Here is a 112476-nt window from a genome sequence, read left to right on the forward strand (position 1 = left end):
TCTGAAAGTCAGCAGCGTCAAGCACAGTTTAATAGTGGTCGTAGTAAGGAGTCTCAGTTTCAACTGTGAAGAGAAGACTTTGAGTTGCAGGTTTGACAGGTTGAGTTGCAGCGAAAGCCATTGCTAAGACGTCAGAATATGAAAAAGAGGCTCGCCTGGGTCGTGAAACACCACCAATGGACTACTGAAGACTGGAAGAAGGTGTTATGGATTGATCAATCAAAATTTGAAGTTTTTGGTTCATCATGCAGGATTTTTGTATGCTGTCGAGTAGGAGAAAGGACGGTTCTTCAGTCTGTGACATCAACTGTCAAACATGGAGGAGGAAGTGTGATGGTCTGGGGCTGTTTTGCTGGATCCAGGGTCGGTGACTTGTACAGAGTGAGAGGAACCCTGAACCAAAACGGTACCACAGCATTCTGCAGTTCCATGCAGTACCCTCTGGTATGTTCCTAGTTGGTCAGGAGTTCAGCCTACAGCAAGATAATAACCCAAAGCATATGTCCAAGCTCTGCCAGAACTACCTCAGGAAGAAAGAACAAGACGGTGAGCTTGAAAACATGGAGTGGCAGCACAGTCTCCAGATTTAAACCCCACTGAGCTGGTTTGGGATGAACTGGACAGAAGAGAGAAAGCAAATCAACCAACAAGTGCCACACATTTATGGGAACTTCTGCAACAGAGTTAGGAAGAACTTTCTGAAGAATATTCGTTTTCCGTGGTGGAAAGAATGCTATGAGTGTGTTATATCTGCCAAAGGTGGCTACTTTGATGAGTCAAAAGTTTAGAATACATTTTGGTTTCTAAAAAGATTTTTTTTTACTTCATTTGTTCTCCGCTTTCATTTCAGAGTACAGTCAGATATTAACATGCATAATTTTCAATTAAAAAATGGAAAATTTGGGGTGTCCTAAAGGGAAAGGTTTAGTCACACTTGATGGATTTTTCTTTACATTTCCACCCTTGAATGCTGTCACGAATACTTAGACAAGCAGAGTCCATCCGGTGTTTCCAATCAGTTAAACTGTGCAGTAGAACGATTGAGATTTTTTCCACAGAGAGTCGTTCCACACGAAGAGCAGTTTTGGGGTTTGCCCATGAGCCAAGCCATGGCAGGTGTTTGATGATATAATGAAACCTCATTGTTAAAACTGTGACGCTGTTATTAAGTACTCATACTGGTACTTTCTATCAGCAAGAACCCAGTAAGTATACGTACTTGATCTGACAGATATTGGTATCATTGTATCTGTAGTTAAATCATACAATAGGTTTGGGTAATATGATGACAGATATGACAAAATGTATCAACTGTGGGTCTTTTGCAGGATCAATTATACAAAGGTTACATATTTCTGCTTGTCTGAAGTCACTGAGGGCAGAGCTGCAAATTAATAAACTGGACTATCTTAATGTAATGTGTGATTGGCAGGATTCTCAGACGTGACAAAGGACCTCAATTTACCAGGTATTTTATTCACAGAGAATAAATGTGGTTGTTTTATTCTATAAAATGTTCCTCAGTTGAACCGCCACAAAGTTATACCAGAATATGTACAGGACTGAGATAGAACTTCATACACGCTGTGGATTTTTTCAGGGAACAGATGTTGTCAAATTAAGTGTAGACAGATGTGTAGCTGCACCGAGGTGTGTTTGTCCATACCAAACATTTTAGCATAACACTGCATTTAACACACATAATTCTTGAGTGGTGGAGGCACTTGTTTATCCTGCTTTTCCCCCTTTCACATCACGCCATATCAAAAGTTCACCCACTTGTCATGCAACCGAGCAGCAGTTGGCACAATAGAATAACATCAGACCTCAACACGAGGACCCCCATTTATGCTTAGCCTCTTTTCTCCACAAATGCCTACGCATTTTCTGTATCAAAATCTATGGCGTGCTGGATAAATTTGTCTCCACTTTGTGTTGCTTTGACAAGACAGAGCTCCGACTTCATGGCCGACTGAATTTGTGTGATTAAAGAGACGACAAGCAAAACCATCTGCTTGTCACATCCATCTGTCATCGCCCAGCGTTTGCCATCAGCCGCACATCACTCAAAAACAACAGCAAGTCATGGAGAGAGGGAGAGGGAGAGGGAGAAAGGAAGGAGAGAGGGGGGCATATGCCTCAGAGACAGACAGAGAGAGACGGAGAAAGAGGGTGGTGGGGAGGAGGAGAAATCAGGATGCTCAAGAATGAGAATCAGAGGGTATCAGTAAATGAAGGGAAAGAGGATGAAGACAGAGCGCAGGGGTGATGCAGAGACGAGGAAATGCAGCAGGAAAAAGCAAGAGACAGATGGAGATTTTCCGCGGTTTCCTCGTGCCCATCTTTGAGCCAACCTGTTGATGTTGCCCTGTTGTGCCCACAGATGTCTTACAGAAAGCATCCTGCCAGCTCCCACCAGCCCGTGATCGAATCTCACCAGAGCAACACTTCTCTCACTTATCGCCCTCTTCTCTTCCCCACCGTGCTTGTACAAAAGCACTGAAGCCAAGTAGGCTGCTCACACTGGTTCATTTCGCCAAACACGGGTTACTGTGGGTTATTTTGAGCCAATATCACCACACATGTCTTTAAAACGGCCCCCGACAACTACACCGTTCACGCTGGTTTGAGTAACATTTGCAGAAAACAGCCTCTTTTCGAAATGAAACAATATATTAATGATCCATTTTCTTTAAATGTACATATTTATGAGTACTTAAGTGTTTTTGGAAGAAAGTGACAGTGTAGAGAAGTGGCAAAGCAGTGGTAGATGTGTTAGCACATTGTTAGATGTGATGCTTTCATGGGATTCACAATGCCAGTGATATGGCAAAAAATGGAAGATAACGCATAGCAACGCATTATCTTCTCTAGATATCTCCAAAAAAAGGAAATACATAAAAGTAATAAAATATAATAAATATATTAGGATTTCATGAATCAAGTTTAAGCAAAATCTCTAAAGTGTTTCGATTTTTCAAAGACTTGTTTTGTTTCAGTTCATCTCCACTTGCTCTCAACATTTTCCTTTACTTCCTCCATTTTTTCTCATTTTCACTCTCTCCTTTCCCTCTCTTTTCTCTCTCTGTTCACCTCAACAATGTCCTCACATCCTCATATAAAAACACAGTCAGCAAAGGGGCCTTTGGGAGTTTGTGGGAAAACCAGTCCTCATCTTTCATCTTTCCATCCCGGCCCTGTTCTCCCCCCCTCCACCCACCCTCCCACTCTTCATCCCCTGTCTTCCTTTCTCCTCCTCCCTCCTTTCTCTCTCCCCCAGCCACTTTCTCTCCATCTTTTTCTCTCTCCCTCCCACCAACTATCTCCAGGATTATCGATTTCGCGTAGGCTGTGATTGAGTCTCACTGGGTGTAATGCGGGCCCTAAGGTGTCTTCTGAATGGAGAGCATCATGAGTTATGGACTAACTATAGTCACTCTTCCACAACACCTGAATCACAGCCAGACATGGGATCATCCACACACACACACACACACACACACACACACACACACACACACACACACACACACACACAGCTCCCTTTCAATGCAAACCGCCCCATGCACAAAAACAAGGACGCACACATTTATCATGCCACTGACACACACACTCAGATGATCTGATGCTCATTGAGGACACAACTTAATTGGAAGAAAAGGTATAATTTAAAGATGCCATTTACATCCTCTTGTGGTTTCACTTCCGCTTATTTGCATTCAGGAAGATTGCATATAACAGTGGCTTCAGTTCTTTTTTTTTCCCCCATTCCCTTTGCAACAAATGTGTATCACACATCCTTGACTAATAATACATCCATGATTCAACAGCGTGAACAGCCACAGATGTGTGTGAAGTACAAATGAATCTGCAAAAGACGGCAGACTTGCAATGTCGCCAACGTTTTCAAAAAAAAAGACTGTCATACTCACCACTGAAACAGAAGAACACAGTGAGTGCTGGTGCTGAACCACCGTAGATTTTTTGTTGTGAATTCGGTTTGTCTCCGAGTTTAGCAGCAGCATCCCATCTCTGATGTGTGAGGCTCATCCATGGTCCTAGAAAAGGACCGCCAGTGTGAACAACACAGTAGTGGTACCTAATTAGTCCATTTAAATAAAACTGTGTTGAAATACAAATTTTACAAACTTTTATTCACACCTTATATTTCAGTTCAAAGTTGTCGAAGAGGTGCAAACAGGCAATCAAGCAGTAACAGAGTGTTATAGTTAAAATTATTCACTTCAAAAAATCACACAACTTATTATTTTAATGACTGATTGGTTGAGCATTTAAAACACAAAAATGCTCAATTTTCAGGGGCTTCAGTTTCACAAATGTGAGATCTTCTATGGTGAACCTGCTAGATACACAAAAAAGGGGAGTGTTGAATAAGTAAAGTAAATTTAATTTTTCTGACATTTTAAAGTCAATCAGTAATAATATCAATAAGACAGAAAATAGTGGAACGATAACTTGAAATGACAAATAATTTAAATGTTTTCACTCAGCATGAAGTCGAATCTATATAGTATCAGGTGTGGTATTTGTCATATTAAACAACCAACTTAAGTAAATCTTGTAAATGTTTTGTACCAACAGCTTTAGAATTTACTCAAGAACCACACCTAAATAAAATTTGTACTTCGCTGGGGTGTTTTCATTTTACGCTACTTTATAGCTCTGCTTTGCTATATTTCGGAGAGAACTATTGTACTTTTTAACCCACTACAGTTCTGACAGCTTCGGTAATTAGTTTCTTTGAAGGTGATACACAGATTTAGATGACGATACTAATTAGTATGAGCAGAAGTAAAAACCAGCTCGTCTTTCACCAGCTGAACGGATCTTACACTTGAACACTATAATTTTGTCATCTCGAGTGTTTTTAATGTGAATCTCCTTTGTTGCCCTTCACACTGCATCTATCAAACATTTGCTGGTCCGAAAAAAAGAACCACTCCCTCAAATAAAGGGTCTGAGGACAGAATGTGCACTGTGCAGCAAATTTGTGATTCATAAAATGGGTTATATGAAATTCAACAGGTCAGTATTAATTACTCAATTTTATATCAAGCATGAGGTGCAGTCAAAAAGTTTTAATTCTGTTTCTGATGCATGCCAACAAATATGGCTTGGTCATGTGCATGCAAGAGATGTGAGTGTTACGGCCTGAAGAAGCGGATACGATAAGAACGCTCAGGTTATGCCATGCTTCTTCTGGCAGCTTCAGTTCGAATTTATTTACAAATAATAAACATAAGCACAAACAACAATCATCCTCACATAAGTGTTCAAACAACTAATAGACATTTGCTTTCTAGTAACCAGGTAGTTATTACCGGTATATCAAAATATAACCTATTGGATATTTGTAACAATTAAACAAATGACAAAAAGAAAAGCACTCAAAGAGCGCAGTACTCCGCCAAGGCTGTTCATTCCTCCATATGGCATTGTCAGAAATGCAGCATTTTTTTTTTATTAGTTACTGATCATCAGAAATCACGGCAACATAGAATGTGGTCATTTAATATAGATGTACTGACAAACAAAATTACCTTTGAGCACAAGTGTGTGTTATACATGTGTACATTATGTACAGATACCAAATCATGTGACCTAAATATGTAGTGGGCAGCGGGAACTGATGGGATTCAGAAAAACCTCCACAATTTAATTAACTGTTCCTTGTATTATTTAAGTTCTGAAAAGGCCGATTTGTTCCAGGATCGCAATCATGTGATCCTACTACAGGCAGCTGAGTGTCACTATATGTAAATTCTTAACTAATCTGCAGATCCAGACTATAAGCCGCATCACTGCCAAAATCTAATGAGGTGATCCTTGCGTCATTCCTGGCCTTCCCTGAAAATTTCATCCAAATCCGTTGGTCTGGTTTTTAATCATATTGTGCACAGACAAAGCTTATCATCACATAACGCTGCTGCCTTCTTTGGCGTAGTAATAAACAAGGACTAGAAAATAATCACAGGACTGCAGATAACACAGTCTTTTTTCTAAAATAACACAGTAGCACATGCATTTCCAAAACACAACCTCAAATTGCATGTTTGTCCTATCGACCAAAACTAGCAACATGCTGCTGCTGCCCATGCTGCACACATGCATGTTAGCGGCCAGGACGCTAACATGCATGTTAGCGGCCAGGACGCACTTTTCGCTAGCTGTTTAGCAGACAGCTCATTTAAACATTTTAACTCATTAAAAGGCAGAATAACGTTCCAAAAACACTCACAATTTATTCAGTGAATTAACAAAATACACATAAACACCGTGACAACTGCATTTCATACAATTCATACCTGAAGAAGGGGATAGAGAAAGCATCTCTGATAGCTTCAGTCCGAATGGAGCATCGTTGAGGAGAGCTCCCCCTTCCGGCCTCCGCAGGCATGAGCAATCAATCGGGATCATCAACCCTCAAGTCTGAATAAGTGGATCATAGATCCTGATAATGTCTCTGTTTGCTGATAACGTCTTTACAGTTTTTGAAGTCTTTTCAGGCCTTTTTAAACAAGCATTTAAACTCTTTTACAAAATTAGATTTTTATACTGCTTTTAATATTCAAGTGTATTTATAGCAGTTTTTCAATTTTTTACATGACATAAAATTTATACATGAATTTCCCATTTCTACTGCTTATTTATGAAACTACCAGCTTATTAATCAAAATCTATCTAGCACATGATTAACAACAAAGTAGATACAGTAGAGGACATCCACAGCAGAGGAGATCCTGTGGCAAGTGTGGCAGGAGCACTGGGAAGCAGAGAATCACTGCAAAACAAGACTACTTCAGAGGGGACAGAAGCCAACTTGAAATCAACTTCACACTGCTTGTATGGGACCCATGGAGTTCATTGTTCTGAATGGTGAATATTTTTCTTTAGTATAGCGTAGTGATGCCACTTTTGGTAGTTTTAATTAATGGAAGGATATGAACACTTGTTCCACCACCGGACAACAAATGAACGCACCAGAACATCAGTTAAAGTCATACAAGTAATACAGGAGCTGCCCTCCTCAAAAAATCATTTTCTTGTACTAATATTCTGGAAAATGTTCCATTGGTATTCCTGCAGTGTGATGTTTCAGGACCACTTATAACATAAACACTGTGGAAGTAGAACTTGTGGTAAAGCATCACTGAGCTGTGTGGAACAATCGGATGGTAAAGGCCACAAAATACCCAACAGTCTCTGAATACCACAGGACTGTACCCCACTAGTACCACAGTGTGTCGTGCCATGAAGTGCAATAAAGCTTCATCTGATTTTAGCAATGAACTCGGCTGATTTTCTTTATTTTTTGCTCTAGTTTTGAAACAAACTGGCTCCTCAGGTGTTCAGTCTTCTGACCTCCCAACTCCAATTGCACAAATTAGCTTCAATGAAGAAAAGACACTTAATGAAAGCCATTTTCTGTTTAACTCCGTTTACGCACCACCATTGGGTTCCAGAAGTCCCCGCTCTCCAACACACCAGCACATCAGTCCGGATTTTTTTCTGTAAGCCTAAATATTTTACTCTAAATCCACAGAAATCATTTTTCTTTTCTTTAGTAACACTTTCACTTTGCTGTTGTTGTCTTGTTTAAACCTCTAATGCATGTTTCCTTGTTTTTTATTTTCTCGGCAAATTAGAACAAAGCATTTTCTAAATTAAATCTAAATTAAATGAAACCACAAACATTTCTGAGAGCGCTCAGCCTGAAACCATTTCAGTATTTCTGGCTCTGCCAACCAATCCCACTCAAAGGCACAGATGTTCTGTGCAAATTGATGGACAGATTTACTTAAAAATAATGCTTTCACACACATTGCATTACAGCTGAAAAGTTTAAAAAGAAAATGAAGTGGTATCTTATCTTTATTGCACAGATCTTTGTCAAAGATTAAAGGAGAAAAAAACTAATCATTGGAAAGTAGCTATTCAAGTAAGCCAAATTTTGGATGTTCTGATATCACATTTATGGGCCCAAACCACCAAAACCTGATGTGAAAAACAATAAAACATCAACAAAAATCTAATTAAAATGGCAGAAATTTCTGGAGAGGAAATTGAACAAGATGGAACTGTAATGTTTGGAAAATGGCAGTTAGAGGGTGAAAAGAAAGCAGACAGTTGAACATTTAGAAAGCAATAGTGGCAATAAAATATTTTATATTTTAAAATATGGAACTAAATTAATGTGCACAAACAAGGTGGCTGAAATTTTTCGGAGACATTATGGATGTCAGTACAAGTATGAATCGTCTTGTGATTGTATATTCAATAACAAGAACCTGGATCAGCACGATTGATTTCAGGGGTAGGTTTGATTCGACTCCTTTGCTTATTGTTCCAAACTTCCAGGGACACCACATATATTATTGATGATGCTTTGGGCCTATAATAGGCCTCCATAATCTTTCTAAAGCCATTTGTTTTAGCATAAGTCAGCCGTATTTGTTGCTGTTTCCAAATGTATGCTCACTTTTATCCGAGCATCCGCACCGCCACCTCCTCCTCCTCCTTCTCCTCCTCCAGCAACCTACCTGCCCCAAAAGCAAGACGCTCATTGTAATTCGTGAATCCTATTAGGATTGGCCCCAGAGTCGGCCTCTGCTTAGCAAATAAATAATGGTAATGATGATGATCCCTCATCTTGTCACTGGGGCTCTCCCCCGGGGGCCTCGCCGTGCAGGTGGAGGGAGCCTCTCCTGGCCTAATTGGTTCGAACCCTGCAGTCTTCTCTGCAGCCTTTTCTCCCTCTCCTCCCTCCCTCCCTCTCTCCTCTCGCCTCCTCCCTCCCTATGGCCTCGGGACTGACTCGGTAAACTTGTGTTTCTCGTAATGTGTAAGTGTGTGTGTGTGTGTGTGTCATCACCATCTTTACTTGATTCTTGCACAAGCTTGAAATCACATGTGTAACAGCAACACTTTCTCTCTGCTCACACAGACGGATGGACAAAAGTGAAAACACAAACACTCACACAAAGACATTTATGTACTGTACTGTGGTAACAGGCTGCCAATATCTTGCCACTGTCTTCCCCTGCGGTGTCTGTTTGGCAGCCAGTTGCATAAATACCCTGAATTGTTTAATGGTGCCAGACAGGAAGCTGCTCCCATCCCTCTATCTGTCTGTCTCGTCCGTAACTCTGACCTCTGACCTCCGCCGAGCCTATCTCCAGCCATCACCTACCTCATTACATTTCCACTTTAAAATAAAAATAAGACACCGTTTCATATCTCACAAGATTGCAAATCCATTTTGAACGTGTGAGTAATGGAGATTAATAATCATACAATCAGATTAGATAATTGAATTTTGTCCTCTCAGTGAAAAATGGTTGGAAATAAAAAGCGTGTTATTCTGCAACAGTTATTAAAAGAATCGTGTCGGGGTTTTAATCTAACGCCTCAGAGGTTCTGTCAGGAAATATGAGATTTGATACACATTCATGCTACTACGTGCAAACACTCACATCTGCCTGTCACAAAAACAGAGAATGAAAGAGAGCAAAAAAGAAAAGAAAAAAGATTCTAAAAATAAGCCCGAAGCTTTGTGAAAGGCCTAAAATGTTGTTTGTTGCTTTGAGGTCTGGGTGAAGAAGCCACATTAGCATTGGCCCGTGGAAGAGACTTTCTGAAACATATCTCTAAAAATCAATACCTTCTCTGCTAGGCAAAGAGGATCTCTAATATAGTTTTATGTTATTATTTTTCCTCACACATTGCTACATTTCTCAGCGGCTGGCAGAGGGAAGATGGATTTTCTCTTCGACTGGATGGTAAATGTGATTCTGAATGTGGTGGTTCAATGAGATGATGCAGAGCCTGCACTCTTAAAAAGGGATGCGTCACTTTCGTAACGTTCAGAAGTGCAGTTTGACACCATGCGAAGTTATATTACTTTCTGATGCTGTGTAATCCCGCTGTAACTTCGGTTGCAAATGATATATCACACATTCAACGAGGCTCCCGTTATTAGTGGGAAATACTGAGCTGTGTGTGGCCTCCAACTGCACCCTTAGGTGTGAATCACAAATGAAGGGAAGATGGTCTGTTGAACTTACATTTGACTTTTGCAAACTATTAATAGCATTAACAGTTGATTGAATATCAGAATTTGATTGTATGGACAGAAAATCAGTCAAATACTTTATATATATGGGATTTATTCTTATTTTAGAGACCAATCTGCTCCTTCCAGCAGCCCTGTGCTGTTTATTTTAGCCCATAGGTTTATAACATTGCAAATAAAACATTTCTTCCCTCCAACAAGGTTGGTATCTGGTTGCCTGTGCAGGACTGCACTACACACATGCCTCACAGCTGTTATTAACAATACCCACACACTGGCTCCCTGTGGTGTGTGGAGTTGGTTCAGTGGGAATTTGAGCATGATTTCCTCTAAAGCTGGTGCAACAGGGACCTCTGTTGGGTAAAATCATCATGACATTGTAAATGTGCCACAGTACAGCAGTTCAGAGCGTATGTATGTATGTGTGTATGTATGTGTGTATGTATATATATATATATATATATATATATATATATGAGTATACTGTTTGAGCATGTGGTGGTTTTACACAAGGAAATCATTTTCTCTCTTTGTCACTCTGCTTTCATTTGCACCTTGTCTGGGTGTTTATCTGCTGGATTTGGCAGTGCAGCCTACTCAGCTAAACATCATTAAAAATATTACTGATTGTTGTAAAAATGTTTTTCTGAAAATTTATTCAGGCATTTAAATCTGCATCTGTTCAAACATCATTCTAGCAAATGTCAGTTTCAATACAATCCCTCATCCAGAGTCGATCATTTTCCTCCTCCATTTCTGGCAAAATTATATCTTTAAAAATGCTTGTTTTACTCAAAAAAAAAAAAAACATGGAAATCTTTGACAATGTGAAAAGTGAGATGACAAAGCAAATTCAACTAAAGCTCAAGTGTCTTGGTTATTCTAAAGTTTTTCAACATGTCAAATGGTCTTTATGAGCTAACTGGATTTGTCCTGGAAATGAGCACTTAAAAACTTTTTCCAAAATTGACTGTCAAGCTTAACTTTTTGGTGCCAGAGGTGGCATGTAAAGCTTAAACTATGACTATGTTTCTGTAGCAACAGGGCAAACTCAATAAGCCCCAAGCAAGCAGGAATGTTGACCTTAAGGTGAGATAATTTTTGATTTATGTAGAGTTTATAAATGAGCTAATGAGTGATATTTTGTGTCACTCATGGTACCTTAAGGAAAATAAATCAATCTCAAAGTTTACCAGCAGCTGTAAGATTGTAAGTTTGGCTTTGATGTTGAACCCCAGCAAAGTAAAATTCTCTTCAACTGAGCAGATTCATTGCCACAGCTTCAAGCTGTCACCCCCTCCGTGCCCTGGACCTCTCACCAGTGCACTCACATGTATATATGTGTGTGTACAGACACACACTCACACTCCCACACAAACACATAAAATCATCCACCCACAGAAATCCACAAACACTTCTGCGGCCGTCCTCCATCCTGCCTGTCTGGAGTGGCAGGGTCAGGGGGTCGGGGATGACAACATGGCAGCTGTGGTATCTTCCACGCCGTCGCTCAGTGGAGAGCGGCAAGAAGCTGGGGCCGTTTCCCAGGAAGAAGTGACCCGTGTCTGAAGGGGTGCTCTGTTGTCCAATCAGAGGACCGCTGAAGCCTGGCAGCGCCTACCTGCCTGGGCCACACTGCTGCTTTCATCTGACAGACAACAGAGAAGGAAGGAGATGTGACCAAGCAACTCATCATCTGCATCTGAACCCGTGTTAGGGACAGGAAACCAGACAGGGAAGTAATTAATGGGAAACTCAGTCTAATTCTGAAGGAGCAAAAGTGCAAGAAATGAAAGAAGGATACTTTTTTAACAGTGATCCGAAGGCGAGACAGCAGGCAGAGATGTATAGAGAACTTGTGTCTGTCTGTCTGTCTGTCTCAGTCTCATGTTAATCAGGCCTGTAGTTACCACTAGAATGTCTCCTCGGACCTACAGATGCCATTCCCTGCATTCCTCATCCCTGAGCCGCTACCAAACATAGCAAGCCGTCCTCACAGTGTTCCCTTTGGCTAATTACACCGCACTCAGAGTATCAACAGAAAATAGTTCCGCATCCTTTTGAAGATCTGGAAATACCTCGGCCTATTTTGAATCTCTCATTTGTTCTCCGACGTGTGAAAGAAACGAATGCCGTCCTACCTCTGCTGAGAGTGACAGTGATAATGAAGTGATAAGAAATTCTGCACTTTTTCACCGATTCTTTCTTCTTCTTTTACATATTATGAATCCGCATATGATGAAACACAATCACATAGTATTCATCTGGGAAAGACATTCCCAACATTATTGATGTAAGGACAACTGGTACCGAGCCAGCAGGTTTGATCAAGTTAATGATCTTTCTTACCATTGACAGATACAGTACACAGGAGCCTTAATTCATGCAGTGGTCGAAAAAACACAATCTGAAATATTATCATGAAATATCTGTGGAAAAATATTTTGTGTGTTTCAAAAGGTGTGGCTGCATTTAGACTGACACGAACAGATATAAATTCTATATTTTTTTGTTTACTGTTTAAAAGAAAAAATAACAAATCTAATTTCTTGACCGTTTCAATATTTCAGTTCTCAACATTGTCAGTATCAAAGACAACAAATAACAGAGAAAAGTGCATCAGTCTGAGGTATCTAAATAAGTAAAGAAAAATGCTTCTACAGCCAATATTAAACTGAATATTTAGAGGGAATATTCTAAAAAGGAAAGAGAAGCTCCATTCTCACTCCTCTCAGGATAAACCGTCATTAAAATTGACTTTAAATTTAGCTTCAACATGAGATAAAAACACTGACTTTCATTACTGATGTTGTCAAGTTTTAATAAAGTTCACGCTACTCTTATAAAATCATCAAAGTGAATCCATTGTGTTTCTGTGATCTGTTTGATTTCTGTCTTTTCTCCTGTCATCCAGATGTTCAGAGGGAGATGAAGTCACATCTGGTCCATCCGATGGAAGGTCTTGAAGTTCTCTGACTGAAGATGGTCCTCTGACCGGATTTAAGGTTCAGATTCTCAGGAACAAACTCCACCAATGAGCCAACAGGGAAGCTTTAGGTTTATTAAATGTTGCTATGAAGATATTGCTGTTTTTCTTTGTGAATGCAATGTGCTCCAACTGAAATTTGAACTAGAACTTAGCAGTAAATCCTTCCATCTGAAAGGATTTAGTTGCATTATTAACCTCATAACATTCTAATTTTTTTTCAAAGCCGATACCGACTACGTGGACTTCTACTGGACCACACGGAGGCCTTCAAAGTTCACCAACTCCCCGATTCCTGGGTCTGAGGACGCAGTTGAGCCTTGGCCCAGCCGGCCGCCTGTCTGTGGGTGTTTGAGTGCTGAGAGGTTTGAGGATGCGTGTGAACGTGTCTGTGTTAAAACTGCAGCTTTTGACTCAGTAACGCTGGCAAAAACCAAGAGCTCCTTTATTTGTGACTTCCACTAAAAAAACTGATGAAAATAAGTAATTATGAAATTAAATATTTTTTAAACAAAAATATTAAACTTCTCAGGTCTACATTTCAGGTGCAGTATTCCTCCATACTAACTTTTTTGGTCTACATTGCAGGATTTTTTTCTAAACCACCCTTCCGGGTCTATATTTGAGGTTTTAGATGGAATATTCTTTTTAGCCAGCCCCTCAGATCTCTTTGCGTATTTTGGATGGAATACTCAGTTAAACCAACATTTTAGGTGCATGTCCAGGGATTTTTGGTGAAATAAAAATGTAGTTTCTTTTAATGGCAAAACAAATTGCAGGCTTGTTTTTGCAACAAATGCAAAAGGAATACTCCAAGGTATGATTATTGTTTAAACTATTTTTTTTTAATTTACAGGAGAATGCCAAATATTGTTACGAGAAATAACTGTTGGAACAGCAGCATATTCATATTATTACATTTATTTTTAAAAAATCTGACTGAAAAGGTGTCATCATGTTTCTAATGGAAGTGCTCGGTACAAAACAGCAAAATACACAAAGATCCTTTACAGTTCTCCAGGTCAAGTTTTCAGGGTGACACAATTCTTCTGAACGTAATTTTACTCACAAGAACGTGATAAAGCAGTTCAGCACGTGCAGTTAGAATAATCTGTGAGAGGAAACCTAACAGTAGTAAAACTAACTCTACAGTAATCTCCTCAGACAACATGAGATATTTTTTAAGGTGTGGTTATAAATCAGTTTGTGAAAGTAGCCTGTGCACAGTCTTGTTCAGAAACGTTTTATCAGAAAAAATGTCACAGCTGATGATAAAAGTGACATGGGGCCTGGCCAGATGTTTCTGAAACACCTGCTGCTTGTCTTTAAATCTCCTGCAGCAGGTTGGAGGGAAAGAAGCCGAGCTTTCGTCCTGTACTGACCTTCAGGTAGCCGTTCACCTCCTCGCCCTTCTTCACCACAATCTGATGACACACAAAACAAACAATCTTTCACTGGCATATTTTTCTAAACTGTCTTCTGCAGGTGTAGGCCACGTTTTCCTTCATGCATTCCTGCACACCTGAGCGTGTTCCTGCATCCGTGTTCTGTGATTCATCAGCGACGACAGAGAGCATTAAGCAACGGTGAGAAATGAATCTGCAATTCAGTATTCCAGAGTGTGCTGTGACAGATTTAGAAATGCAAAACAAGTCTCAGCAGCAAGTGAGAACAGAACTGTGCATGTAAGACATGTCTGAGGCCTGTGAGAGGAATTGTGTCACAAGTGAGCAAACAGCAGAGCAAATTAAACAGTGTAGGCTCTAAAATGTTTTATCTCTCCTGCTCCTTCCAAGTCAGGCGGAGCAAATCCACTGATCTGAACTCAAAGTGAAGTACGATCCCTGCACTCTCTGAGTAAATATATGATACTCTGAGTGTGATCCATGAGCTTCTGTATCTCTCTTGAAATCATCCATCCATCATCTATACGCTGCTTAACCCTCATTAGGGTCGTAGGGGGCTGGAGTCTATCCCAGCTGACGTAGGGTGAAAGCAGGAGACAGGTCACCAGTCTATCACAGCGTTACCTAAACAGACAAACAACCACACTCACATTCACACCTACAGACAGTTTCAAAAGATCAGTTAACCTCAGCATGTTTTTGGACTGTGGAAGGAAGCCAAAGAACCCAGAGAAAACCCACATATGCACAGGGAGAACATGCAAACTCCATGCAGAAAGATCCCAGGAAGGCGGGGACACAAACCGGGGTTTTCTAGCTGCAAGGCGACGGTGCTAACCACTATCCCACTGTGCAGCCCGTAAAATATACAATAAGACAATAAAATAAACATCAATAAAACATACATGTAAAAGAAATAAAAATAATAAAATGTCACCATTCCGCTAGGTATTAAAAGCCAATTTAAACAGGAAGGTTTTGAGTTTTGGTTTAAAACAACCCAGGTCAGTGATGGTGCACATGTCAGGGGGGCAGTTTGTTCCAGAGCCTGGCTGCAGCTCCAGAGAACGCCCAGTCACCCCAGTGTTTGTATTTAGACGTAAATTTTTGGTCAAATTTGTGATTTCATGAACTATTTCACAATCTCATATGCTCAGAATCTGCAAAAAATAGTGAAGAAAAAGCTAGAACAGATTTTGAGAAGTGTGCAGAGCATCAAGATTTGGGTCTTATATCCTGATTTTCAGATTTTGTTAGAGCCGCTATGTGCAGGTGAGAAAACGTTCCAATTCTAACACCTCTCCTCGGTGGTAACGTAGCAATGACATGTCACAGACAGCAACACATGGTGCTGAGTAGCTCTTATGTCTTCACTTGAGGCAAAAGAATTTAAAATTCGAGCTCAGGTTAACCTCTTCTGAGGGTTGTGGTGTTTAACAACAGGGCTGAAGGCCAGTGAATGTAAATCAGTGACGCATTCTTTGTGTCAAAGTGAGACGGGCTTGTGATGTTTCCAGGCCCGTCATTTACAGCCATCATGTCAACACTAGAGTATAAATACATTCATTAAACAGGAAGGCAATGAGGGTTAGATTAAGCATTTGTGCACAGAATTATATATTTTTTTAATTTTGCCTTTATCCACGCGAACAGTGTCTAATAAGTGCTAAAGAGATGTGCAAACTTCAAGTTCAGTTACCTAACCTTCCTAGTAACTAAGCACGTACATCTGTAGAGATTTGATTTTAACCCTCGAGTCGTCCTACAGGTCAAAATTGACCCGTTTCAAAGTTTGAAAATGTGACAAAAAATACATATTTTCACAGTGAATCTTCTTCTGTCCACATTTCCAACATTTTTGGGAAATCTTTGAACATTTTTTGGTGGAAAAAAAAAGAAATGTTAAAAATGTTTCTTAAGAACATTCACAAAAAAATCAACCAACCTTGAAATTTTGGTTGTAATTACTTTAGATATTTTTAAGATTTTACAAGATTTTTTGGAAGATTTTTACTCATTTTTTTGAAAACATTTACAAGAATTTTCTTGCCAAATTTGGGGGATTTAAAAAAATAAAACTTTTAAGGTAGACCTTTAAGGAATTATTGGAATTTTCTTCCTGAAGGTTTTGCAAATTTTCAGAAATTTGGTGAATTTTTTGGCTGAACTTCTGGATTTTTTTCAGACAAGGAAACAATATTTTTTGGTGCCCGTAAATGAGGACAAGAGGAGGGTTAAATACAACTGGTCAGGCTTTAGGCTGCATGTTAAGTGTGTTTGTGCTTCTGTGGCGATGAGGGTCAACTGTCCCCACAGTTATAGAAAGATATACAAAAACATATTTCAGCTTCTCAGGTCTGTATTCCCGTGTGATGGGCAGATAAGACCGGGGCTAGGTGTAAATATAGTGGAGGCAGTTATGGTTTGGTTATATAATGATGTGTCTGTGTAGGAGACTGTGTAAATGTGTGTTAACCTGGTCTTTCTTCAGAGTGATTTGGCCCATCTCTCTGTTGCCAACGAAGGAGCGAGTCACCTTGTAGACGTTCTCTCCCGCTCGCACTCGGATGATGTAGTTGGCAGGGATGAAGCCTGTTCTCCCTCCAATCTTCCCCTGTCGGAAAAAAATTCTGAACGGTGAGCTACTGCAGCTCCGGGGTCTAATTTAGATTACTTAGATGGCTCAATTTAAGCACGGACATACAGCCCAGGCAGGCTTTGAAACCTGAGAGACTGACAGCAGATAGCTGAACTAATGAAGGGGAGCTCTCTCCACAATAACCAACTAATATGGAAAACAGTGAAATGTTTCAGACCTGGATGAAGAAATGCAGCTTCAGAAAGTCAGCGGAAACCTTTTTTGCTCAGTTTTAACTACAAAACAGGGAGTGTTTAGACACTAATGTAAGTCATTGTTAGCTAAACTACCTCTTGGGAAGCTACTGAAGCTCCAGTCATGGATGAAATTATTGGCACACCTGGGATTTTTCCAGAAAAAGCACCGCTTCTCTCAGAAAATGTTGCAGTTATAAATGTTTTTGGTATACACGTGTTTATGTCCTTGATGTGCATCGGAAAAACACATAAAAAGCAGAAGAAAAAAAACAAAAAAAGTGACATAATTTTACACAAAACTCAAAAAATGGGCCGGACAAAATTGTTGGCACCCTTTTAAAACGTTGGGTAAATAATTTAGTTTCAAGCATGTGGTGCTCATTTGACCCTCCTGTTGTCCTCATTTATGGGCACTAAAAAATATTGTTCCCTTGTCTGAATTTTTTATTTTTTTTAAATTCATCAAAAAAATTCCACAAATGTATAAAAAAAAATTGCAAAATCTTCAAGAAGAAAATTCCAAAAATTCCTTAACAATTTTCCTTATAAGTTTTATTTTTAAAATAAAAATCCCCAAATTTAGCAAGAAATAAAAAACTAAAAAATAAAAATTGTAAATATTTTTTAAAAAAATGACTAAAAAGCTTCCGGAAAATATTCTACAAATATCTAAAGTAATAATTACATATATGTCAGTAAAAGTTCTAATATTCTCTTTAAGAACATTCAGAAAAAAATCAACCAAAATCCAGCGAAATTCGCTGGATTTTGGTTGATTTTTTTCTGAATGTTCTTGAAGACACATTTTTTAACATTTTTTTTCCACCAAAAAATGTTCAAAAATTTCCCAAAAATGTTGAAAATGTGGACCTTTTCACTGTGAACATATATATACATATTTATTTATTTTTTCCCCCACATTTTTAAACTTTTAAACGGATCAATTTGACCCGCAGGACGACACGGGGGTTAAACTCACCTGTAGAAATCCCACCTGATCCCAGTCAGAATGTATAAAAGTTAACTCAGCCTTTGTGTTTCTGCATTGTCTCTCCAGAACCTGAATATGATGCATCAGTTCTGAGAATCACAGTGACTTTTTACCAGTTTAAGAAAATGAAAACAACAGAACTGCTCCCCAGCTTGTCTCATGATTTTACATTTACTCAACGACTACATAAATATTAAAAAAAAAAAAAAAAATCAAAGCTCTCAGGCTGCCGACTTGCAAGTTATGGCAGTTGGACTTTTTTTCCAGCACATAAAACTGGCATAATTGTTCTGGCTCAAAAAGCATCATCAGCTCATGGCAAAAATCCCAGACCTTGATGATGACCAAAAATCTAATGAATTGATCCTGAAGCCATCTGGCCGTCTCTCAGTAAAATTTCATACGTTTTGGAGAACACACAGGGTTTTAAAAAATAAAACGCATCACCTAAGCCGTGTGTACACTGAAATAGTCAGTGTGAGTGGTATGAAAGACAAACAAAAACCTGGGACTCACCCTCCACCACTCCTCGTTGGAGTCATCTATCACCGCGATGCGATCACCAGCACTGGGGAACAAACAAGACAGGGGTATTTTTGGAGGATTTAAATATCAAATGATGACACAAGCTGGTGTGTGGTGCGAGAGACAGCCAGGAAAAAAACAGAACAGGAAAGAAAGTGATTAAGAGAAACGTCGAGGGAGACAGGATGAGGTGTGGAGACGCTTACTGAACGTCCAAATCATCCTTTTCTATGGCCTTGAAGCGATACAGAGCCAGGTAGTAGTGAGACTGACTGAACACGCCGATCTTCCCAGGCTGAGGCTTTTTACTCTGAAAACACAGCAACACAAAGCACAAAACTGACTTTAGAGCCTTCATGTTGTTTGTCACCGTCATCACTGCTGGTGTTACCGTCATGGTTTAGATCAGGAGTGTCAAATTCATTTTAGTTCAGGAGCCACATTCAGCCCAGTCTGATTTCAAGAGGGCCGGACCAGTAAAGTCAGAACATAATAACCTCTAAATAAAGGAGGAAAAAATGCAAAATGAGAAACAAAGCGACAAAAACATGAGACAAATGACAAATGTCAGACAAATAACAAAAAAAAAGACAAAATGCTACAAAAACGAGACACAAAAGGGCAAAATGTGAGAAACAAAACAACAAAAACTTCGAGAAATTACACAAAACAAAAAACAGAGGCAAAAAATAAGACAAAAAGTTACAAAGTGACAAAAAAATGACAAAACTAAGAAACAAAATGACCAAAAAAATAGACAAACAACTCAAGTGAGACAAAAAGAAACACAAAATGACAAAAATACTACACAAAAGAACGAATAAAGCAAAATACAAAATGATAAAAACATGAGACACACAAAAGTCAGACAAAAACAAGACAAAAAACTCCAAAAACAAGACAAAATGTTACAAAAAGGAGACACAAAATGACAAAAAATTAGACAACACAAAACAAAACAAAGCAGAGACAAAAAATAGACTAAAAAGTTACAAAGCGACAAAAAAGACAAAACTGAGAAACAAAACGACCAAAAATAGACAATGCAAGGGAGACAAACACAAAATGACAAAAAACAACAAAACACACAAAATATTATAAGAACAAGACACAAAATGACAAAAGAACAACAAGCAATCTCGTACTTTACTTCATGATCAGAACAACTTGTCATGGTCTAGAAATTATTTTAAATGTATAGTTTTACAAATCTACAAACTGCAGTAAATATCTTCTCTGTAAGTTTTACATTTAGATTGGACCTTCTGGAGGGACGATTTTGTCCCACGGCCCGCATGTTTGACACTTCTGAGATAAATATAGTTTGTCTGATCATTTTCCATCTTCTCCATCTCCGCATTTTTCAGACCTTGTGATCGGCAGGAGCTTTGTCTCCCCTTTTGTCTCCTTCTGTGTTTGCTGACGCACAAAACAACAAAAACAAGACAGAAAACAGACAGTTATTCATCTGATTTTTCCTTTACTATACTGAATGTTTTGACTGTATTTAATAAACAGTAAAACAGAGAACGCAAACACAGTAAGGCTGCTTCTGCTAACAGCTTTGTTCTCACCTCCTTCATCCTGCTGCTTGGGCTGGGACTCATCTTCCTCCATCATCATCATCATCTGAACAAGGAACAGCGATATATACACCACCAGTCAAAAGTTTTAGCTTATTTTACTGAAATTCAAATAGTTCAGTCCAGTGAATGGTTTAAAATGGTACAAAGGTAAGTGGGGAACCGCCAGAGGTTAAAAAAAGGTAAGATCTTTATCCGGCCTTTAGCCCTCGTGTCGTCCTACGGGTCAAATTTGACCCGTTTCACAGTTTGAAAATGTGATGAAAAAATTTATTTTCACAATGAAACTTCTGATGTCCACATTTTCAGGAAAATTTTGAATATTTTTTGGTGGAAATAGAAAAAGTTTCTGAAAGAACATTCACAAAAAATCAACCAAAATCCATCAAATTTCGCTGGATTTTGTTAGATTTTTTTTTTAATCTTAGAAGGTTTGCTGGTATTTCTAGATATTTTTAGGATTTTTTTTGGAAGACTTTTACTCAATTTTTAAAAATATTTACAAGAATTTTCTTGCCAAACTTGGGGGATTTCTTTATTTATTTATTTTTGTTAAATAAAATTTCTATCAGAAACTTTTAAGGAATTATTGGAATTTTTTTCCTGAAGGTTTTGCAAATTTTCAGAAAACTGGGAAATTTTTTTTTCCTTAAGTTTTGGAAACAATATTTTTTGGTGCCCATAAATGAAGACAAGAGGAGGGTTCAGAACAACATTTTGGGGAACTAAAAGAAGAGATCCAGCTGAAAACATTACTAGAACTTTGCAGAACTTTCTTTGCATGTTTGTAGAAAAAAATAAATTCTCGGTAGGTTTAACACCAGTGATTTTACTTTGTGCTGCGTGAGTCGGACGTCTTATTACTCACGCTCTTCTTGTCCTCTGAGCCTTTCTTGCGCTCCTTGTTGGCCATAATCACACCGACTCGCAGCGTCTCAAACACGGGGTCGGTGCGGTTTGACTGTGCTGCCAATCAGACATCAGCATTCATTAAACACAAAAACCACAGAAATGAGTGAAAACGTACCTGCTGTCATTACAAGAGATAACATCATTCGAACAAATGACCTATTACCACACTGACAGACTGACTGGTAAACCAACAATCTCGACTGGTTATATTTAATTCTGTGAACCAGTCTTTATTGAGACTAGAGAGCCAAGCTTTTCATCATTCTAAAGAACCCAATACCTGATCTACTAGTAATGAAAAGGACACTTCTGTGATCACATTTCTGGCAGCAAAAACAAGACAAAATGCTACAAAAACGAGACAAAACGACAAAAGCGAGAAACGAAACAGAGACAAAAAAGCAGTCAAAAAAGTTACAAAGTGACAAAAATAAGACAAAAAAAATTGACAAAAGGAAGAAACACAACAACCAAAAAATAGACAAACTAGATGAGCCCTCAGTAGAGGGCAGAACCACGCCCTCTGCTGGCGAAAACCCTGTCCTCCCTTTACAACTGATGCAATATGTATCAATTTTGATCATGTACGTATCTCCCTCCCTACTTGATCTGCTGACCTGTAACTCCACAACTGAGCAGGGGACCTTAGACCGATCTTCAGTGCCAAGTTTGATCATCCTGACTTCAGTGGTTGCAGAGATATTGGACCGGACATAGCCACATACATACATACGTACACACATACATACTTACCCAGCCAGATACCGCACCGAATGCAATAACCCCACTGACGTTGGTCAGGCGTGGTTAACGACGCAAGTGAGACAAAAAAAACGCAAGACAAAAATGCTACACAAAAGAATGAATAAAGCAAAACACAAAATGACAAAACTAAGACGAAAAAACACAAGCGAGACAAAAAGGAAACACAAAACAAAAACATGAGACAGACGACAAAAGCTAGACAAAAAACAACAAAAACAAGAGAAAATATGAGAAAAACGAGACACAAGATGACAAAAGCGAGAAACAAAACGACATAAAAGTGAGACAAACTGTAACTCTTACTAAATATTTGAGCTAAGGGACATGATTTAACTTGCATTTGCTTATATGGATGGATGGATGATAGATAGATTAAACTTTTATTGATCTCGCAGCAGGGAAATTTGCAGCAGCGAATACAAGAATTAGTGCAAGAAAAAGAGAAAGAGCAGCAGTAACAGCGATGTGCGTAAGCGGGACTCACAAAAGGGCAGCAGCTGTGAGACTGTAGCATTCTGCTGACTGCTGTAGAGAGGAGAACTGTAGGCTCTTCTGAAGCCTGGAGGCTAAAGCAGCAGACGATGAGGAGGACAGGAGAAGAGCACGTAAACCAAACATCAGAAGAAAGAAAAACCTCTGCAGCTCATTCCTTAAAGCGCTCTGCATCTTACAATTTTGCCAAAACACCTCTGGAACTCCACGTCGGACTGGCACTGGTGGTGGATGCTGGTTTTGCAGTTCTTACATCTCAATGCAAACTTGTTGTTCACTGGAGAGAAAAGGCAAAATGAAGCTGAAATCACGTGAGGAGAACAAACTTTCACAGGCCGCTAATGTCAGCCAAACAAAGGCAGACACCTACAAACAATCATGCGTGCACAGACGTCACAAAACTTGGGCTTCTTGCAGTAGTGGTCCTTGAACTTGTGAGGCTTGTCGTTGACGGGTCTGACTGGTTCTGGAGGGGGAGGCTCCTCCTTTTCTTCCTCTACCTCCTCATCATAGATGAAATACACCTGGAAATAAGTGAGCACTTTAAGATTACAGACCAGAAGAGGACAGTGGATGCTTGCCTGGGGACCAGACAGCCTTTATATTGTGTATTACAAATACACATAAAGTCAGTCTGGAACTGCTCCATTGAACCAAATCTAGCCCAGAGGCGGGACTACCGAGCACAGCTTGAATTGGAGAGAGCCAATCAGCGGAACACATGTGTGACGCAATCACTAAGCGACCTAACAATTGCCTTTCCGCCATGATGTTTTGTAGTTTTAACAGCTTCCTTCGCCGTACAGGGGTCCTGAGGAAAATCTAAGCTCTCCCTTTCAACAGTGGAGGGCAGCATTACGTATTCTATCGTACAGCCTGCCGGAATTAAAAATACATCCTTTTTAAAAAGAAAAGCTTTAAGAGCTGCTTCTTGTTGAGGTTTTAAGGACAAATTCAGCCCGTGCAAAACAGAGGAAGGCGCATGAGAGAAACCTCGCTCTGTTGCGGTCGCATCGTTAACTCCCGCCTCTGGTGCTCTGATTGGTTCGGTCTGATCTGCTCGGAGCTTGAAAACCTGTCAAAATGTGTCAATGGAGGAGGGCTAGACCGTATTCCTTCCGTATACCTTACAACGGGAATACAGTCTAGCTAAGCTAGGCTAAGCGGATGCTGCATTTTATGGAACTGTTTGACACGTTTAGCTCATGTGCAGCTTGTAAACAATAAGACTAAATGATTCAGTTTTGGGATTCCACTTCTTCTCTCCTCTGTTTGTCTCTTCATTTAACCCAAACAGTCGCAGCATCCTGAACCACCCACAGATTTATATGACAACGCTTCTATTAATATGCGGTCTGAGTCATATGGAGCCCGTCTGGTCTCACACAAACTGTATCAGCAGGAGCCAGATCCATGAATAATGATTTCAATGTTGAGATCTTTCCTTTTTTTTTATTAGCTAAATTTCATTAATTCAGTTTAGGAGGTAGTTGCTGTTCTAGACTCTTTTCACCTGGAGATAGACTCATAGAAACCACAGGTAGGACGTACAGAAAAGAGCTCAACATCTCAAAAAAAGCCTTCAGCAGAGACCAACAACATTCCCAAATGAATGCAACAAAGCCAGTCCTAAATATACAGGCTATTATACAGTTTACGTCTTATACTTGTGATATCTTATTTTATTTTTCTTATTTATTTCAATTCTTACTTTGAAAGAGAATTCAAACACTTTAACACGTTAATAAATCAGTTTCCCTGGTGTCTGCTTTGCAAACAGCCCTTTCATGTGCGTGTCACTCTGCTATTAGACGTCTCACCGTGTTGTCCTCTTTCACCACGTTTTCAGGGAGCGCTGGGTTGTCATGAATATCCACAGAGTCCTTGTCATCCAGCCTGTCAGCAACAGGTAGCAAATGTCACACTGAGAGGCAAATGTTTGACTGTGGAACACAAACAGTCGCCTGCCTCACATGCAGGGTTTTACGTCTTCTGGAGCACAGTTTGAAAAGATGACTTCAGTTGGGTTCTCTTCGTTTTTGTAGCAATTGGATTGCCTTTTAATATTCATTACTAGTACTCTAGATTATTTTTGATACTGAGACATAAAAGAACTAATTTCCCACACAGGAGAAAACTTTATCTCACCGTAGTTTTAGCATCAAACACATGAGGAAACTCAAGTGAGTCAGGAAACCTGTCCAGAAGTGCATTAAAACTTACGAGTCATAATGAGCCATGGTCAGGTGGTTGAGGTTTCCTGAGAGTTTGGGCCAGTAGATGGCACTGTAGATGGAAAAAACACAAGCCTCACTGCTATAGGTAAAGTGAGGAGCTGTGGGATGTCCTCTGTGGGTGTAATATTAAAGCAATTCCTCTCATTTGAGTTCCAGTCACTGTTTTTGTTTTAACATTGAAATATTCAACATGTGAGTTATCAGGGAACCAACTGGAGTTATCTTCTAGATCCTCTGGAGGTCTGATCTGGGAAGGAAACTTGATCTCAGCAAAGTTAAAACAGGACTCACTTGTAACCTGGTACTAGATATATGGCCAGCGTGTCTACAGAGGCTTCAGAGGGTTTCCCCTTCTCAGGTTCCTCTACATGATCGACTCCATGTTCAGGACTTGAATAAGAAATCGGCAATCCACAATTATCAAGTGCTTGCTAGCATTAGGAAGGGGTTTAAAGTGATTAAAATGAGGCTAGATCATAAATCCAAAAGCATGTTTGTGTAGAAAAATAAATAGTCAACTGACCGTCAAACTTGGATTCCACTCCTTTTCCACAATGACGTGGTTCTCACACCCTCCCTGCTGTCAGAGTAGATACCTGCACAAACTTCAAGAGACTCTTCGGAGCTTTTTCTATCGGCCCCGTCGTTCGGTCCTTAACATGCCCAACTTTCCACATGAGGCTCCAACAGGTGGGAGATTGGGATGAGTAATGCCAGCAGGCCAACCCGGCCCAGCCCTGGGTTTGTATGTGCATCCATGTGACTGTTTGGGACAGCTGAGCACTTCAGATGCTGAGAAGCTCCCCCAGTAGAGCGCTAAAGAAACTAGCGTGTTCTTCTACCGGCTCCCCGCTCAGCGTTACAAAAGTATCACACCGACAAACTATTTGTGGACTTTGTCAGTTGACTTGGTTGAGATTTTACTGAATTAACCCCGCAGTTAGAATATTAAGGGCTGAGCTGGATTCAGAGGTGGAAAAGAAACCCAGAAGACAGAACGTCTTAACAGGAAAACAGTATAAAGTTATGTCAGTGAGTCTGAATCATTTAACCCTTGTGTCGTTCTGCAGGTCAAAATTGACCTGTTTTAAAGTTTGAAAATGTGGAGGAAAAAAAAAATTACAGTGAAACTTCTCATGTCCACATTTTCACCTTTTGGTGGGAAAAAAAAATATTAAAAATGTTTAAGAACATTCACAAAAAAATCAACCAAAATCCAGCGAATCGGTGCGCGCACTTTGGGAAAGTCACGTGACCGATAGAGCTGCTGTTTGGCCGTCACTGAGGCTTAAACTGTGTGCCGCAGCGCCTCAAACTTTTCTTTTTGCATAAATTTGATCCGGCTTCCCCACGTTTGGCCTGGATTGTATATAATTTTTTTTTAAATCCTAAAAATATCTAAAGCAATTACAAATGTATCAGTAAAACCTATTTAAGAAAATTTTTAATATTTCTTTTTTTCCACACCCCAAAAATATTGAAAATGTGGAAATCAGACGTTTCACTGTAAAAATATATTTTTTTCCCACATTTTCAAACTTTAAACCGGGTCAATTTTGACCCGTAGGACAACACAAGGGTTACACAGTTATTCGTCTTAGAGATCTATAATTTAAAGTTTGCCCTGATGGTCATTGTACGGAAAAGGCCATGTCATCATAAAATACACTGTCAAACATACACCAGTCATTTAAAAAGATAAATAATCTAATCTGATGAATTAGATCTTACAGGTGGAATGTCACAAATGGAGTTGTGCGACACGTGTGGAGTCACCCAAGAGGATTAAAAGTTGTACACACTGCCAAAGGGACTCCTAAGAGGTGCAGATTCCTGAGTCTGAATGCTTCAAACATGAAGTTTCAGCTTTGGATTTGTAATATCCGTGTAAAAAAAACTCTAAAAACATGTTTTCACTTTGTCATTATGGGTTATTGAGTGCAGACTGATGGCAGAAAAAGGTCGTTTTATGCTTTTAGAGTAAAATCTACAGCACAAGTGTGCAAAAGTCATTTTTTCACTGAGATGTTTTAAAGACTTATTAAACCAGCACCGAGGAGCTCTGCAGCTGGTGGGTTTCACCTCACCGAGACGCTTCCTGACGTTTTTCTGCCACCTGTACGTGCACGCACACTTCAGAGTCGGCGTCAGTAAACTCAAACAATAAACCACATGACACGAAACATGTTTTGATAGATTTTTTCTTGACTTTTATATTTTTAAAAACAAACAAAAAATAACAGATTAAATAAAATTTACAGTAGACATATGCAATCATTGTGCACTTTAACTACTTCTTCTGATACGTTCTGCACAGCTGTCAACGAAAAAACGCAAACACAACGGGGGGGGGACGTCGGGGCGGAGGCCGGGGGGAATGTGGGGCAGTTGTGGGAGAGAGGAGAGGACAGAAGAAGTGAGGTAGAGGGCAGTAAGGAGGAGAACGAATGAGGGCAAGAGGAGCAGGGATGAAGAGGGGGAGGAGTAAAGGAGAAAGGAAGGCCTAAACTTTGTCACTCAGGGGAAAGAAAGAAAAATCACTGAATATATAGATTTCTTTTATTCCTTACATCACTTATATAAATATATTGAACCCCAAAAAACGAAAGAAAGAGAGAGAGAGAGAGAGAGAGAGAGAGAGAGAGAGAGAGAGAGAGAGAGAGAGAGAGAGAGAGAGAGAAAACTTTTTGAGAAAAAAACAGCGCAATACAGAAACCCACAACAGCAGTAAGGCAAACAGAAAGCAAGAGAGAGGAGAGAGCAGTGACAGAGTACATGAGAGGGACAGAGGAGCAGAGGAAGAGAGGAGGCGGTATGAGACGTGGCAAGAAAACGAGGCGGGGAGCGGCAGGGGGAAAAGCAGAGAGAGTGCGCAACTGTGCGTATGAAAATTTATAAATATGTGAGATTGAGAGACGACTGGGTGACGGAGAGCTGCAGGAGAGAAAGCGCCGGCAGAAAAAAGGAAGAAGGGTCGGAGAGTGGAGGGGAGAGGAGGAGGAGGAGGAGGAGGAAGAGGTTTGACTGAGGTCGACTGTCCAGTGTGTTTTTGTTGTGTGCTACGTAACCCTGTTGCCTGCGCTTGCGTGTCTGTCTGACTGTGTGTGTGAGTGTGGAGTTGCGCGTGTTTTCTGTATAATGGCGGCACACATTCCACGGCAACAGTGAAACACATGCTCACGTGTCTTGTGTGCTCTTCTGCTATATAAATACAAATCAAAAACAATGAGTAAAAACAAACAAAATCATATTTGCAACCAAACACCAGCCACCTCATGATTCACACCTTCTTCCCTTTTATACATTTGACACATCATTTATCTCAGTTTTTTGTTGTACACTAAGAGCAGTCCCCCTCAGTCCTCCTTCCTTTTCCACCGTTCCACCGAGTCTCTCTGTCTGTCTGACTGTCTCTTTTACTTTCTTTCTTTCCTCCCCTCTCTTTTCCTTTCACTGAGAACTGGCTCTCTCCAGCACACGCAGGTCATAGTTCTTTTTGGCGGCCCTCAGTTTGAAGAGGCTGGCCCCGCTGTTGTTAAGTTTGAAGGAAGCACTCTGGGCAGCCATGGTGCTGGGAAACACTGCCACTACTGTGTAGAGGTGAGCTGGGTCGCTGCCATCGCCCTTCACTCCTCCGGCTCCCATGCTGGCCCCGGGCCCAGCAACGGCTCCTGGACCAGAAGGCCCCGCACCAGGACAGGGGCCACAGCCTCCCGGTCCTCCTCGGCCTCCCTGGGGCTCCTTCAGCCACTGGATCTTGGCACCGCACAGCGACAGCTGGTTGAAGAGCTTTTCAGCCTCTGGCCGTGAAATCCCCTCTGGCAGGTCTGTTACCTCGAGTACTCGACTCACCACTGGACAAGAAGAAACAAGGAGAGTCAGAGAGAGACAGCATGTTAGGCAGGCTTGATTTCCTGAGCTGTATCTGAAGAGACGTGAAGCACTTGTTCCAGAGACACTCCACATGTTGACTTGTCTGTTTAATCTCGAGACTTTTTGCTTGAGCACAGCTTGGTGGGATTACAGCGTGCACAGCCCTGAGGCCAGAGGGATACTCCAAAGGGAATCTAATTAAGGCTGCAGAACTGCACTCCAATGCAGTGCAGCAAATACATGTCTTGGACTTACAGCCATTCATCGTTTATTTAATGACATCACCATCAGATAGGAGTATCTGAGGAGAGAAATCACAGAAAAACTGGCTGCCAAATCTACAAAACTGTCTGCATATGCTTCTCTTTCCTCTAACGTCGTCTCCTCACACTTTAACCTGTGCAGCATGCTTCACCACGTCTGTGACAAATCCCACAGAATTCAGGAAATATGTTGCTTCACAGTCCCAGATTTAAGATTTTATTTGTTGTTGAGCAAGAAGAAGGGAGACGACACAAATGTGGCATTAAGAGCAACGCAGACATCACAATGGTTTCTGAGAATCACCGTTCTGTAAATAATGGATGTAAATCCTCTGAGGAATGAGGACTCTTCTGCATGGTTTTCTTCTGATGCTTTTAGTGCAGCATTGATCTTGTTTCACTTGTTTTGTTAAAGCACTTGTTCAATAAACGTGAGCTTTATTGTGATGTATATTGAACGGTCATCCGTTTCACTGTTCAGTGTTCATAATAAATGAAAACATCTGGGAGCTAAAATATGCCTTCTATGCTGTTCAAGTTCAACATGAAGATTTTTGCATTTTCTTTAAGTTTTGTAAGTTTGCAAATATGACTACAATATATAGATTTCTATGCACAACAGTTTTTGTGGCCTTATGAATTAATTAACATCACAATTTGACTTGTGAAAATGTCACAAAACTTTAACTCTGGCTTGTCATACCTGCCAGACGCTTTGGATTGATGTTAGAGTCCCCAAAAGTTGGTAACATGTCAACCAAAGATTGTTTTTTGAAAGAAACATGCACCGATCAGGCAGAACATTTTGACCACCTGCCTCATATTGTGTTGGTTCCTATTTTGCTGCCAAAACAGCTCTGACCTGTCGAAGCCTGGACCCCTGAAGGTGTGCTGTGGTATCTGTCACCAAGATTATTTGTCTTCTGCAGATCCTTTAAGTCCTGTAAGTAGAGATGGTGGGGCCTCCACGGATCAGACTGGTTTGTCCAGCACATCTCACAGATGCTGGATTGGATTGAGATCTGGGGAATTTAGAGGCCAAATCAACACCTCAAACTCATAGCTGTGTTCCTTAAACCATTACTGAACTGTTTCTGCTTTGTGACATGGCGCATTATCCTGCTGCTCGAGGACACAGCCATCAGGGAATACCATGTCCATGAAAGAGTGTACATGGTCTGCAGCAATGCTTAGGTAGGTGGTGTCAAAGTAACGTCCACATGGATGGAAGGAACCAAGGTTTCCCAGCAGAACATTGGCCAAAGCATCACACTGCCTCCGCTGGCTTGACATCTTCCCAAAATGCATCCTGGTGACGTGTGTTCCCCAGGTAAGCGACACACACGCACCTAGACATTAACGTGATGCAAAAGAAAACATTCATCAGACCAGATCGTCTCCTTCCATTGCTCTGTGGTCCTGTCCTAAAGCTCACCTGCCTATTGTTGGGGCTCTCGGCGGTGCACAGAGGTCAGCATGGGCCCCTGACTGGTCTGCAGCTGTACACAGCAAACCGTGATGCACTGTGTATTCTGACATCTTTCTGTGAGAACCAGCATTAACTTCTTCACTAATCTGAGCAACAGTAGCTCGTCTGTTGGCTCGGACCACGCAGGACAGCCTTCACTCTCCACATGCATTAGTAAACCTGGGCCCCCCATGACCCTGTTGGTTCACTTTTCCTTCCTTGGACTACTTCTGATAGATACTGACCACTGCAGACCAGGAACACCCCACAAGAGCTGCAGTTATGGAGATGCTCTGACCCAGTCGTCTTGTCAAACTCACTCAAATCCTTTTGCTTGCGTATTTTTCCTGCTTCTAACATCAACTTTGAGGACAAAAGGTTCCCTTTCTGTCTAATATATCCAACCCACTAACAGGAGCCATGATGATAAGATAATCAGCGTTCTTCACTTCACCTGTCAGTGATCATAATGTCATGTCTGATCGGTGATATTTCATGTGTACGTCCATATTTTGTTTTATTTAGCCTCTGCTGCAGCCAGTCAATCACTTGGATCTGCTGCAAACTATTTTGTCCGTCTCTGCCCCAAATTTCATGGCTGTGGAAGTTTTATTTGTGGAGATATTGAACCTTTAAAATGGCTATCCAGGTAAAATAATTTTTCGACATTGGTCGTTGGTCTGAAAACATCGGAACTTTCAGCCAAAATATTTTACAGAACTTAAATAAGTTAACAGAACAAAACCGGAGGTGGTGGAACAACACTGCAGTCTAAAAGGACACGGAGTGAGCCAGAGAGCACATCAAATCTTCTACGTGGAAATCTCATGCATGCTTAAAACCACAAATTCTCAGGTTCATTAAAAATGCAAGACCACAAGGGAGTGCTTAACATACCTGCAGGAAATGAAATAAAAACACTTACGGAGATGTTTTCTGGTCTGTGATGATGCGTTTCTAACTTACCTACATCAGTGGTGCCGAGATCTGTGGATGCTGATTTGAGTGTTTGCTTTTTCCCTCGTGCCCCGTGTTTCATTACTCCTTGTGCCTGAACAACAACAACCAGTATTATGTGGCATAAAATAACAATGCAGTAACACAACAGCACACTAGGTGGGGGTATAAGCAATCAGCAGGAACTCTAAAGTCTGAGCTGGATGGCAGCACACATCATCACAAACTGCACATCAGTGGTCACAGGACAGGTCACAATGACTGCAGCTTCCACTTGACATTTCTGCAAATGTTTAAGTTACTTAACATGCTGTAAATAGATTTTTAAATTTCCAAACAGCCAATATTTAAAGACTGATGTAAAAAGCTGTTGTTGGCTCGAAATATTCACCAAGGATCATCTGTGGTGCTTAGCCAGTCAGTAAGGAGTTAAATAATGTAGAATAATCATTCATAATTTATAGTTTCTCTTCTTGTGTTCCCACTGGAATATAAATGTCACTTTTCTTCAGAAACTCGCACCACATCAATAGTCGAAAAGCAAGGAAGTGAATTGCATCTGGATTTTTTTTACTGCTAAAACTGCATCTTTTTGAAAAAGTTCTGCAGCTGGTGGCATGTTTCTTATTGTTTAAAACTGTATTTATTACACTAGACAAACTGAAACGGGCATTTCATGATCAAAATACAAAGCTGCAAATGGACTGGGCCATCATATTTAAAAGAGTTTTTAGTCCCATATGAACCAGCAAGGTCCTTACTCTCCCAGGGGCCGGGTATGTTGACTGTCCCTGGAGTTAAAAAGAAGACAGTCGGTGCAGGGCTTTTTATTTCAATGCACTGTCTTTAAGGAACGCTCTTCCTTCTGACATTAGGCAAGCTTCCTCAGCAGGGGTGATCAAAGCAAAGCTGAAGACCTATTTGCTCTCTGCTGCATATGAATCATAACCACTGTGTCTTCTTAGATATTATCTTTATCGGTTTTAGCGTTGCTATTGTTATTGTTTTTATCTGCTATCATTTTATTGTAATTTGTTGCTTGCCCTGTGAAGCACTTTGACTTTAAAGTGCTGTATAAATAAAGTTATTACTATTATTAATAAAATGTCTTGTTAATGGGGAAAAAAAGTCAATTATCAACACAAGATTAATGCACACTGACGAACTGTAAAGCATTGAAAAAGAGGATTCAGTCCAAAGGCCTGCCATTACTGACCTGATGGGAGCTGTAGGAGGACTGGCCATGCATGAGGGGTGGAGGACACAGGCTGTACTGGAGGGGCTGCCCCAACAAAGAGTAGCGACCATCACCTAAACACCACAAATCATCAGTTACAACCACAGTCATCAACCCTACATCTTTTACTGCAGCACTTCACCGTTTCAGAAGTCATGTGGACTCAAATACCACACTACATTGAGGTCTCATCGATTTTAAATTCCTTTTTTTTTTTTTTTTTTTTTTTTTACAGATTTGGTCAAGAAAACAGCAGAACCAAGAGTTGGAACAATGAGGGGGATAACAGATTTAATCAGTTATTTTACGAGATTGTTTTCAAACTTGGAGAGTTAAAAGAAAAACCTGCAAAGCAATGAAATCATTAGCATGAGGATGAATGTGACTGACTGCTATTAAATATATTTATTTTGGTGTTTTAAAGACAAATCAAAAAAAGACCTGCAAGGAGGTCACATGACAAGTACGGCAGACTGATGCAAGACCTTGTTTGGACGTGCAATCACGCGTCCCAAACAGTGGGGCTCTATTTATCTGTTAAGTACTGTGTGTAGATACAGGTCAGAGGACAAAGATGAGCTAAATTCACATGTAGCTGCAGAAGATTTGACCAGGTGGCACGGTGCCAGTCATGTGAATCTGCTGAGGTGACGTGACAGTTTGTGACCAAATGACAAAGTTCAGAAGGTTGATGTGGAAATGGGTGAAAGATCATAAACCTGATGAGAGGTTAAAACACACAGGTGCAGAAGTAGGACACGTTTGTTTGTTTGTCTTATACAATAAATAAAATCTTGCTTTGATCAACCTGGTTTCGATTTTTGTAATTATTTCTAACTGCTATGATAACATATTACTTTAATGTTGTTTGTTAAAATGGGGGAAAGCGGAAAAATCACTACAATCACACAGAGCACAATTCAAATAATGACACAAAATAATTCTGCTGCATTACCTTAACTTATTTGTAGGTAAAAATCTTCTCAAGTCTGAGCTATGGTGCTCAAATTTGAAGGACAATTGCCGTTATGCATTTAGTGTAAGACGCTGCACACAAACTAATGGATAATTACAACAGAAAGACTGACAATCAGTTAGCCTGTGCTTGTATTTATTGATTAAAATAAAGTAATATGGTAAAATTATGCAGCTGATTGTCAGCTCAAGACCCTGAACGAATTGATGCAAAAAGTTAGAACAATTCAAATGCATTTTTTACTGTAGTTTTGTTCAGGAATTATTACAAAATATCTGTTTATGTATTCAAACCTTCATTTTTCCTGTTCATACACACCTTGAGCTGGTCCTCCTGGCCGGGGAAACTGGGAGATGAGGGGTAATGGTCCCAGGCCTGGACAGACGCTGCTAACGCTGCCGGAGGGAGACGGGGTGGGAGACTGAGTGGGGGAGGCAAGGGGACTCGTCAGCTGGGTACTGGCCTGGGTACACAGAGAAAACAACAAATAAAGGAATACTATAATCTAAAGCTGATCATCTTTACACGCTCTGGAGGACATACTGCCATAAAGGAGCTTTAATAATCAGCAGTATCACAGATGGCCACTGGGGGGCAGAAAGGCTCAAGAAAGAGTGGATGGATCCTGCACACGAATGAGTGGATATGAGAGTTGACTGAGAACGTTTCTGTTCAGATGTGTGTACCTGTGGAGTGTTATCGGGTTTGTAGAGCTCTCCTGGCTTGCTGGGCCGTTGCTCTATACTGTAGTACTTGCATGGGTTCCACTGGACCAGGGGAGGATTCTGGGAAGGCTGCGGTCCATTGGGGACACTGAGCTGCATGACCATCACCCCGGGCCCAGGAGGAGGTACTCCTGAGGGAGCACAGACAGTCAGGCACACATGTAGATTAACAGATGAACAGATGATGGGAATAGCACTGGCACAGCTCTAGTGGTCTATATTTAAGTTTCATCACAGATAAAGATAAATATTTGATTTGGCACAAAGGCAACTTCTGATTAGAAGAATAAAAGGACAGTTTTCTTTTAAAACTGACAGAGGAATTGGAGCATTTAAGCCATCTTACTTTGCTTTTATAAACTGCATTTAAACATTTAACAACAACTGATCCTTCTGTATAAACAGATGCTGGGTAATCAAACAGATTTAGGTGGGAATGAAGTTTGGTTTTATCTAGTTTCAGAAGGAACAGAAGCTCACAGCAAGGATAGTAGACCTAGCATGTGTTATGTTGGCTTCACATTTGGTACGTTAAGTGATGAATCACAACAAAAGCCAACAACTCAATAATATTTTAGTAACTATAAGGCTGGAATCTTGTGAAATGCACCTTTAACGACCTGCAGACAACCTGTAATACACACTACCACGATGGCTGGTTTCCTGGTTCGAGATCACCACCTGATGTGTGCTAGTATATCAGCTTAAGCTATCAAACACCAGAAAACAAACTACATTCACAGTAAACAGACGTAGTACAACATTTTGGTCAAATCAAGCACAGTGTTTACACCCGCTGTCTCAAAGTAGGTGAAAGTTTGTGAACAGACGAAACTATACCTTTCAGGAAAATGTTCCCACTGACATAGTTGGGTCTCAGATCACTCTTTCAACATATAAACAAGACATACTTAAACAGAAACGAGGTTAAAAGGATAACGTGACCACCGTGGTAATCAACATTTACTTAAGGAAAAAGGGGGAGCACAATCAACAAGTGAATGTAGGATTTTCCCAGATTTCTCTAAACATTACCTCTTCGGGGACATTAATGTGTGAACTCTATGTACCTTTGCCTGAACTTTTACCTGAATACCTTTCACCTCATTTACTAAAGCGGAGCTGCAACACTGCCATCAGTCACTATAGGATTTGTCGGGATAATCACACTGTTCCCACACAGTATTGTAGTGGTGAAAATTGGAAATGCAATCTCTGTGCATCAAGTCTCACCTGAATATTGCTGCTGCAACTGTGGAGGGTTGCAGGGGGACGGCGACTGTGTAATCTGATACTGCTCAGAGCTGGGGGGCTGCAGGTAACCTACCGACGGGCTGCAGCACAAACACAAGAAGGGGGGAAAGTGATTACAGTTTAAAGGGTAATGCATGCATGCATACACAGTATAAGCAGTTCAAAATTTCTTTTGGTATTTGTGTTTTAGTCTTCACAGCGCATGATGTTTATATTTAATGCATTTTTATTTACAGAAGGCTAAATGTCAAATGTTTGAACAGTCTCGCCAAATCGATGGTATGAAAAGGATGTGCGCATACATACCTTGTGCTATTCTGCTGTGTGGGTGTGATAACACTGTAGTAGACGGGCATGGGCCCCTGGACAGACTGGCTGACTGGTACCATCACCTGCTGCTGGTACTGCTGCTGCACCACCTGCTGATTTTCATTGCCCACTGGTACCTGATAGAGTGTCAAAAAATGAAGACACCATTTTTTTGATGCTGAACAGCAGCCATTTTAAAAGGCAACATCCTTCTGATGATGTCAATGTCTGTGGATTTCTTTGCTCTCTTAGGAAGATTGTAGATCGTGAACGCAGGCGTTACTGGCCGATAACACACCCTCAGGTTTTCTTCACATAGTTCATAAAAATACCACACATTAAACTACGCAGGTAAAGAATGGCAGTTTACTTTAGATCCACACCCAACTAGAAACACAATGACCTCACTGTCAGATGCTCAAACTGGCTCCTGCATCAAACGTTTCAGAAAACACTTGCACACCATTTGCTTTGTGAGTTTTTTGTGAAGTTTGTGGTAGTTTACTTTAGCTCCACACCCAACTAGAAACAAAAAACACTTGCACACCGTTTGCACACCGTTTTCTTTGTGAGTTTTTTTTTGTGAAGCTTGTCGTAGTTTCAGGACTGTAAGATCTACATAATTACAGATAATTTATTAATCACTGACTGTAATCGAAACTAAAGACCAAAAAATAGATTTAGGGCTCATTTAGTTTGAGCACTTTAGCATAAAATGTTGCCTTTACTTTGCACCAGATGGAGCTGTTCATTCTGGTGAAATAAGTCATGTGTATATGGATACCAGTAGGAATTTTCAGTTTATCTGGCAGGGCTCACATACAATTCTGCAATCATTCATTCATCATGTTTAGTAAAGAATGACAATAAAACTGCTGTATATATATCGACCAACAGATGACTGAAAACAGTCCATACCTGATATGATGGCATCTGTGGGTACTGGACCATTATGCTTTGCATTTGTCCTCCTATGCCTGCTCTCTGGGAATTGAGCAGACCAGGGTTTTGGGGCTGCTGCACACCCATCATGCCCTGGTAGCTCGGCTGCTGGCTGGGCATCATGGTCTGGAGACCTGAGGACAAAATAGAACATTTTAGGAAGGTGAAGACAAAGTGCAGAACAAGAGGTTCCATCAACAGGTAACTGGGACTTCTTACAGGATATATAAAGCATACTCTTTAAATCAAATGTATTTTAAGGCACTTTATTTGTGCAAAGTTGGTGGTTTGCAATATAGATTAACAACAAATAGACTATGTGGAAGGAAGAAAAATATTACAGTCCAAAGGGTTTTAGTTCACACTCCGTGTAAGTTTGAATCTTCACTGTTACAAAACGTATATTTCAAAGCAGACAGCAGCTATGGAGTGATGCAAGGTCAGTAAGACCTTACTGTTCATGAGCTATGTGGACCTGGCAGCCTTCCATTATGATCTGAAGTCCATTTAGGCTGTCAACAATGTCTATCTCTCTCTTACTGTATAAACACGCAGCGACCGCCACAAACCACAAATTAAGAGCGTGAAAGATGAAGCTGCTGCCTGCCAGGATAAAGTAAAGAACTCTATATTTATCCGTGCATATTTGACTTGGCTGGACAATACAGGGACAAGGTTGTTTAAATTCGACCTTTCACCAGGTAGAATTAAAACTAAGCGTGATTTAGCAGGTTTTTTTTGTTTGTTTGTTTGTGTCTTTTTGCTGTGAGACAACGTAAAACAGAAATAAAATCAAGTGGACTTTAATTACTGCTGAATCCATTTTGGATTGCAGTTTGAAAAAGTAAATTATTATATCTTAACTTCACTTTATTTTATTTCCAGTGAAAAAAATACATGTGGACATTATGTTATTTAATTTTATTTATATAGCACCAGTTCATGTCATCTCATAGCACCTCACACAGTAAGGTGCACACTTTATGAAATAAGTGAATGTTATACCAAATATAGATATTATGCCACAGAAAACCCAGGAAAGTCTGAGTGTTAATTACCTCCTGGGCAAAGTGTATATTTCAAAGCATTTTTTTTAATGTTCAAGTGACAGTCTCTGTCACAAACTCACATTATAAATTCAATATTTCTTTAAATAATAATGCACTGTTTACCTTGATTTTACAACTTAAAAACAGTAATAGTGACGTGCAAACAGTTTGGGAATCCTACAAAATCAGTGCTTAGTAACGTCCTACTTCAAAAACAGCGGTATCTATTCACCTACAGAGAACTGAGGTAGAGTTGATGACAGCGCAGCATAACAAAGTGGACTGACCTGACTGCTGTGTGGGCTGAGGCATGGGTTGTGTGCGCTGGGCAGGATAAGACACCTGGTGGGACATAGGCTGGGGCACACGGTACTGCTGGCCTGAGCTGGGATACTGACCAGGAGGGTAGTATGACACCTGTATCTGGAGAGAAACAACAGCAAAAACAGCTTAGAGAGTAACAAATGCACAAACAAGAGAAGAAAACTGTTGCTAAATCACACTGGATGAGACACCGAGTACACATTTTGAAAATTCAACTCTACATTTATGTGATCAGTTAAGTAATACAGCACGCTATGAGCTATTCTGGCCAAAGACTCAGGTTCTAAAATCTTTTTTTTGGTTAAAATTCACAATGCTGCACAATAAAACAAACAAACTTCATTTATTCAAACGTGATATTGTACTGAAGTGCATGCAGGTCTGACACTGTCTCATAATGAAGGAAATCACTTTAATTTGTGGCCAAATCAAAGTGGAACTAAAGTTAGTTATTGAATATTCTCTGTAAGAAATACTAATATACTAATAGTTTTCCTATTTGTGTTCTATCAGCTGCAGTACCAGCAGTGTAGACGGACCAAACTTAAAAACAAATTTACGCGATTTCTGCTTCACCAACGAAATACATGTGGGGTGTTGCCTTGGTTTTAGTTTTAGTTGAACAACTCTTGTACTATACTATATATGTACAATACACAGCAGATGTCTGCCCCTGTTTCGTCAGGGCAGTTATTTCTGTTGCACAGCGCGCTCACTTCTGCTTTTGATGCTGTAACGTGTGTGTCAAGTGCAAAATCCAATCACTCGATTAATCGCCAGAATAACTGATAGCTGCCACCCTAAAAAACACATACAAGTCCTGCTGCTGTCACAGACATTTAATAAACACAGTAAGAGACTCCTACAAACATCTGGATGCAACAACCTAAACTTAAGTCACTAGTAATGTTTATTAATCTCTCACAGACTGTCTTCATGGCAATAAAGTTGCATTTTTATTGGCGTTGCATTTCGGTTATAACAGAAACTGTACAGCAAAGTGAGTGAGGCAAAAGCCATCATACATAAAGAATGTTTTGTGCTAATTTTGGCATGCAAACTGTGTCAATCTTTGTTATGCTTCTGTACCAATATTGGTGCTTAAATGTGGAAACTTCCACAAATGGGATCACACAAATCTAAGTGTCGTCACATTAATGAAAACATATTTTCATTCTTCTTTTACCTTTGTCTCTGCTCTCTACCAGCTCACCGACGGTAAATGCTTCAACTATGATAATCAGTTAGTTCTGTAGGGTTACAATACCATTATGGAGATTTATTGCTCAAAATTTCTGCAGCCCAAATAGATGTCATGGTTGTCATTGAATAAATAAGAGACTGAATAAATAAGAATATGTGGAGGTACTCCAAGTCTGTGGATTCATCAATAAGTGCAACACCTTTTACACACAGGTAGTGATGTGATCCGCTGTTAAAATATTGATTAGTAGTGGTTTAAGACGATGCTAACAGAACTCATGTGATGACACAAGCAACAGTATTCAATATCCAGCATCTACCACTGTGCAACAGTAGACACAGGCATACGCACTTGCAGCTTATACAACTGGGCTAAATGTTGCTCAATGAGACATCATACGGTCCAAAAGAAAGGAAGCTGAATGTTAGGGAGGATCGATAGTTCCTTGATCCACCTTCATCTGCATACATGACAACAAATCAGCCCATCTAGAGGCTGCAGCGGTGTCAGTATTAGAACGGCTACACTGTCAACCACCCACACACTGAACAACGCAGTGCACCTTTCTTTCCCGACCAATGCTGTTTACACAAGTAAGGAGATCTAAGAGTGAGAGCAATAGGAGAGGGTGTGTAGGGTGATGAGAGGTATGAAAAGACACAGTATACACAGGTCAGAGCTTGGAACTCAAGAATAAAAGCACAGCGAAATAAAGCTATATAAAGTCAGAAAACAGAAGATAACACGGATCAGTTCAAGAAAAAATAACCGTTTCTACAATACAGCTGTAGATTGTCGGATATAACAAAGACCAACACGTAGGAAAAGTAACACAAAATGATTGGGTATTGCCAAACATGCACCTAATTCCAGCAAAGCCTCTATTCTTTATTACATCTGCTGTGAAGAAGTCACTTGGGTGTGCTTAGCTAAAGCTGGAGTTACTACAAATGTTAATCTACTTTTAAGAATAACGGCTGACCGCAATTTTTCTTTTCTCATAAACACAAAACCATTCGAGGTTCAGAAAAAAAAAAAAGTGACTTCGGCTATTAAAAATTCCACTAAACAGACCATCTTCTTTTACAGCTCAGCCTCAGGGAAACATTACAGGGCCTAATGTCTCCCACAGGGCGTTTAATGGCCAGGTCAATTTAGTTCTCTCTCCTCAAATGAATTATAATAACTACTTTATGGATTCAAGCAAAGGCCTGAGGAAAGCAGGGGAAGAGTGTGAGTGACAGAGAGTGAGAGGACTCATTACTGTCACCGCCTCTGCAATCAGAGCAATGTGGCAGGCGAGCTGACGACTGAGACTGAGCTTGAGAAGGTGACGCAAAGCGCTGAGTGCGAGGCCCAAACTCCCCACTGGATGAATCCGGCAACACGGTAATTACATCACACCTCATTCACGAGTTTATGGCGGAAAGTTAATGTGTGGCTGAACCCCTTACTGTATGTGAAGTTCAATGTTTTTATGCACTCGGTGAAAGAACACCAAGGGTAATGTTGCAGCGAGAGGTGAGTGGCATAGCTGTGTCACACTCAGACATAGTGGCAGACACTCTGAGATTACTGTGAGTTGAGCTGGCTGCATCTACTGCCAATTAAACCCGTTATCATGTCCTTGTAACTGAAAACTCTTATTCCCTAGAAAACAGGGATGTTGTTTAATTCTAATATCCGTTACTGAAGGTATAATAATTCATAATGCAAACAAGACAGGAGACGTTCTGCCCCTTAGCTGTGATGCATATCTTTAATTACAGTGACTAATGGAAGTTCTTCCCTCTACATCTTTATTTTCGAGGAAGATAACTGCGTTGGGTTTTGCAAATTTGGAGTTCCCTGACAACGCACGAGTAAAAGCAAGCAACTGCTACTGTGGTAGCTCTGTGGCTCCATAAGATGACTCATTCAGTGTTACGTGAAAGAAAGCAAAAAAAAGTCTCCCTGTATCTGTATGTCAACAAAGGGCAGCAATGACCACGCACCACGAACTCTTTTCTTTCACCAAATGCCATAGAAACCATTAAACCCTGGCTGACTGTATGAGAAGTACGATGCATTTTGATCCTAATTTGACTCACTGCGTAGCCAAAAGAAATAACATATTCAAGAAGACACAATGCTGTGATAATTACTATGATGGTAATTTTGTGCATACAGTTCTCGTCTCACATCTCAGCGAAACACTGCAAACACTTAATTGGCATTCTAGCCTCAAGTGCTAAAATGTGGCCTTTTCAAAGAACTTCCACAAATCAGGACTGTTCTTCAAACTGGTTTGGAAAGTATTAACAGAGCGAATATTCAACAAAATAAAACAGTTTGTCCTTATTTCTATCAACATACCTCTGGATTCCTTAAATAAAAATTAATAAATTCCTCATTAGACAAAAACAAGGCATTGCTATAAATACTATAATTCTGACTATGATGAAAGTGAGACTATTAGGCTCTTAATTCTTTGTACATTAAACATTTGTAATATAATAGGTAATATAATACAATGCATAATAAGGAAAAAACATGCATGTGCAAAATATCACATAATCAATACATTTTAATTGTTATGTAACAGCAAATTTGCCACCATCAAACACAGTTTATTACATGTACAGCTTCACATTACTCTTCTAATCCTTGGATATGACTTGCTGGGAACATGTGCATTTCTAATATTATTAAGAGTTACCCATTCTATTTGGTTTTAAAAGACATTTCATATGTGACAACCTGTGGAGGATGGTGTACCTGTTGAGGCGGAGGGGGCTGCATGTACCCTTGTGGAGGCGGTGGGGCCTGCATGACAGGCTGAGATGGAGGAGGCGGTGGAGGTGGAGGATGGGGGTGTCCAGTGGCAGGCTGGTAGCCAGACGGAGGCGGCATAGGCTGGCCCGTAGTAGCCATGATGTAGCCAGTCTGAGGTGGGGGATGCTGCGACAGCACCGCGGGAGGAGCCTGATACATGGGGGGAGGCTCAGGGTTCTCACTGGAGCCCTGCCGACTCAGTGTCATCTGGGTGAACTGGGGGGCAAGCTCTTCTCCCTGGCGGGACGGTGAATGATGTCATTAGAGTAGAGTTTCTATTTGTGGCTGATGTCACAACATTAGTAAAGTTTGTGGATTTTGCAGTGTAAGGTATAACTGAGTGATTGAGAGTGATCATCAAAGCCCAAAATGTCACATTAGAAATAGTGTAAAAACCCTTGAAACATGAGCAATAAAGGACCACAGTGTCATTTTGGAAAATATCACTATCATTCTTCTTACAAATAGTTTGTGTCCAGTTCCAAAGGAACATGTTTGGTAATTCTGCACAAATTCAAATGAAAAAAAAGATTCTGTTTATTCATTTCAGAAATGCATTCCACAAAAACACATTAGTCAACAGCAACATTTGGTCAGTTATGATCAAAAGTTATTTTGAACGCACCTTCTAAACTCAGTTTGATCTATTGAGCTTTTTCCTTGCGATGAAATATATTTTTATCAGTTCCAAACACATTCTGCATGTATTCAAAAGGATAACACAGCAGTAACAACTAGTACTTCAGTATTGACTGCCTGGTAACAGAAATAATATACTAAAAACATCCCACAAAGTACAACCAAGCCATGTCCATTTTTCTCGTCAGTTTTCTTTTTTTTTAATAGGGAGTTGAGTGCATTTTATGATCAACAGTACACGGAAACACACAGTCATTAACGTCCTTGTATAACCATCAGGCTGTCTTGCTCTGACCAAGTGTTTCCATAATTGTAATTCAATACCTAACTAATGGTAATGAGAGCAGGGTAAATGACAGAATACAGCATTATCTAAGTGGGAAGTGTGCTGGTGTCAGTCTTGATGTAGTCTTTAACTGAATTAATTCAAAGAGATGAAGCTATAAGAGGTGTCAGTACCATTGTGTACTGCTGGGGAGGAGAAACTGGCAGGAGAACCTGGGGGCAGGAAGGGCTGGAGTAGGAAACAGGCTGAGAGGGCTGCAGAGATGCCACCGGCTACACGCACCAGAAAAAGGCATGAAATAAAGAGGCAGAGAAAGAGCGGAGCAAGGCAGCGAGAAGACGGGCATCAGAACCAGATGGAAAGAAGGGAATAAGAGAAATGAAGACAGGAAAAATGAGGGTTAGAACACAAAGGAAAAGTTGTTAATGAGCAGACAGGATAGTAATGGAGGTCATAGATAATTTCTAAATGTTCAACTCAGACTATATATTAAAATGAAATGCATTTGCTTCTACTTCGAGACAAACAATAACAGAAAGATACCTGTCATCTGGCATATGGTCACTGAGAGTCACAACGTTTTATAATGCTGTATCTTCTCCTTATATATAAAACCAGATCTCATCCTTGAGCACATTATCTAATACCAGCCTTTTAGACTGCATACTTAGGGTCACTAAAGATGTTGAATTCACTGCTACTTTGAATTAGATTCTCCGTGGCTCCGAAGCATCTCTTCATTTTTAGTGATACGGTTAGCAGTGGAGGTACTTACCTGAGCAATCATGTGGTTGCCCATAGGGTGCTGCTGTGGGGTGGGCAGCAGGGCAGTTTGAGGCGGAGCCTGGGGCTGTGGCTGTGGCTGCTGTGGCTGCTGAGATGGGCAGGGAAGCAGGCTACGGCTGGACTGGGAGGCTGCGGGTGGGGGACACACATCAGGACTGACTAGGGGCAGGCCTAGTGACGCAGATGAAAACATGATGGATACAGGAAATCATTTTGCACATTCATTTCTACAAAAACAAACCTACCTATTCTTTTATTATCCTCTATTTTACAACAGAAGCCCTTTCAGTCATGTACCACTTTCTGCTAAGATGACAGCTATGTAATGTGCCTATCTGATTGCATAAACGCCCTGCTTACTTTTCCTTTAAATCCCAATGGCAATCTTAACATTTTAGCGTCACTTTCACTGCTTTCAGATTAACATAAAGGCAGCAGCAATGCAAGAAAGTCATATATAGAGGGTAGCACAAGGTGTGCATTTCTCTCTATTGCTAAGATTACTATTATATGCTTGAGATTAATCTTCACCTTCAATGCATTAAGACAGTTAAACTTTTTAATACTGAATCAGATCATTTTAAGCTGCAGAGGTGTTAAGGTGTTAGTGTATAATAACTATTTCCCTTCAGAATGCGAATGAAGCAGCAAAACCCCTTTGTAAAAATAACCTGACCGACAGTTTCTCCATGTACTTCCAGTGCTGATTTATGCCAACAGCCTGGATGAATATGAACATCTAGCAAAAACACAAATACTTAAGTCACAGCTTAGCGTTTGTCATTACATTCTGGAGCAGCATCAGATCTTGTAAAACAAGTGACAGAATAATATTAGAAGATTACATGAAGAGAACAATCTTCTTTGTCCTAATCATAACTTCACCTCACTGTAATCCCTTTAGCACAGAAAGTGGCAAATACTGCAGCAGCACCGAGTTTTTTTCTGTAAATGTGCTGTCATGTCTGAATAAAGCTGTGGGTAGCATTAACATAAAAGTCAAGTACTTTTACACAAAACTGTCACTTTTACGGCTTGACACAACCGGCAAGGGTATGTGTTCCATGTCTGAAATAGGCAAATGTATGTTGACTAGAGCAAAAGACGGCAAAGTAAAGTTAACACTCCAGCAAAAGGTGAAGTTTCACTGTAGTTTATATGGTTTGGGGGTAATTACAGTTACGATATTATGTTTGCGTACTTAAAAATAACATAATATTTACTATTCTTTGAGTGAAATGAGTATCACTACAGTATCATTATGGGCTGTTCTTGCCTTTAATGCTGCCTTCTAGGGAGTTTGTTCCAATCAGTTTTGTGTGTAGGTTACAGTAAGCCCTCGAAGTGTTTAAATCACACTGGTTTCTGATTACTTGTGCAACATATTTTGCTGCAAGAAAAAATTCCTAATGAGTGAAAATGAGTCAAAAGAATCTTAATGTCTCTTTTGCAGAAACTGCAGGCACCGAAAGATTTGCCAAGTAGCCTAAAGTTACAAATAGATAAAATGCTGTTATTATTCTGTCCAAGAGCTGGGTATCTGAGAACAAACTCTCCTTCCTGAAATAAACACCTTCAACAATGAGCACAATCTTGCTGGATTGCTCCTATTTTAAAAAAAGCAAGCTACGAGAGTGGTAAAATTAGTCTTATGGAGAAACCAAAACGCCTCTTATTTGTCCTCTGCTTTTGGTGTCAGTCCTTACCAGAACGAGAGCCTTTGCAGCTTCCCTGTGATCCTTTGTTGCTGCCAAGGCTATCCCCCCTGGTAAGGATGGAGATGCCAGAGAAGCTGCTGGCCTTGGTGACGGGCGGCCGGAGGGTGCGGTTGGAGCTGTCCGAGTCGGTGCTGCTCCAGGGCCGCGGCTCCAGGCACTTCATGTCGCTGTCTGTGCTGCTTTGACGACTGCTAGATGCCCGGCTGGAGCTCTCACGGTTCCCTCTGAGAGAAGACAGAACAGGGAGGAAGAAGAAAGAGAAAAGAGATGAAGTGACATAGACAAAATGGGAATGGATGGACACAGCAAAGTGGTGAAGAAAAACAAGGTAAAGCAAGGGGAGTTGAGAGATATGTGTAAATTAGAGACAGAGTTGAAAAACAGTAAGAAAGAGGATGATGATGAATACATTAAAAAAAGATGACATCACATGGGAGATTTGAGTGTAGATGGAGGAAGAAACATGAGGATAGTTAAAGACAGAACAGGACGGGGGGGGGGGGGGGGGGGGGGAGAGCAAAAGCAAAACAGCAGAGTAAGTTCATCAACACTTGGAGAGGACACACAGTTTGACAGGCTTTGGGATGGGGCATTCGACATGGATGCATATTGGCTGGTTAAGTGTAACCACAATACAAACTCAGGCAACATACCACCAAACGATATTACCTCCAGATTTTAAACATACGACCACACGCACACAAACCCGTCCACAGAGGAAAACACACATGCAGGGAGAAAAGATGCTCCAAACAACACCAGGGTGGAAGAGGATATTACAGTGACACAGGATGAGACAACGTCCATGAACTTAACACACAAACCACCCGTCGACATCATTCACATAGAGGACTGACAGAATGAGCACTTGCAAACATACATGTTACACATTTAAATACAGTTAAAACATTAAGACATGCACTTGAATATGTTGTATTAAAGACAAGAAATGACAGACACAAGACACAAAGACCCTTGAATTAAAACCAGATGTACATGAACACTCAGACATTAAGAGCTTATGTACATCAACACTCAGATTCACACACACCGTCTACAAAATAACTCGCTACCACTGGTTCACCACTATGGTTCTTCAGACTATATTGCTGTATACACACTCATTGTGCTGTTGTGATGCTGTCACCCTGGATAAGGGTAGCTGCCGAGAAAACCAATGATCACACTGTAAGCGCAACCACCACTCTCAGGAGACTCCTCCGTCACAAGCGAACGGTCGGGTCTGCCATTGACATGTCAGCATTAGGAATTTTGTTTTACTTGAGCAGGTTATATTGTGCTTTTGCTTGAGAAAAAGATGCATTTAAATGAAAATGAAATTAAAAAACTAATGCGACAGCTGCTGTACATAAGAAGCCGAATGTGGACAGAAAGTCTTGCAGGTGAACAGAGACCTACGACTGCACTGAGGATAGCAGAGAGGAAAAAAAGGAACAGCTAGGTCAGCTGTAAACACACGCTTTTCTCATCCTTAGAGCTGCAGGAGGGTTATGAGTAGAGTATGTCCGTGCAGACAGAGCAAGACAAAAAAGAATTGAAAACATGTAAGAAGGATCGTGGGAATCTCCGTGATGAAAACAGGGATGTGGTAAGGGTTGTAAAACCCTACTAATAGCGAGTGGTGTTTAAAGGTGGCTGTGGCTCAAATATTTCAGAGAGACTGTAATTAATGAAGGATCTATTTTGAGGCCTCTCTCTGCACAGCCTATTTTAAGGAAGGGTGGGTGCGCTGACATTCTCTGTGCAGGCAGGCACACACTTGTTCGCTTCGCTCTGCAGACAAAGATGAGAGCAGGATGAGCGGGACAAAAAAAAAAAAAAAAAGAGAGGAGGGGTTCTGCTTTTGATCACATGACATTGCATTTTCACTCTCTCCTCACGACAGCATTTCCCATCACATGAACAAACAGGGAAAGCAGGGACGATGGGCTGTTATGTGCTTCGATCACAGCATCTTTGATAGGTGCTGAATTAACCAAATAGCCTCGGTTTTTTTGGTTCAATCCACTGAGGTATGCGATTTTACTGCACTGCTGTATGCATCTTGTAAAAGGTGAACCTCTAATATACGTAAAATGAATACGGCTTGGGTTACTAATTTATATAATAAGGAAAAAGCCTAAAATTTGATTCAAAACTTCAAACATGCATCATTAATGTCATTTTAGATTCCATGTCAAACAGTCAGAAAATTTCTACAAGCAGCGCACATAAAAAGAATGAGAATGTTATTAACAAATATCGATCAAATAATTGGATTCTTCAAAGGTTTCAAATGAAAACTGCAAGTCTAGGCTTACACAAGATTAAAAAAAAATATCAAAAAATAAAAAACAGAAAAGGAGGGCTATGCCTAAAAGGTAACCTTAAAAACTCTATGTTACAGATTGCACACAAGACAGTTTACAAACAGCAGCATGTACATTGCATACGTTTACATAATCATAACACAAAACTGTTTGTATTGATGCACCCCAGAGCTGAACCTATTAGGTAATTTCTTGATTTATTGATCAGCAAAATTAGTCATTAGAATTGTGCTAAAATAAAAAGGAAAAAAATCAGGAAGATTTCAAGGTTTCAGATTCCAAAATGTGATTATCTGCAACTGGTTTTAGTCTAAGTAAATAGAGTGCACACACAAGCCAAAACATTATGACCACTCAGAAATTGTTTTTCAAAAAAAAAAGAAGCATGTCAAGGTATACTGTATACTGACATATAGATATAGATGGTAATTGAACAGTCAGATGCAAATGTGTTGGATGCAGAAGACGGACAGGAATAAAGATCAGAGTGACCAGATCATCATCAGAGTGGGTCAGAGCATCACCAGAAAAGCAAAGCATGACAGGTATTTACTGTCAGTAATGGTAAGTACCAACTAAAGGTGGTCAGTGGAAGGACAAACCACAAACCAGAGAAGTGTCTTGGGGAAAAGCTAGAACATGTCATATCTGTGATGGTGGCCAGCTTCCATCGTATATTAATTAAAGGATCTGCTGCTACAAGAAGCTATAGACAAGTCTATAATTTGCCATACAGTCCATGTGTTGGTGAATCAGTGACAATCTGGCTGAAAAGGACCAACAGCATTTTGGACCGGTGGTCATAATATTTTTTAGTGTATCTTTAGGTTTTGACTGCTAGTTGGACAAAAAAAAAAAAGCAACGTAAATATGAACTTGGAAATCATGTTGACCATTTTTCACCATTATCTGATATTTTGTGGACCTACAAACAAAAGATAAAATAAAAACAATCCATAACAAAAACGACTGCCTGTTATTCAGTGTTCTGTTTCTTGTATTCAGAGTAATTTCCCTGTCAGTTCAGCAGCAGTACTTCATGTATGTACTGCCAAGAAATGCAACAGGTGACATGTTAACAAAAACTACAAGACTAAGTCAACCACAAAACAAACAGGTTACTGTGAAAGTGATGCGGTTACTTCATATAAAAATGTAGTTGACGGTGGATGGGTGGAAGGGTAAGTAGGTCAATCAGTCCCCAGTGAAACCACAAAGCAGCCATGCATGGGCCATGGGAAGCCCCACGGTGCAATGCTGGAATAGCCATTAATCAGCAGACTACGCCAAGCAAAGATAATAACCACCACAAGTCACCACTATCATCACCAAACCACTTTCAAGAATGGGCATGGCAACACACAAGTCAGTCAGCAGCACCCCAATACCTAAAGATCTGCCTCCTCTTTTGAGAGCTAGAGCAGTAGCCCTCAGTGGAAAGTCTGTTGGGGTTAACATTAGGAGAAAATGCTAGGGTTACAGGACTGGTTTGATAAACAGGTGAGGGTTTAGAGAAGGGTGAGGTAAAGAGGGGTGGGAGGGTAGAGGTAGATACAATGTAGAACTTTCACCTCTGACAAGAAGAAAGGGAGGGGGAAAAGAAAGCGCATACAAGGCAGAAACTTGACTGCTGAAAAGCCCACGCTTCTTTCTCTCTCTCTCAGCATATTATGTCCTAATCTTTCAACCTCAATAGCCAGGGTGCTTAGGGATGGAGGCTGACTGTAACTGCTATGTGAGCTAATATATACCTAGAAAAAAACCTAGTTCCACTGTTCACAAATCTAACAAAGACAATGAATCCCTTACAGCAAGTTTCAACATAAAATGTTTGAAAGAGAATATGTAAAATCTTGCGCAGAACAGAAAAATTGACAAATTCATATTAATCATTTGTCGGAAATTGAAAAGGGTCAAAGAGCTAATCATAATTAAATGTTAATTCTGCTGTACAAGCAAATGCTACACAAGACCAATGTTTTTATACATATATTTATTTATTTATATGTGTGTGTGTCTATATCTGCCTGCCTTTCATAACTGAAACCTAAAAAGTATCTCAAACAGGCGAAGTGGCAAAAATGGAGTCTTATGTAATGCATACATTGAAAAACCCAAGGAGGAAGCATTATCTTACCTGTTGTCATTGATGTATCCATTCTGAGAGGACTGTAAAAAAAGGACACCTGCACATTATGAAATGTATTATTCTTCCAAGAGCACATTAGACTAACAGATTTTGCATATCAGCCTTTTAAATTTTTAAGGATGAGACGTGTCGTTTAATTAGTGGCTGCATTTAAATTGTTGGTTCCCAATCTGGGGATAAGGAACCCCTCAAGAGACGTGGAAATAATTTAAGTTCAGAAGACGAGCGCAGCAAATAAAAATTTGTGTGACAGAATTTTTTTGTTTAATTTCTTTTTTAGCTTTTTTTTTTTTAAACAAAACTCTACAGTTTTACCTCTTTAGGCCAACAATGATGTAAGAAGGTAAAAATCATTTTGAATGAATTGACATTTTCTGTGTTTTGAGTACCTTCAAGTAGAGCTTGTTTCGTATAGTGGGGAAATTCATGGGAACCACTAACTTTAGTTTTTACTGCACCAGGCATTAAGCAAACCTTATTTTTCTACTTCTCACTAATCAAAGGAAGCTGGAGGCAAGAGCTAATAGGTGAAAAAGACATAATGTTAACCAGGTTCAATACTTACTTCTCGGGCAAAGATCCGGTCTCGTACCCGCTGATATTCTTCCTCTCGCTCCTCAATGGACTTGCTACGCCGCCCGTCCTGCAGCGGCACACGGATCTAAAACATGGGAAGAAACTCATGATGTAAAAAATTAAGCTTATGAACTAAAATGCTTGATTGACAAATCTATCCCAAAAACTTTGTGCAAACACTAACAGAGGCACGCTTCATGCAGCCTACTGAAAAGAAAAGTGGCAACAACTCACATGATTACAACAGTAGCATGTGAGGAAGAGGGTATTTTAAGGGATGGAATCTGCGTGGGTTGTGCGTTTCACACCACAACCGTGATAGAACACAGAACCATAAACAGAAATTCGACAAATCTGCACAAGCATTACTGTAGGTGCCAAAGAGAGAAGTGTCCCAGGATTAATCTAACACTGCTGAAATTAATAAGGCTGCATGAAAAATTTCCTTCAGATAATAAAGTAAGCAAAACACTAAAAAAACAACTTGATAATCCATATTTTGATTATCTTAACATCTATGTGGTTGACAATCTACAGATTTAATGCTTAATTAAAAATCTCAGGATTTACCGTTAAACACTGATGCAAAAGAGGTATTACGTTTCTTTTCAAATAAATGATCTTTGTAGTTCATGAGAAAAATGCATTTGTTTATCTTATGTCATACCAAGCCTGACAGCACAGGAAATAGATTCAAGTGTTGCTGTGCAATAAGCAGTGCTCCGGGCTAAACTGTTTCAGGGTTCACATATACAGATATGCCAAAACATCATGATCACCGCTGCATGACATTCTGTTGGTCCTTTGCATGATGCCTAAACAGCTCCCTGTGGTACCTGGCACCAAGATCGCAGCGGCAGATCCTTTAAGTCTTGTAAGGGGCGAGTTAGAGCAACAATGGATTAGACTTGTTCTCACACATCCCTGAGCACATCATCTTTAATTCATGAGTCAGTAGGTATTCACCACTGCTGCATGGGAGCACCGTACACGCCTTGCCATTTTGAAGATGCTCTGAATCAACTGTCTGGCTATAACACTATTAGACTTGATTAAGTTGCTATAGTTCATACACCTACCAATCTCTCCTGCATCCAACATGTTGACTATGAGAACAGACTGCTCATTCAGTGTCCAATAAATTTCAGACCTTGACATTAACCATCGTTCCAAGATGTGAGCGCCGGTCACTTTCCCTGTAAGTGGTCATAATGTTTTGGCTCATCGCTGTGTGAGGAGTCAGCAGCAATGGGGGAGATTTTATGTTGCAAAATACAAACTGTGAACTTTTAGAAGAAATTAGGAAGACATTGTCTATGAATTGCTTAATTGTGGTTAAATATACGGTCAGTGTTATTGATACTGGCGCTAGAAAGAAAAAAAGTGAAATCAAGTAATTTCATCAATGATTTAACAAAAGAAAATGCACTTAGAGGCATGAGATGTCTAATCAGCAAATACGTAAAACACACAAGGCTGATCAAAGCGTGAACAGAGAAATGGAAACGTTTGGACTTAAACGGAGATGAAAAACGCAGGCGGAGCATTCTTTAGTTGTATCTCCCCAGGTCTTACAGATCATTAAATGTCTTTTATGTGCCAGCTTTTATCACTGGTTGAATTAATGCTGTTTTGTACCCGCCTGCCAACTGTGTAACTACAACAATGTAAACTAATCAAACCCTCTTTTACACATCACTACCACTGACAAATACAGTTAGACTCCTTGGTTATTTCTTGTCAGTTATTTAAAACAATTAAAGGGTTCTTTACAATCATTAACACAGGGATCGGGCCAAGATTATGCTGTAGAACTACAGCTCCCACATCCAGATGCCTAAACTGTGTGTGGTCTCAGACCGAGTAGTTGACTGACAGATCAGCTGCCATCAAAAGTAGACCATTCCTCATTTAATCTGATCTGGGAAAGGTAGCAGACAATATGCTATCAAATCCAACTGAGACCCTCTACTTTTGTTCAACTAACACCTCTGGGATACTTGTTGCTTATAAGGTCATTCTGAAAGACCGCACGACGAGGTTTTTGTGACTCAATGACAAAAACAACTGATAGTTGCAGCTATCAAACTTCCAAGTATTTCTAATCAGCCTACCTGATTATCATCTTTGTCCATGCTGGCATCATCTCTCTTAAGGATGAATTTCTTCTGGAAGTCCATGTTACGTTCATCCTTGATGTGTTCAGAGAACCTTTGTTCTGGGCTGTAGAGCAGTTAGAAGACAAAAGACATGCTTTTAACATATTAAACACAACGAGATAAAACATTTGACTGGTGTAAACAAAAACAAAAGCGAGATGAGAGCAAAAAATGACTTGACACCGTCTGTAAATATGGTAATGTTTGTCATTCTAAATCCAAATATTAACCCGTTGCACTTCAGTTGCGCTTCAGTGTTCCGCCCGCGGTACACTTTGAGATCTGCATAAGCAATTTGCTAAATTCTGAAACTGCAAACGCGATTATAACACTATGCGCCGATGGAAAGCTTAGATTCTCATGAATCCGCCGGTATAAACCACTTTCAGATGTGATTACCACAGCGGGTAATATAAACACATTTGTCCGACAAACAACGAAGATCCATCCATCCGTTCTCTGTACACGGCTTTAACGCACACAGCGCGACTCACATTTCCGGGTTCATTATTACACACAGATGAAAATATTCCACAAAAAACGGCCATAATCCAACCTTGGACATCCAGACGAAACAAGCCAGTAACATATTTTGTCCAAAACATGTCTTGAAGTCGGTATAAAATCCACGAATAGGTCGTTTTCAAGGAAATGCACCGCGCGATGCTCGTCCAATATTCCCTGTATTTCTCGTCATATTTTTTATTTACAAATAGAATATTAGCGGTTTTTTGTACTAAAAATGGCTGGAATTGACTGCAGCTTAAAGGGTTAAACCTTCTCTCATTTTGTTTTTTAGCCTGTGCCGAAACACATTCTTACAGATTAATTTGGGTAACTAAGTTGTAAGGCACGTCTGGCCTCTGTTGTACCATCCATACATCATTACTATTTCAGCTTAAGACACACTTTGTGGGAAAAATAAAAAGCTGTCCCTCAGAAAATGAATACAGTTGACAACAATTAGTGAAAGGACGTGTGTACAGCCATGGCCATAAGTTTGGACACAAGTACCATGACGCTTGTGAATCTTAGAAAATACCACAAAATTGTCACTTACGTACAATATAAATACCAGTCATAGCCATCAACCAAAATGAAATACAGATATTTCCAGTGCATAAATTTGATGTTTGACAGCAAATATTGACATTGGAATATTAACTGCAAATTGTTGCACAAATTTTGTCATTGACTGACGAAAGTTTTTCATATAAGAACACCATTAGCATTTGTTTTCTTGGAGTGTACTTAATTCTGAGGGCTGAACAGACAATTGACTGCAGCAAAATGGCCAAGACCAGGAATTACGTCAGTGACAATTTTGTGGTATTTTCTAAGATTCACAAGCGTCATGGTACTTGTGTCCAAACTTATGGCCATGGCTGTATGGTTTTAAATTTTACTCAGGAGTTACCAAAATTAAGACAAGAGCACATGAAGCTTGTACCATCCTTTTTTTTTTTTTTCTTTTTTTTTAAATGGCACATGTAGCTGATGGTTTGGATGTCAGAGTTCAAATCATGAATTTGTGACTGAACATTTTCAATTTGTGTGGATGGTTTTCCCATCAGCCCATAGATATACATCAGTGACTGTACACTGACTTTCTTACCGCTTTAAATTAGAAATTTCTCGACTTTTTTTTCCTGGTTCAAATGATGGTATTGAGCAGTTGAAAAGAAAGTTTCAAAATATGTTTTTCTGGTACCTTGGGACTCTGCCTTTGCTAAAAGCAATGACTGCTATGGTAAGATCAGTAAATTTGGTATTACTTTTCACCATAAAAATCCACAGTTTTTAATTAGGAGCAGGGTAAAAAGTCGGTATTTTCCTACTGTGTGTTCCCTTGACACAACGTATTACACTTCTATGAGAAAAGTCTGTATTAAGTGTGTTTCACTACCAGCTTTTCATGTTTTCTCTTTTTGCATCCAACTGTAACCAGGTTGGTAGGCTCGCTTTCTGAGTAACTACATCATTCTTAGTTTGAACTAAAATCAGAGTGCACACTCACATGCGTGTGTTGCCGGTCTTGTTGATAATGACAGCCTTGCCCGTCTGATCCACATTGTGGTCCATGCCGAAGTAGGCAGCCACACGATGCAGCAGCATACGGTGATAAGAAGTCATCTGAGGAAACTTCTTATACTGGTTACTGACAAAAAAAAAAGATAAAAGCATGTTATTTCAACATAGCACTGCAAAGAATTCTTAACTGCTAAATTACTACGATGCTTTTTTCTTTCTGTTCTGTTTATTCTCATTTCTTTAACATCTAAAATGATGATAAATAGGGTTTTAATTCTACATATAAATTAATACATTAAAACAGCTGTTTCCCTGGGCTTTCTCAATCAAACAAAACCATTTTCTAGAGATTTTCTGAACAATGATAAATACTTCAGTTCTACCATTTTTGTCATGACTGTAATACATTTTGTTGACTTGTTGTCCTCCTTATTTATTTTTCAATTTTCACTTTTAGAATGACTTCAAATCAAAAGACCTAAGTCTAACAACACTACAAGGCTACAGCAAGAGACAGTCAGCCTAAACCTGTCCATAAGGGATAAATACAGAGCGTCAACTACAACTTGACATATTGATTGCATTAGCTAAGCAATCTATAAATAACAAGGAATGGATGCAGGAGAGCTAAATTTAAACACAAGTGAGTGTTACGAAGGACGTGGCTTACTTGTCGTCATTAATGAACTCCAGGATATCTTGTTCTAGTTTGAGCAGCATCATTCGATCCCTGGTGGGCCAAAGGGGGGAGAGAGAGTGAGGAAGAGAGATCAGAGGGGGGAGTGACTCAGTGACTAGAGTGCAATAAACATACCGCCGCTGTGCCATTATGATGATATCATACAAAACTTTGCAAAGATGTCTCCTAAGTACTTCCTGCATTTTTTATTTGTCTTTTAACATCTGAATGCAGGAATTTGACGTTTTCTGCAGGTACATGACAACTTTTATCAACAATTTATGTACAAATGTTTAGACAGGATAAAAGTCAGGACTTTAACTGCCACTTCTCTTACTTGACAGCAAATGCAAGTACCCTTGTGATCTTTCTCTTCAACACTGTTCTACATAGAGGTTCTTTTGGAAAATTAAACGATTCGACGTTATGTCGATGCATCTGCAGTAAATATGGATTTACTGCAATTACTTAATAAATGAACATAAAAGATCTCATTTTTAATGAAAAATAAAGAATTAAAATGCATAGTTTGGTACCCCAAAAACCATTTAGTTCAAACTATATTTAAATAAGTAAATTATTAAATCACTGAATATAAACAAGACAACTCTATCCCAGCTACTTAATTTACTGTTGTGCTCCTCTTATTCGTACTGCTGCGTTCAGTATTTTCATACCTGGGATTGTTTTTCAGTGTGTTGACCAGAAACTCGTGAACATCGATGCCCGTGGAGTCAGTGTACTCTTGACTGGAGTCTGCAAGAATGAGGAAAAAACAGAAAACAAGCAGGTGAGTGGGAGAAAAAGTTGAAAAAAATGTGTAGAGAAAGAGAGTGTGACACTTTCACAAAGTGCAGGTGAAGAAGAAAGAGCAAACTCAGCGCAGAGCTCCTAAAATGGTACCAAAACACATCAGCAACGACATTCAAGGTTGTTCAGGAAGGATAAACATTCGAAGCAAATAGCGTTAGAGGCCATCGAGCAGTTCTTCTATGCTACCCCACACACACACACAAACACACCCTCCAGGGGATCATTTTCCACTATTTTCCACAACACCAGACAGTTGGGCTAGCCATTTCATCTCTACTGCTCTCAGTCTAATGACACCTGAGGGCCTCAGCAGAGAGAGAGGTCGTTAGGTAATTATATATAAAAAAGAGTTTAAAATGAGTTTGGATATCAAACAAACAGCAGCCATTGCATTTGCATGGAATAGTCATTACACAGCAAAGCCTTTTTAAAATGTACTAATGCGTAACAGACAGCTGACACAGAGGGTATTTGTGTACAGTATCTTCAGTCTTGCGTAGAATTTAACATGACATCAAAGCCGATATTCACACTTGATACGAGGACAAGCACAGCAAGCTACAAAACAAATGTAACCAGAAAAATGAGCATCTTACCACGTGACAGCATCTTTCGGGGAGTCTTGTCCTTCTTTTCCTTCTCTTCATTTTCATATTCGTCTTTTGAGGACTTTTCCTCCTCTTTGTCTGATGGACAGCTGATGTGAAGTTGGATGATATCCTGGACATGGACCACATTCCAATAAGAAAAGATGGCCAGTTTTATCATTCTAACTTTGTTTAGGCTATTACGGATTGTTAATCCTACAAAAATCAGTGTTGCAGACAAGGAAAAAAATTAAATGCTGGGATGACAGCGTGTTATGGACAAAGGTTATCGTAAATGGTTATGGTTAGAAAAGAGGAAAGGTACCGATTCTGGAGGTCCATCATTGGAGAACGGACCAGAGGACTCCTCGCACACTGCCAGACTCCGTACCAGCTTCAGTTTGGCATTAGACTGAAACAGACAGATTTAATGTCGACATGCACAAAACTGTTCCCTGTAAACTACAATGATTTGTGGTACAGCAGGAAACAGTACAGCTCATAACTTCTAGTAAACGCAAGACAAAATATAGGCAGACAATGCTAACGCTAATCATTTCTATTCCTCAACATAAAAAATGAGCAATAGTAACAGTAAACGATGATGTGCTTGCATTTAAATTTTTGATATTTTTAAAAATCTATTTCCTGCAAAAACTCTAAGTCAGAATTGTTACTGAAAAAAAACAGATATTCTATTTCATCACTCTCGACACCAGAGGTGAAACAGGCGTAATCTCATATGTAGCTTTGTGTGAGATCACCTGATGTTTTACGAGGGAGAGAAAATCTCTTTACTCAGTTTTAAAAGTTAAGTCTATTGCTGCAGCTCACAACATCTTGCTATTCCTTTGTGTTTCCGGGGCATAAACACAGGCCTAAATATGTCTCAAGCCCTTGCAAGAGTGTAAAGGTTACATAAATCCTGGAATAATGACTGGTAATAGCATTCTCAGAGGAATGGAGGAGGAGCTGAACTGAGACACAGAGAACACACAGAGCTTCAATACATCATAGCTGATGCGTACACTGTCCCTTTGTGGATTATGTACTAAAACCAAGAGCAAACAAAGATGGCTGAGCCAAATTCAAGAAAATGGTTTCAATGTGACAAAAGTAATTTGATTTAATCCTTTTTACAAGTGACATTTTGGGCGAGTTAAGCAGGACGTGTCAAACTCTCATGATCAAGTACAACCAACCGCTGCCTTGACATCTACATAGATGTTAAGAAATAATTGTAAACTTCTTCAGTGAAAGTCAAATAACAGCAACTCATGACAAAGTTAATGTTAACAAGACGACATGGTCATCAATATCCCCCGCCACATGTGATGTCTATGTCTATGTATGTCTATGAGTCTATATCCAAAATAGTGATCAAGGGCCATAACTCTGTTAAATATTATCACACAGGTCTCATTTTCGAACCTGATCAAGGTGTCCATGGTGTGAAGGTACACACTAAATTTCGTATTCCTATCTGTAATAGTTTCCGAGAAAAGCTGTCCCCTTCATCTCGGACGGACGGAAGCACAGACAGACGGACGGAGGCCAAACCTATATCCCCCTTTTCCACTTCATGGAGGCGGGGGATAATAATAGTGCTGCGCAACGAATACATTTTTAAATTGTGATTAATTATGATTACTTGCATTGTTATGCATAGAATTAAGTAATGAATTTAAAAGTAATGATTTCTGCACTTTTATTCTTAAAGTACTGCTATATGAACATAAATACAGTAACATTTGATTTGTAAACACTTTAAACAAAGTGCTTTTTAACAGCAGTCTTCCTTTCACACAGTAGCAGCTAAAATATTTCTTGTAAATCTGAACCTAAACATTAATGTAATTAAATCAAAGCTATTTGCCATGGAAAAGGCATTAACGTTTTATCTGGTCTGTAATAGAAAAATGAGTTACCCTCAGAGTCCAGAGACACAATCATAACGTTAGAACAGTAACCTTTCCAATAATAGCAACATTTATATATCTGGATTCTTATTTTTTCTCTGAACGGGTACCAGCAGAAACATTTTTCTTTCATCAGGGAGCAGCAGAAACAGTCTATGTTCAGTAGCAGCTGTCCCTGTTAGAGTGAGGTGAAGTGGTCCAGCACAGCAAAGTACACAGCTGGGACTGACTGTGCAGAAGACGTTTTAGTCTGTCAAGTCCATATCTGTATTTATTTTTTTGGCCTTTTAGGGTTTAATATATAGGACAGCGGATAGCGACAGGAAACGTGGGGCGGAGAGCAAATGGCTGTGGGACGGACTCGAACCCATGACCACTGCGTCGGGGACTATAGTCCCAGTTTATATCGTCACACTCATAAAAAAACCTTCCAGTGATGCAAGTTGAGGCTCATACGTGCCGTCATTCATTGTGTTCCCAACAACGTTCCTCAGACCGACATCTTCCACAATACTAATCTGAATGCAGCCTGCCTTTGTTAGTTTGTCTTGTATTAGTGTTTCTCCATTTCTACCATGCGCTGCATCCAACCAGTCTGCTGAAGCTTCCCTCCACTGCTAGTTTAGATGTGATGATGCCCATCCAAGTACTGATTAACATCTAGCCCTCCTGTCACCCATGGTTTGTCTGTCTGTGTATTGAAAGCTAGTGAGCAACGGACTTTCATAATAATCATTTAACGTGTGATAAAATAATTGTCGGTCTTAATAAATGCAATAATTGACCAGCTCTAGTTAATAATTCATTTATACAGTGATGAATATTTAGCAAACCTACAACTGAAGTCTTGATAAAGGTGCAGTTCTACTGTGTCTACTTAACTCACTCACGCTGCTGATGAGACATATGACCCAAATTCTAAATCTTATTTAGCAAAAAACAACATCTATTGAACTAATTTCACTGGTTATAATGTAATAACTTCAGTCATTCCAACACACCTACTCTTAACCCTTTTGTCGGATTAAAAATTTTATGCCAATGATTAAAAAGCAGGTGGTCCAGAGTCGATAAGAGGATTAGAACGTTAATAATGTAAGGTCATCTTATACAACCAACCAGCAACAGGGTTAACTCAAGGAGCAAGACCATGAAGTTATTTGGGCGAGTTTGCAAAATCACATACTCATCTTCCTGAGTATAAAATAACCAAAATGATACATTATTGTCTAAAAATGACTTACCTTGGCTCTTTTCCTGCCATGGCTGTGGTTAGGAGCCCGCTTCTGCAAAAAAAAAAAAAGTTATTTTACTAAATGTAATAATAATACTAATGTGCACACACAGAAATCAGACTTGTTGATCTAGTAAATGCTCAAACAAGTGGGTTTAAAGACATCTGACAGATTACAGGTTGCTTAAGTGTCAGCAGGGTTGGGCTGATGGGGTTTCTCAAGATGCACATCCATCAATATAAAAGCACTTCTGTCTAAAATCATTTTTAAAGACATTGACAGAGAGATCATCTATTTGTGGCTGAAATGTTATCACCAGGTAAACAAGAAAATGTAAAATATCGTTATCATTCTGATAAATACAATAACGTGATCCATGTTGCTGACAAGGGACGCCACTTGAAACCAGGGTGTCAGTGGTAATTTTTAGATCTCTGCTTCTCTCTCCAAGTCTTTGATCTCTGTGTTGCTGCCTGGTTGAACGAGGGTGGGGCTCATCACACACAGAGCAGAAAAAAAATGCGACTTCAGAGTAGGGATGTCACGATATCAGGAATGAGGTAGTTGGTACCATTACCACTGAAATTACACAATTTGATAAAAACGTCAATACAAAATCCTAAACTAATGCAATGACTTGAACTGTAAACTAATGCTTCACAACAGCTGACAAGGTGACATTTTGCTTTTCTGCTATACATATATATAATGAATATGAAAAAACACAGGAATTGTCATCTAATGACTTTAACACATCTATTTGAAAAGAATTAATAATTCCAGAATGATTAGGGCTATTTAGGAGGTGAATGCACCTGCAAAGGAAAAAACTAAAGCTGAATAATGACATTTTAGTTTACTGTGAAGACTTATTTTGAACGTAAACCATTTAGAATGTTTCTAAGCATCCAAAACCGGTTTTTGCTTTCCGTGTTATTCAATTCAAGCTTTGCATTTATATAAAATTCAAATTTTTCACTCAAGGTAGTGAAGTTGCCTTGTGTAGTGACAACAATTGCAGGGCCCTGCCGACAGTATCTCCCTTTAGTCAACAGCACACTTTGTGTAGCCAAAATATGACTATGATAACTGTGGCCACAACGGTAAACACAAATATGCTAATCAATATTGAGATCACAATTAGGGTTATTCATACTTTTAGAGTCAAAATATATTTACTGCGCTTCCACATAGCACCGCTTTCATTTTCATGTTGTACTACATGTCTGCTAATGCACAAATCTGCATTAAAATAATAGTTAAAATAAGATGGTTCTTCGTTTAAATTCAGTGCATCTCCTAGAATCCAATCCAATTTTATTCATACAGCACTTTAAAGAACCACAGATTGAAACAAAGTACATCCAGAATAAGGCAAAGAAAATCAGAAAAACACAATAAAGGCACTAAAAACAAATAAAATCGGAAATACACAATAAAGGCGCTGAAAACAATTAAAATCAATGTCTCATGCTGGATGGAAAGCCGGGGAATAAAAGTGAGTTTTAAGATGAGATTTAAAAATGGACGTTGATGGGGTCTGTCTAAGGCGTAAAGCCAATTTGCCTTTAAATCTTAGAACAAGCAGAATATAAATAAAATTGTACTCAAAATATCTTGCCTGCTGCAAATCTGCAAATTATTAAGACACTATAATTAACTAATGTTCCCAAAATACCTATCATTGCAGGTTACGGTAGAAGCTAGCTCGGTGGCTGCAGTGCTGTGCACAGAGAACCCACAGTGAGGAAACTTGGCTACAATGCCACAACACAGGTAGTTTGAAAGTAAAGTTGAGTTGAATTTATCAGCTTTCACATTCAGAAGAATCCAGTTCCTGTAGAAGCATTACTCGCTTTGGCCATCTTGCAGAATCCAGCCTGGATTATTACCACAAGCTGCAGGAGACCTGTTGCTGCATCTGCTTTCGCCACCGCCAATCTCTATGCCTTTGTTACTTTTCAATATATCTAGCACCAACACTCACACATGGTCACTTCCTCGTACCTGTGCATCCTGTGGGGCGCTATCGTCAGGCTCCAGGCCCTCTCCTGTCCCTTCCTTTGTGCCCTGTGGTTGAGGGGAGGTCTTGCCTCGACTGCAGGGCTCGATAAGTGGCCCACTCTCTCCCTCCTGCTGAATGTCTGTTGTCAGGCTCACTGACATCTTCTTAAGGGAGGGGGAGAGGGTGGGAGTGGGGAGGGGGTTGGGTGGAGGACCCAGGAGTGGCTGAGATAAAAGAGGGAGGGGATAAGAGAAAATAATTCAAAGCTCTGACAGAACTTTTGTATATTATGACAATAAACACCAAAGAGAATGCTGAGGAAAAAAACCCAAAGACATATAAATTTGTTGTGTGCAAGTATACATTTACACCACCTACCTGTAGGTGGTACCAGATCTGTGCTGGACTCTATCCTGTGAGTCTGGATAGGAACCACACACAGAAAGTTGAGGGGAAACCACTAAGGTAGTGTGTTGGGCTGGGCTGCAGCAGGGGGCGAAGTGCAGTCCATAGCAAGCCTTAGATTTTAGGGTGGTGCTGCAGGGAAAGAAACATAAAAATGGGAAAAAAAGGCAAAACAATTTGAAAAACAGTAAGTGTACTGAGTTATTACAGGTAGTAATTATTGTGCCCTGCAACATAAATATTTAACTCTTTATCGTGTTTGTTTTACCACACATTCAGAAAAAGCCATTTGGTAAGAAAAATCTAGAAATAATGCAGTGCATGTACCTACATGGTCGTCTACTAATTAAGAGTTATTGGCAGCAATTTAAAACCAGTATTGAAAGTTATTTTACTTTGAATGTAAGAACAAAAAGTAAACGACAGTCAGATCGTAACATGACTCAATATTACATTTACACTGGCCCTAGTGGCAACTCAACTCTAACGGATGATGTTTTTATCCAACAGGATAAATTGAGATGAGGGCTAGTGGGGAAATGAAAACAGAAGGTCTTGAACAAGAAAAATCATACCCAGGAAGACGGTTTCATCACTTTGACTTTTTAGTCAATAACGCATTTAAGTGTAAGCTGTAACTACATCATTCCATTCATAAAACTGTTATAAAACACACTTTTCCAAAGATACATTTTCTCATAAAACAAACATTTAAAGATTCTGAAGTTCACTTTTACCAACATGAGTACAAATATGTTCCAAAATACACATCTTTAGTAAGACAAGATTACAAAAAAAACATGCACATGTGAAGAAACATAATATTTACAGTGATCAGGTGAACTGACGAGGCAGCAGTTAGCCAGCCAGACAAGGGGGAGGGGCACACCAACAGGCCAGCCACCACCTCAGCGGTCCTCTGGGGCCTCTCTCTCTTCTCTCCTCTCTCCCTCCGGCTTAGTGCAGCAGCATGGTCTGTCCTCCAGTCAGGAGCCCTGAACACCAAGAGCAGAAGAGGAAGACACGGATGACGTCATGTTTCACACACTGAGTGACTCATCGCTGCTGCTGCTGCTGCTCCTAATTCTAGCAGGGTGGGGGACAAAGCAGCCGAAAGCTCAGAGTCGACTGGTGAAACGCTACCATTTAAAACAAGGTTTAATCTGATAAATCGTTCATTATTTGACTTTGGCACTGGTTAAACTACAACTATGGTGTGAGCACCATTGAGAGAGAGCATGGTAAAGATGTGGTTTCCCCTTCAAAAATTCACCCTAGCATAAAGCTGTACCATCTAGCAGAGCCAGAAAACTACTGAAATTTCAACTGTCGCTAGTACTATTAACAGCCAAGAACTATACGGAAATGTACTGCAAATGCCCTTAGCATTCTGGGTACAAACACCCTTGCCAATACCCTAATGAGGCCAGCCATCATATTGGCATTTCACCACACAACTAAGAATGCAGTGCTGACTTAGAACCAGATCACAGCCGTCAGTCTGACCTTCTCTGTATCAACTCATCACCTTTGGTTAAAACACACAAAATATATGCATGCATTAGCTTTTCAAAAATCCCTTTTTCTCCATTGCTGCATTGAAAACTCCTCTTAATTTAACTTTCATCACACCAAAAAACATATATTGGGGTTAATGATCAGCAATAAAAATGATAGAAATAATTCTGATGATTTTGACTACATTTAAATCCTCTAATTACATCAAACAAATCCACATTTGCAACAAAAACAGAACCAAAAATTGCTTTTTGGTGAATGCTGGTGTCTTACAAACATACAGGCACCTAGTCACTGCTGAACAACAATACACTGGTCCTACAAGTATATGTTTTCTGTGTCACAGGGTCAAAAACAGCATAATCTGTGCACTCTTGTTGAAATAAAAATGAAAAGCACATATCTAGTCCTGCATGCATACATATATGCAGTAGTGATATAAGCACAAGCGGGCACAGGCCTCAGAAATGGAACTGCTAGCATGTATGCATGTGGTGTGGATGAGTGTCGTTCATGCGTGTCCCTGCCTGTACCACAATGCTGTGCTGTTGAATAGATAAGATGAGTGAACAAACGAGGCAGGGATTCCCAGTGTGGGAAAGACCCAGGCAATGCAACAGCAAAGGCGTCATCAGCAGCAGCATCAGCAGCATTGCACTACATCATTGACAAGGACACCCACATGCCCCAGCCCCACTCTGCTTACACAAGCCGACCACACAGCAGCACAGGATACAGCCACACTGCAATGGAGGCCTGACTCCTTTCAAAATGATCTCTCTCATTTACTTGCTTACAGTGTATTCTTGCGCACAAGGTGTAAATTTGGATTCGAAAGCAAAGACAATCATTTAACGCAAGTGTCAACCGCAAATCTCATGGCTGAGCAGACTGTCCTGGCTTAATGGTAGGGAGGCGCTACAGGAAAATTTGTGAATCAGAGCCAGTAACAGTGTGCTTATGAATAAACCAACCAGCTTTACCTATTCTCTCCTCATCCACCCATTTCTCTCTCATGTTCCCTCAGCTCTGTCATCAACACCTCCCCCCCAGCTTCCCTCAACACACACACACCAGCCCACAGGGTTGCCAAGGAGATGGCAACGTCATTCTCAACTGCTGCCATTTGTGTTGAGCGAGCACCAGCGAGAAGGGAAGGGAGAAGAATGATATTAAAAATAAATACATGGATTGCAGTGTGCACAGACAGAGAGAAAAGGAAAGAGAGAAGCAGAGAGAACAGAGTATGGTGAAAAGGAAAAGGTGAGAGACTAGGATGTGTGACTGCAGTGTGTGCTCCAGTTTCTCTCAAACTCCGACAAGCTTAGAATGCAATACAACAATGTGGGCTTTTATATTCAGATCATGGGATATCGAATATTAAAAAGTCAAATTAGTGCTGTGGACAGATAAAATCTCTGAGAGGAGTTCTGAGGCCTCTTCAAATACTGTCTCCAGTTACCTCTGACTGGCTAAAATTAGATAAATACCGATGACACTTTAAAACACAATAAAATATATGCTCATCAGCTGTGACATTGAAACCAATGACAGGTGAGGTTTACATCACTTCTCTCATTATAATGGCATGTTCTGCTCAGAAAACTTGGGTCCTAGCATTCAGCTAAACATTTTTGCAGACCAAGCATTGCAACAGTGGTAAATGATCAGACAATGCACTCTTGCACATGGCAAAAACTGCCAGCTCAAGGACCACGACAAATAGCCCAATGCACTGATTCATGCATCTTATGAATAAGCCCCATGCATGATGGACTAGGTTTTAGGACCCACGATCCAACCATACTAAACATTAAACATGTTTGTAGTCAATCCAAATGGCAAAAGTGGAAGGTGAAGAGAAAAGCTAGCAGTAGAGGAGGCATGATGTCCTTTTAATATGGGAATAATGGTACATATAGTCAGACAATCCCTCCTAAAAGCCATTTATATTATTGCACTGGGTTGTATAATTAAAAGTGTCGCTATTAGTTGACCAACAATATAAAAAGAGAGTTACCAACAGAAATACAATGCCTTGCTCCTCTGTCACTCTGAAGGCCTCAGCAGAACTCTGATTACAAGCTTCTAACAACAACAAAACTGAAGTGATGAAGTGTATCAGCGACGCTCTGCTCTCAGTATAAATACATTTTAGAGATGGCTGTAAATGCAGACATGTTTCTTGCATGGATAAAGTTTGTGCGACAGCATTTGTGAACGGCTGCTCCAGCTGAGCAGCTGTTTTCAGCAACTGGCGCTCAATTATGAAAATCATTTTAAAATCAAACTGCTGTAAAGATGTTATTAACATTACAGGTTATTTACTGTGGAGGATTGTAGCTCATTTGCTGTTTAATACATTTGATTTCGTCAAGCTTTTTTTTTTTCTTTCATTAACATGGCCGACCTGGTAAAGGAAAATGTTTAAAACTTGCATTGCTATAATGTATCAATCAACAAAAAATATGAAGGACAGCTCTAAGCACCGCAGATGAGGAAACATTACTGGCTAGGGATGTGACACAAAATTCCAGACTCGGTGTACGCTGCAGTATCATTTAAAAAAAAAAATTTTATTCATGCACCACTTCAAAACTCAAGTATAAAATAAATAATAAAAAGGTTTATTGAGACAAGAGCCACACAGTTAGCTATGTTAATTGTGGTTGATTGACGTGTACAGCGCCAGAAGAGAAGCTGAAGGTTCTAGCCATGCAGGAAGGCCAGTTACGTCATACAAGATTAATAATTATCAACGTACAAGATTAATGACCGTCTGATCCTTCAAGGTTAATCATAGTAGCAGGCAACTTAGCTGATAGACTGCTCAGACAAAAAGTTCAGGGTAGAACTCACTCTTGAATCTCAAGTGCACAGGCATAAATAGACTTCTTACACTAACCGTTTGGCTCACAGGGTGTACCAAACAGAAGTTTCACACTGAACAAAACTTTCCAAACCACACCACTACACCTCCAGAATTTATTTCTATGAGTATTGCTCTGAATGCTGTTGGAAAGAAGTGCTGATGGTAATTAGGTCAAAGCAGTAGTAAGGCCTGATGCTGCAATAGTACTGTAGTAACTAACCCACAGTATGTACTACTATAATTGTTGCTGGCATCCTTGTTCTTACATGGTGGTATTACAAATGGTTAACCAGGCATACAAATTTAACTACATTGTGTCATAATACGAGTTGCACAAAGCAGACTCAACAACTACAATACCAGCAGCAGCACTGCTCTCTGCCTGCTGTGTCCCAGTTCAGTCAGTGTGCTGGTAGGCCTGATGCTGACATCTCTCTGGCAACTGTGTGCATCATCACATGTGGCTGCAGATATGCAGCAGAGTAGCTGATTCACACAGGACTTGGGTCAGTTACATCATGGCAAAAGAGTTATTCCCATCAAGCTGGCCTAATAAAGCCATTAACTGACTCACTGGTGAAATACAGCAGGATACGGATGCTTTAATCAAACGCTTAAAAGATAACTGATGCAATTTTCAGACTAGTCTCACTATTACACAATGTGAAATCAGTCCTATGTATATCTAGTTTCTTATTTTGGAAGTTTTTCTTTTCTAAATTTCTTCCTAACATTCAAAATTCTGTACACATCCCCACTTTCTGCATGCCACTCGGAATTATCACAAGCTAGTTGAACAATCGAATGGCATTACTGACAACCACATGAGACACTTTCTTTCAACTCTGACACAATTTTACAGCTTCAGGTGTCACTATGAATTCAGCTGTGCTTAGGACAATAATTTAACTTTGCAGATGATTCTATCTGACAACGTGAAAATATGAAACGAACATCAGGGCACTCCATCATGTGCATTTCCTGCCTTGCAGCCTTACACAGGCCCTCCTGATGACAGGCAACCAGCTGAGACACAGGCCGTACACTGCCCTGCCCACTGGGTCAGGTTACCTCATCAAAAACTGATCATGGAGGGGAGCTCCGACTGAGCCGTGTGAGTGAAAGACACAGAGAGAGCTGTCTGCCTGGACAACACTGTGTGTTTAAGTGTGTGTTTGTCTTAAGGCAGACAGAATGCATATGGTTCAGACAGGAGGTGAGCTGGACTAAAAATTTCCCACAGGTTTGAGCTCACTGTCAAATTTAGCAGCCCCGGGTCGAGCCGGGTCAGGGTCTCAGCAATAGTTAGCCGCAGGGCAAGCCGGAGAAATGAGAGGAATTCTACCGCATGGCAGCTGCTAAGACCAGAGAGACTGTCTGCGGCAAGTCTTATTGACTTATTAACCTATCAGACAACTAATGTCTGACTAAGTGACAGACATCAAATGGAGAGCCAGAATCCACAGTTTGAGTATTTATTTTTTTATTACAGGGGACATTTGGGCAAATGTTACCTTTGACACAAAATTAAACAATTGTGGATCAAAGCAATCTTAATAATCAATCAACAATTGTAAAAAAATAAGAACTGTGCTCTAAGTAGGTTCCAGATCATTCAGTACAGGGATTCGCAGTTTTTCCTCCAACTCATTAGTACAACTGGATTTTTTTTTTAAACTAACTTTTTCCTTGTAAGGTTTCAGATGTTGGGAACCTCACAAACCAGATGGAAATGCCAAGTGGTGTTGAGGTATGGAGTGTGATGGTAAAAGAGCCACAGCAGACCGGAGTTCTTTTTCTTCAGAGCTCTGATATTTTTTGGGGTTTTAATTAATCCTATCAAAACTTACAATAAAAGATCATGAAGAGGCGACAAACAATACATGGAGAACATGTGGCAGCATTCCTTTCAGCAGAGCACACGCCTGACCCCTCTCACACACCCTCTCCCTTACTCACACTCACACCTGTCACCTAATCATTCTAGACCATACCATTCCCACTATCTCCTCACATCAAACCCATCTCCCCCACCAGATTTACCTGGCTAATACACTCAATAAGACTACACACAACATGTACAGAACTATACATGAAGAACATGTAACTACCATCCACCAGATAGCATCTCAATGATTACATCATAGTTTATAATAAAAATAGACAGTAGTTGATCAATTCTCACTGTTTAAATCACAATGTAAAAACCATAGCACAGACGGAGCACAAATGGACAGCTGAATCTATAGAGGCCATCTGTTCTCTCTCATCACGGTGTGTTTTCATGAATGGCAGCCAGAGTGCAAGTGAACAGAGAATAAGCACCGTATATTGCTACAATTCTGTGTGGGTAATTATTAAGAGCTGCTACTATGATCAATTATTTATTTCATTCACTGCATCATTTCAGATTTCATAATGGGTAAGCATGCGTAGCAAACATGCCTCTCCATTTTCTCAGCAGAGGCTGAATGAAAGACGAAGGTGAATGGAAGCACGGAACGCCGCAAACAGGAGTGAGCGAGCACGTACAAACCCACAGACGGCAGTGGGAGAGACATACACAGGCAGCTCGACCCAATTCAGCTCCTCTGTATTCTGCTGCGCACCTCGCCCATTTGACGTCAGAGAGAACCCATTTCGCAAAAGGCAGCAAGGTTATGTCTTCGCAGCGCGGAGGCTGATGTGTGCGTACTAATGGCAGAGTTTGTGCAAGCTCAGTGCCTGCACATATTATATATCAGCAGCACTCGCAGTGGGTGCGCAGCAGTGCTCTCCTGTGTCAGAGAGGATTCCCCTTTGCGTCAGTTGCACAATCTCGCACAGGGAGGGGACAAGGGGGCTGGCAGAGCACTATGGATTGTAGAGGAACAGTCCTGGCACATTTGCATTAAAGCAGAGACTGCGCTTCACTGACAAACATAATATAGACAGATACATCACTGGTCAATACTCCAGAATACAATTTTCTGGAGTGTTGGTTATATAACAAAGGAACAGGGTGACTGTATGGCTTAGAAAACGGAAGCCAGGAACTTAGATAACGACAGCATCAAAGATCCGCAGACAAAATAACATCCTGGAGGGACAAAACACTGATGATGGAAACATAAATGGTCAAACGCAGCGGAAGACAGGGTTTCTCTTCTTCCATCTATGTCTCTTTCTGTCCTTCTCCCCGCCTCCCCCTCCTCGCGTCTCTTTCAGTGCTACGAGGATACCCCTTCCTACCTTCCGCCCCCTCCACGTCAACCCCTCCCATCAATATCTCTCTCTCCATCCACCCACTGCGAAGTGTTAGCTTTCTCTCCCTCTCTTTTTCTTCCTCTTTTAATGTGTCTTCTTAAATTGTCAGGCCTACTGCTGACGCCATCCTCCTCCACTCAGCCAGCCCACTCAGTCCTGTGGGACGAGCTATGACTCATTCTCTCCCTCCTTCCCTCCTCTCCCTGCCTAGTTACCTACCTACCTTTAAGCAGCTCTTTCTCTCGGTTGCTCTCGCTAGTTAGAAGCTCTGCAACGCTTTATGCTGTGTGTGAAGGCACATACAGAGGAAGGACGGACAGAATAAATCAGATGGAGAAAGTGGGTGATAGAGAGAACAATCTGTTGGCCAAGTGAACGACAGTCTCTCCTCTGCATAATGAATGAATGCCAGCGGAGAGAGAGAGAGGGGATCCTGATCTTGGATGCATTATTGATGAAAGCAAGAGTGCAGGAATGTAGGTGACAGAGAGAAATATTGAATTCTATGTGGGCCAAAATTAAACAAGTACATAACCCCCTTTATTGTGTAAAATGAAAAAGCAAGAAAAAAAAAGCAACTCAGTATAAATGATTTAATTAGCTTTCTCTCTTGTATTTCATATTGATCACCTGCACAAAGTTTTTTTTTTTTGTGGCAATAACATGTTGAAATAGCATCTTTACTTTGAAATAATGCATTTCCTGTAACAACAGGTATTGGCGCATCTCAGTAAGCTCTCAATTATGAACCAATGAGATACCAAGGATCTGGTTTAGCAACACATTAACAAAAATATGTACGATATTAACTGGGTAGAGTGTTTATTTACACTCACTTGCTCTGCTTTAAGGTAAGAAGAAGTTTTCCAGATACAATTTCAGTCTCATGTGACAATAATGCCCTATTTGCATCATCAGGGTGATCCACTGCATCTAACCAAGCACTCCTTCTCATCCTTAACTTGCAGTAAAGACAAAGTTGCAATCACTGTGGCATCCTAGTTTATATAAATCTATGCATTTTCATGGCATTTTTGACCATTTCATAAATAGAAAAATATTCACAATACTTCAGCAGATGAAACCCAAATTCTACTGAATGGCTATTTTAATTCATAATTCTTCAAAAATCATTTTAGCGCTGGTGATTTTCCTATTGTGCTAGTTTTTTGGGTAGGCACCAGATAATGCTTTATGTAGAAAAAAACTGACAAATGACACGTTTAAAGATGTGATAAACTGTGCACAGACAAGTGGAGGCAGAAACAAATCTAATGTGTGAACAACCATTACAAAAGAAAGCACTTCTGAGGAACAACTGGAGAGAAAAAATGAATCACAACCGAAAACACCTCAATGGTGATGTTGAAGATACGGAAATATATTTGTCTGATTCCGGTGTTCAAATACACATTACATTACCACCTTATCAGGACTATGTTGTGTGGAAGGTAACTTTCAGAATAAACAAGTACTATGAGAACTAAAAATAGTTTGGTTTTTTTTGCAGCTACAGTTTTACATAACAGCCCATCAAAAAAAAAAAAAAAAAATGCAACGTTTTGGAGCCTGCTGGGCCTGTAAGACATCTTTTTACTGGCATGTATATCAAAAACATGGGTTTAAGGAGACCATAAATAAACAGCAGTACAGCAAAATTCACAATTGCACCATGCAAAAGGGGCAATGGCAAAAATATTTTTAATAGTGCATTACCATAACTAGACCCTCCAGAAAAACGCGGGCAAAATCCTTGATTATACGGGCTAAAATCCTTGATTATGCGAATAAATATGCAGGGTTTTTATGCCATTTTATGCGGGGAAATTGCAGAAAGTTGGAAAGTATGCGAATAGTTGTGAAATATGGAAAAAAAATATGCACGATTCACCTGCCGTCTGGCCGCGGAGGGATGTGTCCTCTAATCATACACTGGGACTGCTGCAGGGTTACTGGACTGACAGCCTGTGCTTTGGGAGGGGGAGAAGCTCACAGCAGCATCTGCTGCTCGTTGAAAACAGTATCTGCAGAATAATCCGAGTTTTCCTGTCAGTCTCCAAAACGGCAGAAAAAGTCGCTAGATTTGTGGCTAGTCGATTTTGACAAAAAAAAAAGTCGCTAGGACGCTTTGGAAAGTCGCTAGATTTAGCGAGAAAGTCGCTAAATTGGCAACACTGGCGCCGCGCTCCGCATCAGCTCGTGCTTCCAGTGTGTGTGTGAATGCACGAACTGATGACGTCAGGCCGGGCGTCGCATAAAAACTCACTCAACTCCATTTATATTGGTTATAGTTTGGCGGAAATTGTGAAATCAAGCGGGACCCGCATATTTCTCTTTTTTTCGTGGAAATGTGAGATTCTTGCGGGAATTATGCGCTGTTTTGCGGGGATTATGCGACCTTTTGGGAAATAACTGACCCCTGCATAATCAGCGGCATTTTGGGGATTAATGCGAGAATTCATGCAATCGCATAATCGCGTTTTTCTGGAGGGTCTACATAACACACTCAATGCTCAGTATAATTCAAACTCCACATGAATAACTTTCAGTGGAAGTACTCAACTCACAAATTACTTTCTCATTTGTGCCTTAGATTATAGCAGACTAACTTATATTAATCCTTGAGCTTTGGGAAGGAAAAGTTCAAAAGAATTCTACATTCACTCAAAATTTAGGACAAACCTGCTCAGATGAAAAACATTTTTAATTAAACAGTGCTCTGTTAAAAGCTTGTCATGCTTCAGAGCTGAGGCAGTTCCCTCACTTTGAATGACCTGACTCGCCACAAACTCTCCAAATGTCTATTGCCCGCTAAGGATTTAGACACACTAGCATTTTAACAGCAATAGTGAAACATCAGCAACAAAGAAGTCTGCCTGTCCATAAAGTAAACATCTCACAATTGTAAAACCTTCTGGACAATCAGAAACATAATTCAAAATAATGTTATTTCTTAGGTGTAAAATAAGAAAATATTGTGTATACTCAAGTGTTCTCCCGTCAATTACCTTAAGGAGATATGACAACGATTCTGAATGCTACACTTGAGCTGCTAATTTAAACAAATAACTGTGTCAAAATGAAACTGGGTGGCAGCTCCGGCACTCATTATACCTTATGTAATTTATCAGCTTCTTTTGGTGTGAGAAGCAGTGTGGAAGAGGGTGTGAGAGAGATAGGGAGGAAAAAAGGAGAGAGAAAGATAGAGGAGCAAGGGGTGGCTAGTGAGACAGGAAGACAGGAAAAACTTCTCAATGATGAAACAATCTGCACTGTTTAGCGATTGGACCAGGCTTCCACCAATGGGAGGACCAGCTCCATGGCAACAGGCTCTGTCACCAAGAGAAAAGCAGCCATATCCCTCAACACCCCCATATTTTTCTCTCCTTTTCTCTCACACGACCCCCTTCCTTTCCCCAATTACAAGACCCAATGTATTTACCATTGGGAATTCGCATAAAGACAAATAAAACAGCACAGACGCATAAACACGCATACAAAATACACAGCAGCATCATGGGTTACTTATAGCTGGAGCTCCATCGCACAGACACAACAAACACAAACACACACACGACCAAACAAGGCTTGCAGATGTACACACAGACTTAATGGGGCTTACAAAATCATCAGAATCTGAGTCATTCACACACACACACACACAGTTATTTAAATGTGCAGATTGGCTATGACTTCCCTCACACACTGTCTGACTGCAGACAGTTCTGTTCCACTCCATCCTGATGAGAGCAGTGACTAACTATGAGGTCTGGTGGAGCCGAACCTTGAACTAAACAGATTGAGCTCGCAGACACAAGAACAGGCCTCCAGAATAAGTAAGCAGGCCCCAGCAGATAGACACTGCCCTTTAAACACAGACGTCCATATGCACAATGAGAAGTCTGCATCGATTAGAGGGTATTATTGTTATGTACAGACCCTTCTGTACCAGACTAAGCTAGTTCTACAGGTTGAAGACATTGAGTTATTCAATAAAAATGTACTAAAAGCTAATGGTGACAAACTGCTGCTCAACTACTGTCACTTTAATCAATGGAAAATGCAAACAATGCATCCTGTCTCACAGAAACAGTCTGACATCCTAAAGCACACAGACGAAAATCGTTGGGTTCACAGCCCTTGCAGGCAGATTTATCTTAAGTTGAATAAACATAGGGAAGACAACACTGTTCCCATAATGACAAAGATAAATATTAAAACAAGTGAGAATTTTTCAGCATTACATTTATCCATACTGCCAAATATTCTACTAAAGTCCTGTTGTTTGCCATAATTAAAAATCCTTTTACAAAACTTTTAGACAGACTAAAGCAATATAATTTAGCTTGAGTAAATTAAATTAAGACACATAATTCAGATCTATAGTGAAATTCCTCGGGTTCAGTGTGAGATTCAAGCGTTGTACATCTCAGATCCTCACAGACACAGTACCAGATAATAGACTGTTGGATATTGTTTCCACTCCGTTTCAATTCAGCATGCCAAAGAGGTACATGCCATTTTTGCCAACAGGTGGCAACTACGTGCAGCAAAGGGAATGCACTGAATAAAAATATAAACTCAGCATGCAATATTAATACTTTCGAACATAGCTGAAATATGTTGTTCCATCACACGGCATCTCTACAACAGAACGGACGACATGAAACAACCAAATACACACTATACTGTAAATGATGATGGGCAGAACAAGAGTGGGGTCATATACCAGAAATAGTCAGTCAGATAATAAGTCAAATAATGTCTGCATTTTATGATGTTGATGCTGAAATGTTGTCCCACTCTTCCTGAAGGGCTTGGCAAAGCTGATGGGCATTTTGGAGGACAGGATTGCATAATTCCACATTCATACACACATCGATCGGGAGCATCATGTGGCAGATTGTCTGCTGTACCATGCTGTCTTTAACGATTTCTTAGCCAACAAACAGTGGCGTTGTGAACATTTAAGTCCCTGGCTACAGCCCTATAAGGCATGCCAGTGTGTCTACAGCCAGTTCTTGACTTTCTCTTGTCGTCTGGGCCATTGTGTCATTCTATTTAAACTGGAATTTTAGGGTGGACTTTGGTAGTCTCTGGTAAAAGGAGTGTCTGTTCATTGGTCATGCTATCTGATCATTGTCCTGTAAAACCACACCTGACTAGAGTGCGGATAAAGTCATTGGTCGGGAATTTGTCACAAGTTGACAGCTCAAAAACCTTGGAGAAATTAGATTTTTTTTACTTTTTCCTCCCACATTTGTCTCTGAGATCATGGTGCACATTTTCAGGCAATCACTCCCAGGAGACACTGATAGTGTTGCATTGGAGTGAACACCTGAGGAGTGCCACAACTAGTTGAGAAACAAATGAAAAAGATCTAGAAAGAGGGGTACAGTGCCTTGTTTACCTACGCACAGCTGGCCAATGACAGCATCAAGCCGGTGCGAATGTTGGATTGTGGGTTTTGGAAAATTGTAGGGCTGCAACTAACGATGAATTGATGAGTCCGTGTTCTGTGCTCCGCTCGGACGGTGATTTCTGTTGCACTGCGTGCTCACTTCTGCTTTTGATGACGTATCGTGCTCAGATGATTCACTGATTCATCATTAGTTGCAGCCCTAGAAAATTTTGCATACGTGTTGCTGTCCATGCGTGGTTGGTAGGGTTTCCAGCTGACCAAAATGCAGTTCAGACAGACCCTAAATACACCTTTGTTCTCTGGTATACTTTTCACTTATCAACTGAGAAAAAAATATGGCAAGTCCAGTCTTTCCATACATCAGAAACAAAATTTTAGAAAGGAACCACAAATGTCTCACCGAAAACTGTTAAGAAAAAGCTTAAACCCTTAAAAAATGTTGCTGGTATCCCAATTATATTAACCACAATTTTATTAATAAACAAAGGAAAGTGCAAAACAAGTGTAGAGGAAGATAAGCGAGCACATTGCATATTGCACGAAAACTTGGAATATGTCCTTTTAACCGCAAAATAAATCAATTTCCCACAAATAAAGCAAAAGCAAAACACACGTCCTAAAGCAGTTTAGCAGTAGCAACTTCCTCCCACTTGTTCCTGATATGACAATAAACACAAAGACAACTCAGCATAGTCATTAGTGTTAATTACTAAAAACAAGTTAGTGGAACAAACATTTTCCTGTTCTTTGGCTTAAACAGCTACGCAAACATGATAAGGCAATATCAAACGCATAAAAAGCATATCAATATTTTAAGTCCGCTATCATTTCTGGCCTGATCGAAATAGATCATGAAACTGGAAAAATTACGCAAAACTCATAAGCATGCTGTTGTAGCAGAAATGTAAAGTTCAAAGCTCAGTTGCCAAAATGATTAACCACACTAGGACACAGTTGCAAACTGCCCACTCTTCATAACTGTAGTCTTGAGATCAATACAGGCTCAATCAGTTGCCATGACTGACGCACATGCTGTGGAATAGCCAAGTGTGATGGATGGCCAACTAAAAAGAAAAAACTAAAGGAAATCACACGACAACTGAAGAGGATTTGAGGAACAACTTTAGATGGCTGGGTCAGTGGATTGAATGCTTCCCTGCACACAATATCTGCACTTCTTGAATAAAAGTCTAAAATCAAAACTTTTAATTTGGGGAGGCAACCCAGCTCATGATAACCTCCACATCTGCTCTAACATGACATTATTTTTTTTAGGTACAGTTTGTCTGTTGATGTTAAGTGGCATCAAATCTAGCATTCCTTTGCTCATGAGCTGATCTCTGCCCAAGTGTAAATACTTGGTGACAAACTGAAGTGGGAAGAGATAAGAAAAAGGGGGATAAAATCTTGTGAAATCTAAGCAAAAATGACTTAAGTTTGATGCTAATGGACTCATCAAAATCTGGAATATTTGTAGATAGTAAAAACATATTATATATTGCTCGATATTTTCCCCAAGTCATTCAGCCCAAGTGTGCACAATATTTTCAATCAAGTGTCTAATTCAATGATAAAAGTTAAGTTAAAGTTAGTAAAAGTTAAGTGAGCCATCCCACTGCTGCTATAGTTTTAAAAAAAAACGACAACTGTTTTGCAAGATCCCTTGGTCAGTTATATGCCAGGTAGCTGCATCTGGCTTCTTCATCAAAGCAATGCAATGTCATCCATTAGTCAGTATCCATTTTGTTGGACAGTGACATATATCCCAGATAGATCACAGTATTATAAAGTGCTGTGCAGTGTTTTGGCATCGGAAAGATCCAAACTGAACTTCCTAGATGTCAGGTTTTCAGTGGTGTCTGTAGCAGCACACCCACCCCAAAAAGCTCCTTGTGTTATTTTTTAACACAGTGCTATTTTGGGGTCAGAACACCAGCCTCTTGGCTGAATAGGTTAAAAAATTACCAATAACTGGATGTGTCCAGATGGCAGTCAATGTTCTCCAAGATCTACACAAACACCTCTATTTGCAACAACCACACTTAATGACAGCTGGCTTTCAAGGCTGCCATGCCACAACAACGATGGAGGCTTGAGTGCTGCCAGGCATCTAGCCAATCAACCTGCCAGACCGTCTCCGTTGGGCCAGTGCAAAGGGTGAGCTCTTACAATGTGACTTGTGCACTCCCGAATAGCCAGCAGGAAGACAACATTACCAGTCATTCAGGACTCCATCCTGTAAATATCCAGTTAATTAACACTCAGCTCAGTGTGAGCATACCACCAAGAAATCTATTTCAAATCATTTTCAGAGTTTCACCTCCTTCCTTCGTTCCCCTGGTACCTGAACAGCTAAACACCAAACCCCACTGGCAACAGTTCCACAGGCCAGGGTCTAAAAACCAGATGCAAATCCCAAACATGATCTCATTATTACACACCAGATGAGATCTCTAGTATCCATCACTAAAATGGCACTACAAGCAGAAATGACAGCAACCATAACAGTAAGGCAGGTCATACAGATAAAACATGGCCTGTCCTTTATGCATTAGCACTACAACAGGCATTGGACAACTGCAATGTTCCAAGAATGATGACACCGTGCTAAAATAGAAAAATGGGGTGATGATGACAGGCCTACTGTTGGCTGGACAAGCTATAGGCACAAAATAACATGCACACTGTTCAGATTCTTTGACAGACATGTAAGCTCAACTAAGCAAGGCTAATATACTATATTTGAATACAGTTATGCAGATCCTAATCTAGTCACTAACCTCCTACTTTACATGTTTGGAAAATGACACATAACAGCAAACTCCTATTCAAAAGACACCTACCCAAGTCCATATATCTCCACCAATCCTTCATGAAAATGCTAATGTTACACATCTTTAATTAGGGAGATGTTGGCTCCTTGCATTTAAAATTTGCTCCCATTGTTAAATTCATAGATATTTCATGCATGAGAGAGAGAGTGAGTATGATACTGGAAACACTGCACTGATTAGGAGGTAGCGTTAATTAGAGAAACTGCACATGGCAGCGACTCACTAGATCACGTAGCTGACCTGACAATGGTGGCAGGTCAGTGTTGTGCTGTGCGATGCCATCTGTTTACCTGTAAAAGCCAACCACTCCCAATATTTCTGCCTGTCTAAGGAGAGTCATTTATTTGTCCCCACCTTCTTCAAGTTTTTCTTGCTTCTCTATCCCTCAAATTCCCTATGCATTATCACCACCTTCTAATTCGGCCAGAAAAAAACCACTCCTAAACCTGTTCTGCTAAATATAGCACGTTTGCAAAGGCAATCTATTGGACTCAGTGGCCTCTTACTGACACCTTCTGCTTTCTCTCGGTTGCTCCTTCCATCTCTCTAGAAACCTCATCAACTGAGTATGCCTCCTAACCAGTCTCATCTGAGCCTACATTAAGCAAAATACTGGGCCAGTCAAATTTGCCTTTATCACACCAGCCCAAAAGCAGACTCGGATGCAACTTTTCTCTTTATTTGACCATTTTAAAAAAATGTAATTCACAGTTCAACAGCCACATGCAACTAGCTTGCAAAATACATCCGTTTGCACCACAGTCTTCCAAGTCTGAGGCAACTGAATGATAAAATTACATTAACAAAATGATGCATGCAATATTATGCATTACAACCATAAAAAATGCCAATGGAATACAAGGCAGCAGAAAGTTCAAACGTAGAGAAACATGGAGGTATGAGAATCTAGAAGAAGGGACAAAAAGGATATAAAGTGAGGCTTCATTAGTCAGATAACTTTGAATGCCATTTTTTGTCTTTCACAAATTCAGTCACTAATTTCATCATCCTTTAACCCATAAGAACCCACAATGACACCAGTGTAACAAGCACTTTGAGTGCCCCAGTCTATTCCTTGTAAAGCTTTATGTCTGACCTTAACTCATTAAGTCCTTTAAGGAAAAATGGGTCTGGGTTCTTATGGGTTTATCTACACAAATAAACAAAAAAAGCATAACGTGCTTTTTAGGAAAAATATCCAGGTGAGAAAGTGTAAACCTTTTGACTTAGGCAATTACAGCAGCAGTTTCTTCGAGGTTTGCTATTGATTTTTTTTCCTTCCCTCCTCTCCCTCTCATGCTTCCTCTCTCACATCCTCAGTCTTTTTCCCACGCATTGGCAATTAGTATGCAGGAGTGAGGCTATAGGAGCACCAACTACCTGGGGAGCTGAACTCCACTGTCACAAACAAACAAAAGTACTGGTCATAGTCACAGAAGAAGATGCACACACAGTTTCGTAATGTGAAGGGGTCGACTTCATGATGACAGTCTAGGCTAAGCTAAGCAGTTCGCTTCATTCACTTCAGCTGTACCCGTCTTTTCTTGCTCAAGGAAGGGGTTAATAAGTTGACAAACAGACAACAGGAAGAAAACTGCAGTAGCTCTAGAAATCTGACACCAAATGGGCAGCTTCTATCTATTTTGGGGTTACAGTGGTGGCTTTCTGTCTTCTGTATTTCTGTTAGACAAAAGGGTAGAATCATGGGATCATTGTCATTTTATGAAAATCATGCTACTTGAATTATGGCGCAGCACTTAGGACACTGATTCATGTTGATTTATTACAATGCTGAAAGAGATGCGCACACGTACACAAAGAAGCAGATATTATATAAACAGACCATATCCAGCACAAGACAGATCTGGGCCAAGTGTACAAAAAAGAAGAGAATATAAGGAAGAAGTGATGAGGAGGACTGTGAGTTTGATTTGCTAGAACCTTGAAAACAGTGAAGAGAGGGGAAAGCCAGGTCTTCTAAACCTGAAACAGTGCTCGGGCCATGAGGATGGCTTGCTATTTATAGCAACAGATTTTTATTCAAGAGGGCTCTGCTGTTGTGCTTTCTCTCATGCTTGTGTTGCCTCTCTCTCTCACCTCCTCTATTCTCTCTGTTCCCGCACACCGTGTTCAACACATAAAGGGGGAAAAACGCAGACATGCAGGTATAAATACAAAACACATTTAGATAGGAAAAAGAGTTTTATCATTTCTGGTGCATTCATAAACGTCATAATCGCAACCCGATTCTGCAGCCTCCAGTAAAGAGGGTCAGTGAGGATAAACTCCAGGGTTTCTCAATACAGAACTTTTCAATTGCCTTATGTAAGCCCATAGGTTGTCCTTTTCCCCTGCACCCCTCCCTCCCTCTCTCGATATGACAGTGTTGCAGAGGTACGCCTACTTCTCAGTGACTCTCCACCCCACCAGGCCACCTCCACCGTCCCTCCTCCCACACAGGGACGGTGGAAGGGAATTCCTCATTACCTCAGCATTTGCTTCACTAAACACATTTTGTGTACACCCATACATACATATACCAACATAAACTGACCACAAGGCACAAGAACCAGCACACATTATAGCATCTTACAGTCTGTAATGTGTGAAATCCATCTATGCAAAGTACAGTCAGGATTGTCTTTACAGTTCTGGCACACTGATAAAAAAAAAAAAACAAGTTCCACTTATATAAGTCTGCACAGTATATGAAACAATCTTCCAGTAAAATCTACTATAAGATCTTTGCACGGTTACTGAGGCATAATTAAAAAGATCGCTGCAGGAACTTCACAAAGAGCAATCATGAAATGTGCCACGATAAGAGGTAATTATAACAGAGACAAGGACTGCATTTTAAGTCAAATCTAAAGCTGAAGAACCTACATCTCACCTTCCAATTATTAACACCCACTGACAAAGACACACAGACGCATACATACTCACAGCGCATCCTTACTGTATTTCGAGATCAGCTCTGTGGATCTCCAGCCAAGTCGGATCAGGTGTCTCACAGATAAAAGCACATTATTGCAGGGGAAGCAGCAGGAGAGGCAGCTCTGGATCAAGACAACGCTGGCATTTGTTTTATCTTGCTAAGTAGTACAAATGAATGAAATCCATTTCCTGCAGCATGTAAATAGCGGAGTTTCGGGAGTGTTTAGGTCTCTCACTCCTCAGCTCACTCTACTTTCTTCGTCTTCATGCTTGCTGTGTTCCTGTCTGTAGGTACTACCAGCACCGTTTTCTTAATGGGTTTCATGAAAATGGTCAGAAAACTCTATTTTGACTGCCCCCTTTCTTTTTCTGAATGAAGCACAGGCACAACAGAGAAACCGAAAACCTCGCTTGCTAGCTGGCTCCCTCTCTTCCTTCCACTCTTATGCTATCATGCGCACAGTTTGCACCGCTCCCTTCTGCTCCAGCCCTCCCTTTCGTGTGGATTCTCTCGCTCTCCCTCTTACATATCTTGTTTGCTCTCTGCTTCTGTGAAACAATATAATTGCAATGACAGCCAAACCAGGGCACACAAGAAGCCCAGCTGTCTAAAAGGGCTGCTTGGATCTGCTAGTATGTCACTTGATACAGCAGCAGGGCTCTACAGCGAGAGCTTCCAATAAATAGATGTATCCTTTCACAGCTACAATTTAAGGTTTGGTACTTACTTGCAAAAACAACACTGCCTACATCTGTGGGCAGACAGAGGACACAGTCCAGTCACATGCTAGTCGCCATTCATCACTCTCCATTTTATGGAAATATCTGAAGTCATTCTCCGTAGCCTGTATCTTGACAAACAGAAAGAGCTTAAATGTACTGACAGCTGCTGGTGAAACGGAGCACTGCTGCAATGGTCAGAAAGAAGTAATATAAAGAGGGGATTCTGAAAGGACGATAGTGGTGAGGAGTATTGAAACCACCTCATTATCAAGGAAAAACCTTAATCCCACAAGACAACATATTTGCATATTATTATGGTCTCCCTGCAGCCCCCTAACTGCAAGCAGCAGCTGAAAGATGCAGTGGAAAAGAGGCAGTCAAAAGTTCAGCATCAAAGGAAACATCAGCAGGGAACTTTACATAAGGGCAGGGAAGGTGGGAATCAGTCTGATACATGGTTAAGTTGTTGAGTTGACAGCATGTGGCCAGGTTCTATTGGGAAAAAATAAACAAGCAAATGTGTGGCCAATTTAGGCGGTATTCCAGTTTAAAATTAGATTTAAGCAGCAGGGAACAGGCTAGTCTTTGATATTTCAATCAACAGTTGTGAACATTTTGGCTGTAACTGTCACTGAACTGACCAATAAACTATGCCAACAGCCCACTTTGGGATAACTAGTGGGAAATGTTTGCAAAATAACCATATCAGTGGTGATAATTAGGCTTCTAGGGCTGGACCCGAATATTCGGTCGAGATGGTGGTATCGGAATATTTATTTTGAGATCCGAATATTCAAATTCCCCCACCGCCGTCAGATGATGTCGCACGATCGGTATTCAACTCATGTATTCGGTCGTCATCACCCCGTCAGACGTTATGAACCGAACCGAATATTTGGAGAGTTGTCATTAATCAGACCCAAATATCTGGAGCCCAGAAATTGCTATTCGGGCCAGACACATGGGATACATAGGTATATGTGTGAAGTCCACCATTTACAGCCTGCATCAAAACAGCTGGACCAGTTATTTTCAAGGTGCCCCTTACTGTAGGTGGACAAACTGGAACAGAAAAAACACTGTCCTATTTTCTAGCACTGAAATTGGTCAAGGCTAGCGTACACTAGCGCTTTGTTTTTTCAGGTGATTGTACAGCTGCAGTCCTGTAGCACCAATTGTGTGCATAATCATTAAGGCAGAAGGAAGCATAGTGGTTATCAATTTAAGTCAGAACTCACTTTGAAGAGTGACTATGGTGACTTAAGTTCATTTCTCAAACTTGATATCAAGTCCTAATTGTAAAACACATAAGCTGCTCATTTGCACCAAGTCTCAGTCATTTTTCACGTTTACCATCTTGTGTTTATTCCCCGTTTTAAATCCATTATATCTCTGGTATGACTGCTAGTTGATGGATCTGACTATCAAAATGCAGAAAAACTTTAACCAATTATGCAGTTCACTGTTACACTGAGGTTCTTCTCTAATCTTGTTTTCTCAAAACACTATTTTCAGTTGCTGGGGCCAAATACCAATACAGGATATCGACGCATGACAATCTTTCAATGCTTATTTCCAACAGGCTACACTGCTCTTAACTACTACAATCCAGGACAGACAACAGGCCTACATCCCTATAACACCACCTTAGGTGCTCTGAGTTTTCCCACAATGGCAGTGTTTCATTCATATTACATGGAGTAAAGCTTGGATTTGACTCTTGAAGATGGATAGGGCAATGCTCTCCTCCTGCTTTTAGACAGAGTTTTTCTGTTTACGTATTAGCCCAAGTTCATATCAACAGTCTCTGTTTATTATGTTTTTGAATATATAGTGGATTTCACTTTAACTTTCACACAATCAATATAAAGGTAGTTTTATAGCCGAGTGGTTAGCACTGTGTCCACACAACAGTTGAGATATGTGGACCCTGAACAAAATAAGCCGGCAGAGACAAAAGACAGATGCTTAGCACAGAATTGGTTTTCTAACCTTACTTAGCTACTTAAGACACAAAATCAACCAATGACTCTGCAATCCTTAGCATGGGCTTGGAAAAAGGTCCGTCTCAGGTTGACCGCATGACTGGGATAAAGGGGATGGCATGCACTAATGCCACCTAATGCGCCAAAACAAGTACAGCCACTTCTTCTGCACACTGAGCAGCCAGGTAGCTTCTTTTCCAGGACAGCAAAAGTGTGGCTTAGATAGACGGAAAGGGAAAGGGGAGGAGCTCAGCAAAGATCAGGAGCCAACAACACCGTTAACACAATCACCTAAAGAGGTGTTGCAGCTTCTGCATGCAACAAACAGCTGAGGAAAATCTATCAAGATACACCAGGAACAGGACAAAACAGACTGTTACTGAAAACAACTTAACATGAACATAACCAGCTTCCTGCTAACTTATTCTACATGGATTAAGTGACGCTCCCTATGGGTCCAATCTTTTAATAAATAAAGCTACACATACACCAAGGCAAGCCATTGGATACTCATTCAATTTATCTGCAAAAAAACACCTCAAAAACAGTTTTGAACTATGCAGCAATGGCACTGAAGTCAGTCAGGCTAATATACCCAATCAGAGATCAGGATTACGGCCACACCAGTCACCTCCATTTTGCTTTAATCAATAATTTACATGAAGGCTACCAATAAAGAACCGATGTTGAAAAAGAAGACTGACACTAAAAGGGGAAGGCATCGCAAGAAAAGGAGCTCCGAAAACAAAAAGAACAGGAAAAGAAGAGGGCACATATAACGATGGAGAGAGAGCGAGAGAAACAGAAGCAGGAGTGGTTAAGAGAAGAGACAGATAGAAGCAGCAGCAGCAACAGCACCACGCTTGGTGCTCTGGCAGAGATCTATAAATAGCTCTTCAAATCTCTCTAGAAAAAGCCACTCTTCTACTTATGCTGCTGCAAACAGAGATTCAGAGACAGAAGCAGATATGGATACCTGGCTGACAAATAAACAGATATCACATCTGACTGAATAATAGCCGCCTGTTTTAAAATCAGTGCATGAAGTACAACATTAAAAACACTTACACTGACCAACTTGGCTTTTGTAATTATTTGATAATATGAAAATGAATGCAGTAAAAGCAAAGAGGTTACCTCCGACACACAAAATCACTACTAAATGTCCTACTGGTGTATAAAAAAAAAAGATGCATTTAAAGGCATGCATCCTGCAAGGAAAAATAGACAAACATATTAGGTCTTGCTACTTTGTCAAACAAAAACATGAGTTTCTCACTGTTATTAACCAGCAAAACAATTTAATGATGCTTCACAATTTGCCAAGTAATGTCAAAGGCCTTGTAATGCATAAAGATCTGCAGCTGGCTGGGTGTAAGGGGGGAAATACTTTGCAAGAAGGCAAGATCCTCCATCTTTCTCTTTGGTGGCCTTAGCAACAGTAGACTGTTGATTCAATGACTCACCTCCACCAGATCTTACTATGGATAAACCTTTTCTCAATGTTACTATCCTTTCACCAGCAACTCAACTCAGTGTTGCCATGGAAAGACATGTTTCCCAATGCACAAATTTAGAGGAAAAACCTGCAATGATGCAAAAAAGGAGCAGTGAGTCTATCCATGCTTTCAACCATAAACATTGATGTTGTTCTACAGGGGTATCTCCTTAAGCTGTCGTTTATTTTACTCAATCCATAAAGGAAGGGACTAATTGTGATATTTTCATGACAATCTCAACATCAAACATGACTATGTTGGCAGTCCCTGCCCGTCACTTTCCAGTTCTCATCACCACATGACTGGCCAAAGCAAACTGATGTGAGAATTTTTGTTTTCAGACACACATGCCGTTTTCCCAGAGCAGATGTTGGAATCACAGCTCTGACAGTCTGTGCTGTGATCCCAACCAGTTTGTCACAACAGTCTTGCTATCTATTTTCAGAATGAGTGTCAGAAAGTGGAGCGAAACCCAAGAAACAGAGCACAATGGCCATTTGTCAAGTATTTCTTAACAAACCCCATTTCTTCATGAATCCTCCTCAACAGCGTGCTATACTGTCTGGAACACAAACCAGTGACAAGCTCAATTCTGATTCATCTCTGTGAATTTAATGGAGAATTTCCTCTCAGTGAGCTATGGCCTGACACTGACTGAAAGCAAGCAAACATAGCAATGCATTAAACAAAATATAAACTTTAAAGCTATAATCCAAAGAACAACACTTAGTACTGCAGTATAACGGTGTGCAGCTTTTTCAATCAGCTTACTTGAATTCTGCCTGGCAGTCAAATTGCCACTTAATTGTCAATGCAAACTATGAATTTGCAACTTCAGATTAATTTGTTGTTACATCTTGTTTTCTGGTTTGAAACCATCAGTGGATGCACGAAAATACACCCGTCAGGGAGTGCTGGAATAAATAACACCTTGTTGTCACCATCCAATGTTTGCTTTTAGCATGACTGCAAAGCACAGCTACAAACGACTCCTAGCTTCTCCATTCTGATTCATTCAAATAACTAATCACTTAATTCACAATCACTATAGTCTCACGTACAGCCACAGAGTTTCAGCTACGATGAGAAGCATAAAATGTTAACATGGCCATCTCGTGTTTGGCATGGAGAACGCGGACTTTAAAGATGGTGCTTCACGCTACGTTACATATCTGACTAAAGACAGTGGATAATCGATTATAAGTTATCTCAAGTCATCTTCGCGGGGGAGCTTACAGTTTTGCTGATCGTATGTCTTGAGTCCGTGTGGAGAATCCTTCAAGTTGTGTCTGTAGAGAACAGATGGCAGTATGGTCAGAGTCGTGGCTGTGCAGTTCACTGAGAATATTAGCTTGCCCACACGCTAACAATAGCTAGCTCACGGTATTAGCTTGCTTCCTCCAGCGAGTATAATTAGCCACCTACAGCACCTAGCCACCTAGCTAATGTTAGCCCGCTAGCTAGCCTTTTCTTTTCAGTGAAAGCTAGCTGCCCAGCGTACACAAAAACATGCACTGATATTACAACTGGTTACCCAACAAAAAGCCACACGTTTATATCAAAGCGAACCTCCTTACAAAGCTCTACCAGCACTGTCGGGTCTCAAAATAGGAGGTGCTAGCTGGTACGATTTGCTAGCCTTCCGAATGACTTACCAATGCTAATATAATGGTGCTGCTAGCTTGAGTTGGTTCACTGCGACCCCGACTGTCAAAATAGCGCCGCGTGAGGGGAGAGCGGCATGAACGCTAATGATAGACAGCAAAGCGCAGAAGAACGAGGCAGTCGGATCCGTCACTGCAATGCCGCGAAATAACAACAAAACGCCAAAGAACAAAAGGACACAAATTAAAGAAAAAGAAACAAAACGCAATTCCCCCTTCTCGGCTCCGGCTTGTGTGTGTGTGTGTCAGCGTCACTTTTTTCCCCTCACCGACAGTTTACGTCAGCGGCGTACTTCACAGTCGCAGGGAGACGTTCAGGGTACAGAAAACTTGTTTATACACAATCAAACCTTAGTGGCTGCAAAATGTAAAACAACAACAACAACAACAACAAACGAATCGAGTGGTTATTTGTCCATGAACACGTGTAATTATAGTGTATTTTTTCAATTACCGGTTTTGGTCACTGTCCTCTTTGGTTGGAAATCAATGGAGATTTGTTGTCATTCTGCAACGTTGAAGCCAATGCAGGTTTTTTTTTCTTAAAAAGAGACATTTCTCTGCACATCTCTCACATATCAGGCCTAATCGAGCGTGTAAAATATTAAAATATAGGCTAGAGCATTTAAACTCACAATGGCAGTTTGACACTGAATGAGCTTCCCCTTATAAAATAACTCATATTCATTAGAGTAGAACACATTTCTCCATTTGCTTCTACCTTATACTCTTGTATTTGGCACATTTTTCACAGGCACCAGTGCATTAAGCAAAGTTAACTGTAGTTCCCAACACCTCCCACTTGTGGGCAGGCATGCACTCCTTTGCCATGCTAGGCCTTGCTTGACGAGCAATCTCTTCTTCAACCCTGAGAACAGAAGGAAAAAAACACACACATGCATGTTCTCTGTGTGCAGCTTATCACAGATAGACTCTATTTGATAATCCATATCGCTTGTTTTAGTGTCAGTGTAGACAGGTACACCCTCAAAACGTGTCCCAAAAGCGTGGCCAGGACTCCTTATCCAGTACTGTGAAGTCATAGGAGATGACATGGGCTGCTGAGAACTCCCTTTGAACTGTTTTGGTCTACTGTAGTGTGCACTTTATATCGGGTGAAATACTTGATTTATTACAGCAGCTTTTTTGAAACTATTTGCACCTGGTTTACATTGTGGCATTGTGTGAATGATTATATCTTTTCAGTCAGATCCGCGTTTCTTTATGACTTTTAGTATTTTTGAAGTTTATTTTATGAATAGAATACCGTGAGAACCTAGAAGTTGTGGTCTTGTGTCTTGTGGGCATGACAATTATTCACTCTCTGCTTCACACACACGCACACACTCATTTACGCACGCACCACTATGCAGCATGACATGATACGACGCTGCAGGAAACATGACCGAGCATGTTGGAAATACCATGTAAAGGCTCTCCACCCCCAGCCCCGGGCGATTTTGCACAAGTTTTCACCTACAATTCAATTGTTTGGTGCCTGTGAGTCTTCCGTATTTTGCAAGTGGGATAAAGGGCACTGAATCTCAACTTTGATCTGCTGGAATGATGACATATTGCGTATCCCGTTCACTTGCCCTAAGGAGGGCAACGTGGCACGGAAACCACCTACCTGTGGCATTAAACGCACGGCGGCTATATCCAGTTTCCCTGAAAACGTATCAGAGCCAGCCACTTTACGCACGTATTAATATAAAGCCGCAGGTGAGATCATGTACTGCCAGAAGCACAAATGAGGCTATATGGATTTCCGCAGTGATTGTGAGTCAATACCCTGTGCGCGAGCGTGCGTTATGTGTGTGTTGTGAGTTCTTGTGTTGTGAGAGGACAGACAGATGCTTTGCCAGTAATTTCCACGGTGCCCCGGTGCGTTCATTGGTGCATCCCTCCAACGTGTCACCCGTTTTGGTGGATTACCACAGATATCTTCACCATCAGGAGGAGTGAAACACCACTCCGTTTTCACAGCTCCTGTCTTCACGGTGTCCAGCTGCTGCCAACACACATTTGGGAAACTTGTGGTTTCCCAAAGAAGAACTCAGGGAAGAGGATTAGAATTTTTTTATTCGTTGTTTACGCACGTCGAGTGCAACAATGCATTTGTTTACTTCAGAGTCAAGGACCAGGTCGTCTTTTTCAGTCTCGGTTTTTCTTTTTTTGACACCCTTGCTGCTAAAGGGTCTCTGGGTCAGTGGCTCCCCGGGCTGCGCGTCCTGCGGCTTGTCGGGGATGGACAAAGAGGCAGAGGAACGGCTGATGATAGAGTTCGCCAAGCAACAACTTTTGGACAAGCTGCACCTGAAAGAGAGACCAAACATCACTCAGACGGTTCCCCGTGGGGCGCTACTCACGGCGCTGCGCAAACTGCACTCGGGGCGCGTCAGACAGGACGGCACCCTTGAACTAGAAAATAACATACCAGCCAAAGATCAAGGCTATGAAATAGTGAGCTTTGCAGATATAAGTAAGTTTGGTATTCACCTTTTCTATTGTAAAACTATTTTCGTATTACACTGAAACGCCACATCTGCGCATTTTTTGTGCGCTTTATGCATGTCCGTGCGTAAAATACACACATTACGTCCGCATTTCCCCGTGTATTGGTAGCTTCTTTCGGTTGCTGAAATGTTGCATACACTAAAGTTTGGTCACCGATGGACAATTTACATGTTTGATTTTTGAAATGAGACAAGGCAAATACATCCAATACAGCAAACATGCATAAAGTTACTTTTTCTTTGAATGTCATTGCATCTTACTACAATAAGTGAACTTTTACTTCATAAACTTAACTTAAACATAGAAAATAGATTAAACAGTAATTGTGGCATGTGCAGCAGTTTGGGTTTTGGACTCTACTTGTGTAGTCTTAGAACTTCATTAACTGCTGAAAACTAGATCGACTTATTAGATCTTGTAATGTCAACAGCTGTCTGTGAGACTTATCGTCAGCTGTAACCTTGTGGTAACATTTCATAAGTAACTGATAACCTGAGAATATAACTAATTGGTGACTATGGAGGAGAAGAAAGTTCTAAACAGATTGAGGCTTGCAGCTTCTACTGTCTGATGACATCCAGAAGGAAAACTGTAGAAGTCTAGGCAAGATCTGGGAGACCTAAAGAAAAATTCAGATAAGACTGCATGACTGCTGAAGAGAGGCAGATGTGCTACTGTCAAAAGAGACTGGCTTCTGCAACATGGCAATGATCCAAAAAGACCTCAAGTCCACCTTACAGTACTTCAAGAAACATAATCTGAATCCTTTGGAGTGGCAGTTGCCTGACTTGAACCACCCTGAGTGAAAATTTGTGGGTATCTTAGACTTGTAAACTTGACTCTTGTAAGCCAGACTCTTTACTGGTGTTTGTGAAATGTGCCAGCACCATGCCTCAATTACTATTAGTTGAGGTAATATACACCCCTTGTCAAAACTTTTGACAGGGGGTGTAAAGTAACAGTGCAGCAATATTTATAGCTCATTTTCTAATTTCTGCTTACTGTTAGAGTTGCATTTGTGTCTTTTCACTACAAACAGCAACAAATCATACAATTTGCCCAATTAATTTGGCTTGTTGTAACCTTAAATTAAAGGTAAGACATAGCACAGTCATATTGTAAAATTCCTAATATTGGCGGAAGAAAAAGGACTTGCTCTTTATTTTTTCAAGAACCTGCAGCTTTACTTTACAAGGATGATTTCAAGAGATTTCTCCTTTGTCTAAGTGGCAAAGGAGACAATTCTAAAATGTTCACGTTAATAACAGTCTGTGTCTTTCTTTTACATTGTCACTGTTTCATAGATAAGGCAGGGGATGGTGATAAGGCAAGTCTTAGCCTTACCTTCCAGTTTCTACAGGAACATGGCCAAAGTATCCAGGTCCTCCAATCATCACTGTGGATCTATGCCCGCTCCTCTGAAGACCCTCACCGGGACTCCCGTCTCCTTGCCCGTGTCTTCCTCACTGCAGATGATGGGCTCTCAGGCTCTAATCGCACCCTGGTGATAGAAAAGATGCTGGATGTCCAGGAGAGTAATTGGCACACTTTCCCCATTACCCGCACCCTGCAGACCTTCCTGGACGGGGGCCAACGGCGCCTACGGTTGGAGGTCAGCTGCGAAGAAGATGGGAAGAACCTTTGCTCCCTGGATGCCTCAGTAGACACCCCCAACCAGCCCTTCCTGGTGGCGCAGGTGCGTCTCCGTGAAGACCACTCCAAACGCTCACTCAGGAAGCGCTCACTGCGCTGTGGCGCTGATGTAACTGTGTGCTGCAAGAGAGACTTCTACATCAAGTTCAAAGATATCCAGTGGGATGAGTGGATCATTGCACCTGAAGGCTACCATATGAACTACTGCATGGGCCAGTGCCCCCAACATCTCGCTGGATCCCCAGGAATAGCATCCTCCTTCCATGCCACCGTCTTCAGCCAGCTCAAAGTCAACGGCATTAACACAGCTACAACTTCATGTTGCATTCCCACAGAGCGCCGACCACTTTCCATGGTCTACTTCAACTCTCAGCACAGCATTGTTAAAACTGACGTCCCTGACATGATAGTGGAGTCCTGTGGATGCACATAAAGGACAGAATTTAGAAGACATGGTTAACTTAGATGTTTTGTGTGTGTGTGTGGTAGACTTAAAGACATAGGAAAACACACATGAACAGTGTAGACACGTCTACAGACATCTGTGGTACTTTTCCACACATGACTACAGGCTACAAAATGAGAAAGAAGTATTGTAAACAAATACATTCTGAGCAATATAGATGCTAAATGCTTCATTTCATATTTTTTTCCCAAAAAGGAATCGATTTTTTTTTTACTAGTACTTTTTAAAAAAATAGGAAGCACTAAGTTTGTTTTGTCACTAAACGGTATGTAGTATGTGTTTTTCACAAAGATAGAAAATAATGATGCACACATTCTGTTCCAAATCAAGATTAGACTGCGGAAATTACAGGCACAAAGAAAAAGAAATCATTATTTTAAGTATGGCCACGGCAGTCCAGTATATGTTAGTGACAAAAGTTGCAAAAAAACAAAAAACTGACCACTTCAAATTCTATTTTAACAATACTATTCATCATTCACAGTCATTTTTATTTATTTATTTTTGTTTTATTTTAGTAAAGAGCAGGTTGTAAATAAGAAAACCCACTACTCAGTTTTAAAGACTGGAACATTTTTCAGTGCTAGAAGTGAGTGAAGCTAAATAAGTTTATACATAGTGTCACAAATCTTCCTCCATTTGTCAGAGGCATAAACAAAGAGTGGATGGAAACTAAGCAACCTTAACATATGGCAGACTCAACACAGATGAAAAAAAGCAGTGATTTTAATGTAAAACATGTACACCGGTAACATGTATACTTATTTTATTGAGAAATCAATGTAAACTGTTAATTTAAGTGTCATATGTAGCTCAATAATTTAGTTTTTCACAATTGCTGCTGAGATTCAGTTCAAAGATGCAGTAAAATGTTTAATGGATCTCAGGAAACTGTGAGCAGAACTGATGCCAATTTTAACTCTTTCAAAACTTAATATCATCGTTTCCAGTATGTTTTGTTATAGTCACAGTGTCCACATGTATAATATATGTGGAATCTAAATGCTATATTTAATTTAACTTTTATATTTTCATTGCAAATTTGCACCTTTCTTTGGTCCACTTAAATGTTGCCATTTTAAAGCAAGGCTTTTAAAACGCTAAAAGACACCCTTGATTTAAAGTGTGCCTTCTTCTGACAAGTGCAACTCGAAGGTTGAATATCAAGTCAAAAAGAAGTCAAAATAACTGACCTTCAGTCTCTCTTTATTGACTTTTTTATGTGGACCTTCATATAGACAATTCTTTGTATTTTGATCAGTTAAATTTCCCTCACATTCAGCAAACACTATATTAAATTGTAAAGTTGTGATAGCAAGCAGTTCTTAGTACTGTGCAAGAAGCAGTGAACTGAAATGGTCTGAGCAGGTACAATCTGTCCTCAGTTCTGTCTCAGTGCAGCCGATGCTGGACGCAGTGAATTATGTTTAATCAGCATCTCCACTGTATTATTTACACAAGCAATCAGTTGGGTAACTGTGGCTCTGACAGCATACGAACCCGAGGTCACTTCTCAGCAGCGTGAGCAAACATTTAGCTATTGCTTCAGTGTCAGGTAATGTGAAGGTCTGTGAGGTAGTTGGGTCAATGAGCATGTGGTGTTGCACGTTGGCATTTATAGCTCTCAAAGTCTAAAGTGTTCAGGGGTGTTGTAAAATTAGACCCTTCACATTTTGAGGTCATCTAGCTGTAAATATGTTTTGAAAGATGCCAGCATCAATTCCTAAATCACTTAATATGAAGCATTAGTGAATAAATAATGCCCCACAATGTGAACCTTAACAGTAACTGAGGATCTACTCACAGCTGGGAAAAAGAAAGCAAAGGAGCACGGTAACAAATTCTATGTAAAAACATTTCAAGATTCTATGCCTGGGTAGATTCTTAGTCATCTAGGTCATGGGAATCTCAGGTAGACGCCAACTTGGACAAACCCAGTTGCCTTCTCCTGAGGCATTCAGGGTCACTTTAAAATATTGGATTCAGCTGCCATGTCAAGTCAAAGACTGGCATCTGTCACCACATCCCTTTGTCTTTTCCTTTTATTAAAAGTTAAACCTTTTTATTGTATGCCAAGTACAACATATTACACTGCTCACACCAAAGACCTTAAGTATAGATGTGAGGCCCTGGCCTTGTCTACTTTTCGCCCATATTTACACCAAGCACAGCAGAAGTCAAACAGTTTATCCTCACTGTGTTGGTAAATTATATGTCTTAAGGACCTGGATTGTACCGCCATGATACAAATTCAAGCTGTACATTGTAATCAGACTGTTTTCACCTCTCTCTGTTGCCTCTTAAAGCTAGACTTGTGTCCATGCATTAGAGTTTAAACCTGTGTAAGACAATTTCAACGCTGGAGTTTATTGTGTGTTTTATCCTGTGATCTCTGTCTTGTAAGCACTTCCTGTCCCAGGACTCAAAGAGACATTGAGGTGCCATTGTATCATAACTTACTAAGCACTTTATCACCCTACTGTATTTTTAGATTGAACTTTGCTGGGTCTATTACTGTACTCATAACTCAGGTGGGCGCTGCGTAAAATGTAAACAGGCCTACAGAAAGCAGATGTCAATCAGCTTATTTACTTAAGCTCTAGTTATGTTATATGTATTCGCAGAGCATACAGATGATGCCAGAATTCATATATGCTGTAACTGGTATAGAAATGAAGCCAGGATTTGAATTCTGTTTCACTTTAAAGTTATAATTGTTGTCTTTATTTTTTTATAATATACTTTATTTTATGCACAATGAAAGATTTGTAAAAGCAACTAAATGTCAGGAAAAATATAAAGTGCTGAGATGACATGATCACAGTCAAAGTTATATTTTTAATAAATAAATTAATATTTGAAATTGAACAAAGTTGTGTTGTAACATTTGATTCTACTCATTAAACCACTGCATCTCTTGCCTTAAGACTCAGTGAGAACACACTGAATTGGGGCGCGGAACTTATTATGTCCACAGCCGGAAAAGTAATATCATGAAAACACTGTGCTTAGATGAGGCATTGGCTGGAACTATATTGATGCATCATTGTTAGTTAGAAATGTAATCTTTTTGTTTGTGAAAACACAGTCTTCATATTCCTAACTGTAGCCTGCATGAGAAACACAGTGCCTGCCATGTAATCACACTGGCACTGTCTAGAAAGCAAAGGGTGTGTTTGCTCATTCAAACAGTGGAAGTGGCTTTATGGACTGTCTGTATTTGGTGTGTAAACAGTTGTCGCATTCCCTTGGCATGTTATCACTTTCACATCAAGCATTTTCATTTGAAAGTGATTGCAATCTAATAGCAATACTAATACAGAATAATATGGAATCTGTAATTTATGGAGCAGTAAATCAGAAGAATCATAAAAATCATGCTTATTTTGTTAAGTTTTTTTAAAAAGAGGAGAGATAAAAATAAGAATATGTTCCTTAGAAGAATATATACAGCAATACAAAGTATCTATGGTACATTACATGTTAGCAAAAGTATGGGCTATAAACAGACACATAGCCAGAGACAGTGCGTGCCCTTCTATTTCTAATGAGCGGTATTACAGTAGCACACAGCCACACATCATAAAGGGTGCACCATGATTATTAACTGACCTGTAAAGATTATATAAACTGCTCCTATTCCTACTTTTCTCGGTGTTCACAGCTGCACCAATGATACTGAACTCTTAATCTGAGCACGATAGATAAGACATGCATCCGTACAAAAAGACAAACTTCTGTTCGAGTTTTAAAACCATTCAGAGTCCTGAAGATCAAATGCCAAAATATCTGACTCCCGCCAATATTTCCCAACTCCTGCGAGTCAGCCAACAGATCAATTCAAAAAATGGACTATAATCAGTGTCTAAGGGTAGTCTGGCACTAAAAATGTTTTATAGATTGCAGGTTGTTTTTACATATTCCTGTCCAAGTTACTTGCATAAAATGTCAGCTTTGTCAGTAATAACTGAACACTTACATGCTGAAATACTTACAGCGCGTTATTCCTTGTGGAGAAAGGACCATAGTATTACTGGAAAACAAGAGAGAAAGAAAGAAAAAACACATTGATTGAAATTTTGTTGATTTAGATGACAGGGTTCAAAGCCCCGTCGCTGGCACATACTGTAGACTCAATCATGATAACCCAGTCACCTGTATTCACATGGCTCACAACATGACATTTATACAACAGTCAGTTCACAAAAGAGCATTCACAGTAAAACAGAGCGCTACCTTAAGTGTCTGACCAACGCTTTGCATGTGAACTGACGTGCGAGAACAATGTGAAAGTGTCAGGCACGTCATTTTGTTACCACATGACTCCAGATGAGAACTTGTATTACCTTTATCTCCTCCACCTTAAAGATTACTGAGCAATACTGTAGCAGGACGTTCTGTTGTCACATGCATCACTGCTGCATCACCTATTGTGATGAAACTGGACAGGAAATGCTTACCCTAAATAGAATAGAGTAGAACTGAATAGAATAGAACAGAAAGGAGCAATTCTTCATTCTTCGTTACAGTGGAAGCCCTTGAATTTGGTTTGCTGCGTTCAAAGCAAAAAGTAACTGTCTCTCGAAACACTGTGCTTAATATTTACATGTTGCAGTCCTCAGACCTCAAACAGTTCTGATGCTTTCTACCAAAGATAAAGCAATTCTCTCATTTTAAATGATTTTTATACTAATCAAATGGCGGTGGATTGTCCAGCGATCAGGACATTGTGTCTGGAAAGAGACATAGATATTTTGCACACAAAAAAAGATTCTACTGCTTTTAGTGACACAAGAAAAGTTCCATTTACCTCTACTGTATTTGAGGGACCACTGCTGATTTAGCAGTATATCCCGGCAAACTCGGTCAAACAGAACCAAAACAAGTAGGGTCAATATCACAAGAAAAAAGAAAGAAATGTGAGAAGCATATGCATATTGTTTTGAAATTTTGTTGTACTGCCTCTTAAAGTGAACTCTGGTCTCGGCAGACATCATCGGTACCTCCTTTTCTTTGCAGCTGACGAGATTTGCAGATACTGCTCAGTTGAAAAAAGGCTTTTTCTGCAGGTATGTGATCTTTAAAATTCTAAGTAACCAACTAATGATGACAAGGCATTACTACATGGTATCACTGTATGAATCTGATCAGGCATCAATAATCAAAATCAACCAAATAATGCTGTGACTGATAAAAATGCATTTTGCCAGCCAGAGCTCTTCTATCTAGCAACACCTAGAAAAGAGGCCCGTTAATTCTATTAGGTAAAAAACGTAGATAGAGACTGAGTGTGTGGCTGCACATGGCATAGTTTTGGAACATGTTCATGGGGACAGTTTGATCTTCCCATGTGAGCAGGTGAGTACACTTTAACACCAGGAAGCTACTGGACTGGCCGAGCTCATGGAAAGCAGTTAGGTGATCTACCCTGAGAAAAATAAAAGCCTACTGACTCACTGATATACTGACACACTGACCCACAGACCCACTGTTTGCCGTGTGCCACTAAAACCCTAATCCTTTACTCCACTCACAATCCCACAAATCCCCCGGGGAGGGCTAAGGTGTCAGTCAGACTCATCCCCCGTAGTGTCATGACGGGACAACAGCGGAAGAAACCGGTGTTTGAGTTACATCTACATGCAGTAATGATGCTGCCGTATAGAAATAATACCATGGCATACTGTTTGTCTGTATGTTCTGGGAATTGTACAATTCACATATATAGCAAGTTCAGACACAAAAATGCTTGAAAAGGGAGCCTAGTTTTGGTGATAGAAGTACCATGAGAATCACTGCTGACTCTGTCAAGTGAAATCCCTGCAGAGGACAGAAGAATTATTCAATTTAGTAATCAGAAATGTAGGCTAGCCAGGTGAGTGAACTGATATAATGCACTGTATCCTGGCAAATGTGAAATACATCTGATTGCATGGATTTCCTTTTAGCTATTGCTCTGGCAGCTTCATGGTGTTTTTTTAATTTAATTGCACATTTTTCATGTATCACTATTGATACTAACTGACATCGATTTAATAAGAGTAATATTCAAATTTTACTTTAATCCACCAGTGGTCATAAACTTGTCCTCAAACTATAAAACCTGCAAAAGGACAGCATATGAAGCACATTAAGAGAAAGAACATCCTATATTTTGTTATACATGCATTAGCTTGGCCTATTTAATGCCATGCGATCATTTGAAAGTATAAATGTAGGGCATGAAGTTCAACCATTGTGCTATCTTGAGGGTCATTTTACAAGACCCAGATCTGCAATGTTGTCTATATACTTGCTCCAGTGTTCGCAGTACTTCAAATAACTTTTAAATCCACAGGATGATCCCATTACGACAGACCCAGTTACCTGCTATATCCCTGTGTGTTACATCAGGAGCTCCGTGTTAAAGAAGAATATCCTGCATCCTTAGTGTGAACTCAGGTAGAGCTTTACTTTCTACTTGACGTTAACTACTGTAAACAAGGTCATCAGATAAATTAAGTTAAAAAATGGAGATGAAAGTTTTACATGGAAATGCTAACTATTATTATTATTATTATTATTATATATTTTTTCTGAACATACTATCAGAGCTATAAGCCCCATTAACAAATGAGAATTGTAGCAACTACCAGACAACCTGTCAAATCTAATTAAAGAGCACAATGGATGCATGATGAATTCAGTACTGCTGACTGTTGGTCAAAAGGAGATCAGCATCACATAAATCTTTAAACCATAAGCAATACTTTGTGAATATGTTTTTAAAATGAACTGTAGAAATAACACATTCACCATTTTACTCATAAACATAATCACATTATCTTAAAATCAAATTTTCCTCAGATTTGGACACCTGCAACTAATATTATCAACACGGGTACTTCCTACTCCCTTAGTAAAGCAAAAATTCTAATTTAACAATAATTGGTGTTGATTTTTCAAATTTCAAATTATTGCCAAATTCCAGAAATGTTTTTGTTTATATTGCTGTTTATTTTAATTTATTTATTTTATATTGCTAATATTCTTCTCTTAAAATATTTGTTGACCTGTTAGAGGACCACCCAGGACATTGGTCGTACAATTGCTGGTAAACAGCCAGTGTTAACAAAATTCAGCCTCAGTTTCAGACTTCTTCGTTTTTGCCACTTGGTGGCGTTGTCTAAGTAATACTACTGAGGGTCACTCATACAGCTTTACTACAGAGAAAAATCCTATTAAATCGACTCCTACTTTACTGCGATCATGCTATTTACACCGTCACGTTTACCTCGAACAATTTAAAATTCCAAGGTTGTTAACTTGAGAACAGGAAAACAATTATCTGAACAGGGGGGTTGAGAACTGTAAATAAAGACCATGCAGTAAATTCATATTATCATCCACCTTGTGCAAGAATTAGATTTAAAGGACAGGGAATATTTCTGTGGTATTCTCTTTTAAAACTTGGGGTCCAAGGAAATCAAAAAATCTGAAATGATCTGAACAAACATTTATCTGAAGTACGACTGATGTCAAATTACTGTATCATTTTGCTTCTTCTTGCTTAACATAGTTCAAAGATTGTCACCAAAGAAAGGGCTGAAGTGTTGTCTGTTGTTAAAGTTGTTTACAGCTTGGTCAGCAGAGGGCACTAGACTTGTTGTTTGTATGTATGCATCAGTAAAAACTGCTGGCTAGAGGTTGAAGCTAAAACTCTGGACACAAAGTTTTTTATGCCAAGAAGTAGAAAATGTGGTGACTGAATTCTTTACTGATGCCTCTAAAAGCCCCACCGTTAATTATGGGTCCTTGGACCACTTAAGATATGTAACAGTGTTGTTAATTGGCATCCATCAAGCAGGCTGTCTAGCTCATTTTTGAGCTGAAACCCAACTGATGGTAAGTGCAAGTACTTATACTGGGAAAAACCACCAGCCGCAAGGAACAAAAATGAGAATGGAATGAACCTAAACTCCTGTATCAACATTTTAGGACCACTGTTCATTGATTCACAGTAATATTCAGTGAAAAAAAAATGTCCTTGGACACACCTGATTCAACCTACATCGTTCAAATGTTCATGTTTTACCTTTTTTGTTGGTTATACTACAAAAGAACACATACAAGCTTACTTGAAGATGATTTGGTTCTACATTCAGCTTACTGACTTCTGAGGATGTCACGAGCACATCACTTCAAGAGGTTGTCTGGGCTTGCTAAAATGGGATCTTCTATTCAAACATGTTGACTTTGTTTAAGTAGTCTTTACACAGTAGAATCAGATTTCCAAGCCTCTGCTTGTTGCTAAAAACATCATTGGACTTTTCGAGAAGTAACACTTACTAGAACAACATGGTAAAAATCAAGAGGTTGTGACAGTTGCCTAGCAAATGTCTGTACACTAAAATCAAAAGAATGTTATTGGGGTACTTTCTGGCCAGAGTTTATAGGTGATGCCTAAAGGCTTTTTAGATGTTTGGGGTGGGTTAGGTATCAAAGATATCAGTGTGGCAAAGCAGCTGCTCATTAGGAATTCATGTTGTCAGTGTGAAAAGCTAGACTTATGACTAAAGCTACATTTGGCCACTAAAACACTACTTTTGCCTTGCCAGAAAGGTTTCAAACATTTAGCTTCCAAACTTCTCTCAAGTATCAAAAAGGATCTTTGGAGTCTTTTTTAAGCCCTCAGCCTGAGGCAAGTCAGAGTTGGCGCCTGAATATCTTCCTTAAACATATCAAAACTTGCACATTAAGTACCTGACAACAATGTCAATGCAACATTTGGTTCCTGTCATCCAGAGAAGGATCTGTGCTGCTTCCAGTTAGCAGTACTTGCCTGTGCTACTCTTCTGACTACAAAAGAACACACAGTTTCAAGAGACAGTCCCAAACTGTAGATTGTCTTTGGAACCATCTATATTTGAAACATCACATGTATTCCTAACAACACAATAGGAATTAAAAGTAACATATTTACAGCTCAGTTCCCAAAGCCATATATGGGAGCCACTTGGAAACACAAATTTGGAAGGATACTGCATGAATAAGGTGTCAAAACATCAGGGTATGACTAATGATTTGAATTGGCATTCCAGTGGGGAAACACTACTGGGAGAGCACAAAAGATGCTACAATCAGTGCACCTGGTGTTTGGGCCGTTCATGACTTGATATGGTCGAAAACAACACAATACAGTAATCAATAACGAAGATTTAAAGAGGCTAAAGGGGCAAAAGACTTTGCCTTTGTGAATGTCTTGTGTTTTTTTGTTGAATCTTGGGCCATTTGACCAAAAGGTATTTATATAAATGCAGAGTTTGTGCTATAGTAATTGGCACAGTAACAAACATCTCAAATTATTTGACTGGCATACATACCTGGCTTGAACATCTCTCCAACACCCTCCAAGCAGCAGGTAAACAGCACTGGAGGTCCTGGCAGATGGAATCTTGGATGATGTCTCCAGAAACATCCACCAATAGTCTCCAGATTTATTTTGAGACACTGCAAACAGCCAAAACAAGAAAGTCTTAAAAATGCATATTAAAAACATGTTTTGGACTTGCCCAACAACCCAGCAATTCAGAATAACTTCGTTCAACTTCAGCTAAGGAATGTTATGCCTGAAGCACCTCAGGTACAACGGCTTTGTTTTGGGTGCCAACACTGACAGCAAACCTAGTCTGAGTGCTGCTAGGAGATATTGATTTACAGACCAATTTGCTCCAACCCTGCTTCTTCAGACTTGCCAATCACATGCCAATATTACGTCTATTCTGTGTCTGAATAGGCTGGGCGGAGGATGGGCACTGCAGAAACCTGGTACGTGTTCCAGGAACCAGCCATCTATTCCCAAGCTTGGGAATAGATGCTATCAGTCCACTATCCTTACAGGATCCCTTCAGGAGCCTTACATCCAACAACCATATTTTGTACATCTCACATTGCTAGCTGACAGTATTTTTCACTGGTAGAATAATATGACCCTCCAGCTCACATTGCAACAACAAATCAAGCAAATGTGCCTGATGCTCAACTTCAAATTCAACAGAGTATGTCCTAGCCCACATCACCGTTATGCCATTCGTATGAGGAATGGCATAATTTGTTCCATTGGCTTTTATGATTTTGCAAACGGTAGGGCAGAGAAAGCAGGAGGATGTAGACTACAGTTTGCCTTTTCCGTACAGAATGAGTTGATTGCTGCTTCAACTTGCCTGACAGCAAGAAACATCACCAAAGGAACACCTACAGAGATTCCTCCCAGATCCCAGGCTTCCCCACCCCGCTTCACCTACACAGACATTTGATTAGTCATACACTATTGACTTTAAAGTAATATTTGATTTTTTGGGCCACTTGGGGGCAGCAGAAATAAACAATTGCAATAACACTGACACATAGAGACAGATGGCAACTCAAAAGGAAAAATCTGAATGACTGACCACTACGGTGGCTCTGTTGGGGACATTTTGCTGACATGGGTTGGGTCCACTTGTCCCTTTAGAGGGAAGGGTCTGTGGAAATCAATTCAACGTTGTTCCGAGTGACCACCTTTATCATGGGATAAAAAAAAATCTGTTCTAATGGGAGTGGCCCCCTCCAGGGTGACAATGACCCCATACAGCAGGGGTCGGCAAGTAGATGTGGCTTCGGGCTAAAATGTTTGTAAACATCCGAACAGTGGGCCAACCTGCGGGGGTGGGGTGCGCTCCAATTCCGCGCGGGGGGGCATACCACGAGCAGCGGAGCTTCTACAGCTGATCGTCTGCTTGGGACACACATCTCAATTCTGATCACAGATGTATTAAAAATGACTCCTGAGACACACACATGTTTTGCACACACTGTTGCTCAGTGAAATCTGGCTGGGACAACCGTGTCCGACCAGTAGCGCAAACGCGGAAATGCCCGGCAGCAGCCGACCAGCCGAGTGTGTTGCGGTGACGGACTGGCTTGACTCCGTGCCAAATCAAATTTTCAAAATCATCTGGCGGGCCAGATATTATTCCTGATGGGCCAGTTTTGGCCCGCGGGTCGCCAGTTGCTGGCCACTGCCATACAGGGTGCACAAGGGATCCCTGAAGGTTTGATGAGTATTGAGATGAAGTTAATCAAATCCTGTGGTAGGGCTGGGCGATAAATCAAATTAATTTGATTATTTTGCATTTTAAAACCTGACGATTTGAAAATTTGACTAATCGTAAAATCGAGGTGAGCTTAAATATATAATAATACAGATTCTTCTTCTGCCTTTTACGACTTGTGCACTGACGTTTGCTTCCGCCTCTCATCTCCTTCCGCCAAAACACTCACATCCCCGTCACGGCGGACAGAACAGCAGACGAAGAGTTGGGGCCTCATGTTACATCAATTATATGGAAGTGGATCGGCTTTGACAAGACTGGCACAGAGCAAACTACAGTCATGTGCAAGGTTTGCAAAAGTACTGTGAAAATGAAGAGTAGCAAGACAACTAACCTCTTTCAGCACCTCCGGCAGAGGCACCCTACAGAATGGGGAAAAGTGCTCGCAGCTACGGGAGTGCGGCATGGCTAGCACAACCCATAGCAAACAGACTGCAAAGAAACAACAAAAATCGATTAAAATTGTAATCATCCAAGATGACTAAAAAGATCGAGATTTTATTTTTTGGCCATATCGCCCAGCCCTATCCTGTGGTCTTTCCATCCACCAGATCTCAACCCAGTTTACATCTATGGGAGATTTTGGACCAACATGTTTTGAAAGAATAGCATTCTACCCTTACAGCAGATTTTCAGAGACACGAAGAAGCAACGCCAAGGTACAATGGAGTGATTACAAAGGCATGCGATGGCCCAACAACTTACTAAGACACTTCATGTTGGCTTTTCCTGTAACTTATTACCTTTCTGTAACTTTAAAGCTGATATAGCAAACCTTTGCTTTTATTTAAGTCCAACAGGAACACAATGAACAGTCAGTTTGGGGTTGTATCTCTGGTTGCCTGGCAAATGTAGTTCCTTGTAACTCTGTCTGGGTCTCCACCTTTTTCTGAGGGAAGGATTTGTCTCTTTAGCCAGTTAATGCTCTACTTTGTTCATCAGGTTTTTGCTGGCGTTATTTTTCTGTTGTCTGAAGCTGTCTAGTTGAGGGTGCATTCGTTTTTAGAGCTTTTTTACAGAAAATAAGAAACAAAATGAAACAGTAGGTACTATTGAGTTAAGGGACATGCAAGCACTCAAAATAATTCATTGTTAATGTGAGCTTTTTGATTGATCATATGAGCTTAGGTTTCATTCTGTGTACAGCAACTACTGTATAATGTAGCAAAGTAAAATATCCAGAGTCAGAATATAAAAACTGTGAGCCACTTATTACCTCCGCCAGGAGGTTATGTAATCATCGGAGTTTGTTTGTCTGTTTGTCTGTTTGTCTGTTAACAGCATAACTCAAAAAGTTATGGACGGATTTTCACCAAATTTTTACAGAATGTCCGGAAGAGCAAAAGTAACAATCGATAAGATTTTGGAGGTGAAAATCCGTCCATGACTTTTTGAGTTATGCTGTTAACAGACAGACAGACACACACACAGACGGACAGACAGACAGATGGCCTGGCAGAGGTATGCGCTCTCCGAGTGCTTTTCTAGTTGGAAATGCTTTAGTTGCTTTAAAGACCTCTTTTGCAACAGCCAGAGACAAGTGTGGCAATTTGCCAAAATTAAGAAACCGCAAAATGGGACAGTCCAAACATTAACTGTAACTTTGTGTTGTTTTCAGACCATTTATCTCAGTGTCCCTGGACCTAATCTGAGGGTGGGAGGCCTGAGGGAGAGTCTGCCAAAATTGTTTTTGCTGTATTGCCATTAGAGGGAGCCAAATCTTGATCATTGTTCTTTTTTTTAAATTCTGCACACAGTGGTTTGAAAAAAATCTAAGAAAATTCAATCTGGAAATAAAAAGAAACTAATTAAATAGACGAGAATCTCAAGTTCTGCAGTTAGAATTAAGAATAATTTTACTGGACCCTTCTTTGAATAAATAAAACTGATTGAAACTTTATTAGTATTTTGAAAAGCAGGTGGGTTGTGTGTTTCAATGAGGACAGGGGCTACTGGATTACTGATCCAGCAGGAGCTTGCATCAGCACAGCTCAGGGAATTAATGTCACAGTCCTTGCTGTTCCACCTTAACCCTCACTCAGGTCTTACCACACAGAGTTTCCTGTAGGGACCTAATTCTGTCAAAGACGACTAAAGAGAAGCTATCCAATCAGGTTGTGATACAGCAGCTTCTAATGTGTGTGACATGACGCTTCACAGTTTTGAATGCATGCTGGATATGGTTAAATGTGTAAATGACTAAGTTTACTATATGTACACACACACACACACACACACACACACACACACACACACACACACACACACACACACATATATATATATATATATATACACACACACACACACACACACTTACATATACACACACACATACATACACATACACACACACACACACACACACACACACACACACACACACACACATATATATATATATATATAAATGCTCCATCACCTGTGTACAACCACAAGCAAAATTAAATTATGTCAAATCTTATGTATGTAGTATAGAAACCACAACAACAGATATAAGAGAAAAGAGGTCAATTTTCATTTATTTTCTATAACTGACTGAACTTACTGAATTAGAATTTGCAGCTACTTGTATTCAGGATCTTGACTGTAGACGCTGCACACATGCGGATGTACTCTACTGAGTGAAATGTTTTAAAAGAGCTGGTATGATTTAGAGAAATAAAGTTTATTTTAACTTGTAGCAAATTTGCATTTGACTGCATACACTACCAATCAAAAGTCTGGACACACCTTCTCATTCAGTGCTTTTTATTTATTTGTATTATTCTCTATTTTGTAGATTATACTGAAGATTAACACTTTTTTTTTTGCTTACAACATAATTCCATATGCATTCTTTTACAGTTTTGATGTTTTCAGTACTAATCTACTTTTGACTGGTAGTGTACATACCTAACATACATGCGTACATCATATTTTCTTCTCCTGTCTCATAAAACTGCATTTGCTGCATCTCCTGTCCAACTGACAGATGTTGTAGATCTGCAACAGACACAAGAATGTCATGTAAACAAAAAATACATATGTAAATGAGTAAACATTTTGAAATTTGAGTCCAAGATGAAAATATGGGAGATGTGAATGTGTTAAATATTGATGTTAAATGATTACACACACACATACACATACATATGCTTCTAATGAGTAAATTTAAAATATTTAGAATAGTAGAAAATGTGCACACACAGTAAAATTTACCATTAAATATAATATTATCCTGTGTTTGCTCCTCTCTAACAGTGAAGACTGCATATAGGACAACAGTGTTTCTATTGTGTTTTGGTTTGCCAAGTTTTCAGCTTGTATTATACTGCCCTCTGGTGATCAGGACTTAAGTTAATAATAAAAAAGGTACTTGAGGAAAAAAAGTCGATGCATAAAGATAAAAAAATAAGCAAACATTTTTTTATCGTAATTTGCACTGGCAGCCAGAACACAGAGTTATGAATTGTGTTTATACATGAGGATATATCTATTGCATTACTTGAGCACATATCACAAGAAGGCACATCAGATTGTATTCTCACAGTTTAAGATGCTTTAATTTGATTGGCAAAACATTGCAACTGTAATCTGATAATAATGACAAATGCAATTTGAATTTTTCAAAAAGCTGTGACACATTTTTACTAAAAGACATTAGCTGCTGCTCATTATACAAATGAAACTACTGCATATGTACGTCATCATACGAATGTTTCTTTTTTGCCTCTACTCATCTATGTGACTTTATCACATGTCAATTTCTGTAGTTTTTTTCTCATTTGCAAAACTGATCAAAGTTACAATGAAAATGCAAAAAAGAGACCTACATAAAGTTATTCTTTAATTTTCTACACTACTTTAAATACACTATGGGTATGCTGTTTTTAATTCATCATTAAGTATGTAGATTTTTTAAAAAGCACTAGGGTATAGTACCCTTATTTAACCTATCACTTGACTAAATTGTCTTACACTCTAATGTACATAATCCATTCAAATCAGTACAGTGGATTACAATGACTGACCACTAGTCAGCAAGTAGTGACAGTATCAGTTAATGCTGTCAGCTGACTTCACACTCACAGTAACATTTAGTATTATTTGTAGTGAATTAAATATTCCACTGTCACACATAGAAAGGTTGAGTAGAGGGACAGCAGCAAAAACACCAAACAGGCTGCTTTGGATAAAAACATGATTTTGACTACATGGGAAATTATTTCTGAAATAAAAACAAACACAACAACAACAAATTTAATCCCAGTGAGTGTTCCAACACTCTGTTCCAACACAGGTGAATGGGTATTTGAAAAAAAGGGGGGGTTATTTCAGTAAAGTGCAGCAAAACAAAGCTGTGTTCTTCATTTTAAATAAGTAATTAGCTTGTATCAAAGCATCTAACTGTGCATAACTGCTCAGCATGGAGTACCACTGTTAATTTTAACTTGCAGGATTTCATCACATAGTGAAGATCTAATGTATTCATAAATACTTGTTCTAAGATTCATCTATTCTCAGATATTTCAGACTGTTTTTTTTTCAATTTCTCGTAATATTTTGTAATTTCAAGTATGAAAAAAAGAGCTTCCAAAAAATAAAAAGTCATCTGTGTTTTACTATTAGGGAGCATTTTCATTCAGCTTATGGCTTGAGAATAAATTGAAAAAAAAAACATGTAAATATTATCATCATAGTGGAAATGTATTTATTGGATTATATTATCAGTGCAAAATTCTTTAAGTGCATTTATTGCACATGCAATACATCTATTAAATGCATCTCTGTTGGTATTCATACAGGCAAATTATCTGCATTCCCAGCTGAGTGAATTCTATTAATGTCGACAAATGCATTTCAATAAAACAAATTGCTGACATCACTGCACAATTCACAAATCAAATCCAAATAAATCAATTTTGAGATACTGGAAGTCAACACAATAATGAACTGCAACATTCTAGTGAAACTACCACTGCAGCAGAAACTCATGCTGCAAATCGAAAATGCAAGCTGCACTAAAAATGGAATAAAAGTCATTTTATTGCATGCAGTGTAAAAACCGTTGCACTGACTGCATTGAGCATTAGATCCCTTAATAAACTAAATGAAGCACTTACTTCCTCTCCCTGCAGTGACTAAAGGTGTACATGCAGCTCCTCTTCCTGTATTGCTTGTCTCCTGCAGTCTCTCCTGTCCAGTTTCCTCTTCTCGGTGTGTAAGGGTCCAGTGCAGGTCCAGTGCATCCTTATATGCAGCACCCTCAGAGCTGCAGCACTGTCAGCCTGGGACCCCGGGCCAATGAGAAGAAAACATGTGCAAAGGACCATCTGCAATGGAAAAACAAATCCTGTAAAAGATTTGGTGGATTTTGCTACTCGGGGGAATGGCGTCCAGATGCCCTGAGTCTTAGTGACAGATGCTTTCTCTCCCTCTCACTTGGCCAACAAGCTTGTCCCTTCGTGTCCCTCTATGGCCTTAAATACTACAAACTGGATGCTCCTTCACCCTATACACACAGAAAAGTTTCTTCAAAAGACATAAAATAATTCTTTTTACAGGTGAATTAAAAGTAGTAGTTCTTGGTAACTTAGAAACCTACTCGAATTATGGAAACGTTTCACTTTGTCACACAAATGTGTATAAATAACTGTAGATCAAGTAAAAGCGTAGTTCAGAATTGTAATCATAATAGCCACCAAGTGGATTGTCCTGATTAAGGACAGCTTCAGTGAGAGCATGTTTAGGCCAGGTTTTCCAGAATAAATAGCAGTGAACAGTGAAGCAGCATCTCATTTACAGCTTTCCGTCCTTATGTCCACTTAAACTGAACGGCACGGTGAGTGGCTTCTGCTCTAGCTCGCCTACAACAGTACTAAGCTTGTCCGTAATCCATCTGGCACTGTAAGCCCTCTATGAGCTTTGACTGGAGACATCTGTAACTTTTATTTCTGTCCCATTCACCTTTCCTCTCCTTGCTCCATTGAGAGTAAAAGTTCACTGAACTGCTTTTTTTTTTTTTAACAAATGACAGGCTTCGTTTTTCGACAAACACAGCAAAATTACTTTTCTGTAATTTTGTAGGGAAAGTCTGCGGTTGTAGATAACAACAGATGAACTTATCATGAGCTTACATAGAAGTGAGGAGTTGGTAGCCTACTGATGAATCCACTGAGAACTATCAACCAACTCTGCAGTCTCCACAGACTTTTTTGGTCTATTTTAAATCCTTCATTGGATTTTTTTCAGTCTTATGTCAAATTCTGTGACCTCTCGGATTTTGCAAAACTATCTGTAAACATATCTTATCATACTTTATCACATGCAGGTTTTATTACATGGTGTGTTTCTTAGTTTTCATTGCTGCAGATTAATTACAGGAAAACAGAGGTGACTGCTGCTGTGCTCCATAGACTTTACACTATGTTGCCTTCAAACTTTTTATCTACATACTGTGGAAGCGGCATTTTTGGTAAGAGCTGCCATCAAAAAAAGTCTACAGCAATAAATAAACTTTACAACCCAACGATACTGTATGCCAGATGTGTATTTTCAGCTTGCTCTAAAAAAGTGGCCAAAACATTATAAATAGCCTTACTAAGTGCTGTCTGTCACCTGTCAGAGTAGAGCTTTACATGTAAACCTTCTGGTCAAAATAAGAAGTCTTAAGAGCAAACTATCTTTCTGAACACTATAAATCACTCATATATAGGACATTGTACTTTTAAGTAAAACTACTCTTTAAAACTATCATTTTTTCCAGAGATTGGTAGCTTTGCGTTACCTGCAAAATCCTGTAAAACCATTAAGACCATCCACAGCTACTTGTTCTCACTGGATTTGCCTCTTCACCTTCAAGCATATGGCTCCAGCATCTGTGGGCCGATTACCGGCCAAGAATTCCCTTCTTGGCCGCTACAGTGGCAGATTTATTGGGAGTAAAGCCCACGACTCTCATTGACAAAATCTGATTTAACCACTGGCCGTATGTTGTCAATGGGCTCCAGCGTTGGTTCAGGTCACCAACTGTTCAGACTCTGACTCAGCTTTCATTACTGCTTTGAAGTAAAACTCCCGAATGAAGTTACTTTGTGACGCAAAAGATAACAAATGCTGTCTGTCATGATGTGATAGATGATGATCCCTTCAAACGGCTGAATAATGAGGATTAAAACTCTGAATCAGATTCTTTCCTGATAACGTGAACATTATATTAAAGAAACAGAAAGATCCCTAAATGATGTGTCAACACTGCAAATCACGGAATCTATGATGAATAAATACACAGACAGAGGCAAGAGTAATGATGTCTGCTAGCTTCTTCAAAACCACACTTAACCCAAGCCTAGAGTAAAAATCTGCTCTGTATCTGAGCTACTGTTTTCACACCAGAGAGCACATAAGGAACTGCAGATCCAAGAATGCCTCCTTACTTTGGGATAAACCTAAAGGTCACGGCATCCAATTACAGAGACATCCAGAGGCCTGCAGTCATGTAAAGTCTCAATAAGTTACGTCAACATATGATCCTGGCTTCATACTGTGCATATTTCCATGCTTCATATTTCGCAAATCCCTGCACAAATTCTACAGCTCCTTCTTTTTAACAAACAGCCATACTTTATACATTCCTTCCATATTGTACCTACTGTTTTCTTATTGTAAATGATTCTATTTTTTATTCATGCGCCTTTATTTGCAGCACTTTGTGTGACTAAATGATCATGCCGATTGCAACAAAAGGCCTGAAAGCAAAGCCACGTTTTTACATCCAAAGCACTGAGGTTAAGTCCAAGAGCAAAACATTTAGTGATGTAGTGCACATGATTAAAAACTCTTTGTAAATATGATACTGCTGTGTCATTTGTTATTTTGTGGCTCTGGTGAATTGGTACATACAGAGGTAGAGTGAAAGAAAGGTACAACGTGGAGCAACGTCAGCTGTTGGAGTGTAAAAACATCAGTATGACAAATGATATGGTAGAGGTACATTTTTACAGTGACATTTAATTATTTCTGCTTTTTTGTTCTTGTTGGTTTTAAGATCAAAGAACTTCTATATACAGTGGCAGAACCAGGCAATACTTACAGGGGAGACCAGGCTGAGTCCATCAATCACATCAGGGTGGCTTTTTTATTTTTAGAAAATTTACTGAGGCCAGGTCGATCTCTCTTTTGTATTATTGTCGCATGCAGGCAAGACCTCCATGTAGAACTCATATAGAGTATAAAAAGCTTCAGTTCCAGACCAAGTACACATCATATGCTGCCTGTCCAAAAAAAAACAACAAAAAAGTCGCCACCTGGATTTAACTGAGCAAATAGGTAAAAGCCTTCCATTGGATAGTTACTGCAGTGATGAATATTTTTCAGGTGCAACAAGTTATTTAACCCTCGCTGATGCAGTCAGGAGCTTCTCATTTCTTAAACAACCATGTTGGAAGACGTATCCTGTGGTCATGGAAAGGATGCTAATCCGTCTCAGAACGGTCAGATTATTGGAATGCATCAGGCAAAGAAAACAACTAGAGAGATTTCTGAAACTACTAATATCTGGTTAAGAACTGTCCAATGCATTTTTGAAACCTGGAAAGGTAGTGGTGAACCATCATCTTCCAGGAACAAACGTGGTTTTAACAAACTCTTAGATGATTGTAGGAAATCAACAGTAGAACTCATGGCTATTTTTAATACTGAAAGTAAGTGCTTTTCAATATGTACAATGCGAAGAGAACTCAAGGATTGGGACTAAACAGCTGTGTAGCTCTAAGAAAACCACTGATCAATGAGGCTACAGACGAAACAAATATTGAGCTGTTTGACCACAATGGCGAGCAATATGTTTGGAGGAGAAAAGGTGAGGCCTTTGACCCCAAGAACACCATGCCTACCGTCAAGCACGGTGATGGTAGTATTATGCTGTGGAGTTGTTTTGCTGCCCATGGAACTGGTGCTTTACAGAGAGTAAATGGGATAATGAAGAAGGAGGATTACCTTCAAATTCTGCAAGATAACCTAAAATGATCAGCCCGAAGGTTGGGTCTTGGCCACAGTTTGGTGTTCCAACAGAACAATGACCCAAAACACACATCAAAAGTGGTAATGGAATGGCGAAATCAGGCTAGAATTAGGGTTTTAGAATGGCCTTACCAAAGTCCTGACTTAAACCCCATTGAAAACATGTGGACAATGCTGAAGAAACAAGTCCATGTCAGAAAGCCAACAAATTTAACTGAACTGCACCGATTCTGTCAAGAGGAGCGGTCAAAGATTCAACCAGAAGCTTGCCAGAAGCTTGTGGATGGCTACCAAAAGCGTCTAATTAAAGTGAAAATGGCCAAGGGACGTGTAACCAAATATTAGCATTGCTGTATGTATATTTTTGACCAAGCAGATTTGGTCACTTTTTCTGTTAACCCATAATAAAGTCATAAAAGAACCAAACTTCATGAATGTTTTTGTGACAAAGAAGTTTCTGTTCCAATC

The 112476-nt window shown here is 40.0% G+C and overlaps 3 protein-coding genes across 12 annotated transcripts; 1 reads left to right on the forward strand and 2 right to left on the reverse strand.

Annotated features, from left to right (window-relative positions):
* Positions 1 to 14025: 14025 nt before the first annotated feature.
* LOC110954993 (SH3 and cysteine-rich domain-containing protein 3) lies at positions 14026 to 24495 on the reverse strand (the record flags this gene model as incomplete). Its single annotated transcript, XM_051948192.1, has 11 exons — positions 14026 to 14503; positions 16962 to 17099; positions 18828 to 18879; positions 19043 to 19146; positions 20206 to 20255; positions 20411 to 20465; positions 21288 to 21380; positions 22603 to 22662; positions 22768 to 22865; positions 22959 to 23112; positions 24409 to 24495. Coding segments are annotated over 11 exons (990 nt in total), but the record flags the coding sequence as incomplete, so codon positions are not given.
* A 2515-nt stretch (positions 24496 to 27010) lies between these two features.
* LOC110957849 (R3H domain-containing protein 2) lies at positions 27011 to 87517 on the reverse strand. 10 transcript variants are annotated; one of them, XM_051948191.1, is made up of 28 exons: positions 87229 to 87517; positions 86810 to 86862; positions 63367 to 63532; positions 62511 to 62669; positions 62135 to 62356; positions 60137 to 60178; positions 57299 to 57385; positions 56983 to 57106; positions 56251 to 56329; positions 55565 to 55624; positions 54881 to 55021; positions 52819 to 52927; positions 50694 to 50789; positions 50117 to 50148; positions 49368 to 49421; positions 45638 to 45873; positions 43921 to 44060; positions 43319 to 43417; positions 42164 to 42457; positions 38166 to 38301; positions 36806 to 36963; positions 35885 to 36024; positions 35558 to 35658; positions 34286 to 34455; positions 33918 to 34062; positions 32603 to 32697; positions 31396 to 31480; positions 27011 to 28679 (listed from the first exon to the last, which is right to left on the reverse strand). In XM_051948191.1, the coding sequence occupies exons 5-28, from the start codon at positions 62291 to 62293 to the stop codon at positions 28276 to 28278; spliced, it is 3186 nt and encodes a 1061-aa protein (XP_051804151.1). In that variant the 5' UTR covers positions 62294 to 62356; positions 62511 to 62669; positions 63367 to 63532; positions 86810 to 86862; positions 87229 to 87517; the 3' UTR covers positions 27011 to 28275. The 10 variants fall into 10 exon arrangements, with proteins under 10 accessions (XP_051804151.1, XP_022060107.1, XP_051804146.1 ...); XM_022204415.2 differs by having other exon boundaries at positions 43921 to 44102; XM_051948186.1 differs by lacking the exon at positions 87229 to 87517 and adding an exon at positions 87151 to 87209 and having other exon boundaries at positions 43921 to 44102.
* Positions 87518 to 88927: 1410 nt separating this feature from the next.
* LOC110958502 (inhibin beta B chain) lies at positions 88928 to 94757 on the forward strand. Its single transcript, XM_022205112.2, has 2 exons — positions 88928 to 89719; positions 91059 to 94757. The coding sequence occupies exons 1-2, from the start codon at positions 89350 to 89352 to the stop codon at positions 91838 to 91840; spliced, it is 1152 nt and encodes a 383-aa protein (XP_022060804.1). The 5' UTR covers positions 88928 to 89349; the 3' UTR covers positions 91841 to 94757.
* The last annotated feature ends 17719 nt before the right edge of the window (positions 94758 to 112476 follow it).

The sequence above is a fragment of the Acanthochromis polyacanthus genome, chromosome 5, assembly GCF_021347895.1.
Source record: "Acanthochromis polyacanthus isolate Apoly-LR-REF ecotype Palm Island chromosome 5, KAUST_Apoly_ChrSc, whole genome shotgun sequence".
Classification (NCBI taxonomy): Eukaryota; Metazoa; Chordata; class Actinopteri; family Pomacentridae; genus Acanthochromis; species Acanthochromis polyacanthus.

Coding starts and splice junctions, on each gene's coding strand:
- LOC110957849 (XM_051948189.1), bottom strand. CDS start 62,293: ATGTCAGTGAGCCTGACAACAGACATTCAGCAGGAGGGAGAGAGTGGG. Junction 49,422..50,116: donor GGATACATCAATGACAACAG/GTAAGATAATGC, acceptor TAACCCCAACAG/ACTTTCCACTGAGGGCTACT. Junction 42,458..43,318: donor CTCCCCAGCAGTACACAATG/GTACTGACACCT, acceptor CCGTCCCGCCAG/GGAGAAGAGCTTGCCCCCCA.
- LOC110958502 (XM_022205112.2), top strand. CDS start 89,350: ATGCATTTGTTTACTTCAGAGTCAAGGACCAGGTCGTCTTTTTCAGTC. Junction 89,720..91,058: donor AGTGAGCTTTGCAGATATAA/GTAAGTTTGGTA, acceptor ACTGTTTCATAG/ATAAGGCAGGGGATGGTGAT.